This window comes from Aegilops tauschii, chromosome 7 (assembly GCF_002575655.3).
Source record: "Aegilops tauschii subsp. strangulata cultivar AL8/78 chromosome 7, Aet v6.0, whole genome shotgun sequence".
In the NCBI taxonomy this organism is placed as follows: Eukaryota; Viridiplantae; Streptophyta; class Magnoliopsida; order Poales; family Poaceae; genus Aegilops; species Aegilops tauschii.
In genome coordinates, this window is record NC_053041.3 from 565531902 (window position 1) to 565676080 (window position 144179).

Below are 144179 nucleotides of genomic sequence, written 5' to 3' on the forward strand. Positions count from 1 at the left end.
CTTATGTCTGACACCCAATATGTGAGTTGTTCACTTTCATGCAGGTCAGTGATCAGTGTGTGATAGCATTGGACTGATACTCTGGAAGTTGGGAGCACAAACTAGAGTAACAAGAAACTTAATTTTGCTCAAGTGTTGACCGTGATCAAGAAAAGAAGGGACTACAAGTTGCAGGTGGAGTCACATGGAGTCTTTGGAGTAGCAGCGGTACTCCTGGGATAAGCTCAAGTCCAATGTACATGGAAGTTTGACGCATTGACGAATTCAAGGTGGTGGAGAATATTCGCCAAGGTGGAGTTTGTTAGAGTTGTGTCGAGTATAGTGTACAAGATAGGTTATAGTTGGACTCTGAGTTGTAGTGTTTACATAGGATGTGGAGTCGTGTCCTAGTAGGACACTTGTATCCTAGGCCTCTCATATATAGCGGGGCTAGACACACGATGTAACCTATGCAAACATAATAGCACAGGCGTGCAAGGGGGAGCCGGCGGCGTGTGCCGGCGCCCGGGTGGCCAGGGTGCGGTATTGTGACAGTGTCACGGGGAGAAGCGCCCGTAGTCAAGCCCCGGGGATGTAGCCATATCGGTGAACCTCGTTAACAAATCTCGGTGTCATGCCTTGTGTGATTGCTTGGTCCTCGGATGATCGACGGTATGCCTCGAATTTATTCTAACATATGACACTGCCCTCATTATTTCTCAAAACCATTTCCGCTCCTCCCGTTCCATCCTCCTCGCTAAATGCCCCGTCAATGTTCAGTTTGTTCCAACCCAGCGGAGGACGACTCCAGCTAGTAGCGGAAATAGTCAGGCGATCAGGTGGTTCCCGGGGCGCATGACATCGAGAATCCTGTCTGTATGACACCACCATCTTACCCTTTGCCAAGTTAGCTCCACAGTGTTGCTTGATGCATAACAGTGAATCGATGTAGCTGTTAAGAAACCTTCTAGAAGCAGCGATGGGAGGGGCCGGTTTGCTATGAGTAACTTCAGGGCAGGGAGTCAACTATCATTAGGGCACTGGTCAAGATGTAGAAGCCACTCCGTCCTGGTGTTATTTATCTCGTCAAGCCTTGGCATGCGCCAATGTTCGCTCATCGCCGGCCAAAGACCATGCGCCAAAGGACATCTGTAGACTGTGTGGTACGTGTCCTCGCATTCTTCCGCACAAATCGTACATATATCAGATTTCTCAATGTGCCATTTATTTTTATTTTCCATCATGGCCAACGAATCCGTAGCAAGGAGCCATGCAAGAAAGCGTACATGGGGAGGGGCAGGCCACCCTCACAATGCTTTCCAAACATCACCTGTGCCGTTCGGTACCCTGCTCGTGGCGCACGATGACATGCGCACGATGACATGCGGGTAAGTTCGTCCAGAGCGAGACGGTAGGCACTGCGCACGATGCAGACACCCTTGGGATCATCACTACAACAAAAACCCACCTTTAACAACGGATATATGTAGCAACGAAACATAACATGTGTTGTCGGTGCTCCATCACCTCCCACCTCCCACGAAGAAGTAACCTTCCCGTGCTCATCTCCACATTATCTGGAAGCGCCACCCCGTCCAAATATCACGCAACAGAAAAGAGTGAAATATTTTATATCAACAACCTCTCTCCGCTGATTGGGTGATTCCTTTCTCACGAGCTTCGTGGCCACAAAAGCTGCCGCCACAACCTCCGACTCCGGCTAGATCCAGTGCTTTTCTGCGTCGCTGCTCACCAGCCCATTCCCCCTTACTGCTTTTCTCTGTTCCTGTGCCGCGGCGAGTTCGTCGGTGCCGCCGCTCAACCTCCCGGCTCCGCCTTACTGCTCTCCTCCAATCCCCAGCCGTCGCGACGTCCTCCACTCCCCCGCTGACCCGCTCATGGGCTCGGGAACCCCTCGCTGCTCTCCTCTGATCCATTGCCGTGGCGACGTCATCCACGCCCCTCACGCGCCCCCTCAGGAACCCTAGCCGGTAGTCGCCATGGTTTGCTAGCGCAGCTCCCACGTCTCCTCTCGTTTGTCTGCCCATTACCCCGCGTATCCGCGCGCGTGGCTGCCGGCTCGGTTCGACCGTGCTGTTCCACATCGAGTCCTCGACTACCTCGACCGATGGCAGACGGTTCAGTAAGGCCTTCCTCCTAATAATGTTTGCACAATGTCGAGATAATGGGAACTGTCCCGGATCATAAAATGATTTTGAAGCAGCATACATCATTTGGACTCATTGATGGATTCTTTCATTTTCTGCTACATTTATTCAGCATATTTTTGACAAATTTGCCCTGTTTCCTAAAGATTATAACACAGTAAGTTCCATGTAGGAAGTTCAAATTCCAATGGATTTATCTGCAGGCTGCAGAGACAACAACGCTTCGGTTGTCACAGGCTCAAAATTACTGCGTGTAAGATCCCTTGTGTTATTACTATATCTGCTACCTTTATGTTGTACCAGAGATTTTCTCTAATAGCAAACAATTACAATAATTTGCAATAAATCATCAGTGTAACACCTAGAAGCATATTGCCACCCCAGTTTTAGATGTTCAGGGGTGGAATTTTTTCTTCTGTGGTTGAACGATTCATCACTTGTCTGTACTCTGTACCTGCTGATTCAGGAATAATTTTTGTAGCATTTCAGCAATAGTTCTTTCTTGTGATGCATTAGGCTGTAATTTCTTGATTCTATGTGCGTGGATAATTAATCAATATCTTTGTGAGGATGATCATGGTAGATTAGTTAAATAAGTCGATAGTACCTCCAGATATCCTAGTTAATAGCCTATATATGACCATGTTATCAAAGAACATTTCTTCAAGTATCAGTTAATATGCGAGCACTATTATCTATAACATCATGATTGTTTTCAAGAGACAAAAACCCCTCCTTATTAGTGTTATGAATCCTTACTGATTTTTGTCACACGCTTCTGTAGTACTATAGGAATAAGCCCACATGCATCTATCTGTCCTAATATTTCTTTTTATTGTATAATCTTTAGTTTCATCTTCCCTCACAGGTTCTGAAGTTGACTACATGCTTCAGCCAACATGTGTTTGTTTGTTCTTTCTCTTAATAGGTATATCTTCTAGACTTGTGCACAGTAGTAGAAAAAGGGCCTATTGTCCCGGTTGGTAAGGGCCTTTTGTCCCGGTTTTTGAACTGGGATTAAAGGGTCGTTACTAATGCCCTAACCCTTTAGTGCCGGTTCTTACACGAACCGGAACAGATGGGCCTCCACGTGGCCGGTGCGGCGAGCCCAGGCAGGAGGGCCTTTGGTCCCGGTTGGTGGCACTAACCGGGACCAATAGGCATCCACGCGTCAGCATTTCAGTGGCTAGGGTTTTTGTTTTTTTTGGGGGGGGGGGGGGGGGGCGGTGGGGGGGGGGGGGTTGGGGGGTTAATTTAGGTGTTTCATATATTGTGTTAGCTAGCTAATTAATAGAGAGAAGTGTCATCTCTTATCTCCGTGCTTGGTCGACGCTACGTATTACATACGTATGGAGAGGACTAGACACGCTAGCTAGTAATCAAATGAAGGAAACAGAAGATCGTCATGAACATATGCATACAGAGAGAAGTGATATCGACCACCTCTCCTTCTCTGAGAGATTGGTCGAACAACAAGTTCTCGTATATCTATCCGACACTACTGGCTACATATATACAATAATTATCTCTTACAATATAATCTCCTAATTAAATTGTAAGAACACAGGATCCACATAGTATTCTTCGTTTTCAGCGATCATGTGGTCAAGGAAGAATGCAGCCAATTCCTCTTGAATTGCTCGCATACGATCTGGTGCTAGGAGTTCATCCCGCTTCCGAAACATCTAATTTGAAGAAGGGGTCAATACATATATATATATGAATAAATGAAACTCAACACAAATGATGGTAATAAAAAAATTGTGAATATTATTGCTTACACACTTCATATCGTTCGTCAGAGTAGCCCCGCTTACAAGTCGTGTAGCGGATGGACTCGCAAACGTAGTATCCACAGTAATTATTCCCGGGTTCCTCGCACAACCACTTTACAAGAAATAGAGGTCAATCAAACTGATAAGCAAGCATGCTAAATGGTATTGATGAAACTAGCGCTTGAATCACTAGGAGATGCGCGGAACATGCTACTATAGTACTTACTTTCGGGTGTTTAAATTGCAGCTTCTTCGGCAGTCTCGCAGCTTTTTTGGTGAATTTTCTCCAAACCTTGCCAGACAAAGAAAACAATTACTTGATATCAGGAAATGAACAAAGTTGCTGATATTATGGATAATGATCGATTTAACGTACTTCTCGAGCATTTGAGTCATGTCCGCATAGTCCTGGGGATCTTTTCGTCTTGAGTCTAAGACGTTTACTACTCCCTGCTCAAGCTTAATCTCTAGGAGAATATAGTGGAAGCTGCGCACGCATACATAAGTCATCAATTACATTACTATAACCCGGACTAATAAGGGAAACCAAATATGCACAAGACAGTAACACTCACTTGAAGTTGTAAGGAAAGAGTATTATATCTTTGTTTTCATTTATTACCAACGATCGTAGCAAGTTGGCCTCGGTATTTTCGGCATGATATTTAACCTCAGTTGCATCTATGAGATTTGTGTTAATGAACCCAATATCACCGATTTGTCTTTTCTTCAATTCGGCGATCTTCAATCTGCATAATATAGTGAGGATAATTATAAATACATGCAATGAAAGAGCTGACCTATATAGAGAGACTTAATGACAGAAGTAGTACTAGTTACAGACAGTAGCAAGTGATCGTTGTTTTATCGAGGGCCTTTTGATTGTAAAACTGGAAGAAATCCTCAAATGGAACATTCAACAGTTCAATTCCAACGAGGTCATGCTCCGGTTTAACTCTGAGCGTCAAAGTACTCATCCCATCAGACTCTCTGCAGGTTTTCATGTACCAATCATGTAATCTTCGCATCATCATTGTTAGAGATCTTTCATCTTTGACGACAGGCTTCCCGTAATGGTATTTGTGTTCGTCCACCTCTAAGATATCATAATGTACATCATCGGGCAGGTAATCTCCAAGATTGCTATAACCGGGCACCATCCTCGGATCATTAGCGACGATGTCGCTAGACACCTTGAGCGGGGGGCACGATTGGTTCGCTTGTTCACCGAGCTGGGCAATTTTTTTCCCAGCACGTCGTTCTTTTAACCTTTGATCACTGACAGTACTTCCCGACCGCTCCGCTTCGGCAAATGTCTTTGCAATAATGCGCTCATAGTTGCCTTTCGGCGGAGACATTGGAGGTTTTGTCAGGGCAGCCAGAGTGCGCTTCGCTTTCACCGGATCTACCTTCTCCTCCGGAGGTGGATGTTTATTTGCTTTCACCCCTTCAAAGAAGTTTTTCACTTCGGCTCGCACGATCTTCCTGGTTTCCTCCTCGGTCCTCTCGTATGGTAACTTCTTTGGAGTCTTCAAAGAAGGACAGAATCGGTATTGCCTTCCGCCTCTGGCTGTTCTGCTAGACGCCGGCAGAGCAGACGGAGCGGCTGCGGCTGTCTTCTTTCCTTGCTTACGAAGTGGAGGAGAAGTACTATGACGCGCTGGAGCAGCCGGAGCGGCGGCGGGTCTCTTCCGCCCTTGATGACAAGGCGGAGAAGGAGGAGGCTGGCTGCTCTGGCGCGCCGGCGCAGGCAGAGAAGGAGGCGGAGTGCCGCCACGCGCCGGAGAAGGAGGCTGAGTGCCCTGATCACTCGCCGGAGGAGGAGGCGGAGGAGGAGGCGGAGTGCCACCACGCGCCGGAGAAGGAGGCTGAGTGCCCTGATCACTCGCCGGAGGAGGATGCGGAGGAGGAGGCGGAGTGCCCTTACTTGCCGGAGGCGTCCAGTTGGGAAGGTTGATGAGCTCCTTCCGCCATAGGCATGGAGTCTTCAGAGCAGAACCCAGCCGAGTCTCCCCTTCACCGGTAGGGTGGTCAAGCCGGAGGTCCTCAAATCCCTCCGTTATTTCATCCACCATCACCCTAGCATATCCTTCTGGAATCGGCCGGCAGTGGTAGGTTGCGCCGGGTTCAGGAGGTAAAACAGAGCCAACAACCGCCTTGACTTTGAAGTTCTGCCATTGCGTCATAAGGTGGCAATGTTGAGACTTCGTGATAGCATCCACGGGGTAGCTAGCAGGAGCCGTCAAGACATGCTCCGGCTGAAGCAGCTCGGTGGAAGCCACACTACTTCTCCGCTGAGATGGCGGGGTAGCTTCGGGGGTAGTTTCGGCATGTCGATTGGCCTCTCGTTCCTCTAGCGCTTGAACCCTTTCATGCAGCTTCTGAATTTGGGTCTGCTCCACTTTTTTCCTCCTCTCCTGGCTTTTGTAACCGCCTGCGTCCGGAAAACCAGCCTTCCACGGAACGGAGCCTGGCGTGCCTCGTGTCCGTCCAGGGTGCTCCGGATTCCCGAGGGCCATTGTGAGCTCATCGTTCTCTCTGTCTGGAACGAACGTCCCTTGCTGCGCTGCATCGATATAGTGCTAAAGCCTCTTGACTGGTATTCTCATTTGCTCGTCCGTCCAAACGCACCTCCCTGATACAGGGTCCAATTTTCCGCCAGCCCCGAAGAACCAAGTCCGGCAACGGTCTGGCCAGTTCATTGTCTCTGGTTCGATCCCTTTATCAAGCAGATCATTCTCAGCCTTGGCCCACTTAGGCCGGGCTTTGAGGTAGCCACCTGACCCCGTGCGATGGTGAAGCTTCTTCTTCGCAGTATTCTTCTTGTTTTTCGCGGACATCTTCTTACTCTTTTCCGATGTCTTGTGGGCCACAAATGCGGGCCAGTGATCTCTGATCTTCTCATACCGGCCGATGAATTCTGGTGTCTCTTCTTTGTCGACAAACGTTTTCAGCTCATTCTTCCACCTCCTGAATAGGTCTGCCATCTTCTTAAGAGCATGAGACTTGATTAATTGCTCTTTAACTGGCTTCTCCGGATCCTCCTCTGGCGGTAGGGTGAAATTTGCCTTCAGCTTAGTCCAAAGATCATCTTTCTGCATATCATTGACATAAGACACCTCAGGGTCTTCCTTCTTAGGCTTATACCATTGGTGGATGCTGATCGGGATCTTGTCCCTAACAAGAACCCCGCACTGAGCAGCAAATGCTTCCTTTGTCCGGATGGGTTCAATCGGTTGGCCGTCGTGCGCGATTGCTGTGATCTCAAACCTTTCATCCGAGCACAACTTTCTCTTCGGGCCTCGTCTCTTTACCGAAGTTGTGCTCGATCCGGAGGGCTAGAAAAAAGAAGAAAGACGAGAGTTAATTAATATGTGTACATACCAAAACAATGAATGCACCAATTAGCTAGTCAGCACAGGCTTAACTAATATATTTACCTGGCCGGACTCTGTTCGGTCACCGGAGCCGTCACCACGGGTTCCTTCTTGCACCAGCATTGGGTCACCGGAGCCATCATAATCATGTCTTTCCTCCTCCACTCTTCGATCACTGTAGCCTGCTTCTTCACCCTGTTCTTCCAGACCATCATTGTCGTTAAGATACGACAAGATATCACCTCCGGCTAAGATTATGTCCCCCAACACCTCTTCTGCTTCCTCGTCTTGTCCGTGCTCCATTGTTTCTGCAAATATTACAACATGGCAATTATTACACAAACATGACAGCAGGTGGATATATTAGTGCAAACGTAGCCCTAGCTTATTCCGGGTTTGGGGTGGCCTCGGCAATGCTTCAAGGGTAGGGGCGCGGCGGGAGGGGGTAGGAGACCAACATTGTTTTTTTTTCTAGGGTTTGGGTGTCCTCGAGAGTTTTGGTCGAGCGAGAGGGCTGGGGGGTGCTCCCGTGGTATAAGTTATCACGGTCGAAGTTATCCGGGAGGGGGTTATTTCGACAACGACGACATACATACATGGGAAAATAATGTTGTCGGGGAGGGGGTAGGTCGAACCCCCCCCCTCGTGTTGAAGTTATCGGGACACGGGGTATATCGACAATGACATATCCGATAAAAAATAAGAAGACGAAGAAGAAATAAAAAGAGGAGAAGAAGATATTAATAGAGGAGAAGATTGAAGAAAAAAAAGAAGAAATAAAAAGAGGAGAAAAAGAAAGGAATAGAGGAGAAGATCGAAGAAAAAAAGAAAAAAAAAGAGGAGAAGAAGAAAAAATAGTAGATTCTATTTTTTCTTCTTCTCCTCTTCTTTTTCTTCTTTTCTCCTCTTCTTTTTTATTTCTCCTCTTCTTCCTCTCCTCTTCTTCTCCTTTCTTCCTCTTCTTATTTTCGTTTTTCCTCTCCTTCTTTTTCTTCTTCTTCCTTTCCTAGCTAGATATATAAAACTTTTCTAAAAATGTAACTTTTGCATATATAAAACTTTTCCATGGATCATCATTTCTCATATATATCCATCTATAGCCACATACATATATAAATGGAAAAAAATGCTATGAACAAAAATACATATATACTTGGTAAATATTCAATGAACATCGTTTCTCATATATATCAATGCATACATCCATGGATCATCATTGCTCATATATCCATAGTCATATATAAAAACTTTATGTATATGAACAAAAAAACAATTTTTGACATATTTAGAAAATTCTAAATTTTCCTAACTCTTTTACAACCACAAAAATTACTCCAACTTCATGACAGTACCCACACTCCATTTCACCAAAAACCTTCTGATCCATAGTTCAAAATTTTCAAATTTCATTCAAATGAAATTTGAACCAGATTCAAATTCCTTGCTGAAAACCTATTCTAAACCAATCCAAAAATTCTGAAATTTTGCCATCACCTTTGTCTTGCATCAGTACCTCACCACAAAAATATCATAAATTCTAAAAATGCCCAAAGCCATCTAGCATGTGATCAAACACCCTCTATATGCACTGTTCATATCTATAAAAAAATTCAAAAATTTCAGAAAATTGGACGGCGTCTTGCTACTGCTCCACTCCTTCTCCTCTCCTCTCCTTCTCCTCTCCTTCTGCTCTTCAATGCGTCGGGGCCGGCGGCGACCATGGAGCAGGGGCAGAGAGCAAGGGGCACTCGGGCGCAAGAGCGGCGCACGATCGGGACCATGGGAAAGGGGGGGCTCACTTTGAGGGGGCCGGCGATGACAGGAGTCCGGCGACGAGGACGGCGGGCTCGGGGCGGCACGCGGTGACGGGGACGGCGGTCCCGGGACGGCAGGCGGCGACAGGGACGAGGAGGGGTGGGCTCGGGGAGGCACGCGGCGACGGGGACGACGAGGATGGCGGGCTCAGGGATGCCGGCGACGAGGACGGCACGGGCTCGGGGAGGCGACGACGTTTGCGGCGGCTTAGACGGCGAGGTGGAGCAGCCTGACGGCGGGGGGGGGGGGGGGGAGGCAACTGGCGATGAAAACTGAAACTTTTCACAAGTGTTTGTTATATAGTCCAAGCATTAGTCTCGGTTGGTGCCACCAACCGGGACTAATGCCCCATTTAGTCCCGGTTGGTGCCACCAACCGGGACCAAAGGCCTCTTTTCAGCAGCCCAAAGGGCGGGAAGCGGCGGCCTTTGGTCCCGGTTGGTGGCACCATCCGGGACTAAAGGGGGGGCATTGGTCCTGGTTGGTGCCACGAACCGGGACCAAAGGGTGGCATTGGTCCCGTTTCGTGCCACCAACCGGGACCAATGGCCTTGCACAGCGGCGTGGTGGTGGGAGTTTAGTCCCACCTCGCTAGCTGAGAGAGAGCCGCACCTGTTTATAAGGTGCGGTGCGCCTGAGCTGTCGAGCTCCTCTCTAAAGCAGGCTTACAGGCCTAACCTCTCTGTACATGCCTGTGGGCCTACTTGGCCTTCTGCGGGCCTGAATCCTGACCCGTGGATGGGTTTCTAGTTGTATTCAGGCCGTGGTGGCCCAGTAGGTGGCATAATTTTTATTTTTTGCCTGTTTTTTTGTTTTCTTTTTTGTTTTATTTATTTTGTTTTGTTTCTACTTACAACAAAAATTATTTATTTTATTTTATTCTGTTTCTAATTACTTATTTATTTTACTTTATGATAATTCTTTTTGCTAATAAAGTTTCTAACAAAAAAAGTTCTTTATGAAAATTATTTTTGCTTTCAATGATTTCGAACAGAAAATACTTCGATAATTTTAGTTGCATCAATTTTATATAATTTTAGTTTCAATAATACTAGAGGTTGCTTATAATGTTTTGAACAGAAAATACTTTGATAATTTTAGTTTCATAAATTTTATTTATGTTATTAAAGTTTATTTTATTTTGTTTCTACTTATATATTTTATTAAAGTTTATATTATTTTGTTTCTAATTAGTCATTTATTTTATTTGTTATTTTTCATGCACCATTTTTCATGCATTTACTGATTATTTTGAGCTATAAGACCCTAAAATTGAAAAGCATTTCAAATGAACTCTGAAAAGGTTGAAAGTTGGCATGGTATCATCATTTCATCCACATAGCATGTGCAAGAAAGTTGAGAGGGTTACGGCAAACACTGGATGCACTTCATGTACAAAACAGACAATCTCTTTCGAAGTATCAGGATTTCATACGGAAACTCGTCTGTTACAAAAGGATTTCATTTTTTAAAACTTATTTGAACTCTTGACTTTTTGTGTGTTCAAAATGCACCATTCAAAGCCACATCATCAATTTTCAACCCTTTCTGACTTCATTTGTTATTTTTCATGCATTTACTAATTATTTGGGCTATAAGACCCTAAAATTGAAAAGCATTTCAAATGAACTCTGAAAAGGTTGGAAGTTGGCATGGTATCATCATTTCATCCACATAGCATGTGCAAGAAAGTTGAGAGGGTTACGGCAAAAACTAGATGCACTTCGTGTACAAAACGGACAATGGTATCATACTCGTCTGTTACAAAGTTGGCATGGTATCATCATAATAGTTGCGGGAGAAAGTCTTCACTTTTTCTTCGCTTGTGTCATTTGCTTATTGCGTCGTAACCATGGATAATTTTCATCGTTTATCAGGATGCTTGGGTCAGCCTTGACTTTGAACGGAGGAATTTCATGAAACTTTTCATAATCTTTAGACATGTCTGTCTTGCCCTCCACTCCCACAATGTCCTTTTTTCCTGAAAGAACTATGTGGCGCTTTGGCTCATCGTATGATGTATTCGCTTCCTTATCTTTTCTTTTTCTCGGTCTGGTAGACATGTCCTTCACATAGATAACCTGTGCCACATCATTGGCTAGGACGAATGGTTCGTCAGTGTACCCAAGATTGTTCAGATCCACTGTTGTCATTCCGTACTGTGTGTCTACCTGTAGCCCGCCTCCTGACAGATTAACCCATTTGCACTTAAACAAAGGGACCTTAAAATCATGTCCGTAGTCAAGTTCCCATATGTCCATTATGTAACCATAATATGTGTCCTTTCCCCTCTCGGTTGCTGCATCAAAGCGGACACCGCTGTTTTGGTTGGTGCTCTTTTGATCTTGGCCGATCGTGTAAAATGTATTCCCATTTATCTCGTATCCTTTGTAAGTCAATACAGTCGAAGATGGTCCCCTGGACAACGAGTACAACTCATCACAAACAGTGGTGTCACCTCTGAGACGTGTTTCCAACCAACTGCTGAAAGTCCTAATGTGTTCACATGTAATCCAGTCGTCACACTGCTCCGGGTGTTTGGAGCGCAGACTCCCTTGCCGTCCTTCTTGAAGTTCTTCTTACCCTTGCCCTTCTTGAACTTAGTGGTTTTATTCACCATCAACACTTGATGTTCTTTTCTTTTCCATCCCTTGCATATTGAAGTTCATCACAAAGCTCTTGTAGCTTGGTGGAAGCGACTGAAGGATTCTGTCAATGACCGCGTCATCCGGGAGATTAACTCCCAGTTGAGACAAGCGGTTGTGCAACCCAAACATTCTGAGTATGCGCTCACTAACAGAACTATTCTCCTCCATTTTACAGCTGAAGAACTTGTCGGAGACTTCATATCTCTCGACCCGGGCATGAGCTTGGAAAACCATTTTCAGCTCCTCGAACATCTCATATGCTCCATGTTTCTCAAAACGCTTTTGGAGACCCGGTTCTAGGCTGTAAAGCATGCCGCACTGAACGAGGGACTAATCATCAGCACGCTGCTGCCAAGCGTTTCTTCCCAAACCATAATTCATACGCTGCTGCCGACAGCTTAGGTTTCTTCCCAAACCATAATTCATACGGTGTTTTCTCAACGGATTTCGATGGAGCCCTATTTAAAGCGAATGCGGCAGTCTCTAAAGCATAGCCCCAAAATGAGAGCCGTAAATCGGTAAGAGACATCATAGATCGCACCATATCCAATAGAGTGCGATTACGACGTTCGGACACACCATTTCTCTGAGGTGTTCCAGGCGGTGTGAGTTGTGAAACTATTCCACATTTCCTTAAGTGTGTACCAAACTCGTGACTTAAATATTCTCCACCACGATCTGATCGTAAGAATTTTATTTTCCTGTCACGTTGATTCTCAACCTCACTCTGAAATTCCTTGAACTTTTCAAAGGTTTCAAACTTGTGTTTCATTAGGTAGACATACCCATATCTACTTAAATCATCAGTGAGAGTGAGAACATAACGATATCCTCCGCGAGCCTCAACACTCATTGGACCGCACACATCGATATGTATGATTTCCAATAAGTTGGTTGCTCGCTCCATTGTTCCGGAGAACGGAGTCTTGGTCATCTTACCCATGAGGCATGGTTCGCACGTGTCAAATGATTCGTAATCAAGAGACTCCAAAAGTCCATCTGCATGGAGCTTCTTCATGCGCTTGACACCAATGTGACCAAGGCGGCAGTGCCACAAGTATGTGGGACTATCGTTATCAACTTTACATCTTTTGGTATTCACACTATGAATATGTGTAACATCACGTTCGAGATTCATCAAGAATAAACCATTGACCAGCGGGGCATGACCATAAAACATATCTCTCAAATAAATAGAACAACCATTATTCTCGGATTTAAATGAGTAGCCATCTCGAATTAAACGAGATCCAGATACAATGTTCATGCTCAAAGCTGGCACTAAATAACAATTATTGAGGTTTAAAACTAATCCCGTAGATAGATGCAGAGGTAGCGTGCCGACGGCGATCACATCGACCTTGGAACCATTCCCGACGCGCATCGTCACCTCGTCCTTTGCCAGTCTCCGTTTATTCCGCAGTTCCTGTTTTGAGTTACAAATGTGAGCAACCGCATCGGTATCAAATACCCAGGAGCTACTACGAGTACTGGTAAGGTACACATCAATTACATGTATATCACATATACCTTTGGTGTTGCCGGCCTTCTTGTCCGCTAAGTATTTGGGGCAGTTCCGCTTCCAGTGACCACTTCCCTTGCAATAAAAGCACCCAGTTTCAGGCTTGGGTCCATTCTTCGATTTCTTCCCGGCAACTGGCTTACCGGGCGCGGCAACTCCCTTGCCGTCCTTCTTGAAGTTCTTCTTACCCTTGCCCTTCTTGAACTTAGTGGTTTTATTCACCATCAACACTTGATGTTCTTTTCTGATCTCCACCTCCGCTGATTTCAGCATTGAATATACCTCAGGAATGGTCTTTTCCATCCCTTGCATATTGAAGTTCATCACAAAGCTCTTGTAGCTTGGTGGAAGCGACTGAAGGATTCTGTCAATGACCGCGTCATCCGGGAGATTAACTCCCAGCTGAGACAAGCGGTTGTGCAACCCAGACATTCTGAGTATGTGCTCACTAACAGAACTATTCTCCTCCATTTTACAGCTGAAGAACTTGTCGGAGACTTCATATCTCTCGACCCGGGCATGAGCTTGGAAAACCATTTTCAGCTCCTCCAACATCTCATATGCTCCATGTTTCTCAAAACGCTTTTGGAGACCCGGTTCTAGGCTGTAAAGCATGCCGCACTGAATGAGGGAGTAATCATCAGCACGCTGCTGCCAAGCGTTCATAACGTCTTGGTTCTCTGGGATTGGTGCTTCACCTAGCGGTGCTTCTAAGACATAATCTTTCTTGGCAGCTATGAGGATGATCCTCAGGTTCCGGACCCAGTTCGTATAGTTACTGCCATCATCTTTCAGCTTGGTTTTCTCTAGGAACGCGTTGAAGTTGAGGACAACGTGGGCCATTTGATCTACAAGACATAGTGTAAAGATTTTAGACTAAGTTCATGATAATTAAGTTCATATAATCAAATTATTTAATGAACTCCCACTCAGATAGACATCCCTCTAGTCATCTAAGTGAAACATGATCCGAGTTAACTAGGCCGTGTCCGATCATTACGTGAGACGGACTAGTCAAGATCGGTGAACATCTCCATGTTGATCGTATCTTCTATACGACTCATGCTCGACCTTTCGGTCCTCCGTGTTCCGAGGCCATGTCTGTACATGCTAGGCTCGTCAAGTTAACCTAAGTGTATTGCGTGTGTTCCGAGGCCATGTCTGTACATGCTAGGCTCGTCAACACCCGTTGTATGCGAACGTTAGAATCTATCACACCCGATCATCACGTGGTGCTTCAAAACAACGAACCTTCGCAACGGTGCACAGTTAGGGGGAACACTTTCTAAGCAAATAAGATGCAAAAACATGATAATCATCACATGCAATCAAATAGTGACATGATATGGCCAATATCATTTTGCTCCTTTGATCTCCATCTTCGGGGCACCATGATCATCTTCGTCACTGGCATGACACCATGATCTCCATCATCATGATCTCCATCATTGTGTCTTCATGAAGTCGTCACGCCAGCGATTACTTCTACTTCTATGGATAACGCGTTTAGCAACAAAGTAAAGTAATTTACATGGCGTTATTCAATGACACGCAGGTCATACAAAATAATAAAGACAACTCCTATGGCTCCTGCCGGTTGTCATACTCATCGACATGCAAATCGTGATTCCTATTACAAGAATATGATCAATCTCATACATCACATATATCATTCATCACATCTTCTGGCCATATCACATCACATAGCACATGCTGCAAAAACAAGTTAGACGTCCTCTAATTGTTGTTGCATGTTTTTACGTGGCTTGTAGGTTTCTAGCAAGAACGTTTCTTACCTATGTATGACCACAACGTGATTTGCGAATTTCTATTTACCCTTCATAAGGACCCTTTTCATCGAATCCGTTCCGACTAAAGTGGGAGAGACAGACACCCGCTAGCCACCTTATGCAACTAGTGCATGTCAGTCGGTGGAACCCGTCTCACGTAAGCGTACGTGTAAGGTCGGTCTGGGCCACTTCATCCCACAATGCCACCGAAACAAGATAAGACTAGTAGCGGCAAGAAGAGTTGGCAACATCTACGCCCACAACTGCTTTGTGTTCTACTCGTGCATAGTAACTACGCATAGGCCTGGCTCATGATGCCACTGTTGGGGATCGTAGCAGAATTTTAAAATTTTCCTACGCTCACCAAGATCCATCTATGGAGTATACTAGCAACGAGGGAAAGGAGAGCATCTACATACCCTTGTAGATCGCGAGCAGAAGCGTTCCAATGAACGGGGTTGATGGAGTCATACTCGCCGTGATCCAAATCACCGATGACCGAGTGCCGAACGGACGGCACCTCCGCGTTCAACACACGTACGGTGCAGCGACGTCTCCTCCTTCTTGATCCAGCAAGGGGGAAGGAGAGGTTGATGGAGATCCAGCAGCACGACGGCGTGGTGGTGGATGCAGCGGGGTCTCGGCAGGGCTTCGCCGAGCTTCTGCGAGAGAGAGAGGTGTTGCAGGGGAGGAGGGAGGCGCCCAAGGCTGTTGTGTTGCTGCCCTCCCTCCCCCCTTTATATAGGCCCCCCTGGGAGGGGGGGGGCGCCGGCCAGGAACCCATCTGGATGGGGGGGCGGCGGCCAGGGGGGAACTTGCCCCCCAAGGCAAGTGGGGCGCCCCCCACCCTAGGGTTTCCAACCCTAGGCGCAGGGGGGAGGCCCATGGGGGCGCCCCAGCCCACTAAGGGCTGGTTCCCTTCCCACTTCAGCCCATGGGGCCCTCCGGGATAGGTGGCCCCACCCGGTGGACCCCCGGGACCCTTCCGGTGGTCCCGGTACAATACCGGTGACCCCCGAAACTTTCTCGGTGGCCGAAACTTGACTTCCTATATATAATTCTTCACCTCCGGACCATTCCGGAACTCCTCGTGACGTCCGGGATCTCATCCGGGACTCTGAAAAACTTTCGGGTTTCCGCATACTCATATCTCTACAACCCTAGCGTCATCGAACCTTAAGTGTGTAGACCCTACGGGTTCGGGAGACATGCAGACATGACCGAGACGCCTCTTCGGTCAATAACCAACAGCGGGATCTGGATACCCATGTTGGCTCCCACATGTTCCACGATGATCTCATCGGATGAACCACGATGTCGAGGATTCAATCAATCCCGTATACAATTCCCTTTGTCAATCGGTATGTTACTTGCCCGAGATTCGATCGTCGGTATCCCAATACCTTGTTCAATCTCGTTACCGGCAAGTCTCTTTACTTGTACCGCAATGCATGATCCCGTGACTAACGCCTTAGTCACATTGAGCTCATTATGATGATGCATTACCGAGTGGGCCCAGAGATACCTCTCCGTCATACGGAGTGACAAATCCCAGTCTCGATCCGTGCCAAACCGACACACACTTTCGGAGATACCCGTAGTGTACCTTTATAGTCACCCAGTTACGTTGTGACGTTTGGCACACCCAAAGTACTCCTACGGTATCCGGGATTTGCACGATCTCATGGTCTAAGGAGAAGATACTTGACATTGGAAAAGCTCTAGCAAATGAACTACACGATCTTTGAGCTATGATTAGGATTGGGTCTTGTCCATCACATCATTCTCCTAATGATGTGATCCCATTATCAATGACATCCAATTTCCATAGTCAGGAAACCATGACTATCTGTTGATCAACGAGCTAGTCAACTAGAGGCTTACTAGGGACACGTTGTGGTCTATGTATTCACACATGCATTACGGTTTCCGGATAACACAATTATAGCATGAACAATAGACAATTACCATGAACAAAGAAATATAATAATAACCATTTATTATTGCCTCTAGGGCATATTTCCAACAATACGGGGTCACCAAGGTAGAGTTCTGTAGAACTGTGTAGTGTGCTTGAGACTAAGAATGCCTGTCCCTCCATATTATTGAGTCCGCTCCTAGCGTGCCTTTTCCAGTCAGTCTCCCCTCATACCGCGATTTAGGGAGACCTATCTTCTTAAGGCCAGGAATGAAGTCAACACAAAACCCAATGACATCCTCTGTTTGATGGCCCATGGAGATGCTTCCTTCTGGCCTAGCGCGGTTACGGACATATTTCTTTAGGACTCCCATGAACCTCTCAAAGGGGAACATATTGTGTAGAAATACGGGCCCCAGAATGACAATCTCGTCGACTAGATGAACTAGGACGTGCGTCATGATATTGAAGAAGGATGGTGGGAACACCAGCTCGAAACTGACAAGACATTGCGCCACATCACTCCTTAGCCTTGGTATGATTTCTGGATCGATCACCTTCTGAGAGATTGCATTGAGGAATGCACATAGCTTCACATTGGCTAATCGGACGTTTTCCAGTAGAAGCCCCCCTCAATGCAACCAGAAGCAGTTGCGTCATAATCACGTGGCAGTCATGAGACTTTAGGTTCTGGAACTTTTTCTCTGGCATATTTATTATTCCCTTTATATTCGACGAGAAGCCAGTCGGGACCTTCATACTGAGCAGGCATTCAAAGAAGATTTCTTTCTCTTCTTTCGTAAGAGCGTAGCTGGCAGGACCTTCATACTGCTTCGGAGGCATGCCGTCTTTTTCATGCAAACGTTGCAGGTCCTCCCGTGCCTCAGGTGTATCTTTTGTCTTCCCATACATGCCCAAGAAGCCTAGCAGGTTCACGCAAAGGTTCTTCGTCACGTGCATCACGTTGATTGAAGGGCGGACCTCTAGGTATTTCCAGTAGGGTAGGTCCCAAAATATGGATTTCTTCTTCCACATGGGTGTGTGTCCCTCAGCGTCATTCGGAACAGCTAGTCCACCGGGACCCTTTCCAAAGATTATGTGTAAATCATTGACCATAGCAAGTACGTGATCACCGGTACGCATGGGGCGCTTCTTCCGGTGATCTGCCTCGCCTTTGAAATGCTTGCCTTTCTTTCGACATTGATGGTTGGTCAGAAGAAATCGACGATGGCCCAGGTACACATTCTTCCTGCATTTGTCCAGGTATATACTTTCAGTGTCATCTAAACAGTGCGTGCATGCGTGGTATCCCTTGTTTGTCTGTCCTGAAAGGTTACTGAGAGCGGGCCAATCGTTGATGGTTACAAACAGCAATGCGTGCAGGTTAAATTCCTCCTGTTTGTGCTCATCCCATGTACGTACACCGTTTCCATTCGGCAGCTGTAAAAGTTCTTCAACTAATGGCCTTAGGTACACAGCAATGTCGTTGCCTGGTTGCTTAGTGCCTTGGATGAGAACTGGCATCATAATGAACTTCCGCTTCATGCACATCCAAGGAGGAAGGTTATACATACATAGAGTCACGGGCCAGGTGCTGTGATTGCTGCTCTGCTCCCCGAAAGGATTAATGCCATCCGCGCTTAAACCAAACCATACGTTCCTTGGGTCAGCTGCAAACTCAGCCCAGTACTTTCTCTCGATTTTTCTCCACTGCGACCCGTCAGCGGGTACTCTCAACTTCCCGTCTTTCTTACGGTCCTCACTGTGCCATCGCATCAACTTAGCATGCTCTTCGTTTTTGAACAGACGTTTCAACCATGGTATTATAGGAGCATACCACATCACCTTCGCAGGAACCCTCTTCCTGGGGGGCTCGCCGTCAACATCACCAGGGTCATCTCGTCTGATCTTATACCGCAATGCATCGCATATCGGGCATGCGTTCAGATCCTTGTATGCACCACGGTAGAGGATGCAGTCATTAGGGCGTGCATGTATCTTCTGCACCTCCAATCCAAGAGGGCATATGACCTTCTTTGCTGCGTATGTACTGTCAGGCAATTCGTTATCCTTTGGAAGCTTCTTCTTCAATATATTCAATAGCTTCTCAAATCCTTTGTCAAGCACAGCATTCTCTGCCTTCCACTGCAGCAATTCCAGTATGGTACCGAGCTTTGTGTTGCCATCTTCGCAATTGGGGTACAACCCTTTTTTGAGATCCTCTAACACGCGATCGAACTTCAGCTTCTCCTTTTGACTTTCGCATTGCGTCCTTGCATCGAGAATGACCCGGCGGAGATCATCATCATCGGGCACTGGTTCCTCTTGATCTTCAGCAGCTTCCCCCGTTGCAGCATCATTGGCCACATCGTCTGGTTCCTCTTAATCTTCAACAGCTTCCCTCGTTGCAGCATCACCGTATTCAGGGGGCACATAGTTGTCATCGTCCTCTTCTTCTTCGCCGTCTTCCAACATAACCCCTATTTCTCCGTGCCTCGTCCAAACATTATAGTGTGGTATGAAACCCTTGTAAAGCAGGTGGGTGTGAAGGATTTTCCGGTCAGAGTAAGGCTTCGTATTCCCACATGTAGGGCATGGACAACACATAAAACCATTCTGCTTGTTTGCCTCAGCCACTTCGAGAAAATCATGCACGCCCTTAATGTACTCGGAGGTGTGTCTGTCACCGTACATCCATTGCCGGTTCATCTGCGTGCATTATACATAATTAAGTGTGTCAAAAACCATTACAGAACATCATGAATAGATAATTAAGTGACCAAATTAATAGAAGTTCATCATCACATTAAAACCAAAGTACATACATAGTTCTCATCTAACAACATATAGCTCTCCAGAGCATCTAATTAATTAAACCATACATTGAAACTATGTAAAACATTTCAATGCGAAAACAAATGCGATCATAATCGCAACCAAGGTAACAATTGATCCAACGACATAATGATACCAAGCCTTGGTATGAATGGCATATTTTCTAATCTTTCTAATCTTCAAGCGCATTGCATCCATCTTGATCTTGTGATCATCGATGACATCCGCAACATGCAACTCCAATATCATCTTCTCCTCCGATTTTTTTTTTATTTTTTCGTTCAATAAATTGTTTTCTTCTTCAACTAAATTTAACCTCTCGACAATAGGGTCGGTTGGAATTTCCGGTTCACATACCTCCTAGATAAATAAAATCTATGTCACGTTGGTCGGCATAATTTTCATAAACAATAAATGAACCAATAGTTATAAAGATAATATATACCACATCCGAATCATAGACAGGACGAGGGCCGACGGGGGCGGATACCAAAACCATCGCACTATATAATAAGAAGGAATAATAAAAGTAACAAAATTAGACAAGTATCTATCTGAAGTAAGAATTTTTTTTCTTTCACAAAGAAGATAAGAAAAAGAGGCTCACCACGGTGGTGCTGGCGACGAGATCGGCGCGGGCGATCGACGGCGGTGAAGACGGGGACGAGACGTGACGGACCGCTAAACCTAGACAAATCTCGGGGAAAATGGAGCTCGGAGGTCGAGTTTCGAGAGGAGAAAGATTAACTAGTGTGGCTCAGACATTTCATCGAACACCTCATGTGCATAGGAGGTGAGCTAGAGCACCCAAATGCCCTTCCCTCGACGGCCAGAAAAAACAGAGCACTGTGGAGTGCTCTGCTGCGGCGATGGGGTATATATATAGGCAGCTCATTTGTCCCGGTTCGTGGCTAGAACCGGTACTAAATCCGGGCCTTCTGTCCCGGTTCATGCCAAGAACCGAGACCAATGGTTGTGGGCCAGGAGCGAGGCCCATTAGTCCCGGTTCGTGCCTCAAACCGGGAGAAATGGTTCCATACAAACCGGGACCAATGCCCACGAGGCCCCAGCCGGCCCCCTGGGCACACGAACCGGGACGAATGCCCCCATGGGTCCAGGGTTCGTGACTGAACCGGGACTAATGGGCTTGCCATGCCCGAACGAAAGCCCTGTTTTGTACTAGTGGCATACTGCAATTAGGAGATATAAAAATCAACACTTATATATTAAGAGGCCCTAAAAAGAATTTGAAGCCTTTGGAAAATTTAAATATTGAACTAGGTATGTATAATCAAGATTATTGATTACCTATTATCATTTAGTTGGTTCCAGAATTCATATAATTGTTAATATATATAATGTTTGGGTAATCATTACTGTAGTAAATACATGCTGATGGTTCAAAATGAATAGCCCCATCCAGTTGTTCAAACATCTCCGTGTTTTAATATGCAGTTTCTGATCTGAACGAGTTCAGAACTTGTGCAAGTCGCAGCTGAGAGAATAGAATGTTATCAGTTTACAGGAATGTTCAAGACTTGAAGTCTCTGTGTTTGTACTTCATAGCATGGTGATGTCCCTTCTACTAGTGTTTATTATGATGATTCATATAGTAAGTTGATGCAATTCTTTTAACTACAGTATCTACATAGTTTTTTTAGGGGGTACCTCGTGTCTTACTTAGTATGTTCTTTTGAGGTTTATGTTACTCAATCGACATATAGCGTTTTGTTCATAGGAAAACAAGGATCGAAAGTGATTGCCAGATGTAGGCTAGTACTCTCCCTTTCTACATACAGAGCTAGTAATGCCATGACGCTCAGCCTTTCTTTGCCTCCTCCATAACTTTCTGCTCTATTGATATTCTCTATCATAAGTTACTAATCTCATTCAATTGTTGTTCTAGATTGCCAAGATAAATTCAAGATGCATGGATGTTGATTGCAAGGTCAAGAATGGCTATTTTACCACATAATTAGAATGTCATTTTCAAGTGCAATGTTTCAAACACTATAGTTGATTGAAAGATCAAGAATTAGGCTTGTACTAGATGGTTTCACATATGTAATATTTGTATCGTGTTCTTTGTAATGCAATACATTCTTTTTAATATATTATGAGGATTCCTACTTATTGTATTGTCGCTCCTATCCATCTGCATTGGGCTAATAATTTTGGTTCACAGTATATAAAATAACATTAAATTGTTCATATATGCCAAAGCATCTAGTCATTGCAATGACATGGTATGTCCATTTGAAACTCGTTTGTGTGGGGTAGCCACCAACGCATCTGAAACGTTGCTAACCTTCAACTCTATACGTTGCTATCTTGCAACGCTTGTGCACGTGGTTTACCAATGGATTTATATATGTTGTTGTAGACCATTGCAACGCCACCAACGGCAACGCATACTAATCCGTTGGGGTAGACCTTAGTTACACATATATGGACATACGACAACGCATGGATGCGTTGCTAAAGGGGGGGTTCTTGTTGTAGTGCATGAGCCTAAGCAAGGTTGTCGTCCATATTCATCGGTGCCAACTTGATCCTCATGATGACCATAGCGGCCATAGGAAGGAAATGTCACTGCAACAGTTCAGTATTTCCCCGCTGAGATATCGGCCTGTAGGAGACGGGCCTAGGCAGCCATGGGTCCCTGCAGATCAAGATCTTCCCGTCGTTGCCGACATGCCAAATCAATCATTTTTTGAGCAGTTCAAGGCCATGATGAATGGCATGCCATGTAGATGATGCATTACCTGAAAGCACAGTATCCTCAAGATTCATGTTAAGATAATCCTTCGCTTTTATTAGCTGAGCACATAACGAGTATCAACGGGTGACGAGTCTCCATGCTTGGCTTGCCAACAAAGCTTCGTTGAAAGGGCGAAAGTCTGTGAGACTGAGGCCTCCTCTGTATTTGGGTTGAATAATTTTCTCCCATGACAACCAATGCGCCTTGCGTTTGCTCTTTTTTGGTCCCCACCGAAAATACCAAATCAACCTTGTTAAATCATCGCACACTGACATCGGCATGCAGTTTGAACGCGCCCGTAATATATGTGGGGACCGCTTGCGGAACCGCCTTAATCAAGGTTTGATTACCGGCTTGAGAGATGACATCCTCCCATAACAAAATATGCTGGGTAATTCTTTCTTCAAGTTTTGAAATTTCCTTTTGTGCATTCTTTCATCGGGAGTAGGGCGGCCAAGGTACTTGGATTCAAAATATGTATTCATTATCTCCAGGACTTGACGAACCTCATGTTGAACAGCCATGGGGCATTTATCACCGAACATGATCGACCATTTTTTAGGATTTGTAAACTGACCAGTAGCCTGAGCATAGCTAGAAATGACTTCCTTAACATAATTTGCTTGTTCTGGATTCTCTCTAAAAACAACATCATGCCATCTTCAAAAAGAAGATGTGACACACATGGAGCTTTCCTACAAATTTTGACTGGATCAAAAGCCCATGTTTCTGCACCATTTTTGAGCAACACTAACAAACCATCAACCACAAATAAGAACAAGAACGGGGATACGGGATCACCTTGCCAAAGACCATGTGTCTGTGCAAACGAGTCCAAGATGGCTCCATTGAATTTTACTGAGTATCTCACCAAAGTCACACACGTCATAATCCATCGTACCCATTGGTGAGCGAAGCCAAAGTTTTCCATCACCTGCTTCAAGAAGTCCGAATCCACACGGTCATATGCTTTGGACAAATCAAGTTTGTATGCACAGAAGCTATTCTCTAGGTTTTGTTCATATTGAATGAAGTGAAGACACTCAAACGCCAATAACGTGTTATCCGGAATCTGATAAGGTGATATAATATCATCTAGTGTTGGTTACAATCTGTTCACCAGGCATTTAGAAACAATCTTATATATGGCATTACACATACTTATTGGCCTGAACTGTGTTACACGTTGTGGATCTTGAACCTTTGGGATGAGCACAATAACAGTCTCATTTCCTCCCTGTGGCATAACTCAAGTGCGAAAAAAATCTTTTAACAACACAAATAATATCTCCTTTGGGGAAAGCCCAATTCCGTTGAAAAAAGCGTGCCAGAAAACCATCTCTTCTGGGCGCTTTTAATGGTCCAATCTGAAAAAGGCTATCAGAAATCTCTTTACTAATAAATTCAGCACGAATGAAAGATTGAGAAGATAGGTCTAGAGGGGGGGGGCTGAATAGACACTTAACAAGACAAAGGTGTCGTTTTTAGTTTTCTTGGTAATTAGGCAGGTTTTAGCACAAGTTAAGTGGCAACCAATACATCCTGCACATGCATATCTAGAGATAGGGCAGCGGAATAAGAAAAACTTGCAAGTGCAAGGAAGTAAAGGGGGTAGAGATAGGAAGATCAAACGCAATGAAGATACGGTGATTTTTGGCGTGGTTCCAATAGGTGGTGCTATCGTAAGTCCACGTTGATGGAAACTTCAACCCATGGAGGCTAACGGCTGCGCAAGTCCATGGAGGGCTCCACCCATGAAGGGTCCATGAAGAAGCAACCTTGTCTATTTCACCATGTCTTACGTCCACGAAGGACTAGCCTCACTCGGGGTAGAACTTCACGAAGTAGGCGATCTCCTTGCCCGTACAAACTCTTTCTTGAACTCCACATGATTTGGAGGCCTCTAAGTGATACCTAACCAATCTAGGAGACACCACTCTCCAAAAGGTAATAGATGTAGTTGTTGATGATGAATTCCTTGCTCTTGTGCTTCAAAAGATAGTATCATCAACACTTAATCACTATCTCACATATAAGGCATGGTGTGTTGGAAATATGCCCTAGAGGCAATAATAAAATGGTTATTATTATATTTCCTTGTTCATGATAATTGTCTATTGTTCATGCTATAATTGTATTAATTGGAAACCGTAATACATGTGTGAATACATAGACCCACAACATCTCCCTAGTAAGCCTCTAGTTGACTAGCTCGTTGATCAATAGATGGTTATGGTTTCCTGACCATGGACATTGGATGTCATTGATAACAGGATCACATCATTAGGAGAATGATGTGATGGACAAGACCCAATCCTAAGCATAGCACAAGATCGTGTAGTTCGTTTGCTAAGAGCTTTTCTAATGTCAAGTATCGTTTCCTTAGACCATGAGATTGTGCAACTCCCGGATACTGTAGGAATGCTATGGATGTACCAAACGTCACAACGTAACTGGGTGGCTATAAAGGTGCACTACAGGTATCTCCGAAATTGTCTGTTGGGTTGGCACGAATCGAGACTTGGATTTGTCACTCCGTATGACGGAGAGGTATCTCTGGGCCCACTCGGTAATGCATCATCATAATGAGCTCAATGTGACTAATGAGTTAGCCATGGGATCATGCATTACGGAACGAGTAAAGAGACTTGCCGGTAACGAGATTGAACGAGGTATTGGGATACCGACGATCGAATCTCAGGCAAGTAACATACCGATAGACAAAGCGAATTGTATACGGGATTGATTGAATCCCCGACATCGTGGTTCATCCGATGAGATCATCGTGGAACATGTGGGAGCCAATATGGGTATCCAGATCCCGCTATTGGTTATTGGCCGGAGAGGTGTCTCGGTCATGTCTGCATGGTTCCCGAACCCGTAGGGTCTACACACTTAAGGTTCCGTGACGCTAGAGTTGTTATGGGAAATAGTATGTGGTTACCGAAGGTCGTTCGGAGTCCCAGATGAGATCCCGGACATGACGAGGAGCTCCGGAATGGTCCGGAGGTGAAGATCGGTATATTGGACGAAGGGTATTGGAGTCCGGAATTGTTCCGGGGGTACCAGGCTATGGCCAGCATGTCCGAAAGGGGTTTCGGAGGCCCCGGCAAGCGTTGGGGGGCCTTATGGGCCAAGGGGAAGGGGCATACCAGCCCACTAAGGGGCCGTGCGCCCCTCCCAACCCCGTCTCATGTAACCAGGAGAGGTGGGGGCGCCACCCCTAGGGCAGCCGCCCCTCCGGGCTTGGGGGCAAGTTTCCTAGGGGGTGGGGGCGCCCAAAACCATCTAGGGTTTCCCCTGGCCGCCGCCTCCTCCTCTAGATCCATCTAGAGTGGCTGGCCCCGTCTCCCCTTCCCCCTATATATAGTGAGGGGGTGGGAGGGCAGCCACACCCTTCCCTTAGCGCAGCCCCTTCCTCCTCATACATCTCCTCCTCCTCCGTTGTGCTTGGCGAAGCCCTGCCGGAGAACCACGAGCTCCATTGCCACCACGCCGTCGTGCTGCTGGAGTTCTCCCTCAACTTCTCCTCTCCCCTTGCTGGATCAAGAACGAGGAGACGTCCCCGGGTTGTACGTGTGTTGAACGCGAAGGCACCGTCCGTTCGGCGCTAGATCGGATCTTCCGCGATTTGAATCGCCGCGAGTACGACTCCATCAACCGCGTTCTTGTAACGCTTCCGATTAGCGATCTTCAAGGGTATGAAGATGCACTCCCTCCCTCTCGTTGCTAGCATCTCCTAGATTGATCTTGGTGACACGTAGGAAAATTTTGAATTATTGCTACGTTCCCCAACAGTGGCATCATGAGCTAGGTCTACGCGTAGATTCTATGCATGAGTAGAACACAAAGTAGTTGTGAGCGATGATTTGGTCAATTTTCTTGCAGTTACTAGTCTGATCTTGATTCGGCGGCATTGTGGGGTGAAGCGGCCCGGACCGACCTTACACGTACGCTTACGTGAGACAGGTTCCACCGACTGACATGCACTTGATGCATAAGGTGGCTGGCGGGTGTCTGTCTCTCCCACTTTAGTCGGATGGGATTCGATGAAAAGGGTCCTTATGAAGGGTAAATAGAAATTGGCATATCACCGTTGTGGCTTTTGCGTAGGTAAGAAACGTTCTTGCTAGACACCCATAGCAGCCACGTAAAACATGCAACAACAATTAGAGGACGTCTAACTTGTTTTTGCAGGGTATGCTATGTGATGTGATATGGCCAAAAGGATGTGATGAATTATATATATGTGATGTATGAGATTGATCATGTTCTTGTAATAGGAATCACGACTTGCATGTCGTTGAGTATGACAACCGACAGGAGCCATAGGAGTTGTCTTAATTTATTGTATGACCTGCGTGTCAATGAAAAACGCCATGTAATTACTTTACTTTATTGCTAACCGTTAGCCATAGTAGTAGAGGTAATAGTTGGCGAGACAACTTCATGAAGACACGATGATGGAGATCATGGTGTCGTGCCGCTGACGAAGGCGATCATGCCGCGCCTCGAAGATGGAGATCAAAAGGCGCAAGATGATATTGGCCATATCATGTCACTTTATGATTTGCATGTGATGTTTGTCATGTTTACATCTTATTTGCTTAGAACGACGGTAGCATAAATAAGATGATCCCTCGCTAAAATTTCAAGAAAGTGTCCCCCCTAACTGTGCACCGTTGCGAAGGTTCGTTGTTTCGAAGCACCACATGATGATCGGGTGTGAAAGATTCTAATGTTCACATACAACGGGTGTAAGCCAGATTTACACATGCGAAACACTTAGGTTGACTTGACGAGCCTAGCATGTACAGACATGGCCTCGGAACACAAGAGACCGAAAGGTCGAACATGAGTCGTATAGTAGATACGATCAACATGGAGATGTTCACCGTTGATGACTAGTCCGTCTCACGTGATGATCGGACACGGTCTAGTCGATTCGGATCATGTATCACTTAGATGACTAGAGGGATGTCTATCTAAGTGGGAGTTCATTAAATAATCAGATGAACTTAATTATCATGAACATAGTCAAAAGGTCTTTGCAAATTATGTCATAGCTTACGCTTTGGTTCTACTGTTTAAGATATGTTCCTAGAGAAAATTTAGTTGAAAGTTGATAGTAGAAATTATGCGGACTGGGTTCGTAAACTGAGGATTATCCTCATTGCTGCGCAGAAGGCTTATGTCCTTAATGCACCGCTCGGTGTGCTGAACCTCGAGCGTCGTTTGTGGATGTTGCGAACATCTGACATACACGTTTTGATGACTACGTGATAGTTCAGTGCGTAATGCTAACGGTTTAGAATTGAGGCGCCAAGGACGTTTTTGAAACGTCGCAGAACATATGAGATGTTACAAAGACTGAAATCGGGATTTCAGACTAGTGCCCACGTCAAGAGGTATGAGACCTCTGACAAGTTTCTTAAGCCTGCAAACTAAGGGAGAAAAGCTCAATCGTTGAGCATGTGCTCAGATTGTCTGAGTACTACAATCGCTTGAATCGAGTGGGAGTTAATCTTCCAGATAAGATAGTGATGGTTCTCCATAGTCACTGCCACCAAGCCATTAGAGCTTCGTGATGAACTATAACATATCAGGGATAGACATGATGATCCTTGAGCAACTCGCGATGTTTGACACCGCGAAAGTAGAAATCAAGTAGGAGCATCAATTGTTGATGGTTAGTAAAACCACTAGTTTCAAGAAGGGCAAGGGAAAGAAGGGATACTTCATGAAACGGCAAATCAGTTGCTGCTCTAGTGAAGAAACCCAAGGTTGAACCCAAACCCAAGACTACGTGCTTCTGTAATGAGGGGAACGGTCACTGAAGCAGAACTACCCTAGATACCTCGTAGATGAGAAGGCAGGCAAGGTCGACAGAAGTATATTGGATATACATTATATTAATGTGTACTTTACTAGCACTCCTAGTAGCACCAGGGTATTAGATACCGGTTCGGTTGCTAAGTGTTGGTAACTCGAAATAAAAGGCTACGGAATAAACGGAGACTAGCTAAAGGTGAGATGACGATATGTGTTGGAAGTGTTTCCAAGGTTGATGTGATCAAGCATCGCATGCTCCCTCTGCCATCGAGATTGGTGTTAAACCTAAATAATTGTTATTTGGTGTTTGCGTTAAGCATAGACATGATTGGATTATGTTTATCGCAATACGGTTATTTATTTAAGGAGAATAATGGTTACTCTGTCTATTTGAATAATACCTTCAATGGTCTTGCACCTAAAATGAATGGTTTATTGAATCTCGATCGTAGTGATACACATGTTCATGCCAAAAGATATAAGATAGTAATGATAGTACCACATACTTGTGGCACTGCCATTTGAGTCATATTGGTATAAAACGCATGAAGAAGCTCCATGTTGATGGATCTTTGGACTCACTCATTTTTGAAAAGATTGAGACATGCGAACCATGTCTATTGGTAGATATGCATGAAGAAACTCCATACAGATGGATCATTTGGACTCACTTGATTTTGAATCACTTGAGACATGCAAATCATAACACATGGGCAAGATGACTGAAAGGCCTCGTTTTCAGTAAGATGGAACAAGAAAGCAACTTGTTGGAAGTAATACATTTGATGTGTGCAGTCCAATGAGTGTTGACGCACGCAGTGGATATCGTTATGTTCTTACTTCAGAGATGATTTGAGTAGATGCTAAGAATATTTACTTGATGAAACACAAGTCTGAATTATTGAAAGGTTCAAGTAATTTCAGAGTGAAGTTGAAGATCGTCGTGACAAGAGGATAAAATGTCTATGATATGATCATAGAGATATCTGAGTTACGAGTTTGGCACAGAATTAAGACACTGTGGAAATTGTTTCACAACTAATACCGCCTGGAACACCATAGTGTGATGGTGTGTCCGAACATCATAACTGCACCCTATTGGATATGGTGCATACCATGAGGTGTCTTATCGAATTACCACTATCGTTTATGGGTTAGGCATTAGAGACAACCGCATTCACTTTTAATAGGGCACCACGTAATTCCGTTGAGACGACACCGTATGAACTATGGTTTAGAGAAACCTAAGCTGTCGTTTCTTAAGAGTTTGGGGCTGCCATGCTTATGTGAAAAAGTTTCAGGCTAATAAGATCGAACCCAAAGCGGATAAATGCATCTTCATAGGACACCCAAAAACAGTTGGGTATGCCTCCTGTCTCAGATCTGGAAGCAAAAGTGATTGTTTCTAGAAACGGGTCCTTTCTCGAGGAAAAGTTTCTCCCGAAAGAATTGAGTGGGAGGATGGTGGAGACTTGATGAGGTTATTGAACCGTCACTTCAACTAGTGTGTAGCAGGGCACCAAAAGTTGTTCCTGTGGCACCTGCACCAATTGAAGTGGAAGCTTATGATAGTGATCATGAAACTTCGGATCAAGTCACTACCAAACCTCGTAGGACGACAAAGAATGCGTAGTACTTCAGAGTGGTACGTAATCCTGTCTTGGAAGTCATGTTGCTAGACAACAATGAACCTACGAGCTATGGAGAAGCGATGGTGGGCCTAGATTTCGACGAATGGCTCGAGGCCATAAAATCCGAGAGAGGATCCATGTATAAAAACAAAGTATAGACTTTGGAAGAACTACTTGATGGTCGTAAGGCTATTGGGTGCAGATGGATTTTATAAGGAAGACAGACAATTATGGTAAGTGTCACCATTAAGAAAGCTCGACTTGTCGTTAAGATGTTTTCCGACAAGTTCAAGGAGTTGACTACGATGAGATTTTCTCACTCGTAGCGATGCTAAGAGTCTGTTGGAATTATATTAGCAGTTACTGCATTATTTATGAAATCTTGCACATAGGATGTCAAAAAAAATTGTTTCCTCGACGATTTTCTTGAGGAAAGGTTGTATGTGATACAACCAGAAGGTTTTGTCAATCCTGAAAGATGCTAACAAGTATGCAAAGCTCCAGCAATCCTTCTAAGGACTGCAGTATGCATCTCGGAGTTGGAATGTATGCTTTGATGAGATGATCAAAGATTTTGGGTTTATACAAAGTTTATGAGAAACTTGTATTTCCAAAGAAGTGAGTGGGAGCCCTATAGAATTTTTGATGAGTATATGTTGTTAACATATTGTTGATCAGAAATGATGTAGAATTTCTGGAAAGCATACAGGGTTATTTGAAAAGTGTTTTTCAATGGAAATCCTCGATTAAGCTACTTGAACATTGAGCATCATGATCTATAAGGATAGATAAAAAACACTTAATAATACTTTCAAATGAATACATATCGTGACAAGATTTTGAAGGAGTTCAAAATAGATCAGCAAAGAAGGAGTTCTTGGCTGTGTTACAAGGTGTGAGTATTGAGTAAGACTCAAGACCTGACCACGGCAGAAGAGAGACAAAGGACGAAGGTCGTCCCCTATGCTTTAGATGTAGGCTCTACAGTATGCTATGCTGTGTACCGCACCTGAAGTGTGCCTTGCCATGAATTAGTCAAGGGGTACAAGAGTGATCCAGGAATGGATCACATGACAGCGGTCGAACTTATCCTTAGTAACTAGTGGACTAAGGAATTTTCTCGATTATGGAGGTGGGAAAAAGAGTTCGTCGTAAAGGGTTACATCGATGCAAACTTTGACACTAATCCACATGACTCTGAGTAGTAAACCGGATTCGTATAGTAGAGCAGTTATTTGGAATAGCTCCAAGTAGCGCCTGGTAGCTGCATCTACAAGATGACATAGAGATTTGTAAAGCACACACGGATCTGGAAGGTTCAGACCCGTTGACTAAAAAAAACTCTCTCACAAGCGAGATATGAACAAACCCCATGGGTGTTGGATTCATTACAATCACATAGTGATGTGAACTGGATTATTGACTCTAGTGCAAGTGGGAGACTGTTGGAAATATGCCCTAGAGGCAATAATAAAATGGTTATTATTATATTTCCTTGTTCATGATAATTTTCTATTGTTCATGCTATAATTGTATTAACTAGAAACCGTAATACATGTGTGAATACATAGACCACAACATGTCCCTAGTAAGCCTCTAGTTGACTAGCTCGTTGATCAATAGATGGTTATGGTTTCCTGACCATTGACATTGGATGTCATTGATAACAGGATCACATCATTAGGAGAATGATGTGATGGACAAGACCCAATCATAAGCATAGCACAAGATCGTGTAGTTCGTTTGCTAAGAGCTTTTCTAATGTCAAGTATCGTTTCCTTAGACCATGAGATTGTGCAATTCCCGGATACTGTAGGAATGCTTTGGGTGTACCAAACGTCACAACGTAACAGGGTGGCTATAAAGGTGCACTACAGGTATCTCCGAAAGTGTTTGTTGGGTTGGCATGAATCGAGACTGTAATTTGTCACTCCGTATGACGGAGAGGTATCTCTGGGCCCACTCGGTAATGCATCATAGTAATGAGTTCAATGTGACTAATGAGTTAGCCACGGGATCATGCGTTACGGAATGAGTAAAGAGACTTGCCGGTAACGAGATTGAACGAGGTATTGGGATACCGACGATCGAATCTTGGGCAAGTAACATACCGATAGACAAAGGGAATTGTATACGGGATTGATTGAATCCCCGACATTGTGGTTCATCCGATGAGATCATCATGGAACATGTGGGAGCCAATATGGGTATCCAGATCGCGCTATTGGTTATTGGCCGGAGAGGTGTCTCGGTCATGTCTGCATGGTTCCCGAACCCGCAGGGTCTACACACTTAAGGTTCCGTGACGCTAGAGTTGTTATGGGAAATAGTATGTGGTTACCGAAGGTTGTTCGGAGTCCTGGATGAGATCCCGGACATGACGAGGAGCTCTGGAATGGTCCAGAGGTGAAGATCGGTATATTGGACGAAGGGTATTGGAGTCCGGAATTGTTCCGGGGGTACCAGGCTATGGCCAGCATGTCCGAAAGGGGTTTCGGAGGCCCCGGCAAGCGTTGGGGGGCCTTATGGGCCAAGGGGAAGGGGCAAACCAGCCCACTAAGGGGCTGTGCGCCCCTCCCAACCCCTCTCACGTAACCAAGAGTGGTGGGGGCGCCACTCCTAGGGCAGCCATCCCTCCCGGCTTCGGGGGCAAGTTTCCTATGGGGTGGGGGCGCCCAAACCCATCTAGGGTTTCCCCTGGCCGCCGCCTCCTCCTCTAGATCCATCTAGAGGGGCCGGCCCCCTCTCCCCTTCCCCCTATATATAGTGAGGGGGTGGGAGGGCAGCCACACCCTTCCCTTGGCGCAGCCCCTTCCTCCTCATACATCTCCTGCTCCTCCGTAGTGCTTGGCGAAGCCCTGCCGGAGAACCACGAGCTCCATTGCCACCACGCCGTCGTGCTGCTGGAGTTGTCCCTCAACTTCTCCTCTCCCCTTGCTGGATCAAGAAGGAGGAGACGTCCCCGGGCTGTACGTGTGTTGAACACGAAGGCACCGTCCGTTCGACGCTAGATCGGATCTTCCGCGATTTGAATCACCGCGAGTACGACTCCATCAACCGCGGTCTTGTAACGCTTCCGCATAGCGATCTTCAAGGGTATGAAGATGCACTCCCTCTCTCTCGTTGCTAGCATCTGCTAGATTCATCTTGGTGACACGTAGGAAAATTTTGAATTATTGCTACGTTCCCCAACATGGTGGTGGGAGAAGGATTGGAGTGGAAAGCAACTTGAGGGGGCTATAAATAAAGGATCAAATGGTTGGAGTGGACTGCCTTGATCTCAACACAAGTGTAGGTGGTTCTCTCTCAGAAAATGGATATGTGAAGCATAGTTTCATCCTGGTTAATCTCTCCGAGAGAAGGTTGTGTGGATGGGGTACATTTAGCCATCACCAAAGATCTAACCGTTATAAACTTTATACATAACTTGGTGACACCAGAAGTAAATCGAGGTGGGACCGACCTTTGCAAAAGATTTGAACGATAGACGTTTCGGTGAGACCGGATGAATCCACTCGGTGAGACCGATATGTGATGACCTAAGCAGATTCCCCATCTCGGTAATTCTGATCGGTTTCACTCAGTAATTCCGAAGTGAACAAGATGGGTTATAGAAACTTGGTCAACGCACTTCGGTGGGACCGAATGTCATCTCGGTAGAATTGAGTTTTTAGGGTTTTGCTTATGGCTCTATCTGTTGTATCTCGGTGGGTCCGAATAGGTGAGTTTTGGTGGGACCAATATTTGATTTAGGGTTGAGGGTTTTGGAGCAATTATTTTGAGCACTTGAGAAAATGACTCATGATCAAAACCTCATCCCCTTTTAATAGTATTGGCTTTCCTATGGACTCAATGTGATCTTTGATCACTTAACCGAAAAAGTAGAGTCTTGAAGCTTTAGCCATGCTTGTTCTAAGTAGCTTGAGGGGGCCACATCTCCATCCATCTACAAGTATAGGTTGGACTATTACTGAAATATACTAGATAAAAATGTTAGTGCAACAACATGTATGTTGACATGAATTACCAAACCATCAAGGGAGCTTTGCATTCGTGTCCTCCATCACCGCCTCAAATAAATAACCACTGGGTGATAAGAACTTCAAAATGAGATTGATCTTCGGTATACTTTTAATATTTTCAATTTTACCGTTTTATATTTCAATTCCAGCTCTCTTTCACAAATAAGCATTTTGACAAACACACTGAAATATGTTTGATATATTTGAAAAATACTAGTTTCATATATTTCAAATAATTAATTTCACACGTTGAAGTAGTCAATTTCACACTTATGAAATAACCCATTTTACATATTTTAAACACTAACCTAAATTATTTCATAAAACCAACTTCACTCATTTCAGAAATACAATTTCTCTCATTTCAAAAAAAATGTTTATGTCATTAAAAATTGATTTCAAAAGACTATTTTCACTCATTACAAAAACATAATTCCACTAACTTAAAGAAACTAATTTCAATCAATTCAAAAAAAAGTTCACCCTTTTTGAAAATTGATTCCACTCATTTAAAATAATAGGTTTCACTCTGATAACCCACAAGTATAGGGGATTGTTTGTATTCTTCTTCGAAAAATAAGAGTGTCGAACCCAACAAGGAGCTAAAGGTAGAACAAATAATCCCTCAAGTTCTATCGACCACCGATACAACTCTATGCACATTTGACGTTTGCTTTACCTAGAACAAGTATGAAACTATTTTGCAAGAATAAAACTACGAGTACTTTGGAGAATAAAACTACGAATAAATTGCGAGACAATAAAAGTGGATAACTTTTGTCAATAAGAAATTCATTTGTTCCTAGGTAACCGATAATAAGACCGGTAATCATTCTTGCAATTTTACATGAGGGAGAGGCATGAGCTAACATACTTTCTCTACTTGGATCATATGCACTTATGATTGGACCCCTAGCAAGCATCCGCAACTACTAAAGATCATTAAAGTCGTGAAACCCAACCATATCATTAAGTATCAAGTCCTCTTTACTCCCATACGCCATAACTCACTTATCTGCGTTTAGGCTGCTGTCACCCCCACAACACCGGCAATAAGCAAACCATGAACATATTGCAACAACCTACAGCGGAGGCCCCTCCGTTTGCGCGATATGGAGGGAACCGTAGGACAACACCATAAATAAAATATACAATCATACCAACAAGATCAGATTAACCCATAAGACAAAACGAATCTACTCAAACATAATAGGATAACCATAGATCATTGGAAAATAATATATGGAGTTGAGCACCATGTTTAATTAGTGATTATAGCGGGAGAATAGGTGTTACACCGCTGCATAGAGAAGGAGAGAGTTGGTGTTGATGGTAGCAAGATTGTTGATGTAGATCGCCGTCAGGATCCTTGCCCCGGCGGCGTTCCGACGCCACTGGGAGAGAGGAGGAGAGAGCCCCCTCCTTCTTCTTCCTCCTTGGCCTCCCCCCAAGATGGGAGGAGAGTTCCCCCTCTGGTCCATGGCCTCCATGGCGGTGGAGGGGCCCCTCCAAGATTGGATCTTCCTCTCTAATCTCTTCTATTTCACGTTCCTATTTTCTGGCCCTTCACCATTTCTTAAACCCCGGAGATCCGTAACTCTGATTGCGCTGAAATTTTTACACGATTTTTTCCATAAATTATCTTTCTTGCACCCCAGGAAGGGCCCCAGCCGACTTGCGAGGAGGGCATAAGACACCTGGGCGCGCCAGGGGGTGCCCGGTGCGCCCTGGTGAGTTGTGGTCACTGCGGGCCCCCGTTTGCGTTGATTCCAAGTCCTAAAAATCACATATATTCCAAAATAATTCTCTGTAAATTTTTGTAGCGTTTGGACTTTGTTTGATTTGGATTTTCTGTGAAACAAAAAACATGCAACAATCAGGAACTGGCTCTTGGCACTGGATCAATAGGTTAGTCCAATAAATCACATAAAATGTTGCCAAAAGTATGTGAAAGTTGTATAATATTGGCATGAAACAATAAAAAATTATAGATACGACGGAGACGTATTAGCATCCCCAAGCTTAATTTCGGCTCGTCCTCAAGTAGGTAAATGATGAAAAATAATAATTTTTGATGTGAAATGCAACATAACATAATCTTGATCATATATCAAATCATGGCATGAATATTAATACATAAGTGATTCAAAGCAATAGTCTATAATTTGACATAAAGACATCAATACTCAGGCATCACAACAAACAATCATGTCTTTCAAAATATCAACGCTAAAGAAAGCTATCCCTACAAAATCATATAGTCTTGTCATGCTCTGTCTTCTTAACACAAAAGTATATATCATGCACAACCCCGATGACAAGCCGAGCAATTGCTTCATACTTTTTAACGCACTTCAGCTTTTCCAACCCTCACGCAATACATGAGCGCAAGCCATGGATATAGCACTATGGGTGGAATAGAGTATGATGATAGGGGTAAATATAAAGAAGACAAAATGTAAGAAAGTCTCACATCGACGCAGCTAACCAACGGGCTATGGAGATGCCCATCAATTGATATCAACGTGAGGAGTAGGGATTGCCATGCAACGGATGCACTAAGAGCTATAAGTGTATGAAAGCTCAATATGAAAACTAAGTGGGCGTGCATCTCATCCTATAATGAAAAATTCCCACTAGTATATGAAAGTGACAACATAGGAGACTCTCCATATGAAAAACATGGTGCTACTTTGAAGCACAAGTGTGGAACTAGCATGCCCCTTCTCTCTTTATTTTTTCTTTCTTTCTTTTTTCTTTTTATTTTTTTTCATTTTTTATATTTTTTCTCTCATTGTCCGAAGTCTCACCCCGACTTGTGGGGGAATCATAATTTCCATCATCCTTTCCTCACTAGGACAATGCTCTAATAATGAAAATTGATGATCATCACACTTCTATTTACTTACAAATGAATATTACAACTCGATACCTATAACAAAATGACTCTAGCTATATGAATGCCTCTGGCAGTGTACCAGGATGTGCAATGATTACCGGCCTCCAGTGGCCTGCTCCTGCCTCCAGTGGCCGGCTATGCTGCTGTTGAGGCCTCATCGCCCCCTACTACTCCCACCGCTAGCCAGGCCCTGCGGCGACAGCAGCCTCACACCGCAGCCGAACCAGTGAACCCTCGTACTCCTCTCCGCGTGGGCATCCACTGCCGCGTCTTCCCCGGCTCCGCGTCGTCCACTTCCTAGGCCTCGCCGTCATCCACTGCCTTGGTGCTCTCGGCACGGCATGGTCAACGTGGCCAATGACATTCCATCGGAAGAGTACTGTACGTGGAAAGGCTGACAACTGGGTCCACGGCCACAGCCCAGTTTTTTTTGTGATTTGCCAAGTAAGTCGCTTTGTCAGGCCTGTTGGGCTGCAAATCTTTCAAGACGAGGAGAGCTTTCATTCGGCTGGCCGAGAAAATGGCCCATCAGTAATTAGAAATGGGCTGTACATTTTTAAAACACATCAAACCGGCAATTAGTTTCAAATATCTTTTTTTTTTAATTTCGAGATTTTAAATTACATTAATTTTTATGCGTGGAGAATTTGTTGGATTTTATATTGATATACATTTATTTTTAAAATCAGTTTGAATGTGAGTCGAAATTTCGGGATTAAAAACAGTTCGGACCGCACCGAAATATGCAAAATTTCGTATAATTTTTTAATCGTGGCCACAATATGGCCTATAATGCTAAGAAAAAGAATATGGGCTCCAAAAAAACCTTAATAATTAGCAAATGGGTGTAAATTATTAGAAATAATGGCAGATGGGCTGTATGATGTTTTCCACAGATTTGAGGCTTTCCTAAAAAGAAAGGTTGACGCACAAGCACTGACTATTGGATGTCCATCCAACGGCCGTCGTGCTTCTTCAATCTCTACTGTTCCTGCTCCAGCCGCTCAAACAAGCGCTAGCGGGACTGCCTGCTCCCTCCTCCCCGCGGTCGGCTCTGCTACCGCGCAGGCCTCACCGCCCCATCGTACTCCCATCGCTGGCCTAACCATCCCTCTACTCACCCACACCTGCTGTTATTCTCCGGCGACGGCAGACGAACCAGTTAACCCTCGTACAGTCGTACTCCCCTCCGCGTGGAAACAACTGCCGAGTCTTCCCTGCCTCCGTGTTGTTCCCTTCCTAGGCCTCGCCGTTGTCCACCGCCCTGGTGCTCTCGGCGCGGCGTGGTCAACGTGATCAACGACCGACATGCATCTGAAGTGGACTGTACGTGGAGAGGCCGACAGCTGTGTCCACGGCCGCACGCAAGGAAATGCCTCCTTATTACGCGCAAAATAATGATTCATCCACCTGACATCAGGGACCCACCGAAAGGGCCTCTGTATTTCGTGAAAAAAACGTTACCGCCGCTGACAGCTCGGACCCACCAGCTATATCTTCGCACGCAAGGAAGTGCCTCCTTATTACGCACCAAAAAAATGAATACTCCCCCTATTAGCTGGGACCCAGTATAGTGGCAGGCTGACTTGTGGGCCTACTAAGTTGACGGGGACGGAGGGCTTTGTCAGCTTAGTCAATATGCACGATTCTAGCTCCAGTGACCGTACGAGGTCCATCCAACGGCCGTAGTGCTTCTTCAGCCTCTGGTCTTCTTGCTCCAGCCGCCCAAAGCAGCGCTGGTCGTGCCGCGTGCTCCTGCCTCCCGTGGCCGGCTGTGCTGCCGCGGGGCCCCACCGCCCCCTACTATTCCCACCGCTGGCCAGGCCCTGCGGCGACGGCAGCCTCACACCGCAGCCGAACCAGTGAACCCTCGTACTCCTCTCCGCGCGGGCTTCCACTACCGCGTCTTCCCCGGCTCCCCGTCGTCCCCTTCCTTGGCCTCGCCGTCGTCCACTGCCTTGGTGCTCTCGGCGCGGCGTGGTCAACGTGGTCAAGGAATGACTTCCATCGGATGTGGACTGTATGTGGAGAGGCTGACAGCTGGGTCCACGATCGCAGCAAGGAAGTGCCTCCTTATTACGCGGAAAATAATTATTCCTCCACCTGACAGCTGGGACCCACCGGACGGGCCACTGTATTTCACGAAAAAACATTTCCCCTGACTACTGGGACCCACTAGCTACATCTTCGCACGCAAGGAAGTGCGTCCGGGCAAAAAAAAATGATTCGCCCCCGTGACTGCTGGGGCCCACCAGCTACATCTTCGCAGGCAAGGAAGTGCCTGACAGTCGGGACCCACCTGGTCGAAGCGTATGTAGCATTGTCATTCTGGTCGCGAATGTGTACGTACATACTGGTCGATGTAGAGGCGCGCACGTGTCGTAGTAGAGGCGCGCACGTAGCACGTACACGTACGTACAGCGGCCAGTGTGCAAGAAAGAAAATACGGCCATGTACGTACATACGGGCAGGGTCTCGAACGCCTACTCGCGCATACGTACGGCCAGGGCGATGGGGAGCCAACCGGCTTGGTCGGAACAGAATGCGTCGTCGTGTTCATCGGGAGGGCTTGGATGGAACAGCCGATGGAAACGAGGCCTGGCGTACCGTAGAATGGACGAAACGGCCTTGTGTTCGACCGGCCACGTTTGAAACGGGATCCTGTTCATCGGGAGGGGTCTGGGATACCGCAAAACAGACCTCCTACGGTCGAAACGGGGGTCCTGTTGATCGGGAGGGGTGTGGCATCCCGCAAAATGGAGGAAACAGACTTGTGTTGGAGCGCTACGGTCGAAACGGGGGTCCTGTTCATCGGGAGGGGTGTGGCGTACCGCAAAACAGGACTCCACGGGACACTGTTCATCTCCACCGTCGACCCCCTCCCGCCTCCACGGGCTACTGTTCATCCATCGTCGACCTCCTCCAGCCTCCACCTGCGACTGTTCATCCATCCTCCACCACGCGCTACTCCACCGGCAACTGTTCAACCAGCCCTCTCCACGGGCTCCTGTTCAACGACCCCTCCACGGGCTACTGTTCATCCAGCCCTCCACCGTCTACTGTTGATTCTGCCCTCCACGGGGTGGTCCCGTTCATCCTGCCCTCCACGGGGTCCTGTTCATCCAGCCCCAACCGGCTCGATCGGGGTCCTGTTCATCCAGAGGCAACACCACGGGGTCCTGTTCATCCACCCCCACCGGGAACTGTTCATCCAAACCCCCCCAGCAACGCTCACTGTTCATCCAGAGGCAGCATCGATCGGCTTCAGTTAGCAGCAGTAGCGAAGGAATCGCTCGATCGGGTTCAGTTAACAGCCATCGATCGATCGCTTGGGTTCAGTAACGCGTAGCCTGCAGTGCAATCGCTCGGGTTCAGTTAGAGCCCAACGCCTCGCTCGGGTTCAGTTAGAGCCAACGCCTCGCACACACGCGTGTACGTGTACGAGAGAAACGCGCATCGCTCGGCCCCCGACCTCCCACCGTAACCAGGAACTCCCCGAAATTTTCCTCGCCCTCGCTTCTACCACGGTTTTTTCCGTCATGGACGGCCCAAAGAATGTCATGCAGCTGCGTCTCCGGCCCGCCCAGGATGAAAAGCCCATTTTCTGTCATGATTTTTTGTCATAGAAGTAGGAGCCCACCACATCTATGATGATACCGGGTTTTGTCACAATTATCGTCATAGAAGTGTCATATGTATGACAGAAATTTTTTTCGTTCGGCCCAAAATGTCAGAGATGTGTCTTTTTTTTGTAGTGCTATATGAATGCCTCTGGCAGTGTACCAGGATGTGCAATGATCTAGCGTAACATGTATGAAAAATGATGAACAGTGGCTGAGCCACAAATACTATGTCAGCTATATGATCATGCAAAGCAATATGACAATGAATGCTCAAGTCATCAAATAGGAAGCGGTGGAAGTTGCATGGCAATATATCTCGGATTGGCTATGGAAGGGACACAATACGTAGGTATGATGGCTATTTTGAGGAAGATATAATAAGGCTTATGTGTGATAGAGCGTATCATATCACAGGGTTTGGATGCACCTGTGAAGTTTGCACCACATCTCGATGTGAGAAAGGGCAATGCGCATTGCGAAAAGGCTAGCGAATGGCGAAAAGGTAAGAGTGTGTATAATCCATGGACTCACATTAGTCATAAAGAACTCATATACTTATTGAAAAAGTTTATTAGCCCTCGAAGCAAAGTACTACTACTCATGCCCCTAGGGGGATAGATTGGTAGGAAAAGACCATCGCTCGTCCCCGACCGCCACTCATAAGGAATAAAATCAATAATAAATCATGCTCCAACTTCATAGCATAACCAGAGACTATACGTGCATGCTTCGGGAATCACAAGCCTTATCACCAATATTCTTACTAACCACAACCGTTTACTAGTACTCGCCACATATTCCATCTCTATATCGCAAAACTATTGCAAGGAATCAAACATATCATATTCAGTGATCCACAAGTTTTATGTAGGATTTTATGACTAACCATGCATGCAATTGATCAATTCATGTTGACTCTCTAAATAGATATAAGTGCAGCATGAGAATTTAATGCTTTTTACAAAATACCATTCTCTAACAAATATAAGTGAAGCAAAAGAGCATTCTACAAATAACGATTTTCTATGTGAAGAGAAACAGGCAATCCAAACTTCAAATGATACAAGTGAAGCACATGAAGCATTCTATAAAGCCATACTCAAAAGATATAAGTGAAGTGCAATGAGCACTATATAAATCAACCATGTACTATCTCATACCAGCATGGTGCATAAAAGAAAAGTGAAAAATAAACACAAAAGACACTCCAAGATTTACACATGTCACATGAACGAAACGAGAACGAAAACATAACGATACTAGTTGAAGAAAGATGGGATGCCTTCCGGGGCATCCCCAATCTCAGGCGCTTGAGTGTCCTTGGATATTTACTTGGTGTGCCTTGGGCATCCCTAATCTTGAGCTCTTGCCTCTCCTCCTTCTCCTCATATCTAGACCTCCTCGATCTTTGATCATTTCATCCACACAAAACTCAACAGAAACCTCGTGAGATCTGTTAGTATAATAATGCAAATCACTACTTTAAGTACTATTGCGAACCAAATCATATTTTTTTGCATTGTGGTCACTGTAATATAACTTTTTGCATTGTTTCATCAAAACAAGTAAAACAATGCATCAAAAACAGAATTTGTCTTAAACAGGACAACCTGTAGCAATCTGAACATCTAACTTACTTATGGTACTCCAAAAATTCTAAAAAATTAGGAAAAAAATAAACAATTTGTATAGAAATACTGTGCAAAAGGTTTCACAAGCTTTCGACGTTCCAATAAAAAAATTGTAAAATCACGCACTACAGCCAAAGTTTCTCTTTTTGCACCACTGGTACCAACAAGCAATCTAATCATCCTAAAGACAAATCTTGGCACATTATTTTTATAATACAATGTATTTGTACAAGGGGATAATTATTTTTTGAAAAGTTTCTGTAATCGAGATTCACAAAGTTTCCATGGGCATGAACAAAGTTGAAGGAGGCCCCCCACTTCAACGGTGTTCGTCTTTCTCACTTTCACTTTTCTTTTTGTGAAGTTTTAAGGTCCTCTCTATATTTTTTGTTTTTAAAATTTATAAAAGCACTCAACATAAATAAATGACTCTCTAAAACTTCTGGGTTGTCTCCGTGGCAGCACTTTTTTAAAACCATTAAGCTAGGCATAAAGTTCTCAAGTAATGGATCCACCTGGATCCCAAGGTATATCAAAGCCAATTTTAATTAACAATGATTAGGCATTTACTAGTGATCACAAAGAAACATATATCATGCAATGACAAAGTCTAACTCTCTTCCTACGCACTGGCATGTCATAAAAGAACAATTCATGCACAACAAGTAAAGGCCAATACATAGCATAAGCAGTTTCTTGCAATTTTATCGTGTTGGAAACATAGAGACGCGGAGATGTAGTTCTTCTCTCATAATAATTGCAAGTAGGAGCAGCAAGCACATGCAAATTATATTCATCAAAATTATCATGTGCAGCAGTAAAAGGCAACTGATACGTCTCCAACGTATCTATAATTTTTGATTGTTCCATGCTGTTATATTATCATTCTTGGATGTTTTACAATCATTTTATAGCAACTTTATATCATTTTTTGGGACTAACCTATTGACATAGTGCCCAGTGGAGTTGCTGTTTTTTGCTTGTTTTTTACTTCGCAGAAAAAATCAATACCAAACGGAGTCCAAACGCAGCGAAACTTTTTTGGAGATTTTTTCTGGACCAGAAGACACCTATTGTGCCCAAGAAGTACGAGAGGGGGCTTCGAGGGGAGCACAACCCACCAGGGTGCCAAGGCGCGCCCAGGTGGGCTGTGCCCACCTCGGTGGCCTCCCACACCGCCTCTTTACTCTATAAATACCCCAATATTCCAGAAACCCTAGGGTAGTCGACGAAAATCAATTCCAGCCGCCGCAAGTTCCAAAACCACCATATCCAATCTAGACACCATGGCGGAGGGGTTCATCATCCTCATTGGCGCCTCTCCAATGATGCGTGAGTAGTTCATTGTAGACCTATTTTTCTGCAGTTAGTAGGTAGATGGCTTCCTCTCTCTCTTTTGATTCTCAATACAATGGTCTCTTGGAGATCTATTTGATATAACTCTTTTTGCGGTGTGTCTGTTGGGATCCGATGAACTTTGAGTTTATGATCAGATCTATGTTTTTATCCATGAATGTTTTGAGTTTCTTTGATCTCTTATATGCATGATTACTTATATCCTCGTATTTCTTCTTCGAATCTTTGGTTTAGTTAGGCCAACTAGATCGATTTTTCTTGCCATGGGAAGAGGTGCTTTGTGATGGGTTCGATCTTACGGTGCTTGATCCCAGTGACAGAAGGGGAACCGACACGTATGTATCATTTCTATTAATATAAGGATAACAAGATGGGGTCTATTTCTACATAAATAGATATTGTCCACATCATGTCATCATTCTTATTGCATTACTCCGTTTCTCCATGAACTTAATACACTAGATGCATGCTGGATAGCGGTCGATGTGTGGAGTAATAGTAGTAGATGCAGGCAGGAGTCGGTCTACCAATCTTGGACGTGATGCCTATGTAATAATCATTGCCTGGATATCGTCATGATTATTTGAAGTTCTATCAATTGCCCAACAGTAATTTGTTTACCCACCGTATGCTATTTTTCTCGAGAGAAGCCACTAGTGAAATCTACGGCCCCCGGGTCTCTTCATTATTATATTTGCTTTCACGATCTATTTTTATTTGCTTTTATTTTCAGATTTATTAATCCAAAAATATAAAAATACCTTGCTGCAATTTATTATTATTTATTTTACCATGCATTCCCGTGAAATCTATTTATCCAATCTACTACAATTTTACCTATCTTTTTACCCGTGAGGGATTGACAACGCCTCTCTTACGCCGGGTTGCAATTATTTGTTCTTTGTGTGCAGGAGTTGTTTACGTGGTCTTGCTTGGTTCTCCTACGTACTGGTTCGATAACCTTGGTCTCATCACTGAGGGAAATACCTACCGTAGCTGTGCTGCATCATCCCTTCCTCTTTTGGGAAATACCGATGTAGTTCAAGCCGCATCAGCAACCCATCAATATAATCCTTAATAAGAGCAAACTCTTCTCCAATATAGTGTAGTTTGAAGAATTCAAAAATATAATAGGACTACTCATGCATGGGTGCAATAGAAACAATTTCATGTTTCACATAAGGAACTATAGCAAGTTCATCTCCATAACCATAATTCATATTGGCATCTTGGCCACAAGCATAGAAAGCATCAAGTTCATCAAAAAGGCATATTTCAAAAGAATCAATGGGATCATACCAATTATCCTAGCACTCATCCTGCAGTAAGAACAAAGGGACATTAAAAAATGTATGAGATAAAGAGATACTCTCATTAGAAGGTGGGCACGGGTAGCTAATCCGCTCTTCCTTCTTTTGTTCTTCTCTCATCATCATCTTTTTCATCCAATGAGCTCACAGTTTCATCAATTCCTTCTTCCATAGACTCCTGCAAAATATTAGTCTCTTCTTGGACAGTGGAGACTTTCTTAATAAGTATATCAATATCGGAATTGTATTTATAATGATCATAGCAATATTTGAGTACAGCAAAATTTTCGGGTCAATAAACATCATCATCAAAAGCTTCATACTTTTCAAACAAAGATTCAATTTCATAAGCACCCTTAAAAGCAACAAATTCTTCTATTCATTCCATATCATAGTAATCATATCTACCATTAGCATAAGAAGCTAAGGTTTCATTATCATGAAATTTGCATGAAAAGGGAAGGTGTGGAGCATTCATCCTAGAGCAACAAGTAAAATCATATCTCTGGCATAAATTCCAAGCATACCAATGCAACATAACAATTTGATCCCATAAAAGCTTCCCTTTTTGTGTCAAGCGATAATCCCTAAAGTATTCACGTCGATCCAACATGTCTCCCATTATCATGTTGAATGGGGTTTTCTTAGGATTATCATAGTAATGTTTAATATTTCTCACATAACGAGCATCGAGGGTTTTAGGCCGTTCCCCATCTCCATGAGTAGCAAGTACCACTAATTTTGTTGGTGTTTCATTTTCCATATCCACAACTAAAGATAGAGAACAACTTAGAACAGGAAATAAAAACTACTTAGTAATAAAGCAAACAAGCACACAGGAGAATATTCACCCCACGCTATTGCTCCCCGACAACGGCGACAGAAAAGGGTCTTGATAACCCACAAGTATAGGGGCTCGTTTGTAGCATTCTTCGATAAATAAGAGTGTCGAACGCAACGAGGACCTAAAGGTAGAAAAATATTCCCTCAAGTTCTATCGACCACTGATACAACTCTACGCACACTTGTCGTTTGCTTTACCTAGAACAAGTATGAAACTATTTTGCAAGCATAAAACTACGAGTAATTTGCGAGAATAAAACTACGAATAAATTGCAAGACGATAAAAGTGGATAGCTTTTGTCAATAAGAAATTCATTTATCCCTAGGCAATCGATAACAAGACCGGTAATCATTCTTGCAGTTTTACATGAGTGAGAGGCATGAGCTAACATACTTTCTCTACTTGGATAATATGCACTTATGATTGACCCCTAGCAAGCATCCGCAACTACTAAAGATCATTAAGGCCGTGAAACCCAACCATACCATTAAGTATCAAGTCCTCTTTACTGCCATACGCCATAACCCACTTATTCGTGTTTAGGCTGTTGTCACCCCCGCAACACCAACAATAAGCAAACCATGAACATATTGCAACATCCTATAGCCGGGACGACTCCATTGTGTGACACGGAGGGTACCGTAGGACAACACCGTAAATAAAATATACAATCATACCAACCAAGATCACGATTAACCCATAGGACAAAAAAATCTACTCAAACATCATAGGATAACCATAGATCATTGGGAAATAATATATGGAGTTGAGCACCATGTTTAAGTAGACATTACAGCGGGGAGAAGAGGTGTTACACCGCTGCATAGAGAGAGTTGGTGTTGATAGTAGCAAGATTGTTGATGTAGATCGCCGTCACGATCCTTGCCCCGGCGGCGTTCCGGCGCCACCAGGGAGGGGGGGGAGAGAGCCCCCTCCTTATCTTCTTCCATGCCACCCTAGATGGGAGGAGAGCTCCCCCTCTGGTCCATGGCCTCGATGGCGGCGGAGGGGCGGGAGCTCCTCCGAGACTGGATCTCCCTCTCTGTTCTCTTCTGTTTCATGTTCCTGTTTTCAAGCCCTTCACCGTTTCTTAAATTCCCGGAGACCATAACTCCGATTGCGCTGAAATTTTTACACGTTTTTTCCCATAAATTATCTTTCTTGCATCCGAAGAAGGGCCCCAACCGACTTATGAGGAGGGCATAAGACACCTGGGCGCGCCAGGGGGTGCCGACGCGCCCTGGTGGGTTGTGGTCACTATGGGCCCCCGTTTGCGTTGATTCCAAGTTCCAAAAATCACATATATTCCAAAATAATTCTCCACAAATTTTTATCACGTTTGGACTTCGTTTGATATGGATTTTCTGTGAAACAAAAAACATGCAACAAACAGGAACTGACACTAGGCACTGGATCAATAGGTTAGTCCAATAAATCATATAAAATGTTGCCAAAAGTATGGGAAAGTTGTATAATATTGACATGAAACAATCAAAAATTATAGATATGACGGAGACATATCACACTCTTTTATAAAACCTAAATTCACTCATTTCAAAAGGAGCATTTCGATCATTTCAAAAGATAATCTCACTCATTTTAATAAGAAAAATATTTCAAAGAATAATCTCAATCATTTCGAAAAACTAATTATATTCATTTTAAAAGACTGATTTCGCTCATTCAAAGGGAGTGTTAGTGGAAATGGAGAATATACCCCACAATGAGCGGGCATACGAGAAGTATCACGCGTCGCTTGCAAAGCATTGCTGGTGGAAGCTCTATACTTGCATAAGTGCATCTTTGTGTTTTGTGTGTTTTCTCGATCACCTTGCTCTCCTTTGTTGCGGTTGTTTCTTCTCCCCCTCTATTTATTATTTTCATGCTAGGCCTTTATTGTCCCAATTACCATGGTTTCGACACCATATTATTGGGATTCTTTCCTTGTGCCTCCAAATACTTACGCGCAAGGTGGCGAAAACAGATAAAAAGGATGCACGAATGCGGTAAAAGATCTAGAGAATCCTTGTTGGCAGAGTAATGGTGTTGAACAAACCAATTGAATGATTTACTGTGTGAACATATCCTCACAAGTTATTACAATAATCATGCAGATGTTAACATATACTCAGTTCCTTAGACTATTAGAGTATCGAGTACCTTCATGCTGGATGGTGTACTTTGGGGTTAATCAAACATAACCAATGACATGTTGATAATAATGACAACTTCTGGGTGCATCAAAAAGTATGTCTAGGGATTTGATAGCTCGAGATTGTGATTTTTACTTCTCTGACAATGGAGAGATATTCTTTTAGCCCTCTCAGTATTATGGTATCCATCATCGTTTGGCTAAACATAGCACGATGTGATCACGGGGATGCCGGTATATGAAAATGAGAAAATGAACAAAATCAGTAACGAGTATAACTTGGTATAGTGATCAAGAGTTGTTCCACATGGATACTGAAAGTCACGCCTTGGGGTTAGTTATATTGTGAACCAAAGGGAATGGTGGATGGAAACTATAAGGCTCGCTCAATAAATAATTCGTGTAAGTGTAGGGATCAGTATGGGTGTCCAGATCCTACTATTGATCATTATCTGAAATGGTTCCAAGACATTCTATTCACTTTACCAAACATGTAGGGTCAGATGCTTGAGGGTCCTCAACCTGCTGAGTACTAGAAGTGTGAGAGTTTATGAGAATTGCACCAGAAAATTTTTGCTAGAAAATAAAATATTTTGCAGAGATAACGAGAAAGGTTTTGGAGAAAATCAAAAAACACCAGAGAATTTAAAAAGTTTTGGGTAACCCTAGCAAAACTTGGAAGGTCATGGACGGTTTCAAAAGTTCTCGGAGCCCCCCTAGAAAATTCCAGAGGGTGCCATAGGGTCTGCCACTTGGAATGGGCCAAGTGGGGCAGCCCATGTTGGGCGCAAGGGCACCCAGGTGGTGCGCCCATCTCCCTTTGATTCATTCGGGGAGCTGCCGGCTGGAGCGGTGCGAGGTGTGTGGGTGCATGTAGTGGGGGGGGGCACTGGGTGTGCGGTGGTGGGTTCATTTGGGAGACCATGCGCGCGAGGTAATACCGACCGAGCTTGGCCTCCATGGCCATGGCGACCATGACCAGGAGCTCGGACTTCGAGTGAGGCGACGTCTCGAGAGCAGGGTTCAACCGGGGAAGAGGGGGAAAACGAACAGAGCCTCACCATGATCTTTTAGGCGTGGATGGGGTGGTCGGAGACGGACGAAAGGCGACATATTCGACGACGTGTGGTGGTGAACCAGAAGGTGGCTTCACCTGGTCGAATTGTAGCCAATCTCATGTTGGGCTTCAAGACTTTGCGACATAGCACATGTTACAAAACATGTTGAGTCAGCGCGTGGGAGAGAGTTGTGTTTCATGTCGTTGCCTCAAACTCAGTTCCAACGATTGTGGAGGCGGTCAACGCGCAATTGGCTAACAATCAGACGAGGGAGGGTGTTTTCGATTGATAAATAGCAAAAATGGTTTCTTGATTAGTTTTATCTTTTCAAAACACAATACGAACGCATATGCTCACATATATGAACATACACTCACTCCTATGAACGTATGCACGCACACTCTATCCCTACGAGCACCTCCAAGATACTGAGTCGGCACAACATCTTGATATTGCTGAAGTCACCGCAGGCGCCTCATAGTCGACTTGAACATCTCCTCACATTGAACGAACATTGAGGAAAAGGATAAAATAGATCCGTAAAAATTTGAGCAACAATGCCAAGTCTAGAAATTAAACGCTAGTGGACTGGTTGATCATAAGGAACCAAATCATCTCAGCTCAGCTCAGTACTAACTAATATTCTGTAAGGGGTTGCTATCCTGGCTAAGAGCAACTCCAATGGGGCGACCCATTTTGTTCGCTGGCATCTGTTTGGGTCGGCGCGGACACAAAAGGCGGCCCAACGCCGACACAAACGGACGCGCATCCGCTTGGCGTCCCCATGCCAACCCATTCCCGGCCTATTTTTGAGCTGGATTTACGTCAGTGCGGACATGAGACGGACGCGCGCGCCTACTCCTCCCCCCGGGCCCGCTGGTCGGTGGCAGCCTGCATCATTTCCCTCCATTTTCCCCAAAACCCTCCCACCCGCGTGCGCTCCCGCACCACCCCCGCCATGGACGACGACCTCGATCTCGAGACTGCCGTCGGCCTCGCCTCCCTCACCTCGTCTGGCATGATGACCGCCCCCTCTGGCAAATGCAAGCCTCGCGCCCCGCGCAAGACCACCTTCGCGCCCAAGCCAAAGAAGGGATTGACGCCCGAATAGCGGGCAAGGGAGTCGGCGAGGAGGAAGGGCCGGAAGCACGCCGCAGACGCGAGGGATGAAGCCGTTGTGGCTGCCGCCATCGCTGCCGCCGCACAGCAGGCGATCACCAACGCCCGCGTCGCGGCAGCAATGAGGGAGGCGCTCTATATGCTAGGGTTAAACCCTAGACAACACGGCCTCGTCAACGCCGCCGTGGCCACCACGGCCACCACCGGCTCAACCACGTTTCCTCGGATGGTGCTGCCTGACTCGACCCGCGCGTCGGCTTGCACCCGGATGCCCAGCTTCCATGTGTACCCGCAAGCTTCCTGCCTCTCAGGGGAGTGCTCGCCCGACGTGAGCATGGTGGCGCCTTCCACGCCCGCGCTCGCGCCCATCGACCTCAACGCCACACCGCTGGCCGGTGGCTCATCATCCGGAGGCGTGAGGAAACGCGCGCGGCAGATGCCGGCCGACGTGCTGCCGGACGCCCGCAACCTGTTCGACGGAATGTCGGGCTACCATTATCCTTTTTCTTGTATGTGACGCCGGCGACGAGAACTACATGCAGAACCTCATCTTCAAGGGCGGTGCACCGGCGGCTGGCTACGATCCCGACGAGACACAAAGCCAGGACGGCCGCCGGGCGTTCACGCTGGCCGCTGGCTATGATCCCGATCAGGCGGCCTTCATGCGTGATCAGGTCGGCATGGACCTGGACGGCTTCGCACTTGACCACGAGTTTCCGGACGAATACAGGAAAGAGGAAGATGACGGGTGTGACATCAAAGTGGAGCCTTTGTTCGAGGACGAGCTCACCAACCAAGCCGCCGGGACGAAGCCGAAGCGCAAGAGCAAGTGGACGAAGGCATACACGGCGGCCGAGGACAAGCTTCTTTGCGAGTGTTGGCGATACATTGGACAAGACCCCAAGACGGGCGCCGAACAAAAGCATTCAACTCTTTGGATTCGTGTCCACCGGGAGTTTCATGAGGGAAAGAAGTTTCCGCCTTACCAAATAGTGAGCACGCGCGGGTGGGTGTCCATTTCGAAGCGATGAAGGGTGATCCAACAAGAGTGCAACAAGTTTTGTGCCACTCTTGAGAGCGTCAAGGCCCGCCCCATGAGCGGCACCAGCATGCAAGACATGGTATGCTAGCAAGCCGCCCTCTTTTGTGTCTTCAAGTTTATGCTTGCGTGTTCATTTGCATACGTTTGCCAATATGCTTGCATGAAATACATTTGTAGGCGTTTCAAGCTTTGGAGGCATTCAAGGTCCAACACAATGGCAAGTGCTTCAACCTCTCCCATTGCTTTACGGCCATCAAAGACGAGGAGAAGTTCAAGGCGCAATATGCCGCCCTCAAGTTGCGTGGGGGGGAAGCAAGCCGTGGAGGAGGTTGGGGACAGCGAGCCGGCATGGCCGCGGGGGAAGACCAACTCCAAGAAGGAGGACAAGCAGGATGCAGCATCGAACGCCTTGATCGCAAGCGTGGAGGGCATGATGAATAAGAAGGACTTAAGGGAGTAGGAGCACCGGTGTTTCAAAGAAGAGCAAATGAACGCCTTCATGGAGATCCAAAGGAGGAGGCTTGAGATGGACGCGGAGAAGCAAGACAATATGCTTGAGATGGAGGCAGAGAAGCAAGCCAAGATACTGGAGATCGACGCCGCGAACGCCAAGACCAAGGCGAAAGAAGTGGCTCTCGCGAGCATGATGATTGGGGTGGAGATCATGAAGGTGGATCTCAACACCATGTCGCCAAGGAAGAGGCCGTTGTTTGAGAAGATGGAGGCCGACATGCTCAAGTTCACCGACGAGTGGTCTCGTGGCGGTGAGCGCCTTCCTTTTTTGTATGCCGGCTTGTATGCTGGCATGACCATGGGGCCGCGATGGTGTGGTCGAACTCAAGTCCCACCCTTTTTGTGTGTTGGCATGTGTGCCGGTCGCTGGCGAGTGCGCCAGCATAAACTGTGTGGTGATATATTTTGAAGCCGGCAATGTATGCCGGCGCTGGCATGGTGCTGGCATGAGACATGGCCGCTGGCATGATCTATGGCCGTGGGCCTTTTTTAAGAATTGAGTGCGGACATGAAATGGGTCGGTGCATTGGGCGCACTGCCGACCCAAATGTAAAACAGGGCGGACACCGGGTGGGCCGCCGACCCAAACGGACAAAAAGCAGAAAAATGCGCCGTCCGTTTGGATCGGCCCGTTGGAGTTGCTCTAAGTACTCAATTCGAAAAAAGAACTTACAGGTAATTTTATATCCAGGAAAACGCTTTTCTTCGCCCGACTGATCTCACTCGACTTTTTAGCCCCTTCCATCGCCAGCCGCTTATGGCCCACGTTGATAATCCACAAGTATAGGGGATCGCAACAGTTTTCGAGGGTAGAGTACTCACCCAAATTTATAGATTCGACACAAGGGGAGCCAAGAATATTTGAAGGTATTAGCAGCTGAGTTGTCAATTCAACCACACCTGGAGATTAATTATCTGCTGCAAGCGATCAGTAGCAAAGTAATATGATAGTTTTGATAATAGTAGCAGCAGCAATGGTAACGGTAATAGTGATAGCAGTAGTAACTTAGCAAGAACAATATAAGATAAATTTGTATGCATTGGATCGGTAATTTGGTGGATGATATTCATCATGTGACAGTCATAACCTAGGACGATACGACACTAGCTCATGTTCATAAATATAATGTAGGCATGTATTCCGTAAATAGTCATACGTGCTTATGGAAAGAACTTGCATGACATCTTTTGTCCTACCCTCCCGTGGCAGCGGGGTCCAATTGGAAACTAAGGGAAATTAAGGCCTCCTTTTAATAGAGAACCGGAACAAAGCATTAACACACGTTGAATACATGAACTCCTCAAACTACGGTCATCACCGGGAGTGGTCCCGACTATTGTCACTTCGGGGTTTCCAGATCATAACACGTACTAGGTGACTACAAATTGCAAGATCGGATCTAGAACATGGATATAATTGTGATAACATATGCAGTTCAGATCTGAAATCATGGCACCCGGGCCCAAAGTGACAAGCATGAAGCATGGAAAAGTCATAGCAACATGAATCTCAGAACATAGTGGATATAGGGATCATGCCTCCCGATGAAGAACAGGAGGTGACGGCGGCTCCGTCTTGTGGATCGCGATAATTCTTTCTCCCTGATTTTTTTCTGGAAAAATAGGATTTTATAGCGTCGATTTCAGGGTCTGCGGGGCCACCAGGTGGGACAACCCACCTGGGCGCACCTGGGAGGGCTGGTGTGCCCTGGTGGGTTGTACCCACCCAGGTGCCCCCCTTCGGTGGCTCTTGGCTCCAGAAATTCTCTTTATTGATATAAAAAAATCCTCGCAAAGTTTCATTCCATTCCGAGAACTTTTATTTCTGCACAAAAACAACGCCATGGTAGTTCTGCTAAAAACAACGCCAGTCCGGGATTAGTTTCATTCAAATCATGCAAATTAGAGTCCAAAACAAGAGGAAAAGCATTAGGAAAAGGAGATGCGTTGGAGACGTATCAACTCCCCCAAGCTTAAACCTTTGCTTGTCCTCAAGCAATTCAGTTGATAAAATGAAAGTGAAAAAGAAAAACTTTTACGAACTCTTTTGCTCTTGTTTGCATAAATAAGCTTAAACAACACATAGGTTTTCAGCCAACATCATAACTAACCATGCCGACAATAACTCTTAAAAATTATATTAACTCATATCAATGACATAATCAGCTAGCGAGCAATAATAAGCCATCTCAAACAGCAACACGTTACCAAAACAAGCATGATATAAGATGACAATAGTGGTATCTCGCTAGCCCTTTCTGAGACCGCAAAACATAAATGCAGAGCACCTCCAAAGTTCAAGCAGTGACTAAACATTGTAATTCATGGTAGAAAAGATCCAGTCATGATGCAACCAACATTAGCTATACACAATGCATCAACATGACAGTAGTGCTATCAGGTTCTGGCGCTTATTTTGGAAGGTGATGACACAACATAAAAGTAAATAGATAGTCCCTTCACAGAGGGAAGCAGTGATTTGCAGAGGTGCCAGAGCTCAAGTTTTTAAAACAGAGGTAAACGATATTTTGAGACATGCACCCTTCTTGTTTACTTCACGACCATCGGTTATCAATATCTTCCATGCTAATCACGCTAGTGGCGGTTCCCAAGCAATAAAAGTAAAGGTTTTGACTCCATTGGGAGTTTTTGCTTGATTATTTGTAAGCTTTTTCTGTTTGCATTTTGGGACTGGGCATCCCTATTACCGCCTTTTTCTCGTGCAATGGCAAGTGAATGAACACTCGACCTGAGAATAACCCGCTTAGCATGGAAGATACCGACCACCTCATGTCGTTCCATGAACGATCGAGGCACACAAAGAGGATATTTATTAGCAGTTTTTAGAGGTGGCACATGCAAATTTACTTAGGATGGTAGGGTGATACCGCATATAAGTAGGTGTGGTGGACTCATCTGGAATAACTTTAGTCCAAGGTTTTTGATGTACAAGCAGAATTCCCACTTAGTACAGGCGAAGGCTAGCAAATAGGTTGAGAAGCGGCCAGCTAGAGAGCAACAACGGTCATGAACATGCATTATGCATAAGTAACATTGGACACTAGCATGAGTAGGATATGAACACCATGAACATAAATAGCATAGAGGCTATGTTGGTTTTGATTCAACTACATGCATGAACATGTGCCAAGTCAAGCCACTCTAACATTCAGAGGAGGATACCATATCATCATACTACATCACAATCATTTTAACGCAATGTTGATATCCAAGATAAATCATTATCCACTCCCAGCTACTTATGCGTGGTATGAGAAACTATAATCTCTAATTGTCATTGCAAACATGTTTAATCATAATGGGATGAATCATGGATACTAGGTTAAATATATTTACAAGAACAAAACAAGTCGAGTTCATACCCGTTTCTCTTTGCCACGGCCAGTTCATCAAATATCGTCATTATTGCCTTTCACTTGCACGACCGAACGATGTGAAAATAATAATAGTGCAAGAGTGCCGTGGACTAAGCTGGAATCTGCAAACATTTTATTAAATAGGAGAAGACAGGGTAAAATGGGCTCTTTGTTAGATAAACAATTATGCAAAAGAGAACCACTGAAGATTTTCATCGTGGTCTTCTGCTCGGTATGACTCGAATAAAAAGAAAAGAAACTCAAAGAAACACACTAAAATATTTTTGGAGTTTTTGGTTTTCTTGAACAAGCAAATAAAAGGGAAAATCAAAAAAGAGAAAAACTATGTACACGGGAAAGCTCCCAACAAGCAAAAGAAGAACAAGGAAATCTTTTTGGGTTTTATTTTTAGTAACACAACTAAGCATGCATAGAAAGTAAACTAACTACAACTAATTATTTTGGTTTTTCTGAAGTTTTTCAAACACACAAGATGAAAGCGAGAAAATTAAATTTAACATGGATAATACAATGAAAAAGTGTGACCATCAAACCTGGAATGAGATGTGTAAAAATGAATGTAATGTCGGTGGGAAACACGTACTCCCCCAAGCTTGGGCTTTTGGCCTAACTTGGTAAGCAGTCAGTAGCCTGGATAGTAGTCGGGGTGCTGAGGAGCGGGCATCCAGGGATCTCACTGCCGAGGCTCCTCCTGTGGTGTAGCCTGGTCGTTCCGGTAGGCGATGATATCCGCAGGCATAATCCTATATCCGCTCCTGGCAACAGGATCAAACAAAGCAGGAGCAGGCAATGCAATAATATCACGAGTATTACCACTGAAAACCAGGTTATAAGGAATGGGAATGTTAGGATAATCGCGTGCAATAAAATGGTGGTCTTCCATGGCTGCGCAGTCTAGGTAAACCTTGGGCAAAGGATAATCATGAAGGCGTATCTCAACATTAAAGCGAGGCGAGCGAGTAGCGAAAATACCGCCATGTATTTATCCTTGTACTTATTAACGTGGAGGCGACGTGCCACAATAGTTCCCAAGCCATAAGTGTTGTCGCCCTCTAGTGCATGATGTAAAAAAGCAAGGTCTGCTGAACTGAGTGCACCTACCTTCTCTCTAGCAAGCAAGCATTTTGCAATGAAAAGAGCAAAATAATGAACAACAGGAAAATGCAAGCCAGCGGCAGTGATACCCGATACCCCTCTCTCATCTCCCAGTGTCAAGGTACGATAAAAGGCCTAAACTCTACCAGCCTAGGCTCTACCAAACCACCATCAGAAGAAAGTAAGCATATTTCGCAGAACTCCGTAAGCGGCATCTGATGGAAATCAGCGTATAAATTAAAACTGCACCTCATGAGAATTATTCCTAGGAAGGAAATTGAAACTTTGAACAAATGTGTTTGTGAGGAGATGATACTGTTCACATTCAGCTGCAATGAAGTCGGTGAGGCCGGCATTAGCAGCATATTGTGTAAACTCTTGAAGGATTCAAGCCTCCTCCATGAACGGGGTATGCGGCCATTCGCACGGCCGTACTTCTGTCAACCTCCGAGGATAGAGGTCCCTGTCAAATGACTCACCAATAACTCCGTTGGAGTTCTTCTTAGAAGCAAACTTCCTAAAGATATTCACCCTTTTCCTATGAAAAGAAATTCTAAAAAAAATAGTCCACAAAATTTTCTCAACCAAACTTCACAAAATTGATAACAACTACTAATAGGGGTACATAGAGGCCTTAGCAAGCATTCAAACTAGTTAGAACACTAAGAATTCAACATGCAAGCTCATCTATAGCAGCACCAATGCAAGAGTAGCTAATTATTTAAAATATAAACCACTAACACAAAAACTAATTGGACAAACGGTGGAGTCACATACCAAGCAACAATTCCCTGAAACAGTTTTGGAAACGGAGCTTCAAGCAAAGAGATCGAAATCCGCGGGTTTGAGAGCAAGAACACGGGAGAGAGAGCAATGGTGAATTTTTCTGGAAGTAGGTAATGATGTGGTGTAAAGAGATAAGTGAGGGGGCCCACATGGGGACCACAACCCACCAGGGTGCGCCTTGGGGTCCTGGCGTGCCCAGGTGGGTTGTGCCCACCTGGTGCACCTCCCTTTGATATTATTTGCACCAGGAATTCTTAAATATTCAGAAAAAAATCGTATTAAATTTTCAGAGCATTCTGATAACTTTTGTTTTTGGGTCATTTTTTTATTGCACGGGAAAATCAGAAAACAGACAAGACATGACATTTTATTTTATTTAACTAATAAAAACAGAAAACAAAAAGTAGGGACAAAAGGTAGTTCTTACTAAATTCATCAACTTCATACCTCTAAAAAATGATCCATTAATAAGGTTGATCAAGTCTTATTAACAACCACTTTTGATTAGCATGAATCTGAAGAACTTTCGTAAATCACTAAGTTACCTCAACAGGGATATGAATATCCCCAACAATAAGCATTTCATATTTCTTTTTGACAATAGGTAGTGGTAGCTGAAAACTTCCAGTAGTGATTGTCGGAGATATTTCAATAACATTAATACCATTCACTTGGAATTGTTTCTTCGGAAAGTGCACCGTATGCTCATTACCATTGATATGAAAAGTGACCTTGCTTTTATTGCAATCAATAACAGCCCCTGCAGTATTCAAGAAGGGTCTAACAAGGATAATCGACATGTTGTCGTCCTCGGGCATCTCAAGTATAACAAAGTCGGTCAAGATAGTAAAGATATTTGGCAGTTGATTTGTCAATAACATTAGGTATGGCAGTTGATTTGTTAGCCATTTGCAAAGATATTTCAGTAGGTGTGAGTTTATTTAGATCAAGTCTTTTATATAAAGAGAAAGGCATAACACTAACACCAGCTCCTAAATCACATAAAGCAGTTTTCACATAATTTCTTTTGATGGAGCAAGGTATAGTTGGTATTCCCGGATCTCCAAGTTTTTTAGGTACTCCATCTTTAAAAGTATAATTAGCAAGCATGATGGAGATTTCAGCTTCCGATATTTTTCTCTTATTGGTGATGATGTCTTTCAGGTACTTTGCATAAGGAGGCATTTTCAAGATATCAGTCAAGCGAGTACACAAAAAGACTGGCCTCAGCATTTCATCAAAACGTTCAAATTCTTCATCATCTTTCTTTTTAGTTGACTTGGGTGGAAAAGGCATAGCTTTTTGAACCCATGGTTCTCTTTCTTTACCGTGTTTCCTAGCAATAAAGTCTCTTTTATCATATCTTGTATTCTTGGGTTGTGGGTTATCAAGATCAACTACAGGTTCTATCTCAACATCATTATCTGGTTCTTTTTCATTGTTTGGTTGAGTATTTTCATGAACATCAGCATTATCTTTTTCATTATCAGAAGGTGAGTGTTCATCACCGGACTGAGTTTCAACATCGGAGATAGAAATGTCATTATCATTATCAGGAGGTTTTTCTATTTCAAGTTCACTAGAGGCATGCAAAGTCCTATTATTTTTCTTTTCCTTTTCCTTTTTCTTTTTCTTTTCCTTTTTCTTTTACAAGGACTAGGTGAAGTGGTGTTGTTCCTTTGTGAATCCTGTTCAATTCTTTCTGGGTGTCCCTCAGGATAAAGTGGTTCCTGAGTCATTTTACCTCCTCTAGTTGCAACTCTAACAGCAAAGCCATGTATATTATTATTCATTTCATCTAGCAACTCTATTTGAGACTTAGCAACTTGTTCTAACTAGGTTTGAACCATATAAGCATGTTTTCCAACACCTCTAACATCAATTGAGATTCTAAATAACAAGTCACTTAAGCGAGCAATCATATCAGAATTATATTTTAATTGTTTCATAACATTTGCATTGAAGTGATCTTGCTTCCTAATGTAGTTTTCAAACTCATAAAGGCATTAGCTAGGGTGCATATTGTGAGGATTGTCATTATCATTGAATTTCATTAGAGAATTTACCTCTACCACCTTAGGCAGTGGTGGTGTATTGAGCCCATGTATTTGTTCAATAGGAGCTAAATTTGTGACATCCTCAGCTTTAATACCTTTTTCCTTCATAGATTTCTTTGCCTCTTGCATATCTTCAGGACTGAGATATAATATACCCCTCTTCTTTGGAGTGGTTTAACTGGTGGTTTAGGAAGAGTCCAATCATCATAATTTTTTAATATGTTATTTAATAATTCTTCAGCTTGCCCAATAGTTCGTTCCCTGAAAACACAACCAGCACAACTATCTAGGAAATCCCTAGAAGCACCAGTTAGTCCTTTATAGAAGATATCAAGTATTTCATTTTTCTTAAGAGGATGATCAGGCAAAGCATTATGTAACTGGCAAAGCCTCCCCCAAGCTTGTGGGAGACTCTCTTCACTACAAAAAAAGAGACATGCATGACATTTTGGGCCGAACAAATTTTTTTCTGTCATGCTTATGACACTTCTATGGCGATAATTGTGACAAAACCCGGTATCATCATAGATGTGGTGGGATCCTACTTCTATGAGAAAAAATCATGACAAAAAATGGGCTTTTCGTCCTGGGCGGGCCGGAGACGCAGCTGCATGACATTCTTTGGGCCGTCCATGAAGGAAAAAACCGTGGTAGAAGGGAGGGCGAGGAAAATATCGGGGAGTTCCCGGTTACAGTGGGTGGTCGGGGGCCGAGCGATGCACGTTTCTCTTGTACACGTACGCGCGTGGGTGCGAGGCATTGGGCTCGAACTAAACCTGAGAGAGGCGTTCGCCTACTGAACCCGAGTGACTGCACTACATGCTACGCGTTATTGAACCCGAGCGATCGATCGATGGCTGTTAACTAAACCCGATCGAGCGATTCCTTCGCTACTGCTGCTAACTGAAGCCGATCGAACCTGCTGCCTCTTGATGAATAGTGAGCATTGTTGGGGGTTGCATGAACAGTTCCCGGTGGGGGGTGGATGAACAGGACCCCGTGGTAGTAGAGGCCGTTGCCGCTGGATGAACAGGATCCCGAACGAGCCGGTTGGGGGTGGATGAACAGGACCCCGTGGAGGGCCGGTTGAATAGTAGCCGCTGGAGGGCTGGATGAACAGTAGCCCGTGGAGGGGTGGTTGAACAGGACCCCGTGGAGAGGGCAGGTTGAACAGTAGCCAGTGGAGGAGAGGTGGAGGCTGGATGAACAGGAGCCCGTGGATGAACAGTCGCAGGTGGAGGCTGGAGGAGGTCGACAGTGGATGAACAGTAGCCCGTGGAGGCTGGAGGAGGTCGACGGTGGAGATGAATAGTATCCTGAGGAGTCCCGTTTGGCAGTACGCCACTCCCCTCCCGATGAACAGGACCCCCGTTTCGACCATAGCGCTCCAACACAAGTCCGTTTCCTTCGTTTTGTGGTTCGCCACACCCCTCCCGATCAACAGGACCCCGTTTCGACCATAGGAGGTCCAAGATAAGTCCGTTTCCTCCATTTTGCGGTACGCCAGAGCCCTCCTGATGAACAGGATCCCGTTTCGACCATGGCCGGTCGAACACAAGGCTGTTTCCTTCGTTCTGCGGTACGCCACGCCTCGTTTCGATCGGTTGTTCCGTCCAAGCCAGTTGGCTCCCCGATGAACACGACTACGACGCAGTTTCTCCGTTCCGACCCAGCCATGTACACGATCCCTGGCCGTATGTATGCGTGAGTAGGCGTTCGAGACCCCGCCCGTATGTACGTACATGGCCGTATTTACTTTCTTGCACCCTGGCCGTTGTACGCATGTGTACACGATATTAAACGGGACTGCGTGACATGCTACGTGTGTGCCTCTACTACGACACGTGCGCGCCTCTACTACGACATGTGCCCTTCCTTACACGGCCACGGTTCATCGCTGCAGCCTGCAAATAGATCGATCGTATGTACGTACACGTTCGCGACCAGAATGACAATGCTACGTACGCTTCAACCAGGTGGGTCCCGACTGTTAGGCACTTCCTTACGTGCAAAGATGTAGCTGGTGGGTCCCAGCAGTCAGGGGGCGGATCATTTTTTTTGCCCGTAATATGGACGCACTTCCTTGTATGCGAAGATGTAGCTGGTGGGTCCCAACCGTCAGGGTGGAACGTTTTTTTTTGTGAAATACGATGGCCCGTCCAGTGGGTCCCTGCTGTCAGGTGGAGAAATCATTATTTTGCGCGTAATAAGGAGGCACTTGCTCGCTGCGACCGTGGACCCAGCTGTCAGCCTCTCCACGTAGAGTACTCTTTTGATGGAAGTCGTTCCATGACCACATTGACCACGCCGCGCCAAGAGCACAAAGGCGGTGGACGACGGCGAGGCCTAGGAAGGGGACGACGCGGAGCCGGGGAAGACATGGCAGTGGATGCCCACGCGGAGAGGAGTATGAGGGTTCACTGGTTCGGCTTCAGTGTGAGGGTGCCATTGCCGCAGGGCCTGGGCAGCGTTGGGAGTAGTAGGGGGCGGTGAGGCCTCCACGGCATCACAGCCGGCAATGGGAGGCAGGAGCATGAGGCACGACCGGCACTGGTTTGGGCGGCTGGAGCAAGAAGACCAGAGGTTGAAGAAGCACGACGGCCGTTGAATGGACATTGTACGGTCACTACAACTAGAATCATTTATATTGACTAATTTGATAAAGCCCTTGGTACGCATCAACTTAGTAGGCCCACAGGTCAGCCTCCGAAACGGTGCGCCCCAGATGTCAGGGGGAGGAATCATTTTTTGGGCGGCTGAAGCAAGAATATCCGAGAATGAAGAAGAAGCACGACATCCATTGGATGGACATCCAACGGCCACTGCTGCTAGAACCATGTGTTAACTATAAGTTGACAAAGCCTTGCATATGCGTCAACTTAGTTTTTGTTTTTTTAGGGGACGCATCAACTTAGTAGTCCCACAAGTGTGTGGCAGAGAACATATAGCCCATTTGCGATTTGTAAGAATGTACAGCCCATTTTTGAATTCTAATAGAATTTACTACAACCCATTTAAAAGTACAACCCATTTTCTATCTAGGACAACGATTAACAATTTCAACCAACCGCTCAAAACAAAATTCAATAAAATTTCCCACATTTTGATGGGATCCGAAATATTTTTATCCCAAAATTTCTAGTCAGATTAAATAAAATTTCAAAATAAACTTTATTATGTAAAAATCCAACAAAATATTGCGCGCTCAACAAGTAATGAAATTAAAATTTTCAAATTCCAAAAGAATATATTTTTTAAACTAATTACGTGTTTGGTGCATTTTTTATAGTTACTGCCTAGTTTTTATAATTACATCCCATTTATTATTTCTTAAAGCCCATTTTCTTGTTAAGCCTAATGCATCCCTCCTAGGAAAGATTTGCAGCCCAGCGGGGCAGAGAATAACAAGTTGACCTGGATTGTGTACAACTGTCGGCCTAGTTGCATTGCTTATGTTGAAAAAAAGGCCAGTGTAGTACAGTACAACCTTACATGGCTACCCAGCCCACACTCAGCGACGCTGGAAAGGCCCAAACAAGGCTTCTGTACAACTTTTTGAAGTCACTGAGCTTAATTAATAACGTAAGAAAAAAGTTAGAGTACAGTGGAACCTAATTAAAAGCTGTCATGAGCGAAGAAATAATTCAACGGGTCCCACTTGTGCGTGTGTGTGTGTGTTTGTGTGTGTGTGTGAGAGAGAGAGAGACCCATCGGTCGATGCTCGTAAATACATCTTTCAGCCATATGCATTGATGATGCTTAGTAAAAACTTATATAGTTGACACCATCATATAGAACATCATAGCACACTGAACTTTCATAGAAAAATTTCACGCAGGCGGCACAATCAGGGTGGAAGAAGTGGATCGCTACGGGTAGGGCTATGTTGAAACCAACGAACTCATACATAATGGTTCATCATCTTTATCAATGACGGGGAAATATCTTGAATGGTGTGCAAAGAAAACAGACAGAAAACACAATATATAAGTTCTGCTAGAACATTAAGTTGACGTACAACCCTTTCTAAGAAAGTTCAGGTAGAAAAATAGAACATGTCACAATCAAATGTACTGGCACATCAGTGCTTCACACCTATAGCTCGGATTTAACTAGTATCTGACAAGATTCAGTTGTTACCTCAAATTAGAGCACATCCAGGCAGCCAGCCCTACCTCTTCTCCCAAAGAAGCAGTGGCCTCTTCCGCGCGATGGAGTAGGTTCTGTGCCATCCATCATTCCAAACAACACGGGGAAAGTCTGATGTTGACTCCTGTAATGGACGTCGTCGACGGACCCGGGCACAAGCGGCGGCGGCAGGACTTCGATTGATGGATTGACCACTTCTTCGACATGCACGAACACTCGATACAGGTACATCCCTAACGTGGTCTGCGGCGGCCTTGGTGGCGATGAATAGTACAACCCCGGTTCCTGAACCGGTATCTCAACACCAATCACCTTCGTATGGTGGACGACTTCTTCATCTATGCCATAACCGTCAGAGCCCAGCTCTCGGGAGGAACAAACATACTTACGAGCTCACCTCCAAGGTCGTTGATAAGCTCATTCATGGACTCATTGTTCCAAGTACGTCGAGGCATGCCGTGGAAGGTAAGCTTTGTTAAAAACTCAAGCTCATAGGGCACCGAGCCCCACATCCTAGGTGCCATCGATCAAAGCTCACTAGCGCGCCATCACAGAACAAACGCCGGGAAGATTCGAATACACGACTGCAGTTGAAAGTTGTCCAGAACCTGATGAAGAAATCAGCCGGTGGCGGACTGACTTCGACAAGCAAGTCACTTATTTGGATGTCGTCCGCAATGCCAAGAGCTTTGACAAGGTCGTGCAGCGAGACGGGAGGCCGGTCGCCGTTGATGGTTACCATCAGCACTTTGTCGGCAAACTAGTCGTCAAGCGTCGCCATGCCACTATTGAGTGAGAGCATGCAGTGCCCGAAGGCATGACGAACCTTAGGATCTCCGGCTCGGAGATCCGCGTTGACCGGCGACATGATAGTGCGCTTGAGTACAGGGAGTACAGGAGGTGGATTTGGGGGAACTGGAGTAGGAATCGAGATTCTAGAGGTGGGGGAGGGGCGGGAGATTGGGGATGAAAAGGTAGCATGAATTTCTAACACGCGCCAATATGCTCTCGGCGCGCAAGCGCACGAAAACACTGGTGGCGCCCACATGTTGGCGCGCAAGAGTTTGATACGTCTCCAACGTATCTATAATTTTTGATTGTTCCATGCTATTATATTATCTGTTTTGGATGTTTAATGGGCTTTAATATACTCTTTTATATGATTTTTGGGTCTAACCTATTAACCTAGAGCCCAGTGCCAGTTTATGTTTTTTCCTTGTTTTTGAGTATCGTAGGAAAGGAAAACCAAACGGAGTCCAATTGACATGAAATTTGACAGAGATTATTTTTGGACCAGAAGAAGCCCACGGAGCATCGGAGATGGGCCAGAAGAGTCCCGAGGCACCCACGAGCGTGGGGGGCGCGCCCTACCCCCCTGTTGACGCACCCTACCTCGTGGCCGCCTTGGAGACCCCCCTGACTTGTTCCCGACGCCAACACCTCTTATATATACCCAAACTTCCAGAACATAACCTAGATCAGGAGTTCCGCCGCCACAAGCCTTTGTAGCCACCGAAAACCAATCTAGACCCGTTCCGGCACCCTGCCGGAGGGGGAATCCCTCTTCCGTGGCCATCATCATCCCGACGCTCTCCATGAGGAGGAGGGAGTAGTTCACCCTCGGGGCTGAGGGTATGTACCAGTAGTTATGTGTTTGATCTCTCTCTCTCTCTCTCTCGTGTTCTTGATTTGGCACGATATTGATGTATCGCGAGCTTTGCTCTTATAGTTGGATCATATGATGTTTCTCCCCGTCTACTCTCTTGTAATGGATTGAGTTTTCCCTTTGAAGTTATCTTATCGGATTCAGTCTTTAAGGATTTGAGAACACTTGATGTATGTCTTGCATGTGCTTATCTGTGGTCACAATGGGATATTCACGTGATCTACTTGATGTATGCTTTGGTGATCAACTTGCGGGTTCAGTGACCTTGTGAACTTATGCATAGGGGTTGGCACACGTTTTCGTCCTGACTCTCTGGTAGAAACTTTGGGGCACTCTTTGAAGTTCTTTGTGTTGGTTGAATAGATGAATCTGAGATTGTGTGATGCATATCGTATAATCATACCCACGGATACTTGAGCTGACATTGGAGTATCTAGGTGACATTAGGGTTTTGGTTGATTTATGTCTTAAGGTGTTATTCTAGTACGAACTCTATGATAGATCGAACGGAAAGAATAGCTTCGTGTTATTTTACTACGGACTCTTGAATAGATCAATCAGAAAGAATAAGTTTGTGGTGGTTTCGTACCCTACAATAATATCTTCGTTTGTTCTCCGATATTAGTGACTTTGGAGTGACTCTTTGTTGCATGTTGAGGGATAGTTATATGATCCAGTTATGTTAGTATCTTTGAGAGAACTTGCACTAGTGAAAGTATGAACCTTAGGCCTTGTTTCCTAGCATTGCAATACCGTTTACGCTCACTTTTACCACTTGTTACCTTGCTTTTTTATATTTTCAGATTACAAAACCTATATCTATCATCCATATTGCACTTGTATCACCATCTCTTCGCCGAACTAGTGCACCTATACAATTTACCATTGTTTTGGGTGTGTTGGGGACACAAGAGACTCTTTGTTATTTGGTTGCAGGGTTGTTTGAAAGAGACCATCTTCATCCTACGCCTCCCACGGATTGATAAACCTTAGGTCATCCACTTGAGGGAAATTTGCTACTGTCCTACAAACCTCTGCACTTGGAGGCCCAACAACGTCTACAAGAAGAATGTTGCGTAGTAGACATCAAGCTCTTTTCTGGCGCCGTTGCCGGGGAGGTTAGTTTCGAAGGTATATCTTTAGATCTTGCAATCGAATCTTTTAGTTTCTTGTTTTATCACTAGTTTAGTTTATAAAAGAAAACTACAAAAAAATGGAATTGAGGGTGCCTCGTCTGCTTCATCTTTTTAATATCTTTCATGAGAAGAAGGATTCCAATAATTGTGCTCAATTGCTAGAGGAAGAATCCATTAGAATGTTTGGCACTAAATCTTTGAATGATGAGCATGATTGCAATGTTGTTAGTATGAACTCTTTGAATATCCATAGTACTAATGATGATTGCACTGGTCATGATGAAAATGTCTCTTATAAGCATGTCAACTTTTGTGGAGTACATAGAGTTTGCAAGTACACACCAAATAGGGAAGATAGATTTTGCAAGAGGCATAAGTATTTAGAAACTAAATGGTTGCAAGGAAGGCTAGATGTTTGTGCTGAAAATTTAAATTTTCTTAGCCATCCTTGTGAACTTTGCAATGAATGTGGTCATTTAAATATCCAATGCAAATTGTTTCATGCTCGAACCGTGTCCAAAAATTGTGATGACTTGATTTCCCTTGCGCATCATAATGAACTTAGTTTGCTTTTGGGTTATGAAGAAATAAAACGTATGACTAAGGATATTCCAGAATTTACCCTTGAGACAGTTCTTGATTTTGATCTAGAGGAAATTTATATGTATTGTGCGGTGAATTGCATTTAAAATCCTTATATTGCCAATTACATAAAGACAAGAAAACAAATATAATATGAAGAGAATACTAATAAAAGGGAAGAGACTTCCCAATATGCTCCTATTATTTCTTATGATGAATCAGGTAACGAGGAGGAGCCTTCTCTTCAACCAATATCATTAATAAGGAGCTCTAAAAGGAGGATTAACCCCACACATAATGTGGAGAATAAAAAGAAAAGTTGGAGAAGCAAAGGTAAAAAGGTATCCCTCCCAAATGATGTTGCTCCTATTACTCATTGTGATGATGATAATTGCTATACTATTGGTGCTATCCATACTTTTAATGATGAGAGTGATTATGCTTATGATATGAAAAGGCCCAAGCTTGGGGATGCTATGTTTGATGAGAATGACATGTTTGAGAATATATTTTCTGCAATTAATGTTTGTCCCAAGCTTGGGGATGCTATGTTTAATGAAGATGATATTTTTAGCCTCCCAAGTTTTGACGAGCAAATTTATTATGATGATAGCATGCCTCCTATTTATGATGATTATTGTGATGACACTTATGCTATAAAAAGTAGTGATTATTATATTTATAAAACTTGTCATGATTATGATTATGATTACACTTTTTCTGAACATTACTCTTTTAATGTGGAAACAATTTATAGTATTCGAGTTTCTTATGAAACTCCCACTATTCCGAATGAGAAGAATTTTGCTTATGTGGAGAGTAGTAAATTTTCTATGCTTGTATATCATGAAAAGAATGCTTTATGTGATGGTTATATTGTTGAATTCATTCATGATGCTACTGAAAATTATTATGAGGGAGGAACATATGCTTGTAGGAATTGCAACAATATCAAATTTCCTCTCTATGTGCTTAAAGTTTTGAAGTTATGCTTGTTTTGCCTTCCTATGCTCGTGCTCCCATAAGTTGTTTGCTCACAAAATCCCTATGCATAGGAAGTGGGTTAGACTTAAATGTGCTAGTCATATTCTTCAAGATGCTCTCTTTATGTTTCAACTCTTATCTTTTATGTGAGCATCATTGAAATCATCATGCCTAGCTAAAAGGCATTAAAGAAAAGCGCTTGCTGGAGACAACCCAATATTTAACCCTACTGTTCTTGTGTGTTCACATGATTATGCTAATGTATTAATCATGTTTTATAGATGTTGTTTCAAAAAAGTGCCAAGTAAGACCTTTGGGAAGACTTGGGTGAAGTCTTTATGATCTTGCTGTAAAAAACAGAAACTTTAGCGCTCACGAGATTAGCTGCCATGTTTTACTGGGGAGTGATTTTTGGTTGATGCTTTTTGAAGATTATTAATAGAAAAATTCCTCAGGTCCACAAATTTATTTCAGAATTTTTCGAGTTCCAGAAGTATACGTTTGGTACAGATTACTACAGACTGTTCTGTTTTTGACAGATTCTGTTTTCATTGTGTTGTTTGCTTCTTTTGATGAATTTATGAGTAGTATCGGAGGATATGAACCATAGAGAAGTTGGAATACATTATATATTACACCAATATGAATTTAGAATGAGTTCACAACAGTACAAAGAGTGGTGATTTATTTTCTTATACTAACGGAGCTTACGAGTTTTCTGTTGAGTTTTGTGTTGTGAAGTTTTCAAGTTTTGGGTAAAGATTCTATGGACTATGGAATAAGGAGTGGCAAGAGCCTAAGCTTGGGGATGCCCAAGGCACCCCAAGGTAATATTCAAGGACAACCAAGAGCCTAAGCTTGGGGATGCCCCGGATGGCATCCCCTCTTTCGTCTTCGTTCATCGGTAACTTTACTTGGAACTATATTTTTATTCACCACATGATATGTGTTTTGCTTGGAGCGTAATTTTTTTTTGCTTGCTGTTGGAATAATATCCCAAGATCTGAAATTCTTAAATGTTAGAGAATCTTCACATAGTTACATAATTATTCAACTACTCATTGATCTTCACTTATATCTTTCGGAGTAGTTTGTCTTTTGCTCTAGTGCTTCACTTATATCTTTTTAGAGCATGGCGGTGGTTTTTTTTTGAAGAAATTATTGATCTCTCATGCTTCACTTATATTATTTTGAGAGACCTTTAGAACAGCATGGTAGTTTGCTTTGGTTATGAATTTAGTCCTAATATGACGGACATCCAAGAGGGATATAATAAAAACTTTCATATAGAGTGCATTGAATACTATGAGCAGTTTGATACTTGATAATTGTTTTGAGATATGAAGATGGTAATTTTAGAGTCGTGCTAGTTGAGTAATTATGAATTTGAGAAATACTTGTGTTGAGGTTTTCAAGTCCCGTAGCATGCACGTATGGTAACCGTTGTGTGACAAATTTGAAGCATGAGGTATTTCTTTGATTGTCTTCCTTTGTGTGGAGGTCGGGATCGCGCGATGGTTAACTCCTACCAACCCTTCCCCTAGGGGCATGCGTGTAGTACTTTGTTTTGATGCTTGTAGATTTTTGCAATAAGTATGTGAGTTCTTTATGACTAATGTTGAGTTCATGGATTATACGCACTCTCACCCTTCCATCATTGCTAGCCTCTTCGGTACCGTGCATTGCCCTTTCTCACCTCGAGAAGTTGGTGCAAACTTCGCCAGTGCATCCAAACCCAGTGATACGATATGCTCTATCACACATAAACCTCCTTATATCTTCCCCAAAACAGCCACCATACCTACCTATTATGGCATTTCCATAGCCATTCCGAGATATATTGCCATGCAACTTTCCACCGTTTCATTTATTATGACACGCTTCATCATTGTCATATTGCCTTGCATGATCATGTAGTTGACATCGTATTTGTGGCAAAGCCACCATGCATAATTTTTCATACATGTCACTCTTGATTCATTGCCCTTCCCGGTACACCGCCGGAGGCATTCATATAGAGTCATACTTTGTTCTAGTATCGAGATGTAATCTTTGAGTTGTAAATAAATAGAAGTGTGATGATCATCATTAATAGAGCATTGTCCCAAAAAAAGGCCAAATGAAAAAAAGGGGCCAAATAAAAAAAAGAAAAATAAAAAAAGAAAAAAAATTAAAGGGACAATGCTACTATCCTTTTTTCCACACTTGTGCTTCAAAGTAGCACCGTGATCTTCATGATAGAGAGTCTCCTATATTGTCACTTTCATATACTAGTGGGAATTTTTCATTATAGAACTTGGCTTGTATATTCCAACAATGGGCTTCCTCAAGTGCCCTAGGTCTTCATGAGCAAGCAAGTTGGGTGCACACCCACTTAGTTTCTTTTGTTGAGCTTTCATACATTTATAGCTCTAGTGCATCCGTTGCATGGCAATCCCTACTCCTCGCATTGACATCAATTGATGGGCATCTCCATAGCCCGTTGATTAGCCGCATCAATGTGAGACTTTCTCCTTTTTTGTCTTCTCCACACAACCACCATTATAATATTCTATTCCACCCATAGTGCTATGTCCATGGCTCACGCTCATGTATTGCGTGATAGTTGAAAAAGTTTGAAAAGGCTAAAGTATGAAACAATTGCTTGGCTGAAACCGAGGTTGTGCATGATTTGGATATTTTGTGTGACGAAGATTATATGATTTTGTAGGGATGAACATTCTTTGGCCATGTTATTTTGAGAAGACATAATTACTTTGTTAGTATGCTTGAAGTATTATTATTCTTATGTCAATATTAAACTTTCGTCTTGAATATTTCGGATCTGAACATTCATGCCACAATAAAGAAGATTACATTGATAAGTATGTTAGGTAGCATTCCACACCAAAAAATCTGTTTTTATCATTTACCTACTCGAGGACGAGCGGGAATTAAGCTTGGGGATGCTTGATACGTCTCCAACGTATCTATAATTTTTGATTGCTCCATGCTATTATATTATCTGTTTTGGATGTTTAATGGGCTTTAATATACTCTTTTATATGATTTTTGGGACTAACCTATTAACCTAGAGCCCAGTGGCAGTTTATGTTTTTTTCCTTGTTTTTGAGTATCGCAGGAAAGGAAAACCAAACGGAGTCCAATTGACCTGAAATTTGACGGAGATTAATTTTGGACCAGAAGAAGCCCACGGAGCATCGGAGATGGGCCAGAAGAGTCCCGAGGCACCCATGAGGGTGGGGGCGCGCCCTACCCCCCTGGGCGCGCCCCCTACCTCGTGGCCGCCTCGGAGACCCCCTGACTTGTTCCCGACGCCAACACCTCATAAATATACCCAAACTTCCAGAACATAACCTAGATCGGGAGTTCCGCCGCAAGCCTCTGTAGCCACCGAAAACCAATCTAGACCCGTTCCGGCACCCTGCCGGAGGGGGCAGTCCCTCTCCGATGGCCATCATCATCATCCCGGCGCTCTCCATGAGGAGGAGGGAGTAGTTCACCCTCGGGGCTGAGGGTATGTACTAGTAGCTATGTGTTTGATCTCTCTCTCTCGTGTTCTTCATTTGTCACAATCTTGATGTATCGCGAGCTTTGCTATTATAGTTGGATCATATGATGTTTCTCCCCCTCTACTCTCTTGTAATGGATTGAGTTTTCCCTTTGAAGTTATCTTATCGGATTGAGTCTTTATGGATTTGAGAACACTTGATGTATGTCTTGCATGTGCTTATCTATGGTGACAATGGGATATACACGTGATCTTCTAGATGTATGTTTTGGTGATCAACTTGTGGGTTCAGTGACCTTGTGAACTTATGCATAGGGGTTGGCACACGTTTTCGTCTTGACTCTCTGGTAGAAACTTTGGGGCACTCTTTGAAGTTCTTTGTGTTGGTTGAATAGATGAATCTGAGATTGTGTGATGCATATCGTATAATCATACCCACGGATACTTGAGGTGACATTGGAATATCTAGGTGACATTAGGGTTTTGGTTGATTTGTGTCTTAAGGTGTTATTCTAGTACGAACTCTATGATAGATCGAATGAAAAGAATAGCTTCGTGTTATTTTACTACAGACTCTTGAATTGATCAATCAGAAAGAATAACTTTGAGGTGGTTTCGTACCCTACAATAATCTCTTTGTTTGTTCTCTACTATTAGTGACTTTGGAGTGACTCTTTGTTGCATGTTGAGGGATAGTTATATGATCCAGTTATGTTATTATTGTTGAGAGAACTTGCACTAGTGACAGTATGAACCTTAGGCCTTGTTTCCTAGCATTGCAATACCGTTTATGCTCACTTTTACCACTTGTTACCTTGATGTTTTTATATTTTCATATTTGAAAAACCTATATCTATCATCCATATTGCACTTGTATCACCATCTGTTCGCCGAACTAGTGCACCTATACAATTTACCATTGTATTGGGTGTGTTGGGGACACAAGAGACTCTTTTCTATTTGGTTGCAGGGTTGTTTGAGAGAGACCATCTTCATCCTACACCTCCCACGGATTGATAAACCTTAGGTCATCCACTTGAGGGAAATTTGCTGTCCTGCAAACCTCTACACTTGGAGGCCCAACAACGTCTACAAGAAGAAGGTTGCGTGGTAGACATCAGAGTCCCAATTCTTTCTTTTTTTTTGAGAGCCTGACCTTTTTTTTAGGATCTTTTGAGAGCCCGGCCTGAGAGTCATAATTGACCTGTTTGGGATTGCGTTACTACTCAGCCCATATTCAACGACACCTCACTGGCCCAAACAAGTGTACACCATCGAAAAGACACTGAGCTCAAATTATCTATCTATATCTATCTACACTCTTATAAAAAACAGAGTTGGTGATGATGGTGTGCCTGCCATCCTGCAATATAGGTCGTCCGATTTATATCTGATGGATAGGAAGGAAACTATGGCAATTTTGCAAAAAGGTACCCACACACCTCTCCACATTTGCAAATAAGGCCTTCCCTCGTTCATCCTTTTCTCTCACAAGATAAACTAGTCATACAAATGCATCTTGATGTTACGTGCAACGCACGGGCATCTTGCTAGTACTTTTATAAAAAGCGGAGTTGGTGATGATGGTGTGCCTACCATCCTGCAATATAGGCTGTCTAATCTATATCTAATGGATAGGAAGGAAACTATGACAATTTACCCTCACTCCACTCCACGTTTGCAGATAAGGCCTTCCCTCGTTCATCCTTTTCTCCCACAAGATCTTGATGTTCCATGCAATGCACGGGCATCTTGCTAGTAACTTGAAAAAAGAAGATATACTCTGAACACTTGAGAATGGTGATGCCCTCATTTAGCCCACCAGTAGTTCGAGACAGTAAACAGTTCGAAACAACGATATATACAACATTCAAACACTGACTAGTGACTACTACTGACATAAACAACAAGACATGATAGTTCATAAGAAATCTTGCTACACCACCAAAACGCACCCATCTGCAGCGCTCAGACTCTCATGATCCAGACGAGAATGATATTCTAAATAGAGGCAAGTATTACATAGTAAGAGTGGCATAGACGAGGATGACCAAATGACAAGGATATGCATAACAAAAGACAGAACTACCCATCCAGAACAAGCAGCAAAGACAGCAAGTCATTCGAAGAGGGATGATCCAACACCATCATAAATTGCAGCCCCACTTCAGCCACCAGTGATCCGGAGACACCAGTACTCCACCCTTTCAATGCAATGGCCCAATTACCTATCAACCTGAATGCTTGAACCACATCACTGCCTGACTCGACACATCCAAGGATCAAAGTTAATCCAGATGCCTTTGTCATTCTCACCTTCTTTTGGCTGCAGGTTGTATCATTGACAATCAGGGGAGTTTGCTCCCGTACCCCTAGGGCTCGCCGTGTAGACACAGTTTTCCATAGCAAACAGAGCCTCTCTGCCATCAAGGTCCTTGCCAACGGTAATCTCCCGGTTAATCAGATAATTGAGTCCGAGAAACAGAGAGTGTGAACCAAGGCTATTTACCCGCCTCCAACTCAAAAATCCTGAGGGCCCCAGCAAGCTGGTATCCTGCTCATAGACATAACAGCCACTGTCCGGATACTCACGTATTTCACGGTGCTTGTATACAGTGGGGTTTTTGCAATATAACTTTTCCGGCTCATGTTTCCAAATGTTCATCAGCCTTTTGTCGTCGTCTGATCAAGTGAGGAACCAGTTGTGCTTCCCTGTTTTTGGCAAAGGTGGTGTGATTACAAAGGGCAGTAATTGTAGGGACACTGCATCATATTAGAAAGGACATGCATTGTTAATGTAAGATCAGCATTGTTCAGAGTATGAGTAGGATAATGCAAGAAACAACATTGATATGTCCCTGTTGGAACTGGGAGGAAAATACAGGGAAATGTATATTGGGTTCGAAAATATAGAAGTGCCATGCATGGTTAACTCATGTTATCTCACAATCAATTTTTCACAGGAAACTACCATGTCATGCATGTTATGTAATCATGTTCTTTCCTCACAAAAAAATTCTTCGAGGAAACGAACAGACCATGCATTGTTATATACTCATGTTCTGTGGGCAAAATTTTTGTGAGCATATTATTCTAGCCATTGATTGCTGAAGGGCGAACATAGGTATCTACACATGGTAAGCATTACAGGATTTCACTACTTCCAAATATAGAGTTCTCCATATGCACATTTACTTCCCTAATGCATGGTTAGATGAAACCAACAGTGTGATGCATGTTTCTACATCATGAAAATGAGGAAACTAACATGGCCATTGATACACACACTCATATTTAGTAGTATATAGATTACTATAAAATAAGGAGAATATCAATATCTTCCTAACCATTTGATTATTCAGGGGTACAAATTGGTTGTAATGACATGGTCACAATCGCATGAATTAACTCATTCCAAATATAGCCGATTTACGACATCTCTAATAATTACCATAGTTCTACTCAAATTCTGCTCAAACAGGGATATGCCAATCATCACAAAAAGTTCAAACTGTGTCATGGCGTCATCATTAACATCAGTCGGAAACAACTTACACGTGCCGTCCCAGCAATACGTGGTGCCACCTACTTTCTCGATCGCGTAGATGATGCCATTGTGCTCAATAGCATCACAGAAGTGTGTATCAGCTTTGACGATGATCCACTGCGAGCTGAGTTGTCTCCAGTTAAAGAAGGCACCGGCGTAAAGATAGGCGAGTCCGCGGTCGAACAAGGCAATTAGCTTGAAGTCTACGTAATCCGCATGTCGTGTGGGCACTTGGTAGATTACAATCTTCTGCAAAACAAGGTTTGTCCAACTGACGTGATAATCTAGATGACTTGGACCGCGATGGTAAAACTCTATATAATCCAACGGAGGAAGGATAATCTCATGGGAGGTCTGGAAGTTCACGAGCACCAACTTTTTCCCATCATCTCTGACGGCAGCCATCCAGTGGGAGATCATGCCGACCCAGTACATACCTGCCAAGAAGTTTAGGGCGATGGTGATTGGATCGAAGTCGAGGGAAATGATGTACGGTTACCCACTACATACCTGCAAAGAAGTTTCAGCTAATGGAGATCGGATTGAAGTCGAGGGGCATCATGTACGCCTCCGTATGATGGTGAGAAAATCTCGCAAGACCAGATAGCAACAAGCAGGGGTGTCTTGAAAAGCTTAGGCCTCGCTTCGATGATGGTCGTGTGCATGTCCCCAGCCGTAGGGCGCTCAACATATCCATACATGAACAACAGAGGTCGAGGATGTCACTGGGGAGATTGCTCCAATCGCGGCTCATATGGATGCTGCGCGGTTCGCGTTCGGCCATGGTGGAGTTTGGAAGGTGGGGTTTTTGGGGGCTTGATTTACGGGGGAGAAGGCTCTCGGTGCTGGAGCGGCTAGCGAAGGAATAGTGGTACTGGGGGAGGCGAGCGAGGCGAGGGTACGCGGGGGCACAGTGATATGATGAAGAGTGACCTTAGGATCTCCGGCGAGACGGAGATAGAGATGGAGTGGTGCTAGGGGAGAGGGAGACGAGGCGATGCATGCTATACAGTGGCGGTGACAGTGATTGCACAAAGCACAGGGTGAGGCTGACTTTGGTAACCCTAACACTCCGCCTCGACTGGTGTCACCTCGGGCGCAGGGTCTTGTCAGTTCACTGTGAAGATCGATGAATAATATTTTGACCATCAAGTGTACCACAGTTGTACTACTACTACTACTACTACTACAACAACTACTACTACAACAACTACTACTACTACTACTACTACTACTACTACTAGTAGTAGGAGTAGTAGAAACATGAGTAGTACTACCTCCGTCTCGGTGAATAAGTCATTCGCGTAGTTTTAGGTCGACGATTTAACTCTCTAAATATGTATTACATGTGATAAAAAAATACATATTTAGAAACTACATCCGTGTAGAAATCTAGTGATATACTTTTCATGACATATAACACATATTTAATTGCTCAAATCGATGACCTAGAACTACGCGAGTGACTTATTCACCTAGACGGAGGTAGTACCGTATAGCGGAAATAGGTCTCCCGTGCTAGCATGCCTCTGGGTTCACTTCATCCTCCAGGTATCATCCATATTGCGAGCAGAACCACATTCTCGTGCATGTGGAAGCGTGAAGAAGGCCTTTTCTTTTTGAGGATAACCGCATATTCCTTAACTAGAGAATGTTGTTGTGTCTCCCACGCACGTGCCAATATCCATCCGAACCAGCTATGACACATTTTTTTATCCGTTTGCATAGGTCCCACCTGTCCGGTGGGGTGCAGAAATAAAAAGGAATCATAAAATGTCTCGCCACGGTGATTTGAAAGAGTGACCTCAACTAGCCAGTGTCACATGTAGCGCTAGAAGGATGGGCATGTACAGGGACAGGTACCACTCCTCAGTCTACCCGCATAGCCTTTTCGTTTAGTCTACCTAGCCGTCTAATCAACTGCCTGCAGGCCACTTCTCCCATTTACTTCTCCATGGGGAACCGATTTTCCTCGGCTTCTTCACTACTCCTTCATCTTCATTTGCATCCAAACCACACTGCATTCACATTGTTTCAACCTCTTCACATCCTCCTGGAGTAATTCCGAAGCCCCTTTAAATAATCATTTTCTTTAGTTAGACTAGCCATCTAATCCTAATTCTCCAAACCATAGCCCCCGTTCCAGCGGTTCCAAATGGCAAAAGAGATCCAGATGCGGGTTTTTAGCAACCATCACGTTTCATCCAGTACCACTCGCGATTCCCATGACGCCGCTCCAACCCATGGCACCACATCCCCCGACATGCGCCTCACCCCTCTTGGACGCACCGCCCCTCTGCCTTTGTGTGCTTGACATGTGGGCCACCTGAAATGCGGCGAGCATCAAGTTTCTACCATAACCACACGCGATTCCCACGACGCCGCTCGAACCCATGACACCACACGTCCCCCGACCTGCGGGTCACCCCCTCGGCCCCACTGCCCCTCTGCCTTCGGGAGCATTACATGTGGACCAGCCACCTATCGGGTCCACATGTTATTGACTCAAAGGCAGGTGTAGTAACGCGCTGAAGCTCAGTCCCGAGTGCCCCGAGAGGGAAATGTAAATCCTACGCGAACTCATGCCAAACTTGAGATTTGCTTCTTTACTATACATGCACACAACGACTTAATGGACATTGTAATCTCAACATGTGATGGGGAGCTCTAAATTTGAATTTGAAACTTATCAAACGAAAAATTCAAAACAAATAAACTAGGAGAGAGGGAGTATACCGTAGGATGTGTCCCATACGAAACAAGTCCCCTGGTTTGTCACGGCGAAGATGTGGTTAGAAAGGAGCAAAGCGTCTTCGTACTCGTACGGCAACAAATCGGCCGCATACAGCGTGGTCCACTTTTCACCACCATGTGCAAGGTTCGTGCTATCTTCTTTAATATCACCGTGGTTCCATCGTACCAAGTCAGGTGGTGGCCCATTGCATGGCTGATCCCAATGTTGGACAAAGGTTCTACAGGAACGGTGTCACCGTTGTAAATGTTGTGCAAATTGATGTTGGTACCCTCCCGTACACATGCAAGCCAATCTCCACTCGCACCGAGCCTAACCTGTGAAACAGTGGGTAGGGGGAGAATTAGGAGATCGACATGGAAGTAGTCTTTAGAATGCATTTACTACGTGATCAAACTCAACTTACCTGCTCATCGGACAAAATCCGAGTGCCCCTCAACGTCGGCATCTCAAGGGGCGTCAACTTGCAACTACGACCACGCCGCGCTGGAGAGACCCCCAAGGAAACATCCTCGTGCGTTGCACGGAACATCAAGATGCATTTGTATGAGTAGTTTATCTTGTGAGAGAAAAGGATGAACGAGGGAAGGCCTTATTTGCAAATGTGGAGAGGGGTGTAGTTATATTTTTGCAAAATTGCCATAGTTTTCTTCCTATCCGTGAGATATAAATCGGACATCCTATATTGTAGGATGGCAGGCACACGATCATCACCAACTCTAATTTTTATAAGACTACTTTATCTTGTGAGAGAAAAGGATGAACGAGGGAATGCCTTATGTGCAAATGTGGAGAGGTGTGTGGGTACCTTTTTGCAAAATTGCCATAGTTTCCTTCCTATCCATTAGATATAAATCGGACGGCCTATATTGCAGGATGGCAGGCACACCATCATCACCAACTCTGTTTTTTATAAGAGTGTAGACTACACTACCAGGGAAATCCTTATACACAGGAGTTTAGTAGTAGCACTTTTTATAAGAAAGCGCTGCTGCTAAAGAAAGGTAGCGCTTGTCACCGAAGAGCGCTGCTAATATCCATCTAGCAGTAGCGCTTTTTTAATAAAAAATGCTACTACTATAGTTGCCAATGGTTTGCATGGCAGTGTAGGTATACTAGTAGCGCTCTTAATTAAAAAGCGCTACTGCTTTTGTACATAGCAATAGCGTTGTCCTCTGTCGAGCGCTCCTGCTAAATAGTAGTAGCGGTTGTTTCTAAAGAGCGCTACTACTACACTCACCTTATCCACCCTGCGTGCGTCCCTCACTCTCCTCACACACTCACTCGCCGCACGTCGCCCGCCGTCGCCCGCCATCGCCGCCGACTCCCCCAAGGTATTTGCCTCCCTTCCTCCCTCCCCCTCTCGCCGCCCTCCCCTCCCTCCCTACTCCTCCTCTCGCGCGGCCCTCCTCTCTCCCTCCTCCCACGGCCCTCATCTCTCCTCCCTCTCCGCCGGCGGCTCCCTCCGATCCTCTTCCTCCCTCTCCTGCTCTCTCCTCCTCCTCCCTCCTCCTTCCCCTCCTCCTCCTTCCTCCTCCTCCTAGCCTCCTCCCACCTCCTCCTCCTCATTCCTCCTCCTCCCAACCTCCTCCTCCCCCTTTCTGTAAATAGGTTTTAGTTTTTGTTAAATGTAGGTTTTTGTTTTTAGTAAATGTAGGTTTTTTGTAAATGTAGAATATGTAGGAAATATCGAGTGGCCTAGATTTTCTAGAAAAATAATTAAATGACATTTCGGGTTGACTTTAAGTCTGTCGAGGCTCCATCACCGAAGGTCGAAAATCAGTGAGGGAGTGTATCCACCATATGTGAGAGAGGACGAAGAAGCCCGACTGTTGTCGTGGGGGTCATTTCTCCTTCTTCTCCGGGTGCTAGACCTTTGTTATGCACTAGGGGAAGGATGAGTAACGACCATCACCAATGGTCGCAAATGTCAGAGAGGAATCAGTGAGTGAGAGTCTCCACCACATATGAGGGGACGAAAAATCCTGACTGTTGTCGCGGGGGTCACTTCTCCTTCGTTCCCGTGTGCTAGACATTTTGGTGTAATGCACTCGGGGACGAAAGGAGGAGTGATCATCACCAACGGTCGAATGTATGCACCACGCGAGCTGAGAGTATTCAAGAAAAAGACTCGGCAGACCGATAGTCAACCCGTGTTGAATAATAATGATCTAATTTAGTTTTTGTAGTACATATATTGAATTGTACAAGTTTAATCTTTGAATTCTGAACCTAGGAAATTTCGTTATCGGACGACGAAAGTCTCCCGGGGGAGTGCGACTGGTGCAACGACGACCGGGGTCAGTGCGACAGGCCTCACCTGGACGACTGTCGATGCTTCAGCATTAAGCTCCAGGAGACCTTCGATGTTGAAACGATACACAACAACGACAAGTGTTTTTTCGTAATTAAGCATGACTTCAACTATTTCAACGTGTAATTTTCATCTTTTACAATTCGAGTAGCTTATCCCATGCCATGCAAGACGCTATGTCTTGGAGAGGATGGATTTTGAAGACCATGAAAATTTTGAAACAAAGAAAATTCACCTAAGGACCCATCATGGTATGGATTTTGAAGTAAATCTGTACAATTCTGAGAGTGTAACCCATTTTGGTTGCACAAATTGGGAAGCACTTTGCAAGATGTATGGTTTTTATGAGGGCATGCTTGTCACCATGGATCTTGGTGATTCTGACATCGACCAAGACAATATGGACATTTGGGTCCTTGTTAATACGCTTCCAATTCTACCGCTATGTGAGTTTCTCAAACATAGTTATTAACTAATTTATATTGTTTATTTCAAAATAGTTGACAGCTTATTTCCATTGACGGCTTATTTTCATTCTTCAAACAATGTGCGGAAGATGGTAGACAGGACCTACTACACCGATGGCTCTGAGTTAACTTATCAGGAGAAAAATCATCTGGTCGCATTTTGTACTGATCTTGAGAATTACAATAACTATTATAAAACTCCTCCACATTATGGTCAATATGTGCCACTAGTGCACGTGTTGAACTATGGTAACATCCATGGAGATGCCATGTTAAGATTTTTACTATTACGACATCCGTGCATCCTTTGCATAAATTCTTTTAAAACATAACTACATTGCTAACTACGAAGGTATTACTATGTTTTTCAACAAAAAATCCCGAAGGATTGTGTGCCTCATCTGATGTAGCAGAATGGTCGCCTTGATGTTTTGAACATACAGCCATGTCATCCTACGAATCACACCTGTCCATATCGGATTTCTAAATTCAGTTAAGACATGAAAATCAAAGAATGGAAAAAATGTATGGACAGTCGTAAGGAGGTACTTGGAAGCAACATTGTGCGAAAGGCAAGAATTGGAGACAGGATAATCTCCATTCTCCATAATGGAGAGTTAGGGGCTATCTTGTTTTATGCTATTTTACCTAAGAGAAGGTAGTAGGTCCTAGTTAATAATACTCATGATCATGTGCTAAGAACAACTAAGTAGGATTGGTTAGATTACCATGATGATGATGTGGTATCGAGTAGAAGTTGTATGATCAATGATGATGAATATGACTTGTTATTATGATACCAATGACGAGTTATTCATTATTATGATCGATGATGCATGATGCTAAGTTGTTATATGAGCATGATGAGTTATTATATATATTAAGTAGGTGAAATGAACATGGGTTAGATTCAAGTGGAGGCAACATGTGGTGCACATCGAAAGTACTACTAATCCAAACTAGATCAAGTTTGGATTAGAGTAGTACTTTCGACATGCACCACATGTTGCCTCCACTTGAATCTACTCCACGTTCATTTCACCCACTGGTATATATAATAACTAGTCATGGTCATAAAATCAATTGATGAAAGTACTGTATATAAAACCACAATGAAAATAAGCTGTATTTTTAAAAATACAGGAAAAGTTAGCAGCAACGCTTTTCAGAAGAAACGCTACTGCTACTTACTACTAGCAGTTGCGCTTTCCCAAAGAAAGTGCTGCTACTAACTAGGTATAGCAGTAGCGCTGGCATTCCAGCGCTACTGCTAAAAGTTAGTTGTAGCGCTTTAGTGGTAGCACTGTACAAGTGCTACTGCTAGCTACAAAACAAGCGCTACTACTAGGGTTTTCCCTAGTAGTGATAGCAAGATGCCCGTGCGTTGCACGGAACATCAAGATCTTGTGGGAGAAAAGGATGAATGAGGGAAGGCCTTATCTGCAAATGTGGAGAGGAGTGCGGGTAAATTGTCATAGTTTCCTTCCTATCCGTCAGATATAGATCGGATGGCCTATATTGCAGGATGACAGGCACACCATCATCACCAACTCTGCTTTTTATAAGAGTAGATAGATATAAGAGGGTAGTAGACTAGCAAGATGCCCGTGCATTGTACGGAACATCAAGATGCATTTGTATGAGTAGTTTATCTTGTGGGAGAAAAGGACGAACGAGGGAAGGCCTTATTTGCAAATGTGGAGAGGGGTGTGAGTATTGTTTTTTGCAAAATTTCCATAGTTTCGTTCCTATCCGTCAGATATAAATCGGACGGCCCATACTGCAGGATGGCAGGCACACCATCGTCTACAGCTCTATTTTTTATAAGTGTAGAGTAGAGATAGAGACTACTACTACCAATGTGCTGGCCCGTGTGTTGCAATGGATACAAAGTAGTAGAATAATACTTGTTCACGGGCTTGAAATATAAACACTCTAGTTTTGATATACATATATCAGTAAAAATAAATCATGCTTCACTCAAAATATATTCCTCATGCTGTTTTGATGAGGTGAGGGACGGGTGTGGCTGGTTTGAAGATAACAGGTTTTAAAAAAAATTGGAGCTGTTTTTTTTTACATTTTGTAGCGTGGCACGGCATCTGGTGCACCTAAGCGTCTGAAAAAAAATTGAGTTTGGGTCGGTGGCACACCCTGCGGCAAGATTCCCGTGTGGGCATCTTCTATAACTAGCAAGATGCCCGTGCATTGCAGGGAACATCAAGATGCATTTTTTTTTACAAAACACCTGTTGTGATTGACCCTTGTAGGAGTAATCCCATATGTAAAAACTAATGATATCTCAGCATTTTATCCGAAAAATGGTATATTTGGAACAAGTTTTCTCTACTACTGCTCCTTGCAGTGAGCGGTATGCGATGCATGTGTCAGCAGACATGACAGCTTGTCCATGGAAGTTGAACCACGACGACCATCACGTTTCTTGTTTCTACCACTGCCACACCCACACGCGATTCCCACGACACCGCTCGAACCCACGACACGACATCCCCCGGCGTGCACCTCATCCCTCTCGGCCCCATCGCTCCTCTGCCTTTATGTGCATGACATGCGGGCCAGCTGAACTACGGTGACCATCAACTTTCTACCACAGCCACACCTGATTGGACGCGGTTTGCCTGCTGCGCTCCGGTGCTCCGATCCTTACTCCCGCACCATCGAATTTTCATCCAGCGGCTGTGACACATTTCATCCCGGGCATCAATCCTCATCTGGAGTACTTCTGTACTACAGGTAGTACCCACCGGTGTGGCCATCTACGCCTCGTAACGCCCCGACGGCCAGCTGTGGCACCCTGACCTCGGCCACGCCACCACTGGCCGGTTCATCGCGAACGAGTGAGTCGCGAACCACGCCACCACCATGAGAATGACATGTGAGCCAGCCGCCTTTAAGGTACGTATGTCATTGACTCATATGCCGGTGCACTAAGCCACAAAAGCTCAGTCCCGTGGGCTCCGAGATGGAAATGTAACTCCTGCGGCAGGCCTTGTGGTGCTCCCACAGTATGAGCTCATGCCAAACCCAGAATTTGTTTCTCACTACTACCAACTAGTAAGGCACATGTGCATTGCACGGATGAGATCTTGTAACCAAATTATGAATAAGTAACGCATGTAAGCTTTGAGTCATATATGCATGATGTAGATGTTCGTTTAATTCTTATAGTTCATCTAGTTCAAAATCAATTAGTTTTATACAAAAATCTATTTTAAGATTCATGGAATTGTGCATTGTAAAGCATAAAGTAAAAAACAAATAGTGACAATTCATTTTGGAAAAAAAGTTTGGGCAATTAAGATATGGAAGATTTTTGAACAAAGGAGAAGTGCTTGTGTTTTGAGGTTTGTGCATTATGCTTAAGTTCAACTATGCAGTATTCTAGATTCTACATGTGGCAGAATTTGGTGGAATGTAGATGATATCCAACGGCCAGTAGTGCTCGGATTTGCCATCTTTGTACCGTCGGATTGGCTTCATCCAACGACCAACTTTCAAAGTTATTCACACACTATATAGGGGTATAGATGTCCTGGCCCATGCGTTGCAATGGATCCAAAGTATATCTATTTAGTGGAGTGCACTCTAAACACATTATCTATTTATTTTTCTCTAACCTTTCGTAGCCATGCAACCAAGCCACATAAGCTTCATGGGTGCCCCCCACATCATATTATTCATACTACGTTGACTGAAAAAAGGATAACTCGCCCAAAACAAGAACTTCCCTGTGACAGCCTTGTTTTTGCCCTCTTTTATCTGCCTGATTTTCATTTGGATTGATTTCGAAATTTGGAGTTTTTGAATCTTTTCATATGGACTTAAACACTTGGGTACCCCTTGGCTTTCACCCAAGTGCCTCATTTCCCTCTCTAATCATCATTCCCTCACTCGTTCCACTCAAAATAACATTTGGAATATTTTTCTTAAATGAAAAATATTCATTTCCCTCTCTTATACCCTAGCTAGCTCAATGTGCTCCAAAGCAACCCCAATTTTTCTTGCCCACAAAAAACTGAAAAAATTCACAAATATTCGTTGAACCCTAGGGCACCTTTCTTAGCAAAAATATTTCATCACTTTTTGGAATATTTTTTGTTCTGGACAGAAATGGTGGTTTCTACAGCAACTACCATTTTACTTGCTCCAATGTGGCTAATTTTTCTTGTGCATCATCACCTTAGTAGATGATTGCTAACCTCCAAAGCCCAGCTCCCAACTCCCAGCCATTTGACCTAAGTAACCTCTCAAAGTTACTGATCAGAAACTTACTAGGCTTGTGAAATCTTTTCTACTGCGTCTGGATCCAAACCAAAGCGTGGTAATCTTCAAAACTACCACGAACAACAAGCCAGACATGAGTTTTGGACTTAGGTCGGCCCGAGGGCAAAGTTCACGCGGTGACCACGCGTGTACACGACGCCAACCTGCGTGTCGACGTGCTCTGAGTGCCGCCGAGCGCTCTGTTTCGCGTGTGCTTGCTTCCCCTCCTGCCTAAGCGTGCCAAACCTCGCCACAATCTTCGTCCTAGCTCCCTTAACTCTCCCCTGGCACTCGCCGATGCCAGAGCTCACCGTAGCAAGCACGAGCGCGGTCCGGCCAACGCAACAGTGTGCTATGTACTATGCTCGTCGCCTTCCTCTCGATCATGTGCTCGACCCCGTTCGCCCATAGTCCCTGCGTGAGCAGCGTCACCTTCTCCCCCTCTCACTGACGCCGCTCGTCACCGGGCGCCGTGTCTAGGTGTCACCGGCGGAGCCCGATCCCCCTTCGATGCTCGCCTATAAATGGAGCCCTCCCTAGTCTCCTCGAGCACCATCCTCCACTCCCACACACTCCACAACCTCGTAGAGAACCGTAGACCGGCCTGGCAGGCCGCAGGCCGCCGTCCCCGAGCTCGAGCTCGCCGGCGATCCCCTCGGGTCGTCTCCATAGCTCCGGCCCCTCCCAGGCCTGGGCAACCCGTCCAGGGCCTCCGCCACTCTGCGGTGGTGCCGTTCCGCCCGGTTGGAGGCCCTGGAGTCGCCTCTGGTCACCGTCGTCTTCATCTCCGGCGAGCTCTGCTTCCTGTCTCCTCTAGAGAGGATGATTCCGACACCGTCGGACTACCCCTAGCTACTCTACGGGTACGGGCAGGTCTGCCTCTGTCTCCTCTCTCGATCCCTCCCTCTCGTTTGGCCAAGGAGTCCTCATCGCCGGCGTGAGCTCCGGCGATGCCGCGCCGTCCTCTGTTTCCTTCTCCCTCTCCCCCTCACCTGACTAGCGGGGCCCGCTAGTCAGCCACTCAATACGCGCGCGAAGCGGTACGAGTGGTGGCGCCCCGAGGCTTGACGCCTTCAACGTCACCCCCAGTCTGTTTTTATTTAAATTCAAATTTCATTTATATCCAGAGAGCTTCAAACAGCTATAACTCTTCAACCATAAGTCCAAATGAATTGATTCTTTTTGCATTGTGTTCTTTGCAAAGAATCTAGCAGCTCACCAAAAATGGGATTTTCCCCCGCTGTCTAGATTTTCTGGTGATTTTGAGAAGGGGTCTTGATGTTTTCTTTTTGTGTTTATAAATATTTTTAGAGAGAGAAACTTGTCTTGAGGATCACCAGAAGGCTTCTGAACCCCATCTGCACTAAGGCAAGCCACAACAACATTTTCATTATGCCACTACAATATTTGTTATATTTTTTCTACTTGAATGAATGATTTAATCCATGCATTTAAATCACTATTATGCTATTTATATTATGTTAGTGCTTGTTTAAGTGAATATGCTTGAATTACAGAAAGTTTGTTGTTAACTAAGTTGGCATAGAAACTAGAATTAATTTTTTCTATGAAAGAAATAAAATGGTTATGGATAAAGTAATTAATTGGAGTTATTTTTCTTGCATGAGAAAAATGATAAAATTTGTTAGAAAAGATTCTGTTTAATGTGAGGTTAATCTTAACCAGAGAAGTGTCAAGAGTTTTTGATGGTTGTGCTTAGTGTGGATATAGTTGACTTAGTCTTTTCCGTTAATATATGATGCGTATGTTAGTGTTGCATCTCTTGGCATACTATGACACCGGTTATAGTAACACAACTTGAATATATCATTGACCGGGTCATGGTGCCACTGAATCGAGTTTTTCCGAGTGCACCCACATTTGCCTTTATGGGAAGGCCTTTATTCGGTCCATTGTCATGCCTCTGGTCGGTGCCTCCAACGAGGGAAGGTTATGGGCGTGCGGTACCCTGGCCCGGTAAGCAGACATAACCTTGTGTGCCCGTTATTGAGATTTTTGGTACCGGTACCCATGAGGGACGATGTTTTGGCCACGACGGTGGTCGTTGTGTCTTTGGTAGACACGGGGCCACCCAGGACTAGCCCAGTTGGGAGTGAGTCGGACTGGCCGAGAGAGTGTCATGGCAATGGAGGGGTTTCGTCGGAATGCCGTTGGTCCACCCGAATGGGAGTACGAGGCCATGGGTTCCGTGGTGTGGGTACAGTGTGCTACCTCTGCAGAGTGTATTAATCTATCGATAGCCGAGTGTCGGGTGGTAGGTGCGACATATGCCAATGGGTGGCTTATCATTGTGGGAGCCAGTAAGACATCACCGGTGCCTGGAAACGGGATTAGGCGAAGACATGCACGCCGGCGGATCTTACCCAGGTTCGGGGCTCTCCGTGGAGATAACACCCCTAGTCCTGCTCTGCGGGGTCTCCGCATGATCACTAGATCAATACAAGTAGCTACAAGTGCTCCTTGAGCTGTTTGGCTAGGCAAGAAGAAGGGCAAGGCTAGCTCTCCTTTTCTCTCTATGTGGTGTGTGAAACTCTATGAGATCAACCCTTTGCATGGGTGTCCCGAGGGGTTTATATAGGCCTACCCCCCAGGGGTACAATGGTAATCCGGCTGGGCGCGGGTCCCAGCCGTCAGTGTCTGTGCTCGTCGGCTTCTCCGCCGGCCATTGGGGCCCGCCGACTGGTGGGTCCCAACGGCTGTCGGCCTCTTGGCCGACAGGCCGGCCCCACCTCTTGGGGGCCTTGTCGGCGGCTGGTTACTGTCGCCTCGCCTCTGATGACGAGGGCTTTGTCGAGGTAAGCGTGGCTACAGTGCCGCCGTCTTGCGGGCTCTCACTGTAGCCTAACCTCGTCTTGTCTCCTTAATGAGGCACATGTTTCGAGGGAGGGAGGTAGCCGGCTACGCCCCCGGCCGACTAGGGGAGGCCGGGCCGCCTTCGAGCGTCTCTCTGGCTAAAGGGGCCCGCCGCCCGCAGGCAGTACTGGCGCCTGTCGTGGGTGACATCGAGGTCAACATGGCTACAGTGTCGCGCCGGACGGGAGATGGCTAACCCGTACGGCGCCCTGTTGCCATGCCTGTTCCGGGATTCGGGGGTAGTGGGCTGTACTGCGGCCACGCCCCGTCTTATTACCGTTATGTGGATGCAGTCTTGGTGGGTGTAGTCTTGGCCGGCTTCCGGGAGTCGGCTTTCTTCATGGCCGGCTTCTGGGAGTCGGTCCTCTTGGGGCCGGCTTCCTGGAGTCGGCCATCTCGTAGCTTTCTTTGGGAAGGTTTCTGAGGCTGGGTCACCTTCTGGTAGTCGGCCCTGGGAATAGCCGGCCGGGGGAAGGCGGCCCTATGCTCTGGATGCTTGAAGGCTCGAATGGCCTGATAATTTTTCGAAGAGCCAGGGGGAGTCGGTTAGGCTACCTGTGGCCATTTACTCCGGCAGTAGTCCCCGAAGCTGGTTGGGCTTCGAGGCTGAGAGGAGGTCGAGAAGCTCGGTCAGCTTCTTATCTTGACGAGCCAGCAGCTGGGAGCCGGCTTCGGTTGGGCGCGCCGTCTTGGCGAAATTTCTAAAGTCGGAAGGCGGGAATCGGTTGGTGCCCGCGCCGGGCTGCGGGCCGGCCGCTCGCCGCCTGCGAACCACGTGGCATCCTCCGGCAGAAAAAAGCCTGCCAACCCACGGGCGTGACAGGACGTCGCCGCAGCCGGGGCCCCACCACTCCTACGCCTAGGCCCATGCGCGGATTCTCCGTCACACAAAACTTCGCACCACCCCGCAGCTTCGCCGCCGCGGGGCCGTGCTCTCTCCGCCGCCGCACCCTTTCTCGCCAGCTTCTTGCCGTCATGCAGTACGGCAGGGACTGGGACGGCTCCAACGTCCATATGGACCACATCGACTTCCTCCGCAAGACGCAGCGGTTGCCCGGCAAGGACCAGGTGCGGGTCCCTCTCGCGCCGGAGAATGAGATCACGCCGGCGCCGGAGGAAGGAGAGCGGATAATCTTCAGCTCAGACTTCCTGCGAGGCCTCGGCCTGCCGGCGAGCGCTTTCTTACGCTCCTTCCTCGAGTTCTATCAACTCCAGCCGCACCACCTCACTCCGAACACGGTGGTGCTACTGTCCGCCTTCGTCGCTCTGTGCGAAGGCTTTTTTGGCGTTCTCCCCACCCTCGAGCTCTGGGGGGAATTCTTCCAAACCAAGCTCGGCACCCGCATGCAGGGCGTGCCCGCTCAGAGCGGCGCCTTCATCGCGATGCGGAGGCCGGCAGCCGACAACCCCTTCCCCGTCATCACGCTGATCCAGTCGGTGAAGCGCTGGCAGAAGTCGTACTTCTATGTGAAGAACGTCACCCCGCAAGGCGACTACGTCAACTTGCCGGCCTACGTAGCTGGCCCGCTGGCTGGGAGGCGGCCCAGTGGTCCTATCGGGCCGTGACGCTGTCGCCGGCTGGAGCCGCGGCCGTCGCCCGACTCCGGGTAATGATCCAGTCGGAGAGCCTGACTGGGTTCGACATGCTGCCGCCTTCGTCGCGCGTCGGGTGCTTCCGCTTCAAAGCCGCCCTCATCTGATCTGTCAGATGAGCGGCCAACTCGATCCGAGCCGGATGTGCACCCAGGACATGCCTCACGACGAGGTGGCTCATATGGTGAATTATCTTGCGAACTGCAAGCTCTCCGCAGAGTGGCGGTTTGGCAAGGAGCCGTACTCCCATGCTCATCCCCCGCCTACGGTATGCTCTCTTTATCATTTCTTCTCTTAGTTTTGTCGCCGAGTTTTTCTTGGCCGACTCTGACCAGTCGGCACGTCTTGGCAGAGCCCTCTCCTTCGACCTGCGGCCGAGTTGGGGGCGGATCGCCGATTTCTTCCCGACCGGGCAGAGCATGACTTGGAGGACCACGACTTGGGGGCGGCCGCCATGGTCGACAACACTGAGGCGGGAGGCGGCGAAGCCGGCGGCGAAGTAGGCGGTCCGGGCTTGGAGTCAGCTTCGACGACTGGCCGAATGACGACGAGGCGGAAATCGCCCCACGCCGCCAGCCGGCGCCCGCCCATGGCGTGGGTTCCTCCGCCGCGCCGCCTGCTCGGGGCGGCGGGCAGAAGCGCCGGGCCGCGTCTGGCTTTTTGGCAGTCGGCCGAAGAAGCCCAAGGGCGGGGCGGTGGTGACCAGGCGGGATGAGGCGGCCACGAAGGCGGCCCGCTTCCGCAAGGTGGTGAAGCAGCCGCAGACGGTGTCAGCGTAAGTGTATATCCTTGTGCATACTCATTCTTCTTTTCTTGTTGATTTCTGAATCCCTGTCCTTTCTCAAAAATCAGGGCTCCGCTTTCTCTTGAGCGGGTTGCTGCCGCCTCCGTGGTTGGATCGCCGGGAGGATCCAGGAGTACCCGCCGTGTGGACCCCCGCGCTGAGCTTCAGGCGGCGACGGAGCGAAATGCGCGGGAGGCGCGGGAGGCGGAGGAGCTGAAGGCGGCTACCGCCAAGGCGGCACAGGAGGAGGACCAGTCGGCGAAGGCGCGTGCCGACGCGGCGGTCGAGGCCCAGGCGGAGGCTGTGGCCGCGGCAACAGCGGAGGGGGCCTTGCATGTCACCCCTCTGCGTGTCGTGGCGCCCGAGGTCCCGGAGCCCCCGCCGGAGGAAGCCGGCGGCGACCTGCCGGGGATGGAGAGGGAGGATGACGTCGTCGTCCCGGAGAGGGAGGCGACACCGTCCTCGCCGACCCAAGGCAGCCGGCCTAATGTGCCGCCTGCGCAATCGGTTGGGGGTGAGCCAGCTGCGAGGACGGACCTGGTGGTCCAGTCACTGTCGCGCCAGCGCGCGGGGAAGGCCACTTCGGCTCCGGACCCACAGAAGGCCGCGGCCTCCAGCTCGTCGGCCCAGGACATGGAGGCGGCCAGCGCCAGCTCGGGGTGGACGCCAGGTGGAGGGACGGCCGTGGTGAATGTGGCGGCGCAAGAAGTCCGGAACCGGCTTCAGTCCCAGGCCGCAGTGCTGAGGCAATACAATGACGAGTTCCTCGCGACGCGGGCGGCCATTCGGGTAAGTCTTCCCGGTTTTGCTTTTTGACCTTGGTTTCTTCCGTGGGGGCGTGTCAGCGCACCCACTGGGTGTAGTCCCCGAGTTTCGAGTCGGCTGCTGAGCAGGCGGCTTGGAACTTCTTAGCGGGCTTTGTTTGCTATCTTGTTCTCATTCGCTTTTCCGTCTGTCTTGCAGGACTACCACAACCTACGCGCGGCTGCCTTCAACTCCCAGGCTCGGGAGCTGACCCAGAAGAATGCTGATCTATCCGAGAGCCGGGGTAAGTGCTTCATCTTTTATCTCATGTGGGGGCGCGTCAGTGCACCCACTGGGTGTAGTCCCCGAGATTCAGGCCGACTGCTGAGCAGTCGGGTCGGATCTTACTTGACGACATCTTCCTTATTGCTTCTTACTTCTCTGCCATGTCTGCAGCGGCCAACGCCAAACTGAGGGAGCAGCTGGGTGGGACTCAGGCCGCCCTTCGTGCTAAGGAAGCCGAGTTTGACGCCTTGGCCCAGGAGCGTGACCGCCTGGCCAAGAAGCTAGCCGACCAGGAAGAGAGCCACAAGGCGGCCCTGAAGGCGGTGCAGGACAGCAAGACCGCCCTCCAAGCCGAATATGAGACGGAGGCGGGGAGCTGGGCCGAGGCGAGGTAGTCGTTGATCAACGGCTACGGCCAGATCGAAGACTTGGTTGACGGTAGGCCACCCTCTTCTTCGTCCCTTGCTTGCCGCTTGCCGTTTGGTTCGCTTTCTGACTTGGTATTTTTCTCTTCTTTCTCTTTCTTTCTTGCACGGAGTACTTCCCTGGCTACTCTACTGCCGCCAACCAGGTCATCGAGGCCCACCGCGAGGTGCAAAGGCAGGCTGGCGCCAAGATCGCGCCGAACGATCGCCGGTCGCTGGAGGAACAGCTGTTGGCGATTCAAGCCCGCCTCCAGCCGGCTCACCGCATGCTCCGCCGGCTTCAGCGTGTTGGGGCACAGGTGCTGGCCGCTCTCTGGCCCGGCGAGGTGATTCCCCGCACCCCAGTCGGACTGCCGACGGGCTGGAGGTGGCGGCCGGCCGCTTCGAGGCTTGGAAGGCTTCTGCGGCTCGGTCAGGCGCCAGGCAGGCGCTGGAGTTCGTCAAGGCCTGGTATCCTGAGCTGAGCTTGGACCAGCTGGCCACCTGGCGGCAGGAGGCCGACACGGAGCTGGAGCCGGTGCGGCCGGCTATCATCCAACGTGCCTCGGCGATCGCCGACTACATCGACACCAGCGCCTTCGCTCCTGAGGTGGATGACAACGGCGTTGCCCAGCCGGAGGAGTGGTTCGGGCTGAACCTGGCAGATGGCGAGGACTCGGTGGAGGAGATCGACTCCAGCGACGAGGGTGAGGAGGAGGGTGAAGACGCCGCGCTAGATGGTGGGGCAGCCGGCCAACCTCAGCTTGACCGTGCCTCCAGCAACAAGGCGCGTGCGAGCGCACCGCCTGCAGCCGGCGATGATCAAGCCGAGACTCGCCAGCCGGCCACTCCTCCAACCGGTGCTGCCGTCTCCACCGACCGTCCCGACTCCCCTGCTGCGCCCTTAGTCTAATCTGCTGCCTCTACTTTCCTGTTTTATTACTCTTGGAACAGTATTTTGTTAAGTTTGCACAGTTCCACCCATTGGGGGTGTATTCCAACTATATTGACTGCCGTCCTGTTGATGGCCTTATGTGTAAATATAATCATGCATGTGTTTGGCTTTCCCTTATTCTTTGCTTTTCATCCTTCGGCTGTTTCCTTTGCCACCCTCCCTTGGCTGCCGCCTTCCCAGCCGGACAGCTGCTCTACAGTTTGTGGCTAGAGAAGTACTTGGCCAGTTGGGAGGGCAAGTACTATAGCTTTGTTGGATTGTAGCGAAGTGACTGGGAAGCCGGTAAGCCGGCTGTTTTGACAGCCGATAGGCATGGTTTGGAGGCCGGCTTGTGTTATATAAGTTCGTTTAGTCCTTAGCCATTTTTCGTGTGGGCATCCTTTCCTGCCTTTGGCTCTTGCCAGTCGGACAGTCGGTTGTTCGAGCTACGACTTACAACAAGAGAGGGCTCGGGTGCCGGCACACTACTTGTGTGACTTCAGGTAGAACTTTTAATATAACTTAAGGCGGCCAGTCCCCGGGCCGACTAGTCGAACCCGGTGCCAGATAGAAAATCAAATGTAATAGTACATTTATGAGTATGACACTCGTCATTCATAGATAAAGGAGGGCAGTCCCCGAGTGCGCCTCGGGGGGGCCTATTGTCTTGTACTTAATACGAAAAGGTAGCATGATACATACTGCTTTTAACTGTAAAATCTTCTCAGGAGATTGGCGTTCCATGGTCGTTCTGACTCCTTGCCGGAATCATCCCTCTTGCATGCTCTTGGCTTCTGTGCGTCGATCAGGTAGTAGGAGTCGTTGCCTAGGGCCTTGCTGATGACGAAAGGGCCTTCCCAAGGGGCCGAGAGCTTGTGCTGGCCGGTTGTTCGCTGGATCAGCCGGAGCACAAGATCGCCCTCTTGGAAGGATCTTGGCTTGACCTTCCGGTTGTGGTAACGGCGCAAACCCTGCTGGTAGATGGCGGACCGGCTGAGTGCTAACAGCCAGCCTTCTTCCAGCAGGTCGACCCCGTCTTCTCGCGCTTCCTTGGCCTCCGCCTCCGTGTACATGGTGACCCGAGGCGAGTCGAACTCGATGTCAGTTGGGATGACAGCCTCGGCACCATATACAAGGAAGAACGGAGTGAACCCGGTTGACTTGTTTGGGGTAGTACGCAGACTCCAGAGGACAACCGGCAGCTCACCGAGCCAGCAGCCGGCCGAACGCTCCAGTGGTACGACCAGTCGGGGCTTGATGCCGGAGAGGATGAGGCCGTTTGCTCACTCGACCTGGCCGTTTGACTGCGGGTGGGCAACGGACGCTAAGTCCAGTCGGATGCCCTGTGTCGCGCAGAAACGTGCAAGTGCTCCCTTGGCAAAATTCGTGCCGTTGTCCGTGATGATGCTGTGCGGTACACTATACCGAGTAGTGATGTCTGCGATGAATGTTACGGCAGTCGGCCCGTTCAGCTTCTTGATCGGCTTCGCTTCAATCCACTTGGTAAATTTGTCCATGGCGACAAGCAGATGTGTCATGCCGCTGCGGGCTGTCTTGAATGGGCCCACCATGTCCAGCCCCCAAACGGCAAAGGGCCAGGTGAGGGGGATGGTCTTGAGTGCAGAAGCCGGCAGGTGTTACTTGGAACTGAAGACTTGGCATCCTTTGCAGCATTTGACTAATTCCTTGGCATCTTCCAAAGCAGTCGGCCAGAAGAAACCATGGCAGAAAGCTTTGGCGACAAGTGATCTTGAGGCTGCGTGGTGGCCGCATTCGCCTTGGTTAGATATCCTTGAGGATAGCTATGCCATTCTCTAGCTCGACGCAGCGCTGGAAGACTCCAGTGACACTACGCTTGACCAGTTCTCTGTTTATTATTGCGTATGCTCCGGCTCGGCGTTGCACTAGTCTTGCCGAGATCTCGTCAGTCGACAGCTCTCTGTTGACTAGGAAGTTGAGCGTGGGCTGGGCCCATGATGGAGCTGTGACTTCTTCTATTGTCAGTACGGCCACTGTGACCCGGGTGGGTGGGTTGGGTGGTGGAGAGTTGGAGTCGGCCACCGCCTCTTGTGTCGCTGCAGTCCCCGGGCCGGGTTCTGAAGTCCCCGAGCCGGGTGCGACTATAGCAGTCCCCGGGCCGCTTGTCGAAGTCCCCGAGCCGCCTGTTGGGTTCCTCCAGTCGGATCCGATTGCATCAGGGGCAGGCGGTACGAAGATAGAGTCCGATTCTGGAGACGGCTTGATAGACGGTTTGAGCATGTGCTGGAGAGAGACACCAGTTGGTATGGCCTGTCGGGTGGAGCCGATCCATGCCAGGACATCTGCTTGGTCGTTGTCGGCCCGTGGCACGTGGAGGAACTCGCACCCTTCAAAGTATCCACTGATCTGCTGGACGAGGAATCGATAACTCGCCATGTTTGCATCCTTGGCGTCCCAGTCGCCAGATGACTGCTGGAGCACCAAGTCCGAGTCGCCATAACACAGGATCCGGCGTATGCCGAGCTCTTTGGCTAGCCGGAGCCCGTGTATGAGCGCCTCGTACTCAGCCACGTTGTTGGAGGCGGCAAAATGGATTTGCAGCGTGTATCTGAGCTTGTCACCTTTGGGAGAGGTGACGACGATGCCGGCTCCCAAGCCGGTGCGCATCTTGGACCCGTCGAAGTGCATCCGCCAATGAGTGGAGTCGAGAGCCGGCGGTAGGTACTGGGTCTCGGCCCAGTCGACAAGGAAGTCGGCCAATGCTTGGGACTTGATGGCGGTGCGGGGCTGGTAGAAGATTGTGTAAGGAGCCAGCACTACTAGGAAAAGGGCTATAGATGAAATGGCCACTAATGGCGCATGAGACATGTGGTGCGCCACTACTATATAGCAGTGGCGCACCATGTGCTGGTGCGCCATTAGTGTGAAAGACACTAATGGCGCACCAGACACACGGTGCGCCACTAGTAACAAATTTTTTTCCAAACATACTAATGCCGCACCAGGGCATAGTGCGCCATTACTTGTTCTAACTAGTAATGGCGACCAGCCACATAGTGCGCCACTACTATATATATTTTTATTTTTTTGCAAAACTACTAATGGCGCACCAGGATATAGTGCACCATTACTAGTTTAAACTAGTAATGGCGCATTGTGCCCTGGTGCGCCATTAGTGTATATTTTTTAATTATTTTTTGCAAAACTACTAATGGCGCACCACTAGCAGGTGCGCCATTAGTAACCAGGGTTACTAATGGCGCATTGGTAGGTGGTGCGCCATTAGTAACCTGGGACCAGCTTGATATTTTGGACAGCCACACCTACCCACTCACATTCCCCACTTCATTCTCTCCACCTCCTCCTCAAAGCTTGTCTCGGCTGCCTCCTCCTCCTCACCTCATTTGCACCATAGATTCATCCAAATTAAGTGGTTAAATTACCTTTTTTTGATAGGTAAGTAAGGGGGAAGCTATCTTTATGTTGTTCTCCCTCCAACAATGTGCACATGCACTTTTTATGGCCTAGCTAGATCTATGTATGTTTGTGGTGTTGCATATGTTTGTGGTGTTGCATATATGTTTGTGTTTGCAGGTACCGGTATTTGAAATGCGACAGTTGCCAATATTTTGCCGGAATGTTGATTCATTTCCGTTTCGGCGAGAATTTTGGCACTATGCATTCTTTTTTGTCCTATTTTTAGGGAAAGTCATGCCAAATTTTTTCTCGGTTCTAAAATATCGTTTTGCTCTACCCCGCAGGCGACCATGGTCCGCACGATGACCGAAGGTGTCACATCCTAGCTAGTTCATGCATTAGAGTGTTGCATCATGTCTATTCTTTCACAGAAACTTGAAATGGGGATGCCAGAAACCCCCAGCACCCCCCTGAAACAACTAGGGTTTACTAAAATTCTTTTCAATCAACCTGAAATGCCCTCCATAAATGTTCACCATCTTTGGTCCTGGCTAAAACCTCTGCCAAAAATGGTTTCATATTTTTGGAGGCCATTTTGGATTTTTGCACAAGCCATAAGTATTTGCATTTGGGCATTTTAAATCCTAGAAATATTTTCACATGCCCAAATAATCTTGAAGGTATTTTTAGGCTGTTGAGAATAATTTCAAAGGTGCCTCAGAATATTTTCAGGATTTTCCCAAATGAAATAGTATTTTTACTATTTCAAAACACAGAACAGAAATAAATAAAAACGAGAGAAAACAGAAAGCAGAGAGGACTTACCTAGCAGCCCACCTGGCGGCCCAGCACTGTGCTGGCCCGCGCCAGTCAGCTGCCTGCTCTCGCCAGAGCAGACAGAGAGGTGACGCCGGCGAGCGCGAGCTCGCCATGGCGCCACCTGCTTGCCGCCTTGCCCGTGGATGCGCTGGACGACCCCCACGACGCGCCCCCGAGCCTCTGGACACCCCCTCTCTCCCCCATCGCCTCTCCCTCGCCTTCCTCCACCATGGCCGACGCAGCCGCTGCCACCCCGCCGGAGTAGCCGCGCCCACCGTCGACCTCGCGCCGTCCCACCGTGTCCAACAGCTCCGCCGTCGCCTACTCCTTGGAGCAGGTCGAGCCCCGAGCGCTCGCTTGCCCCAAAGCCTCCGCTCCGACCTCGCCTTCGCGGCTCACCGTCGGAGATCCCCTCCGCCGTCACCAATGCAACAGCTCGCCTCCGACCTCGCCGTCCGCTCCGTCGCAACCACCGTGAGCCTGGCCACCTTCCCATCCTCTCCTCTCTCCCTCTCGAGCCCCGCAGCCACTGCACGTAGCTCACCCATACGCGCCGCCGCACGAGCTCGTCGCCGACGAGGCTCCGGCCATCCAACGGTCGCACCACCGTGGCCGTTAACTCCACCGCAACGCCAGGAACCCGTAGCACCATCGCACGTACCTCGCCGCGCTCTCTAGCAACGGATTCAACTACGCCCGTACCCCGGCAGCCGCACGGCTCGTCACCGGTGTCGATTCCGGCGACCCCGAGCTCCACCACCACCACCAGTCGACGCGGTTTGCCCCCAGCTACACGTAGGTGCCCTCCGCCGTCCTTTTGGTCGCCGGAGCACAAATCCCGCACTCCACCGCCGCGTCTGGACGTCGCCGGCGGCTAAACGCCGGCGAGTCAGCGTGGTTTGACCACGGGTTGACTCCCCAGAGTCACTGACAAGTGGGGCCCGCCTGCTAAATAATCTGAGTTAGAGTTTAAAATTAATCCTAATTAGTTAATTACCTAACAGTGACACTGACACAGGGGACCCACACGTCAGGTTTGACCTGGACGACCCCGTTGACCGCTGACGTCATCATGACACACTGCTGACGCATTAAGCAATTTAATTACTGGAATTATTCTCATATTGGAAATTCCAGAAATTATCACAAACTTCAAAAAATCATAGAAAATAATCTATAGCTCAGAATGAAAAGATTTATATATGAAAAATGATCAGAAAAATCCATTCTATCCATCTGTACAGGTTTCATGCATGTTTAAGCAAGTTAACCTACTGTTTATTGCAGAACAAGATAAAGCACTAACATGGGCCATTTATGAACTTGGAATTTGAATCTTTGATTCAAAATAGTCCAAACCCATCTGGTCCTAGTTGCATTAGCCCAATACATCCATTTTGCCATGTCTCGTGCATGCATCATATTGTTGCACTTGCTTGGTGTTGATTGTGCTACGATGTGTTCATTGTGGTAGGTTCTGCCTCCGAGGATATTCACGAGTATCCAACTGAAGGGCAGTATCCCACCACCACTTCGTCAGGTAAGCAACCCATTGATCATTTCGATACAAACCCATCTTCCCGCTTCTGCTCTCATTTACTGCATTAAGACAACGCGATTCAAACTGCTGTGTGTTGCGGTAGTTGAACCCACTTTCCTTTGCATGACCTGTCATTTCCACAGTAACTAGATGAAAGCCACTAGCATGTGTAGGAGTTGGTTGAGCCATGTTGTGTTTCCTACAATACTATGCTTGCTACGCTTAGAGTCGTGTCAGGTCTGGCTCATCAGGGTGATGAACTAGAGCGAAAGTGTGTGTCGGTAATGAGAGTGAGGTGTTGAATACGATTTGGTAAAGGTATCGATGGGAGGCCATGTAGGAGTACATGTTGGGTTGTTTCATTGGGACCGTCCCTAAGAACTGAGATCTGTATGCGTGATTTAAGATTCAGCTACTACCACGCATTGGGCCCGAAACCCTCGGCTTCTTAATCACCCTTGTCCTCTGTCCAGGAGTTGCACGTAGTTTCTGGTGTTTGTAGTAAGCTGGAGGCCGTGGACAGCGCTGACCAAGGGGTGGGCTATGATGCGGTAGGCTCGTGGCCCGGTGTACCGAGTCGCCCGTTTGGTGTCCGGGAACCCTGCACACATCTTTCGGGGCCGTATGTGGAAACCTCGGCCGGACTCCCTGCGGATGGAACCTGAATAGGCGATAAACCTGGACTAGAGACTCGAGTGTTTAGGTAGGCTGTGGCCGACACCCACGTTGGGCTTCCGCTTGAAGGTTGCCGAGTACACGTCGTGTAGCGACGATAAGTGGTGAGAGCGTCTGTGACGAAGTACACCCCTGTAGGGTATAAAACTATTCGAATAGCCGCGTCCGCGGTAAAGGACTACTTGGTCGCTTATGCAGTTCATAGACAAGTAAATGGATACTACTAAAAGCCTCAAGATAATTGTGAGTACCGCGGATGGCCCTCTCGTGGGATGACGAGGGAGGATCCATGGTGGAGTATTGAGATGGTGATTAGTGGACTCGTGTGCGAAAACTATTTCACAAGTGGTGTCTCGTAGGATAGCTTAGCCAAGAGTCAAAGCTGGCTTGCTGCAATAACCCCACTACCTTCTTGAGAATGAACATGTATAGTAGGATATGTTGTAAGACTTGCTGAGTACCTTTGTACTCATGTTGCTTCAATTACTGTTTTCCGACGAAAACACCGCCCCTTCTGATGGGTTCTACGTAGAACTCGACGACGACGAGTGACTTGCCACCCAGGTGGTGATCTAGGCTTGTGAAGGGCCTATGTAGATAGACAGGCTTCGTCAAGCCTTCTTTCTTTCTAGCGTCTGTACCCAGACAGTTTGCTTCCGCATGTGCTTGTATGATTGTATGACTTGAGTGTCGGGTCATGTGACCCCTATCTGTATGAACAAGTTATGTAAGCCTCTCCGGAGCCCTTTAAATAAAGTACTTGAGTTGTAGAGTTTTGTTGTGATGCCATGTTGTATTTGCACATATCGAGCATATTGTGTGTATGATTGAAATGCTTGGTATGTGTGGGATCCGACAATCTAGTTGTTTATTCTTGGCAGCCTCTCTTATGGGGAAATGTAGTCTAGTGCCTCCTTGAGCCATAGTAGTCCGCTACAGCCCGGTTCACCGGAGTCCTGCTAGCCCAGCACTACTGCTCTGGACACCTGACTGGCCGGCATGTGATTCATATCGTTCCTGTGTCTGTCCCTTCGGGGAAATGTCACGCGGTGACATCCGGAGTCCTGCCTAGCCTGCTATAGCCCGGGTTCGCGGAGTCCTGTTATCCCAGTGCTACAGCCCGGATTCACACGCTGCTGACCGACATGTTCGATGTTGATTCATGTATGCCTGTCCCCATACGTTAGTGCCGCTTTGGGTTCACGACTAGCCATGTCGGCCCGGGTTCTCTGTCATATGGATGCTAGCGACATTGTCATATACGTGAGCCAAAAGGCGCAAACGGTCCCGGGCCATGGTAAGGCGACACCCGTGGGAGTACCGTGCGTGAGGCCGCAATGTGATATGAGGTGTTACAGGCTAGATCGGTGTGACTTGGAATCGGGATCCTGACAGCAGGCATCGTGAATAGGTTTTTGAGCTCCGCGAAGGCCGGGATGCTTCAAAAGAACGAGACGGAGATAAGATGTCCATGTCGAAGATGCAAGCTGAAGAGCCTTATTGCGGACCCGGATTCCGGGCAGGTGCGGGACCACCTGCTCTTGCGTGGTTTCATGGATGGCTATCGGTGGCAAGGTGATGAAGATGACTATGAAGTCGTCCATGGGGGCCGGGCAAGAAATGAGGAAGGGCAGCAAGACAACCACCACGGCTCGGGCGGGCGAGAAGACGAAGAATCTCCAGGACATGATCACGACGGTGATGTTGTACACAGTCATCATGTAGAAGATGCCGGACATGATGATGAGGAAGATGCCGGAGAAGATGAAGGGCATGATCATGAAGATGAAGATGCCGGCGGAGCAGACGACGATGGACCATCGATGGGCTGGGTGCAGGACCCTCATCTTCAAGAGCTGCTTCTCAAGCAGACGGATAACGCAAGAGCTGCCGCCCGAGAGAAAGCCAAGCTGGATCAACTGGAGATAGACGCAGTTACTCCATTGTATGAAGGATGCAGGCCCGAGGATACCCGCCTGAAAGTAACGCTCATGGCTCTGGAGATGAAGGTAAAACACAAAATGACCGACGCATGCTTCGACGAGAACATGTCATTCTGGCACTAACGTCTTCCCAAGGGGAACAAGTGCCCGACCAGTTTCGAGGAGGCCAAGAAAATCGTGTGTCCTCTGGATTTACCGCACGTGAAATACCATGTGTGCATGAACAATTGCATCATTTATCGGGACGAGCACGCGGAGTCTACCATATGTCCGGTGTGCGGCGTCACTCGATACAAGAAGAAGAAAGCTCCTCGAAAAGTGGTGTGGTACTTTCCGATCACTCCTCGTCTGCAGCGGTATTTCGCGGACCCTAAGGTAGCAAAGCTCCTGCGTTGGCACGCGGATAGGGAGGAGAAGAAGCGAGAAGATGACGGAAATTATCTGGAGATAAATAAAAAAGACAAGATGCTGAGTCACCCTAAGGATGGGAGCCAGTGGCAAGCGTTGAACTTCGAACACCCAGAATTTGGGAAGGATCCAAGGAACATCGTGCTGGGCGTGAGCACCGATGGAGTCAATCCATTTTGCAGCCAGAGAAGCACACATAGCACCTGGCCTGTGTTTGTGTGGATGTACAACCTTCCCCCCTGGTTGTGCATGAAGAGGAAGTACATTCACAGGAGTATGCTAATTGAAGGGCCGAAACAACCAGAACGACATCAATCTGTATCTGGGGCTGCTGAAAGAGGAGCTAGACACGCTGTGGAAAACGCCAGCCAATACGTGGGACGCCGCAGAGAAAGAATATTTCCCTATGAGAGCCGCACTGCTCACGACGGTGCACGACTATCTCGGTTACGGATATCTCGCGGGGCAGGTGGTCCACGGATTTTCTAGATGCGTCAGGTGCATGGGTGACACAACGTATCGCTAGCTAGATAGAGATCCCGGGTCTTCAAAAACCGTGTTCATGGGACATCGAAGGTGGCTTCGCGACGATGACCCGTGGAGGAAACGCAACGATCTGTTCGATGGTGAAACCGAACCCCGAAGACGCCCGCGTACGAGGAGCGGCGAGGAAATAGACGAGCTATTGAAAAATTGGAAAGATTGCCCTCTGCCGGGAAAGAAGCAAAAGGCGCCAGAGCTGGAAAGAAGCGAAAGGCGCCAGAGCCGCTGCTGAAGGTATGGAAAACGAGGTATGCTTTCTGGGACTTGCCGTACTGGAAGATCCACCGTGTGCCTCACAGCCTTGATGTCATGCATATCACGAAGAACGTGTGCGAGAGTCTGCTTGGTACCCTGCTCAACATGCCAGAGAGGACCAAAGATGGGCCGAAAGCAAGGGCAGACTTGAAATCAATGGGCATCAGGGAGGAGCTTCACGCTAATGATGATGATGATGAGGCGAAGCAGGACACGGAAAGTCGTCGCATAGGCAAAAAGGCGAAGAAGACCGGAAATGACTTCCCTCCCGCGTGCTTCACTCTAAGTCAGGAGGAGATCGATCAGTTTTTCACATGCCTCGTAGGAGTAAAACTTCCTTACGGTTACGCGGGGAAGATAAGCAGATACCTAGACTCAGCGAAGCAGAAGTTCAGCGGGATGAAGTCTCACGACTGTCACGTGCTGATGACGCAGATACTTCCAGTTGCAATCCGTGGGATCATGGACGCGCACGTCCGTGAAACGCTATTTGGCCTATGCAACTTTTTCGACGTCATCTCTCGGAAGTCGGTTGGCGTGAGGCAACTCAGAAGGCTACAGGAAGAGATCGTGGTGATACTATGCGAGCTTGAGATGTACTTCCCGCCCGCATTCTTCGACGTTATGGTGCATCTGCTGGTCCATATCATGGAGGATACCATCCAACTCGGGCCGACGTTCCTGCACAGCATGATGTCGTTCGAAAGGATAAATGGTGTCATCAAAGGATACGTTCGCAACACGTCACGTCCAGAGGGAAGCATAGCCAGGGGCTTTCTGACCGAAGAGTGCATCTTCTACTGCACGAATTATCTAGGCATCGAGAACCCCGTTGGTCTGCCCGTCAACAGGCACCTCGGCAGGCTCGCTGGATGGGGTCACCGTGAGGGTCGCCGCGAAATGCATGTCGACTTCGAGGGTCGACTCGCTGACTTTGAAAGAGCAAACCTAGTCGTGCTACAACACATAGACGTGGTCGATCCTTGGGTGGTAGAGCACAAAATCTTTATTGATAAGACGTACAATGACCGAGGCCAACAGAGGACGGACGGAGATATAATCAAAGAGCACAACTCAGGTTTCATGAGTTGGTTCAAGCAGAAGCTTCTGTCATACCCTTTACATGAGGATTCTTCCGCGGAAGAACAACTCATATCGCCTTGTCACAGGGCGCCGAGCACAACCTGATGACGTATGAGGCGTACGATATCAACGGCTACACATTCTAGACCGAGGACAAGGACATGAAGAGCGATGGTTATCAGAACTCCGGGGTAACGATGGAATCCTACACCGGTAACGACAAGGACAAATAATACGAAAGGATCGAGGAGATCTGGGAGCTGACCTACGCTACAGAGAAGGTCCCGATGTTCAGTGTCAGATGGGCCAAGAGCGTCATAAAAGAAGACCGGTATTTCACCACCATGGTTATACCCGAAGCCAAATCCAAGACCGCAGGCGCGAACGTCACCGCGAAAAATGAGCCATGGGTACTGGCTTCCCAAGTGGACCAATGCTTCTTCATTACTGACCCGTCAAAGCCCAGTCGTGTTGTCGTGAGGAGAGGCAAAAGGAAGATCATCGGAATGGATGGAGTCGCCAATGAGCAAGACTTCGACAAGTACGGCGACCCGAAGATGGAACATGACGACGACGATGAAGTATCGGCATACACCACAAGAAGAAGCAGGACCACCCTACCTAAAGAACGTCCGTTCAAGAGAAGAACTCCATTTACGAAAAATAAGGGCAAGAACATTGTGAACAGATAGCTAGCTAAGATCGATTGTATTTAAATTGTAGCCTTCATTTCTCGATTGTATTTCATGGGCACTTTTTGAACTCATGAATATTTTTAAATTTCATGGACACTCGATCTCGATCCCCCTCCATCTCGATCGCTATCCCACCTCGCCAGATCCGGTCCCCCTCGCCGCCGAGCACCCCCCGCAACCTCTCCCCCGCTCCACCGGCCGCCCCCGCGGACCCCCCGCACCCTCCCCCGCTCCACCGCCGTCGACGACCCACTGCACCCTCCCCCGCTCCACCGCCGCCGCCGACCCACCGCACCCCTCCCCCGCACCCTCCCCGGCCTGCTCCACCGGCCGCCGCCGCCGACGCACCGCACATTCCCCCGCTCCACCGCCGCCGACGACCCACCGCACCCTCCCCCGCCTCACCGCCGCCGATGACCCACCGCACCCTCCCCCGCTCCACCGCCGCCGACGACCCCCCGCACCCTCCTCGGCACGCTCCACCGTCACAAATGAATGCAACTAAAATTGCAAAAAAAACAAATTTGATTATATTTTCAAATAAAAAATTTGATGATATTTTTTCATATTCATAAATATTTTCAAATAACAAATTTGATGATATTTTTAAAAAAATTATTACTGTTTCATATTCATATTCATTTTCTAAAAAATTATTAGATGCAACAAAAAATAATAAAAAAATTACTTATGGCGCACCTCTGGCTAGTGCGCCATTGCTATATAAAAAAAAGATTACTAATGGCGCACCTCTGGCTGGTGCGCCATTGCTATATAAAAAAAAGATTACTAATGGCACACCGATCATGGGTGCGCCACTGCTATCTAAAAAAACATACTAATGCCGCACCGCTGCGGGGTGCGCCATTAGTAAGCTTCCCCCTAGCTAATTCCTCCCTCTCCCTCGCCAGATCCCCTTCGTCCCTCTCCCTCGCCAGATCCACCCGCGCGCTGACCCAACCCACGATGCCGCCGCCCCGACCCCCGACGGACTCCACCCCTGCCGCCCCCGCGCCCCCGCACCCCCCACCACTGCAGCTCCCCAGCGCCGCTGCCCCCGCGCCGACCCGCGAAGCACATGGCCGCCGGCCTCCCCACGACCAACCGAGGCGCCTAGGAGGACCGCCGCCGTCTTCCTCTTCGACTATGAGGACCCGGACGAGCTCGGACGCCCTCGAGCCATCCCTTCGACGCCGCCGCCGCCGCCGACCCCGACCCCTCCGGCGACCGGCCGCGTCCGCGTAGGTACCTCTCCTCCTTCCTCCTTCCTCCCTCCCGAGGAACACGAAAAGAGCAGCAGCGCCAATATCTGCTCGGGCTCAAGAACTTCGCGGTAGCCACTTAACCCCGCTCGTCCCACAAGGCTGGTCGTGCCGCAGCTCTCTGGCCGCTTGCATTGTCTGCGTGTGCCACCGCGAGCCACACAAGCTCCAAGGCTACCTCCTCTGGTTGCTCGACCCTCATCAATTGTTCAATGAAATGCCCAGCTAAATGAAAATGGAAAGAGGAAAAAGATTACATGTGGGCCATCAGTGGTCGAAACCATGCCAAGTCAGCATCGAAACCACTTTTGTTGAGTCAATGGGCTAAAGTAATCCGGTTTGAGAAGTGGAGTTGCTAGCTGCATACTGAAATGAGTAAAATCACATGGCATCACAACATTAAAAGCCAAAAGCTAATTTAAGGTATAAAAAATTGTTTCTCAGGTCAAATTATCTGTCCATCGATCAGCTTTCACTCTTAACATATCGATAAGTGCCTATGCAATCAAACAGGTCACCGGTGTAAATAAAATAGTACTCCTCAATCCAAAATAAGTGTCGTGGTATTGGTTCTATTTTGGATCAGAGGGAGTATTATTAATTTTGTTTCTTGTAATAACTACAATGTAATAATGTATATTGCAATAAGTGGTAACTCACATAAGTGCTTTGTAAAACTTGTTCATGTACTGAACTACTAATGCCCTGTGATGCTCTGAATTACTTGTGATGCCTCTGAATTACTTGTGATGTCCTTTCTTAATTTTAATGTGCCATGCCAGTTCATTAATCATTTAGGGCTTGATGTATGGAGGCTTGTCTACTTGCTGCTAATACAACATAATATTTGATATGAGCAGGGTGAACAACCTTCAGGTCTCGGGAATCTACTCAAGGCTGCAGACACTTCTTGTCTCACTTCTTTTATCATCGGTATAATATTCATATTAAGGAGTTTCTATAAGTTCATTGTTCTTACCTGCAAATTTAAAATGAAAGCACAATCAATCCATATTAAAGACTTTAGGTTGGTTTTGTTTTGAAGGTTCTTACTAGGGTTCTTCTTGGCTGCAATCCCCTGGTATATTGGTGCTTCTCTTCTATTCTTTGTTGCTTTGGATCACCGGGAGAAGCCTGGATTGATTGCCTGCACAGTTGCTGTAAGTACTCCATTTTCTAAAGCTTATCACATAGTACTAGCATTTTCTTCCGGTGCAAAAGAAAAGGGCTGTTGTTTGTCTTTTGTATAAAATGAACTGAAAACACTTAGATACTTATTAATGTTTCCTTACACGAATACTTCCTGTAAAGTTGATTTTATAAAGCTGTGTGATCTTTGTTTCTGAGACTGAAAGTGCTTCTATCTCAAAAAAAAAGAAGAAGCAAAAAATTAAAAGTGCACATCCTAGTGGCAGGCACAGCTCCTGTCACTTGTGACCATTGCTGCTGGGAGCTTGATGGCATCTTGCCGCACGCCCTTCCCTTTTAATGCTGCTCCTTAGAGATCTACACCACCTTGTATACTATGCAGAGAAATGTATAACACTTATGCATTTCAATCATCTAATTACTATAACCTGTTCTGCCATTTCAAGCCATATATACTATTCAGAGAAATGTATAACAACGATTGCTGCAGTAGCTCTAGGCAGAGCATGGCATGTTACTACCATAGAGGTACCCAAATATGTAGGTGTAGTTTGTGTTTTTAGTTGTTCACACTGTCGCTGTATTGCTCAATTAGACAATTAGTGTTTATGAAGAAGAAGAATAAAGCTGCTGCTGTTGCTGTTATGCCTGTATTCACTGCTGCTGCTGTTGTACTTGTGATGATGCTACTTGTGATCTTCTGAAATGACCCATTGGGGACTTCATTACGCGGGGATAATGATTTTGCAGGTACCCCGAGAGGCCCTTGAGTTTGCCGGTATGTCGATTAACTTCCGTTTCGGCAAATTCGGGTACTCCATATGTCCTATTTTCAGCAAAGGTCATGCTGAAATTTTCCGTGAATTTTAGCATGACTTTGCTAAAAATAGGACATATGGGGTACTTGCGACTAATGCATGGGCCGGGATATCTTAGTACTTAATTAAGTAGGATCAACTGTCCCTTTATTCTTGCTGCATTAAACCATAGGTGGCAATAGAGCCAAGTGATTAGGCCCAACATAGAATTCTCCTTCCCAGCTTAGCTTTTAGGGTGCCTTGGCGTCGACAAACCTTAAATTATAAAACCTTGGCTTTTAGGGTGCCTCGGTGTCGATAAGAACCTAAATGATGAAAGCTTAAATTTTTAGGGTGCCTCGGCGTCGACAAACCCTAAATGATAAAAGCTTAGCTTTTAGGATGCCTCGGTGTCGACAAACCCTAAATGATGAGACCATGATCTTGTTCCTTGATAATAACCAACTTTTTGACCAAACTTTTTTCCTATTTAGAGCGAAACATGGCCCACAACGATGGGGCCGGCGGTTCGGGCGGCAAGCAATTCTGGGAGCTGTCCCAGGAGCTGGAGGAAGAACCTCACCGCTATGAGGATGCCCCGGAAGACACCGATCCTGACTACACAACCCCTAGTGGCGTCGGGGATGCCACCACTGATGGTGCCGCCGAGGATGCCACCACTGATGATGGCGGCGCATGCACAGATGGCAGCCAACCGAAGAGGCAACGGAAGGACCGGCGCCCGAGCGTGCTCGGCACCGTCAAAGAGGAATTTACTGAAGTGAACTCCGACAGGCATCCAACGGCGCCCAAACAAGTAGTCAAGGGGTACTCGGTTCAGCTCGGGTGCATTCTTCCGAGCACCGTCTCGATCAACACCGAGAACCTAAGGCATAAGGACCGAGGGAATTTGCACAGCCTCCTCTTCACGAAGCTGCATGAATGATACAAGTTCCCCGCTGACTTTGCAAACACACGCCTCTCAGGGAATAAAGTGAACAGTGCTGCCCTCACGGGGATGAGCACGGCCCTGTCTACTTGGAGAAGCACGGTGAAGGCAATGATTGAAAAAGGTGATAGTTATGAGAAGATCAAGGCGAAATATCCTTTGATCAGCGAAGATGACTACAAGGAGTTCAAGATCAAGTGCGAGAGTAGCGCAACCTCCGAATCAAGTCAGTGGGGGAAGAAATGCGGCAGTTGAACTTAGGGGTCCACCAACTCAATCCCAGCGGTTACAGAGTGGCGGAGCCTATATGGGACAAGGAGGACACGGAGCGTGCCGAGCAAGGCCTACCGCCCCGCTTCGAGAAATTCCGTGACAAGAAGACCAGGAACTTTGTCAGGGCCCGGTACAAGGAGGACCGGGTATCAAAGGAGCTTACCACGGATCCGAAGACCAGGGCGCTTGAGCTTGTTCTGGTAAGGAATACACCGCCGCGTAATTAGCTCCATATGGTTGCATTCTAATTAATGAAGCCAAATTTCTAAATGGTTCACATTCCTTCCGCAGGAGGCTAACAGCAGTAGCGCGGGGTCATCTCAGAGCTCCCCTTTCGACACCCCTTTAAATTGGGTGTTTAACATAATGAAAAACAAGGATAAGCTCAGTAAGCCATCGTCAGCTGGTCGTGTGGCCGGCAAAGGCTTGTCCACAAAATGGTCGTCATACTATACCGCTGGTGGGCGAAAGGAGAAAAAGACCAGCTCGGAAAGCCAGTTGCGTGAGGTTCTGGAACTCAAGGCACAAGTGGCGCGGATTCCGGAGATTGTCCAAGAGAAAGTGCAACAACAACTGGGAACAACGCTCACCGCCATGGTGCCTACCTTGATTCAGGGGCTGACGACGTGGATTGCGGGTGGCCAACAGGGGCCTCCCCCGGTTCCCAGCTTCACGGCCAACAACTCGCACAACGCGCAGGCGGTGCCCTTGGTGTCTCCGGTGGAGGCGGTATTCGTGTCTCCGGCGCCGGCACGGGCATTGGAGCTTAATGCACCTGGGTTTACGCTGGTCGGCACCTCGCCAGCAAGCGGCCCCTCCGTCAGTTGCACGCCCGCCGTTTGCGGTGCCTCGACATTAGCCGAGCTCGACGGCATCACGGTAACTAAGCCTCTCGGCCGATGACTTCATCTCCTTGCCTTTGACTGGGCATCCCTGACGGCCTACATGTTTTCGCAGGGCGCCGCCGACGTTCCTTGCACTCTCCTGCATTTCATGGGCGACGAGTTGGTCGATGTCACCAAGGGCAGAATCGTTCAACCGGGCAACCGCGTGTTCCACGGTAATCCGATGCCACCCACCTTGTATAGGGTTGAACTGGTTCGGGTGCTACCAGGCTGCGACGAGTTGTTACCTCCGATTCGACCCGCTGGGGCCGACGAAGATGATGTGATGACCCTCAGCGCCTTTGTAAGCTGGCCCCTGCTTTGGCCGAAGAGCCAGATTCGTTTGGGGGCGGGGGACACCACCCCATAGACAAGACCGCCTATCGTGCCAACCCCAAGCCATGGCAAGAATGCCGCACCGCTACCGGACATGCCGGACATCCCTATGGCACAGGATCCGGACATGCACATGGCACAGGATCCGGACGACGACGACAACGACGACGGTACATTTACCAACGTCGATAAGTACTTTGCCGAACATGGGTACGGTGACGAGTTCTGCGGGCCTCCTTCTCAAGAACCCAACCCTGAAAAAGACGACCGCGATCTAGCTGGTACGGCGGAGAAACCCAATTGCAACAAGCGTCGTCTGGCGTTCAGTTCTCAGGAGACGCCTCCAGCTGCCGCCTTCACCGAGCCTCAGATAGCTGAGGTGCGAAATATTATCAGCCCCAACACGCTCAAGAAGGCGGTCTGTGAGCAGAACTCGATCCCATTACAGAAGATCGGGAAGAAGGGACGGAAACATAAGACTAACAAGGGCGCCGGTGCGAGCCAGCCGGCACCGAGTATGATCCGTGGTCAGGACGGGCCACCTTCACCTAAGGATATCTCAAGGAGGGTGCATGTGGCGGGTAGGGCGATGCTACCGACAAATATGCTCAATGCTGCAACCGGTGCTATGCGGAGTCTGCATGACAGTGTTCTTTCTTTGGAGAAGCGGCGTCTCAGAGAGAATGATGTGGCATACCCGGGTTTTGTGGCCAAGGTGCCAGAGGGCAAGGGCTTTGTGGATATCGCCGTCGGGGGAACGATCGTCCTGCGGTTTGATGACATGTTTGCTATGTTTAACCTTCATCCGCTGCACTACACCTTTGTTCGGCTGTTTTCGCTGAGTATGGAGATGCGGATCATTACAGACAAGACCCCGGACATTGTGATAGTCGACCCCTTCTACATGCGTGCCAAGATCTTGGGCAGCGCTGGGGACCGGCAAGTCACGAGTTCACACCTCGAAGGCGTCATTCTGGCAAACCCAGATAAGGATAACTTCCTCGTGCCTTACTTTCCCGAGTAAGTCATCCCCTAACCGCCCCGTAACATATGATTTCTTAGATTTCAATCGTTCTTTTTTTTTCTAACATTCCGTGTTCTGTGCAGTGACACACATTGCGACTCATCCTCTTAAGCCCGAAATATTCCATGGCCACGTATTTCGACCCGGACCGTGATTCCAAAATAGACTACACAAATATCAAGAAAGTTCTTGATGATGCTCTCCCTGGCTACGCCGCATCTGGAGGCACCTTTAAGAGGCCAGCTCGTAGGTACGGCAGGCACGTGTTCACCCACAATACGACATTCCCCTGCGTCAAGCAGCCGCCTGGCGGTCAGAAGGATGCCTACTACGCCCTCCATCACATGCGAGCGATCGTACGGGACCATAATCACCTTCTGCTACCAAATAATCTCAAAGATTGGGCCGCAAGCTTGGCGGCAATCCAGGACGCGGACATCCGACAAGAATTCTTTCGCATCCAGTCGGAGTTTGCAGAAATCATCCATCAAGATGTCCTTCGTACCTCGGGGTAGTTCTACCTCAAATATGAACCGTCCAACAGTGAGATAGACACAACGCTACAAATGCAGGCTGACAACGCCCGCGACTTCATGACCATCACGAAAGACGGCGGCTTCATCCACGCTCCGGTCCCATGAGTCGAGTCGAAAGTAGTGATGCTATGTGTAGTTCTGAAACATCGATTAGCTCATGCTTTAATTAAACTTTAATGAACTTGTATGTCTCTTTGGTTTGGACAGTCATTCAACTTAGATGTAATCGATGCTATTTATTAGTAGGACCATGAATCGTGCTATTAATGTCTTGCTCTTCTCTTCCGATCCTTTTGTTGCATACTTATATATTGCTTATGTATTGTCTGTTGTTTGGCTAGTGCATAGAGATGCCGTCGTATGTCGTGTACAAGGGTAAGGTTCCCGGAGTCTACGACGACTGGGAGGAGTGTCGGAGACAGGTTCACCGTTTCAGCGGTAACAGTTACAAAGGGTACACCACTAGGGCGGAGGCGGAATCTAGATAAGCGCGCTATCTAGCGGGAGAGAGGAGGGAGCGTTGGAGGAACCGGATGAAGACCAGTTTCATCGCGATGATGCTCATCGTGATGACCGCAACTCTCTTCTATGTGATGGTAGTTTAGATGATCGATATCGACTTGTAATGTGAAGACAAACTCGCTACTCGCGGTCTCGATACTTGTAATGTTCTATCTTTGTTTGGTCTTTTGAATTCGGAGACTAATATGATCAATTGTATTCGGAGACTAATCTTCTATTGTATTCGATGAATCTGCTGTTGCTGTGTGGTGCTGTCTATATTCTGTCCAATAATATATTTTGTAACCTTTGCAAATATCAGAAAAGAAAAAAAATAATCCCTAATATTCATACTAATGGCGCATCACCCCAACGTGCGCCATTAGTATGCCAAAGGATACTAATGGCGCGTCACCCCACAGTGCGCCATTAGTATGGCAAAGCACATGTGTAAATATCGCCCCCTGGGAGGCACACTAATGGCGCATGTTGGTCTATACTAATGGCGCACCAGTGGTGCGCCATTCGTATTTAATACTAGTGGCGTGGTACTAGTGGCGCACCAGTAGTGCGCCATTAGTAGGCAAAATTGGTGCGCCACTAGTAGGCCTTTTCCTAGTAGTGAGTGCAATGGCCCACTTAGCCACCTGGCCAGATGCATCCCGGCTGCCTATGATCTCGGCAAGCGGGGCGGTGCATACGACCGTGATGGGATGCTCTTGAAAGTAGGGCTTCAACTTCTTGGCGGCGAAGTACACTCCATAGCACATCTTCTGGTACTGCGGGTAGTTTTGCTTTGAGGTGGACAGTACTTCGCTTAAATAATATACCGGCCTCTGGACTAACTGGGCTCGGCATTCTTCTGGGCGCTGGACCACGATGACTGTACTGACCACTCGGCTAGTCGCGGCAATGTGGAGGAGCATGGGCTCCTTCTCAGTCGGCGCCGCCAGGACAGGTGGAGTGGTCATCATATTCTTCAACTCATGGAAGGCTTGGTCTGCTTGGTCGTTCCACTCGAAGTGGGTGGATTTGTTCATGAGTCGGTACAGGGGGAGAGCCTTCTCTCCTAGCCGGCTGATGAAGCGGTTTAGGGAGGCCAGGCACCCGGTGAACTTCTGAACGTCTCGCAACTTGGTGGGAATATCCATTCTCTCAATGGCCTTGATCTTCACAGGTTTGCACTCAATGCCGCGTTCAGAGACCAGAAAGCCTAGAAGCTGGCTGGCTGGTACTCCAATCATGCATTTCTCGGGGTTGAGCTTGATCTGGAATTGGCGCAAGTTGGCAAATGTTTCTTTGAGGTCTTCCAGCAGGGTGCCGTGCTTCTCCGTCTTCACCACAATATTGTCTACGTAGACATGGGCATTTCTGCCTAGTTGCTTGAGGAGGCATTTCTGCATGCAACCATGAAAAGTGGCACCGGCATTCCTTAAGCCGAATGTCATAGTCAGGTAACAGAAAGCTCCGAATGGTGTGATGAAGGCGGTCTTCAGGCGGTCAGCTGGGTCCAACTTGATCTGGTGGTATCCTGAGTAGGCATCCAAGAAACTCAACAGCTCGCATCCGGCTGTGGAGTCTATCACTTGATCAATCCGTGGTAGGGCAAACGGATCTTTGGGGCAGGCTTTGTTGAGGCTAGTGTAGTCTATACACATACGCCATTTGTTGTTCTTCTTCAACACCAAGACTGGGTTGGCAAGCCACTCTAGGAAAAACACTTCCATAATGAAGCCGGCGGCCAGGAGCCAGGCTATCTCTGCTCCTACGATTCTTCTCTTCTCCTCCGACAGTCGGCGGAGAGGCTGCTTGACTGGTTTCGCGTCTGCTCGGATGTGTAGCTTGTGCTTGGCGAAATCCTTCGGAACAGCCGAGATGTCCTTTGGGGACCATGCAAAGATGTCTCGATTCTCATGGAGGAAGTCGACGAGCTCGCCTTCCTATTTACTGTCCAGGTTTGCACCAATGACAGCAAACCTCTCCGGGTTCTCCGGGTCCAGAGGTATCTTCTTCGTCTCCTTGGCCCGCTGGAAGGAGCCCTGAGCATCATATTCCTTGGGGTTGGGGCACAGGGCCGGCTGCTTGCCGGCCATGGCCACAACTCGCTCCAGCATCTTCTTCTCTTCTGCAACCACGAGGGACTCGGCCAGTCGGCTGCTGGCTGCAGCACACTCGATGGACTTCTTGTAGTCGCCGGCTACAGTGATGATCCCCTTCGAGCTCGGCATATTCATCTTGAGGTAGGCGTAGTGGGGCACAGTCATGAACTTGGCCAGGGCAGGTCGGCCAAGTAAGGCGTGGTAAGGGCTCTCTAGGTCCACTACTTCAAACCGGATTGCTTCTCGGCGAAAATGATCCTTGTCTCCGAAGAGAACATCCATCTTGATCTTGCCGATTGGGGAACAGGACAGGCCGGGTACGATGCCATGGAACACGGTCCGGCTTGGCATGAGCTGCTTCGCCTTGAGGTTCAACTTCTCCATGGTGTCGCGGTACAGTATGTTGATACTGCTTCCGCCATCAATCAGCACGCGGGAGAATCGGGCAGCTCGCCTCTCCGTCGTGAGAGTGACGTCCAACACCAATGCGTAGGAGCCAGGAGACGGCATCACCTCTGGGTGATCGGCCCGGCTCCAGCTGATAGGCCTTTCAGACCAATGCATGAACTCGGGGTTGCTGGAGGCGACTGCGTTGACCTCTTGGTGCTGTCGGCGCCGGCTGCGCTTGTCTTCAACCTGGCTCATGAAGACAACGTAGGCGGCGTGCTCATCTGGGAACTCATCCTGAATGGCTCCGACTGCTGGTCGAGCAGCCGGCTGCTGGGGGCTGGAGGCGGCGGGCCGGGAGGCGGAGACGGCACCAGCCCCTCGCCCTTGGAGATCCGTGTGAGCCAATGGCACTTCCGGGTCGTGTGGTTGGACGGCTTCGCGCCTCTGTGGAACTTGCAGGGGGCATCGAGAGTTTGCTAGTAGGAGAAGGCCGGCTGCCAAGCCGGCCTACCGCCCTTCTTCTTGGGAGCAGGCCGCTCTTCGGGCTGCTCGTCTTCGACGGTGGCCACCTGCCGACTGATGGAAGGCGGCATAGGGGCCTTGCGCTTGTGGTCGTTCTGCCAGGGGCGTCGGTTGGAGACACCAGCCAGCGTCTTGGGAGCCGGAGCGAGCACCTTCCTAGAGGCGTCCACTCGGAGCTCGGTCTTCATCGAGGAGTCGGCCATGGCGTACTTGTCTGCTATGACCAGCAGTTCGTCGAGGGTAGCCGGTTCGTCGCAGAGGAGTCGGTGCTTAAGGAGGGTGCCCTCTCGGCACCCGGCGGTGAAGTATTCTATGGCTTGAACCTTGTGCACCCCCTCACAGGAGTTGCGGAGCTCGGCCCACCGCGTGAGGTAGTCGCGAGTCGATTCGCTGGGCCCTTGGACGCACAAGGAGAGCTGGCGGGGCTTGGGGGGCCGCTTGTACGTGCTGGTGAAGTTGCGGACGAAGACTTCCGTGAAGTCCAGCCAGCTGTTGACGCTGTAGGGCTTGAGGCTGTTCAGCCAGGTGCGTGCCGTGCCTTGAAGCATGAGAGGGATGTACTTCACGGCTGCGCGCCTGTTGCCGTTCGCTATGCTGACAGCAGTAGAGTAGTCGATCAGGCAATCTTCTAGCTTCACGGAGCCGTTGTACTTGGGCATGTCTCTAGGGAGCGAGAACCCTTTGGGGAAGGGCTCGTCGCGGATGCGGGGGCCAAAGCAAGGCGGGCCGACATCGTCTTCTTCTTCTAGCGCCAGGGATCGTGCTAGGCGGTCGATCCGGTGCGGGCGTCGTTCTCGCCGACTCCTTCGCGGTGGCCTAGTCGGCCACCGAGAGTCGGATGCGTGACAGGCGGCGGGGTGAGATATCTCTACCCACGAGGCGGGGGAGGAGGCAGATTGCCTTGGCGCTCCACCGCTCGGGGGCGGCCTTCTGCGTCGCGCTCAATGGTGATTCGAGTTCGGCTGCGGCTAGCAGCCGGCTCCCTGTCTTTCCTCGCACGGGCACCGCTCGCAGTCGGCGACCGGGATGTCGCGGCGTGTTCTCAGCGTGGGGGAGGACTCTCAGCGGGGGCGCCGGATTCATGCCGTTCTGTGGCCGCGTCTATCAGCTACTGGATGCGCCTTGTCATGTAGGGGAGCTCATCAGCCCCCAGCCCGTTCAGCTCTTCTGCGGCCGCCTGAGCGGCTCGCAGATTCTCGAGCGGTGTGGCGTAGACTGGGCGATCTGCCCCCAGCATGCTGGCGATGGCCGCGCCGCGCTTCTTGAGGAGGCCGGCTCAGCTCGGCCCGCCATGAGGCGGCGTACCAAAGGGGGCGCGGTCGACTTCGCGCTGGTGAGCCTCAGTGAGGCATCTCATGGAGGCTATCTTCTGGCCCTCCGCGATGAGGGCGAGGCGGCGTGCCTCCAGAGTCTCGGCGTCGGCGTCGGCCGGGATGGGGACGGACAAGTCGTGCATCGCCGCTGGTAGGGCGTCGTGGGCGTTCTCGCCCGAGTCGGCTCTGTGACTGATGACCAGCACCTCAGTGACAGTGCTGCTGCCACTGTCGGCTCGAGGGAGAGGGTCGTCGAAGATCGCCACGTCGGTGGGGAAGGCGTCAAGCGATGCCGTGTCGGAGTCGACAAGCATCGGGTCGGTGGAGCCGACCGACTCCAGTTCCACAGCAAGCTCGCTGGAGACGTGAAGCTGGTCGAGGAGGCTGACGAGGCGACTCTCGGGGTAGTCTGTGCCCGCGTCGGACGCGGGCTCGTCAGAGATGCGAGTCGCGCCAAGAAGGTCGACGATGCAGCTTGCCGCGTAGGCGTCGTCGATGGTTTGCTGCGCGTCAGGGCAAGCACCATCGGGCGTAGCAGGCTGGCTACGCTCGCGGGGGAGGAAAAGTGTTCCCGTCCAGAACAGGTCTCCAGACGACGGTGCACCTGGCCCCACGGTGGGCGCCAAATGTCGGGTGGTAGGTGCGACATATGCCAACGGGTGGCTTATCATTGTGGGAGCCAGTAAGACATCGCCGGTGCCTGGAAACGGGATTAGGCGAAGACATGCACACCGGCGGATCTTACCCAGGTTCGGGGCTCTCCATGGAGATAACACCCCTAGTCCTGCTCTGCAGGGTCTCCGCATGATCACTAGATCAGTACAAGTAGCTACAAGTGCTCCTTGAGCTGTTTGGCTAGGGGAAGAAGAAGGGCAAGGCAAGCTCTCCTTTTCTATCTATGTGGTGTGTGAAACTCTATGAGATCAACCCTGTGCATGGGTGTCCCAGGGGGTTTATATAGGCCTACCTCCCAGGGGTACAATGGTAATCCGGCTGGGCGCGGGTCCCAGCCGTCAGTGTCTGTGCTCGCCGGCTTCTCCGCCGGCCATTGGGACCCGCCGACTGGTGGGTCCCGCCGGCTGCCGGCCTCTTGGCCGACAGGCCGGCCCCACCGCTTGGGGTCCTTGTCGGCGGCTGGTTACTGTCGCCTCGCCTCTGATGACGAGGGCTTTGTCGAGGTAAGCGTGGCTACAGTGCCGCCGTCTTGCGGGCTCTCACCGTAGCCTCACCTCGTCTTGTCTCCTTAATGAGGCACATGTTTCGAGGGAGGGAGGTAGCCGGCTACGCCCCCGGCCGACTAGGGGAGGCTGGGCCGCCTTCGAGCGTCTCTCTGGCTAAAGGGGCCCGCCGCCCGCGGGCAGTACTGCGCCTATCGTGGGTGACATCGAGGTCAACATGGCTACAGTGCCGCGCCGGACGGGAGATGGCTGACCCGTACAGCGCCCTGTGGCCATGCCTGTTCCGGGATTCGGGGGTAGTGGGCTGTACTGCGGCCACGCCCCGTCTTATCACCGTTATGTGGATGCAGTCTTGGTGGGTGCAGTCTTCCCCGGCTCCTGGGAGTCGGCTTTCTTCATGGCTGGCTTCTGGGAGTCGGTCCTCTTGGGGCCGGCTTCCTTGAGTCGGCCATCTCGTAGCTTTCTTTGGGAAGGTTTCTGAGGCCAGGTCGCCTTCTGGTAGTCGGCCCTGGGAATAGCCGGCCGGGGGAAGGCGACCCTATGCCCTGGATGCTTGAAGGCTCGAATGGCCTGATAATTTTTCGAAGAGCCAGGGGGAGTCAGTTAGGCTACGCGTGGCCATTTACTCCGACACCGAGTCCACGGTTACAGACACGCTCGAAAGTAGGTCACACCATGGGTCAACATTTAATAAATCTGGCACACTAAGTTATGAACTTTGCACTGTTAATGATGGCGGGAAGGTCATCTGTTGTTTGAGGCCAAGTGTTGGTCGTGGTTGTGATCGCTAGAAGTATCACCGTTTGAGACCAAATATTGGTCATGGTTGTGATCACCGTAAAGATCACGATTTCTTCCTAGTTAAGACCTTGAGGTCGGTACGTTTGTGGTCCAAGAGCGATCACCGTCGGTAAGCCAGTCCGAGGGATTTTTCTCTCTGGAGCATGATCACAGCATGTTGGCTATCTTGTTGCATTATTAATAATTGGTTAATTATCATGATATTGTTTGTCATTATGTTTATGTTTGTTGTGAGCTTGGAAGTACATTCAATGTACTGACCTGGCGTGTCATGCCAGATTTCAGGGAAGTCTCGTTGGAAGGGAGTGTTTTCCGAGTCTAGATCGTGTCCACATCGGTGTCCCTGTGCTATGGTGTTTCCGTTACGACGTTGTTCCGCTGTCGCGTTGTTATGATCGAGGCCCCCTTTATGAATCGTGCTATTAATGTCTTGCTCTTCTCTTCCGATCCTTTTGTTGCATACTTATATATTTCTTATGTATTGTCTGTTGTTTGGCTAGTGCATAGAGATGACGTCGTATGTCGTGTACAAGGGTAAGGTTCCCGGAGTCTACGACGACTGGGAGGAGTGTCGGAGACAGGTTCACCGTTTCAGCGGTAAAAGTTACAAAGGGTACACCACTAGGGCGGAGGCGGAATCTAGATAAGCGCGCTATCTAGCGGGAGAGAGGAGGGAGCGTTGGAGGAACCGGATGAAGACCAGTTTCATCGCGATGATGCTCATCGTGATGACCGCAGCTCTCTTCTATGTGATGGTAGTTTAGATGATCGATATCGACTTGTAATGTGAAGACAAACTCGCTACTCGCGGTCTCGAGACTTGTAATGTTCTATCTTTGTTTGGTCTTTTGAATTCGGAGACTAATATGATCAATTGTATTCGGAGACTAATCTTCTATTGTATTCGATGAATCTGCTGTTGCTATGTGGTGCTGTCTATATTCTGTCCAATAATATATTTTGTAACCTTTGCAAATATCAGAAAAGAAAAAAAATAATCCCTAATATTCATACTAATGGCGCATCACCCCAACGTGCGCCATTAGTATGCCAAAGGATACTAATGGCGCGTCACCCCACAGTGCGCCATTAGTATGGCAAAGCACATGTGTAAATATCGCCCCCTGGGAGGCACACTAATGGCGCATGTTGGTCTATACTAATGGCGCACCAGTGGTGCGCCATTCGTATTTAATACCAGCGGCGTGGTACTAGTGGCGCACCAGTAGTGCGCCATTAGTAGGCAAAACTGGTGCGCCACTAGTAGGCCTTTTCCTAGTAGTGAGTGCAATGGCCCACTTAGCCACCCGGCCAGATGCATCCCGGCTGCCTATGATCTCGGCAAGCGGGGCGGTGCATACGACCGTGATGGGATGCTCTTGAAAGTAGGGCTTCAGCTTCTTGGCGGCGAAGTACACTCCATAGCACATCTTCTGGTACTGCGGGTAGTTTTGCTTTGAGGTGGACAGTACTTCGCTTAAATAATATACCGGCCTCTGGACTAACTGGGCTCGGCCTTCTTCTGGGCGCTGGACCACGATGACTGTACTGACCACTCGGCTAGTCGCGGCAATGTAGAGGAGCATGGGCTCCTTCACAGTAGGCGCCGCCAGGACAGGTGGAGTGGTCAGCATATTCTTCAACTCATGGAAGGCTTGGTCTGCTTGGTCGTTCCACTCGAAGTGGGTGGATTTCTTCATGAGTCGGTACAGGGGGAGAGCCTTCTCTCCTAGCCGGCTGATGAAGCGGTTTAGGGAGGCCAGGCACCCGGTGAACTTCTGAACGTCTCGCAACTTGGTGGGAATATCCATTCTCTCAATGGCCTTGATCTTCACAGGTTTGCACTCAATGCCGCGTTCAGAGACCAGAAAGCCTAGAAGCTGGCTGGCTGGTACTCCAATCATGCATTTCTCGGGGTTGAGCTTGATCTGGAATTGGCGCAAGTTGGCAAATGTTTCTTTGAGGTCTTCCAGCAGGGTGCCGTGCTTCTCCGTCTTCACCACAATATCGTCTACGTAGACATGGGCATTTCTGCCGAGTTGCTTGAGGAGGCATTTCTGCATGCAACGCTGAAAAGTGGCACCGGCATTCCTTAAGCCGAATGTCATAGTCAGGTAACAGAAAGCTCCGAATGGTGTGATGAAGGCGGTCTTCAGGCGGTCAGCTGGGTCCAACTTGATCTGGTGGTATCCTGAGTAGGCATCCAAGAAACTCAACAGCTCGCATCCGGCTGTGGAGTCTATCACTTGATCAATCCATGGTAGGGCAAACGGATCTTTGGGGCAGGCTTTGTTGAGGCTAGTGTAGTCTATACACATACACCATTGGTTGTTGTTCTTCAACACCAAGACCGGGTTGGCAAGCCACTCTAGGAAAAACACTTCCATAATGAAGCCGGCGGCCAGGAGCCAGGCTATCTCTGCTCCTACGATTCTTCTCTTCTCCTCCGACAGTCGGCGGAGAGGCTGCTTGACTGGTTTCGCGTCTGCTCGGATGTGTAGCTTGTGCTTGGCGAAATCCTTCGGAACAGCCGACATGTCCTTTGGGGACCATGCAAAGATGTCTCGATTCTCATGGAGGAAGTCGACGAGCTCGCCTTCCTATTTACTGTCCAGGTTTGCACCAATGACAGCAAACCTCTCCGGGTTCTCCGGGTCCAGAGGTATCTTCTTCGTCTCCATGGCCCGCTGGAAGGAGCCCTGAGCATCATATTCCTTGGGGTTGGGGCACAGGGCCGGCTGCTTGCCGGCCATGGCCACAACTCGCTCCAGCATCTTCTTCTCTTCTGCAACCACGAGGGACTCGGCCAGTCGGCTGCTGGCTGCAGCACACTCGATGGACTTCTTGTAGTCGCCGGCTACAGTGATGATCCCCTTCGAGCTCGGCATATTCATCTTGAGGTAGGCGTAGCGGGGCACAGTCATGAACTTGGCCAGGGCAGGTCGGCCAAGTAAGGCGTGGCAAGGGCTCTCTAGGTCCACTACTTCAAACCAGATTACTTCTCGGCGAAAATGATCCTTGTCTCCGAAGAGAACATCCATCTTGATCTTGCCGATTGGGGAACAGGACAGGCCGGGTACGATGCCATGGAACACGGTCCGGCTTGGCATGAGCTGCTTCGCCTTGAGGTTCAACTTCTCCATGGTGTCGCGGTACAGTATGTTGATACTGCTTCCGCCATCAATCAGCACGCGGGAGAATCGGGCAGCTCGCCTCTCCGTCGCGAGGGTGACGTCCAACACCAATGCGTAGGAGCCAGGAGACGGCATCACCTCTGGGTGATCGGCCCGGCTCCAGCTGATAGGCCTTTCAGACCAATGCATGAACTCGGGGTTGCTGGAGGCGACTGCGTTGACCTCTTGGTGCTGTCGGCGCCGGCTGCGCTTGTCTTCAACCTGGCTCATGAAGACGACGTAGGCCGCGTGCTCATCTGGGAACTCATCCTGAATGGCTCCGACTGCTGGTCGAGCAGCCGGCTGCTGGGGGCTGGAGGCGGCGGGCCGGGAGGCGGAGGCGGCACCAGCCCCTCGCCCTTGGAGATCCGTGTGAGCCAATGGCACTTCCGGGTCGTGTGGTTGGACGGCTTCGCGCCTCTGTGGAACTTGCAGGGGGCATCGAGAGTTTGCTAGTAGGAGAAGGCCGGCTGCCAAGCCGGCCTACCGCCCTTCTTCTTGGGAGCAGGCCGCTCTTCGGGCTGCTCGTCTTCGACGGTGGCCACCTGCCGACTGATGGAAGGCGGCATAGGGGCCTTGCGCTTGTGGTCGTTCTGCCAGGGGCGTCGGTTGGAGACACCAGCCAGCGTCTTGGGAGCCGGAGCGAGCACCTTCCCAGAGGCGTCCACTCGGAGCTCGGTCTTCATCGAGGAGTCGGCCATGGCGTACTTGTCTGCTATGACCAGCAGTTCGTCGAGGGTAGCCGGTTCGTCGCAGAGGAGTCGGTGCTTAAGGAGGGTGCCCTCTCGGCACCCGGCGGTGAAGTATTCTATGGCTTGAACCTTGTGCACCCCCTCATAGGAGTTGCGGAGCTCGGCCCACCGCGTGAGGTAGTCGCGAGTCGATTCGCTCGGCCCTTGGACGCACAAGGAGAGCTGGCGGGGCTTGGGGGGCCGCTTGTACGTGCTGGTGAAGTTGCGGACGAAGACTTCCGTGAAGTCCAGCCAGCTGTTGACGCTGTAGGGCTTGAGGCTGTTCAGCCAGGTGCGTGCCGTGCCTTGAAGCATGAGAGGGATGTACTTCACGGCTGCGCGCCTGTTGCCGTTCGCTATGCTGACAGCAGTAGAGTAGTCGATCAGGCAATCTTCTAGCTTCACGGAGCCGTTGTACTTGGGCGTGTCTCTAGGGAGCGAGAACCCTTTGGGGTAGGGCTCGTCGCGGATGCGGGGGCCAAAGCAAGGCGGGCCGACGTCGTCTTCTTCTTCTAGCGCCAGGGATCGTGCTAGGCGGTCGATCCGGTGCGGGCGTCGTTCTCGCCGACTCCTTCACGGTGGCCTAGTCGGCCACCGAGAGTCGGATGCGTGACAGGCGGCGGGGTGAGATATCTCTACCCACGAGGCGGGGGAGGAGGCAAATTGCCTTGGCGCTCCACCGCTCGGGGGCGGCCTTCTGCGTCGCGCTCAATGGTGATTCGAGTTCGGCTGCGGCTAGCAGCCGGCTCCCTGTCTTTCCTCGCGCGGGCGCCGCTCGCAGTCGGTGACCGGGATGTCGCGGCGTGTTCTCAGCGTGGGGGAGGACTCTCAGCGCGGGCGCCGGATTCATGCCGTTCTGTGGCCGCGTCTATCAGCTACTGGATGCGCCTTGTCATGTAGGAGAGCTCATCAGCCCCCAGCCCGTTCAGCTCTTCTGCGGCCGCCTGAGCGGCTCGCATATTCTCGAGCGGTGTGGCGTAGACTGGGCGATCTGCCCCCAGCATGCTGGCGATGGCCGCGCCGCGCTTCTTGAGGAGGCCGGCTCAGCTTGGCCCGCCATGAGGCGGCGTACCAAAGGGGGCGCGGTCGACTTCGCGCTGGTGAGCCTCAGTGAGGCGTCTCATGGAGGCTATCTTCTGGCCCTCCGCGATGAGGGCGAGGCGGCGTGCCTCCAGAGTCTCGGCGTCGGCGTCGGCCGGGATGGGGACGGACAAGTCGTGCATCGCCGCTGGTAGGGCGTCGTGGGCGTTCTCGCCCGAGTCGGCTCCGTGACTGATGACCAGCACCTCAGTGACAGTGCTGCTGCCACTGTCGGCTCGAGGGAGAGGGTCGTCGAAGATCACCACGTCGGTGGGGAAGGCGTCAAGCGATGCCGTGTCGGAGTCGACAAGCATCGGGTCGGTGGAGCCGATCGACTCCAGTTCCACAGCAAGCTCGCTGGAGACGTGAAGCTGGTCGAGGAGGCTGACGAGGCGACTCTCGGGGTAGTCTGTGCCCGCGTCGGACGCGGGCTCGTCAGAGATGCGAGTCGCGCCAAGAAGGTCGACGATGCAGCTCGCCGCGTAGGCGTCGTCGATGGTTTGCTGCGCGTCAGGGCAAGCACCATCGGGCGTAGCAGGCTGGCTACGCTCGCGGGGGAGGAAAAGGGTTCCCGTCCAGAACAGGTCTCCAGACGACGGTGCACCTGGCCCCACGGTGGGCGCCAAATGTCGGGTGGTAGGTGCGACATATGCCAACGGGTGGCTTATCATTGTGGGAGCCAGTAAGACATCGCCGGTGCCTGGAAACGGGATTAGGCGAAGACATGCACACCGGCGGATCTTACCCAGGTTTGGGGCTCTCCATGGAGATAACACCCCTAGTCCTGCTCTGCGGGATCTCCGCATGATCACTAGATCAGTACAAGTAGCTACAAGTGCTCCTTGAGCTGTTTGGCTAGGGGAAGAAGAAGGGCAAGGCAAGCTCTCCTTTTCTATCTATGTGGTGTGTGAAACTCTATGAGATCAACCCTGTGCATGGGTGTCCCAGGGGGTTTATATAGGCCTACCTCCCAGGGGTACAATGGTAATCCGGCTGGGCGCGGGTCCCAGCCGTCAGTGTCTGTGCTCGCCGGCTTCTCCGCCGGCCATTGGGACCCGCCGACTAGTGGGTCCCGCCGGCTGCCGGCCTCTTGGCCGACAGGCCGGCCCCACCGCTTGGGGTCCTTGTCGGCGGCTGGTTACTGTCGCCTCGCCTCTGATGACGAGGGCTTTGTCGAGGTAAGCGTGGCTACAGTGCCGCCGTCTTGCGGGCTCTCACCGTAGCCTCACCTCGTCTTGTCTCGTTAATGAGGCACATGTTTCGAGGGAGGGAGGTAGCCGGCTACGCCCCCGGCCGACTAGGGGAGGCTGGGCCGCCTTCGAGCGGTTCTCTGGCTAAAGGGGCCCGCCGCCCGCGGGCAGTACTGCGCCTGTCGTGGGTGACATCGAGGTCAACATGGCTACAGTGCCGCGCCGGACGGGAGATGGCTGACCCGTATAGCGCCCTGTGGCCATGCCTGTTCCGGCATTCGGGGGTAGTGGGCTATACTGCAACCACGCCCCGTCTTATCACCGTAATGTGGATGCAGTCTTGGTGGGTGCAGTCTTGGCCGGCTCCTAGGAGTCGGCTTTCTTCATGGCTGGCTTCTGGGAGTCGGTCCTCTTGGGGCCGGCTTCCTTGAGTCGGCCATCTCGTAGCTTTCTTTGGGAAGGTTTCTGAGGCCAGGTCGCCTTCTGGTAGTCGGCCCTGGGAATAGCCGGCCGGGGGAAGGCGACCCTATGCTCTGGATGCTTGAAGGCTCGAATGGCCTGATAATTTTTCGAAGAGCCAGGGGGAGTCAGTTAGGCTACCCGTGGCCATTTACTCCGACACCGAGTCCACGGTTACAGACACGCTCGAAAGTAGGTCACACCATGGGTCAACATTTAATAAATCTGGCACACTAAGTTATGAACTTTGCACTGTTAATGATGGCGGGAAGGTCATCTTGTTGTTTGAGGCCAAGTGTTGGTCGTGGTTGTGATAGCTAGAAGTATCACCGTTTGAGACCAAATATTGGTCATGGTTGTGATCACCGTAAAGATCACGATTTCTTCCTAGTTAAGACCTTGAGGTCGGTACGTTTGTGGTCCAAGAGCGATCACCGTCGGTAAGCCAGTCCGAGGGATTTTTCTCTCTGGAGCATGATCACAGCATGTTAGCTATCTTGTTGCATTATTAATAATTGGTTAATTATCATGGTATTGTTTGTCATTATGTTTATGTTTGTTGTGAGCTTGCAAGTACATTCAATGTACTGACCTGGCGTGTCATGCCAGATTTCAGGGAAGTCTCGTTGGAAGGGAGTGTTTTCCGAGTCTAGATCGTGTCCACATCGGTGTCCCTGTGCTATGGAGTTTCCGTTACGACGTTGTTCCGCTGTCGCGTTGTTATGATCGAGGCCCCCTTTATGTTCACTAAATAATGTACATATTGTTCAGCGGCACCGTCTGTGCCGCTTGGCCTCGCCACCTGTTGTAATATAAACTTTGATCCGCTAGCATCAATAAAGCGGTCGTTTTCTGTACCAAGATGTTGTGTGTTGCCAGAAGACATGGTCTCTGGGCTAGCAACGCATGGTAAACCGCCTGCTCTGAGCCGGGGTGCCACAATGCTTGGTATCAGAGCCGCGCTGACTATAGGCCACGCTAGACTTCGACGTGTTAACTGGATGTTAGATATGAGTTTAAGTTGAGTGCCGGTAGCATTGGTAGCTGGGTGTTGCATTGCATGCACTTATTTTAATTTTTTATGCTAACCTACTAATGGTTGTGAGTGTAGATGGCTCCGGTGCCGTATCTGTGCTAGTTGCAGCTGATGCCGTTCACGTTGCCGCATCTCCTTCGTAACGTGTGGCGTCGGTTGTACCCCCTCGGTGACGATCCAGTCTATCGTGTGTACCGGGAGCGTCTAGCTGACTCAGTGTATGAGTATCACACCGTGGTTACTCTGCGCACCAGTTCCGATTCCAGCGGTTACGCTTCTACCGCTTCTTAGGCTGTCCAGTTTGCTGCATTCGGAGTCCTTGTTGAGCTTCGTTACAACGAGGTCTGGATCCAGAACCACCCAGGTTTCTACTACTATCCTTCTCTGCACGACAATGGTCGTGTCCGTTTCCCTATCATTGATCCGGAGTCTGATAGCGTTGCTAGCCACCTTGCTCGTTATGTCACCGCTAGCTATCTTATGACCACGAGCTGGCTCGAGAGCTGACTCGTGCCCGTATTGCTTTAGCCTCTGCTTTAGTCTCTTCTAGGTCTGCCACTGCTCCATCCTCCCTGGGATTTACTCCTTATATGCCAGCCAGTTCTAGCTCCCCTGTTACACCGGTTACTCCTCCGAGTAGCTCGGGCGCCTCGACCCTGAATCCTCTCAGTGCTCCTGCTGAGTGGGTTTCATTTCTCACTACTCCTGTAGCCCCGATGCTTTACCCTACAACTGCCCCTGAGGGAGAGCCCTCGAGGCAGCGCCGTCGTGTTACCTTTAACCCGGAGGTCTCAGTTAACCTTGTTAGTTCAGGATCCGAGTCCGCTTCAGGAGAGGACCCCGCAGCACCAGCAGAGGAGTAGAGCCTCTGAGTATTCTCAGTCGTCAGGATGATGTACGAGTGTACTCATACAAGTCATGATGTTTCGTTTCCTGTATGAGAGTAGTTGAACCTGGCATGTTGGTTATCTTTCATGTATGAGTCTATGTATAATTATGTTGGAACTCTATTTTATTCGCCGTGTTTTCTTCATCATTTCGGTTTTTCTCGGGCTTTTGTTGCTGGCTTTTCCCCAAATTTATTTTGAATGTTTCTCATCTCGGTTGTGTTGTCTTGGGAAAACTCACAATAGGATGCCGCGGGGAGGCAGCAGTAGCAACATTCGCGAGGGTACCCCTGTTCGTCGTTCCGCACGAGAGGCAGGACACTCCCCCGAGCCGTACGTTCCAACACCGCCTCCACCGCCAAATCCGCCCTCCACCGAGCAAATGCTGCGAATGTTTGAAGAAAGACGGAATAATGATCTGATTGAAATATTAAGAAGTGTGCAAGCTATGGTTGGATAGAATGGAAATCAGAACGGTCATCACTCCAAGCTGTCGGATTTTCAAAGGACCAAGCCTCCCAGTTTCAGTCAGGTTATTGACCCCTTGGATGCAGACGATTGGTTACGAACCATTGAGAGAAAGCTTGAGATTGCTCGTACTGAAGAATATGATAAAGTTCCGTTTGCAACTCATTATCTTGAAGGCGCTGCTGCCATATGGTGGGAAAATGCAATAGCCATGTGGCCTGCTGATGAAGAAATTACCTGGACAAAATTCAAGGATCAGTTCTGGAAATATCATATCCCTACTGGAATTATGAAGACTAAGCAGCGTGAATTCCTCTCGCTCCTCCAAGGAAATCAGTCTGTGGGTTAATATTTGCAAAAATTCAATCATCTGGCCCGTTACTCCCTCTATGACGTGGCCACCGAAGAAAGAAAGATTGACAGATTTCTTGGTGGATTAAACCCGCAACTCCGGTGTACTCTCAGCATGTTTGATTTCCCATATTTCCAAACTCTGGTGAACAAAGCTTTCATTGCTGAAAGGGAGCACAAACTCGTATCAGACAATAGGCCTGTCAATAACGATCACAAGCGCAAGTTTGAGCCAAAGAAGGATGGGCAACCCGTGCAAAAGGCTCGTACCTAGCAGCAGACTCAGGTGGAATGCAAGCCCAATTAGCAACAGAATGTTAACAAGACCACCACCCAAGTCAAGAATGTCATGCCCAACCCAGTGCATGAGGAGCGCCAGCGCATCAATGCTTGCTTCAGTTGTGGGAAAACCGGACATTATGCCAGACAGTGTCCCAAGAACAGCAAGGCAAATGCTCTATTCAGACCACAAGTCAACTTTATGGAGTCATGCCCGACCTAGCAAAACATCATTGGGCACGTTAATCACCTCTCCGCCGATGAAGCCCAAGAGAACCCCGAAGTCATTATTGGAGCAATCTGGTCTGCCGTAATCTAGAAATCAATATCAACGGAGTCTGTTTTCCAACTTCCTTGATAATCATTGAGTCTACTAAGTTGGATGTTATCGTGGGTATGAATTGGCTGACTCAATATCAAGTATGCATAAATTGCGCCACCCGAGAAGTTACTTTGACTAGTCAGAAAGGGCAGACTACCAAATTCTATGCTCGCAGAAGCATCCCCAAGAAAGAAATGGCCTTCACCGCTGTGGCTGAATTGGAACTAATTCCTGTGGTCAATGAGTTCCCTGAAGTACTTCCAGAAGAGCTGCCAGGCATGCAACCAGATCGAGAGCTGGAGTTTGCAATAGATCTTGTGCCCGGAACCGCACCGTTATACAAGAAGTATTACCGGATGCCCTCATCAGAATTAGTGGAGCTAAAGAAACAGCTTGATGAAATGCTCCAGAAAGGATATATCCGTCCCAGCTCTTCACCATGGGGGTCAGCTGCTATCTTCGTGGACAAAAAGGATGGCAGCCTCTGCATGAATGTGGATTACCGTTAGCTGAACGATGTCACCATCAAAAATAAATATCCGCTACCAAGAATTGATGACTTGTTTGATCAGCTCATTGGGGCCAAAGTATTCTCCAAGATTGATCTAAGACAGGATATCATCAACTCAAGATTAAAAAGGAAGATATTCCTAAGACCGCATTCACAACTCGGTATGGTCTTTATGAATATACAGTTATGTCCTTTGGTCTCACCAATGCCCCTGCTTTCTTCATGCATATGATGAACAAAGTATTCATGGACTTCCTCGATAAGTTCGTGGTAGTCTTCATCGATGACATACTTATTTACCCAAGAAGTGGAGAAGATCACAATGAAGACCTCCGAGCAGTACTACAATGACTCTGCGACCATCAGCTATACGCCAAATTCAGTATGTGTGAGTTTTGGCTCAATCAAGTTGGATTTCTTGGACACGTACTATCTGCCAAAGGTATAGCCGTGGACCCGAGCAAAGTACAAGATGTGCTCGATTGGTTGCCACCCACAACCTTATCACAGATCCGGAGATTTCTTGGATTAGCCGGGTATTACCGTCGTTTCATTGAAGGGTTTTTCAAGATTGCTAAACCCATGATGGAGCCGCTCAAAAAGGATAAGAATTTTGAATGGACTGAGGACTGTGAGAAAAGTTTTAATGAGCTAAAGATACGGCTGATGACCGCACCTGTGTTAACTCTTCCAGATATCTACCACAGTTTTGATGTGTACTGCGGAGCCTCCAGACAAGGACCTGGATGCGTACTTATGCAAGACGGCAAGGTAGTAGCCTATGCATCGTGACAACTACGACCCCACAAGGGAAATTATTGTTGGAAATATGCCCTAGAGGCAATAATAAAATGGTTATTATTATATTTCCTTGTTCATGATAATTGTCTATTGTTAATGCTATAATTGTGTTATCCGGAAATCATAATACATGTGTGAATACATAGACCACAACATGTCCCGAGTGAGCCTCTAGTTGACTAGCTCGTTGATCAATAGATGGTTACGGTTTCCTAACCATGGACATTGGATGTCATTGATAACGGGATCACATCATTAGGAGAATGATGTGATGGACAAGACCCAATCCTAAGCATAGCACAAGATCGTGTAGTTCGTCTTCTAAAGCTATTCTAATGTCAAGTATCTTTTCCTTAGACCATGAGATTGTGCAAATACCGGATACCGTAGGAGTACTTTGGGTGTGCCAAACGTCACAACGTAACTGGGTGGCTATAAAGGTACACTACGGGTATCCCCGAAAGTGTCTATTGGGTTGGCACGAATCGAGACTGGGATTTGTCACTCCGTATGACGGAGAGGTATCTCTGTGCCCACTCGGTAAGACATCATCGTAATGAGCTCAATGTGACTAAGGGGTTGGTCACGGGATGATGTGTTACGGAACGAGTAAAGAGACTTGTCGTAACGAGATTGAACAAGGTATCGGTATACCGACGATCGAATCTCGTGCAAGTGCTATACCGGTAGACAAAGGGAATCGTATACGGGATTGATTGAATCCTTGACATTGTGGTTCATCCGATAAGATCATCATGGAGCATGTGGGAGCCAACATGGGTATCCAGATCCCGCTGTTGGTTATTGGCCGGAGAGATGTCTCGGTCATGTCTGCAAGCCTCCCGAACCCGTAGGGTCTACACACTTAAGGTTCGATGAAGCTAGGGTTATAGGGAAAGATTGTACGTGGTTACCGAATGTTGTTCGGAGTCCCGGATGAGATCTCGAATGTCACGAGGAGTTCTGGAATGGTCCGGAGGTAAAGATTTATATATGGGAAGTCCCGTTTTGGACACCGGAAGAGTTCTGGGCGTTATCGGTAACGTACCGGGACCACCGGAAGGGTTCGGGGGTCCACCAGGAGGGGCCACCAGCCCAGGAGGCCTGCGTGGGCCAAGTGTGGGAAGGGACCAGCCCGTAGGAGGGTAGGTGCGCCTCCCACAAGAGGACCAAGGCGCAGGGATGGGGAGAAAGGGGGAAACCCTAGGCTCAGATGGGCCTAAGGCCCACCTAGGGTGCGCCCCCCTCTCTCCCCCTCTGGCCGCCCCCCTAGATGAATCTAGGGCTGGCCACCACCCCTAGGGGGGGAACCCTAGATGGGGGTGCAGCCCCTTCCCTCCCCCTATATATATAGTGGGGGTTTTGGGGCTGCCAGAGACACGAGTCTCCCTCTCTCTTGGCGCAGCCCTACCCCTCTCCCTCCTCGTCTCTCGCAGTGCTTGCTGAAGCCCTGCTGGAGTGCCATGCTCCTCCACCACCACTACGCCGTCGTTCTGCTGCTGGACGGAGTCTTCCCCAACCTCTCCCTCTCTCCTTGCTGGATCAAGGCACGGGAGACGTCACCGGGCTGCACCTGTGTTGAACGTGGTGGCACCGTTGTTCGGTACTAAGATCGGAATCGGCCGCGATCTGAATCGCTTCGTGTACGACTCCACCGACCGCGTTCTTGCAATGCTTCCGCATCGCGATCTTCAAAGGTATGAAGATGCACTCCCCTCTCGTTGCTAGAAAACTCCATAGATTGATCTTGGTGATGCGTAGAAATTTTTTAATTTCTGCAACGATCCCCAATAGTGGTATTAGAGCTAGGTCTATGCGTAGTTTCTATGCACGAGTAGAACACAAGTTGTTGTGGGTGTCAATTTTGTCAATTTACTTGCCGTCACTAGTATTATCTTGATTCGGCGGCATCGTGGGATGAAGCGGCCCGGACCGACCTTACACGTACGCTTACGTGAGACAGGTTCCACCGACTCACATGCACTAGTTGCATAAGGTGGCTAGCAGGTGTCTGCCTCTCCCACTTTAGTCGGATCGGATTCGATGAAAAGGGTCCTTATGAAGGGTAAATAGAAATTGGCATATCACGTTGTGGTTTTGGCGTAGGTAAGAAACGTTCTTGCCAAAAACCTATAGCAGCCACGTAACAATTTGCAACAACAATTAGGGGACGTCTAACTTGTTCTTGCAGCATATGATGTGTGATGTGATATGGCCAAAAGGATGTGATGAATGATATATGTGATGTATGAGATTCACCATGTTCTTGTAATAGGAATCACGACTTGCATGTCGATGAGTATGACAACCGGCAGGAGCCATAGGAGTTGTCTTAGTTTATTGTATGACGTGCGTGTCAATGAAAACGCCATGTAATTACTTTACTTTATTGCTAACCGTTAGCCATAGTAGTAGAAGTAATAGTTGGCGAGACAACTTCATGAAGACACGATGATGGAGATCATGGTGTCATGCCGGTGACGATGATGATCATGGCGCCCCGAAGATGGAGATCAAAAGGAGCAAAATGATATTGGCCATATCATGTCACTATTTGATTGCATGTGATGTTTATCATGTTTTACATCTCATTTTCTTAGAACGACGGTAGCTTAAATAAGATGATCCCCCGCAATAATTTCAAGAAAGTGTTCCCCCTAACTGTGCACCGTTGCGAAGGTTCGTTGTTTTGAAGCACCACGTGATGATCGGGTGTGATAGATTCTAACGTTCGAATACAACGGGTGTAAGCCAGATTTACACACGCAATACGCTAAGGTTGACTTGACGAGCCTAGCATGTACAGACATGGCCTCGGAACACGGAAGACCGAAAGGTCGAACATGAGTCGTATAGAAGATACGATCAACATGAAGATGTTCACTGACGATGACTAGTCCGTCTCACATGATGATCGGACACGGCCTATTTGACTCGGATCATGTATCACTTAGATGACTAGACGGATGTCTATCTGAGTGGGAGTTCATTAAATAATTTGATTAGATGAACTTAATTATCATGAACATAGTGTAAAACTTTGCAATATGTCTTGTAGATCAAATGGCCCATGCTATTGTTGCCCTCAACTTCAACGCGTTCCTAGAGAAAACCAAGCTGAAAGACGATGGTAGCAACTACACGGACTGGGTCCGTAACCTGAGGATTATCCTCATAGCTGCCAAGAAAGCATATGTCCTTGAAGCACCGCTAGGTGATGCACCTGTTTTCCCAGCAACTCAAGACGTTATGAACGCCTGACAGCCGCGTAGTGATGATTACTCCCTGGTTCAGTGCGGCATGCTTTACAGCTTAGAACCAGGGCTCCGACAGCATTTTGAGCAGCACAGAGCATATGAGATGTTCCAAGAGCTGAAAATGGTTTTCCAAGCTCATGCCCGGGTCGAGAGATATGAAGTCTCCGACAAGTTCTACAGTTGTAAGATGGAGGAGAATAGTTCTGTCAGCGAGCACATACTCAAAATGTCTCGGTTGCACAACCGCTTGTCTCAGCTGGGAGTTAATCTCCTGGATGAAGTGGTCGTTGACAGAATCCTTCAGTCGCTCCCACCTAGCTACAAGAGCTTTGTGATGAACTTCAATATGCAGGGGATGGAAAAGACCATTCCTGAGGTATATTCAATGCTGAAATCAGGGGAGGTGGAGATCAAAAAGGAACATCAAGTGTTGATGGTGAATAAAACCACTAAGTTCAAGAAAGGCAAGGGTAAGAAGAACTTCAAGAAGGACGGCAAGGGAGTTGCCGCGCCCGGTAAGCCAGTTGCCGGGAAGAAGCCAAAGCATGGACCCAAGCCTGAGACTGAGTGCTTTTATTGCAAGGGAAATGGTCACTGGAAGCGGAACTGCCCCAAGTACTTAGCGGATAAGAAGGCCGACAATACCAAAGGTATATGTGATATACATGTTATTGATGTGTACCTAACCAGTGCTCGTAGTAGCTCCTGGGTATTTGATACCGGTGCGGTTGCTCATATTTGTAACTCAAAACAGGAGCTGCGGAATAAGCGGAGACTGGTGAAGGACGAGGTGACGATGCGCGTCGAGAATGGTTCCAAGGTCGATGTGATCGCCGTCGACACGCTACCTCTAGATTTACCTACGGAATTAGTTTTAAACCTCAATAACTGTTATTTAGTGCCAACTTTGAGCATGAACATTTTATCTGGATCTCGTTTAATGCGAGATGGCTATTCATTTAAATCTGAGAATAATGGTTGTTCTATTATATGAGAGATATGTTTTATGGTCATGCCCCGCTGGTCAATTGTTTATTCCTATTGAATCTCGAACGTGATGTTACATATATTCATAGTGTGAATGCCAAAAGATGTAAGGTTGATAATGATAGTCCCACATACTTGTGGCACTGCCGCCTTGGTCACATTGGTGTCAAACGCATTAAGAAACTCCATGCAGATGGAATTTTGGAGTCTCTTGATTATGAATCATTTGACACGTGCGAACCATGCCTCATGGGTAAAATGACCAAGACTCTGTTCTCCGGAACAATGGAGCGAGCAACCAACTTATTGGAAATCATACATACTGATGTGTGCGGTCCAATAGCATTGAGGCTCGCGGTGGTTATCGTTATGTTCTCACCCTCACTGATGACTTAAGTAGATATGGGTATGTCTACTTAATGAAACACAAGTCTGAGTCCTTTGAAAAGTTCAAGGAATGTCAGAGTGAGGTTGAGAATCAACATGACAGGAAACTAAAGTTCTTACGATCAGATCGTGGGGGAGAATATTTGAGTCATGAATTTGGCACACACTTAAGGAAATGTGGAATTGTTTCACAACTCACGCCGCCTGGAATACCTCAGCGTAATGGTGTGTTCGAACGTCGTAATCGCACTCTGTTGGACATGGTGCGTTCTATGATGTCTCTTACCGACCTACCGCTATCATTTTGGGGATATGCTTTAGAGACTGCCGATCCCCCCCTCGATGCTCGCCTATAAATGGAGCCCTCCCCAGTCTCCTCGAGCACCATCCTCCACTCCCACACACTCCACAACCTCGTAGAGAACCATAGCCCGGCCGGGCAGGCCACGGGCCGCCGTCCCCGAGCTCGAGCTCGCCGGCAATCCCCTCGGGTCGTCTCCGTAGCTCCGGCCCCACCCAGGCCTGGGCAACCCTTCCAGGGCCACCGCCACTCTGCAGTGGTGCCGTTCCGCCCGGTTGGAGCCCCTGGAGTCGCCTCTGCTCGTCGTCGTCTTTGTCTTCGGCGAGCTCTACTTCCTGTCTCCGGTAGAGAGGACGATTCCGATGCTGTCCGACCACCCCTAGCTACTCTACGGGTACGGGCAGGTGCGCCTCCGTCTCCTCTCTCGATCCCTCCCTCTCGTTTTGTCCAAGGAGTCCTCGTCGTTGGCGTGAGCTCCGACGAAGCCGCGCCATCCTCTGTTTCCTTCTCCCTCTCCCCCTCACCTGACTAGCGGGGCCCGCTAGTCAGCCACTCAGTACGCGCGCGAAGCGGTACGAGTGGTGGCGCCCCGAGGCTTTACGCCCTCGACGTCACCCCCCAGTCTGTTTTTATTTAAATTCAAATTTCATTTATATCCAGAGAGCTTCAAACAACTATAACTCTTCAACCATAAGTCCAAATGAATTGATTCTTTTTGCATTGTGTTCTTTGCAAAGAAATCTAGCAGCTCACCAAAAATGGGACTTTTCCCTGCTTTCTAGATTTTCTGGTGATTTTCAGAAGGGTTCTTGATGTTTTCTTTTTGAGTTTATAAATATTTTCAGAGAGAGAAACTTGGCTTGAGGATCACCAGAAGGCTTGTGAACCTCATCTGGACTAAGGCAAGCCACAACAACATTTTCATGATGCCACTAAAATATTTGTGATTTTTTTTCTACGTGAATGAATGATTTAATCCATGCATTTAAATCACTATTATGCTATTTATATTCGGTTAGTGCTTGTTTAAGTGAATATGCTTGAAGTAAAGAAAGTTTGTAGTTAACTAAGTTGGCATAGAAAATAGAATTAATTTTTGCTATGAAAGAAATAATATGGTTATGGATATAAGTAATTAATTGGAGTTATTTTCTTGCATGAGAAAAATGATAATTTTTTTAGAAAAGATTCTGTTTAATGTGAGGTTAATCTTAACCAGAGAAGTGTCAAGAGTTGTTGATGGTTATGCTTAGTGTGGATATAGTTGACTCAGTCTTTTCCGTTAATATATGATGCATATGTCAGTGTTGCATCTCATGGCATACTATGACACCGGTTATTTTCAATTTAAGTTGAACCTGATAATAACACAACTTGAATATATTGTTGACCGGGTCATGGTGCCACTGAATCGAGTTTTTCCCGGTGCACCCACATTTGCCTTTATGGGAAGGCCTATATTCGGTCCCTGGTCGGTGCCTCCAACGAGGGAAGGTTATGGGCGTGCGGTACCCTGGCCCATAAGAAGGCATAACCTTGTGTGCCCGTTGTTGAGATTTTTGGTACCGGTCCCCGTGAGGGACGTTTATGTTTTGGCCACGACAGTGGTCGTTGTGTCTTTGGTAGACACGGGGCCACCCAGGACTAACCCAGTTAGGAGTGAGTCGGAGTGGCCGAGAGAGTGTCATGGCAATGGAGGGGTTTCGTCGGAATGCCGTTGGTCCACCCGAATGAGAGTACGAGGCCATGGGTTCCGTGGTGTGGGTACAGTGTGCTACCTCTGCAGAGTGTATTAATCTATCGATAGCCGAGTCCACGGTTACGGACACGCTCGAAAGTAGGTCACACCATGGGTCAACATTTAATAAATCTTGCACACTAAGTTGTGAACTTTGCACTGTTAATGATGGCGGGAAGGTCATCTTGTTGTTTGAGGCCAAGTGTTGGTCGTGGTTGTGATCGCCGGAAGTATCACCGTTTGAGACCAAATATTGGTCGTGGTTGTGATCGCCGTAAAGATCACGATTTATTCCTAGTTAAGACCTTGAGGTCGGTACGTTTGTGGTCCAAGAGCGATCACCGGCGGTAAGCCAGTCCGAGGGATTTTTCTCTCAGGAGCATGATCACAGCATGTTGACTATCTTGTTGCAATATTAATAATTGGTTAATTATCATGATATTGTTTGTCATTATGTTTATGTTTGTTGTGAGCTTGCAAGTACATTCAATGTACTGACCAGGCGTGTCATGCCAGATTTCAGGAAAGCCTCGTTGGAAAGGAGTGCTGTCCGAGTCTAGATCGTGTCCACATCGGTGTCCCTGTGCTACGGACTTTCCGTTACGACTTTGTTCCGCTGCCGCGTGGTTGTTATGATCGAGGCCCCTTTATGTTCACTAAATAATGTACATATTGTTTAGCCGCATCGTATGTGCTGCTTGGCCTCGCCACCTGTTGTAATATAAACATTGATCCGCTAGCATCAATAAAGCGGTCGTTTCTGTACCAAGATGTTGCGTGTTGCCAGAAGACATGGTCTCTGGGCTGGCAACACATGGTACACCGGTTGCTCTGAGCCGGGGTGCCACATTCCCGGTTTTTGTTCCTACGAGGTTGTGTCGTTTGCACGTACCTAGTTGTATAGTGGTAGTACTAGTTGTAGTACAAACTTCGTACTAGTAGGAGTAGTAGTACGGAATGCTCCTACTCTATCAACGAGCCCCATCTGACACCAAATTTCTTGGCTTCCGTGCTACAGCTAGATCTTCCCCTTGTTTCTGTTTTCCAACTCGGCGGCGGGCGGGGTGCGATTTGCCAATAGTCGGTTTGCTCAACGGCGATCCCACATGAAAGTGAAAATGCTAGGAAACACGCCTTCCCTAGCTATGTGGCGTGCCGGACGGGCCGTGGAGTACTCCCGATTCCCGGGCGTGTGGGGATGTGACATGAACGCGGCTGGCCTTTTCCTTTTACTAGAAATGTGCCCGTGCGTTGCGACGGATCCAAAGTAGTATAATAGTAGTACTTGTTCACAAACTTGAAAGAAATCACTCTTGTTTTGATATACTCCTAATATATTACTTTTCACTCAAAATATATTTCTCAGGCTGTTTTGATGAGGTGAGGGAGGGATGTGGTTGCTTTCAAGATAATAAGGGGTTTTCTGCAAATTGGAGCAGAGAAGTGGGCTATTATTGCAAAAATGCCACAACTTACCTCACAGCCGTTAAATGCAGATCTAATGGTCAGAAACGACGGATGGCAGACACACCACCATCACCAACTGAGTCTTTTATAGGAGTAGGAGTAGAGAAACATGTATAAATTGTAACATTAGGTTCTGCTCCTTGGCATGATCGATAGATAGAAATAACGATTATCTGATCCAACTGAGAGTCGTAGTTGGCGTCGACGGCGGCCATCCACCAGCCGGTCGCCAACACCGTCTGGAGACGATCCTCGGCGCCATGTCGCAGGCCGGCGGTGTGGACCATCTGGCACAGCCGCTGGCCGCTCACGTGCATCGCCGCCATGGGTCTAGAGTGAGCACTTTTGCGCTTAGTGTAGGTGCTTAGGCAAATGCTTAGGTGCGTACGATGTGGTAGATGCATTGGAATGGAGGGGCGCCTTTATGTGAATGAAAACTGCGTTGCATTCACATCGTGTAGCCTCTTTTCCCGGTCCTCCTCCCATTACTTCCCTCATGCATTCACGATGCTAATTGAAGGAGGGTGCTGATACGTCTCCAATGTATCTATAATTTAGGAAGTATTCATGCCATGTTTACACTAGTTTTATATGATTCTGGTATGATTTGATTAGAACTAACCCGGACTGATGCCGTTTTCAGCAGAACTACCATGGTGTTGTTTTTGTGCAGAAATAAAAGTTCTCGGAATGCGCTGAAAATGAACGGAGAATTTTTCTGGAAAATATGAAAAATACTGGAACAAAAATCTAACGGAGGGGAGTCCCATGGGCCCCACGAGGGTGGGGGCGCGCCCACCCCCTGGGCGCGCCCCTGTACCTCGTGGACTACCCATGGGGCCCCCTCACTTGTTCTCGACGCCATCCTCCCCTATGAATACAGAAACCTCCAGAAATTAACCTAGATCGGAAGTTCCGCCGCCGCAAGCCTCTGAAGCCATGAGACATCAATCTAGGCCCTCTCCGGCGCCCTGCCGGAGGGGGCCATCATCACCGGAGGCCATGGGGAAGGATCTCGGAGGGGCCATCATCGCCATGAAGGCCAAGGACCAGAGGGGGAACCTCTCCCCATGCAGGGGGAGGCCATGGAGGAGGAAGCACAAGGGGGAGAACCTCTCCTCCTCTCTCCCGGTGCTTCCGGAGTGCCATCGGGAGGGGAATCATCGCCGCGGTGATCGTCTTCATCAACATCACCATCATCATCACCATCGTCATCTCTTTTACGTGGTCCACTCTCCCGCACCCCGCTGTAATCCCTACTTGAACATGGTGCTTTATGCCACATATTATGATCCAATGATGTGTTGCCATCCTATGATGTTTTGAGTAGATATCCTTTGTCTTTGGGTTGATTGATGATCTAGATTGGTATGAGTTGTATGTTTTATTTTGGTGCTATCCTATGGTGCCCTCCATGTCGCGCAAGCGTGAGGGATTCCCACTGTTGGGTGTTGCAATATGTCCATGGTTTACTTATTGTCTTCGTTGCTTGAGTGACAGAAGCATAAACACGGACAAGTGGGTCACGGCATATGGGATAAAGGGGACTTGATACTTTAATGCTATGGTTGGGTTTTACCTTAATGATCTTTAGTAGTTGCGGATGCTTGCTAGAGTTCCAATCATAAGTGCATATGATCCAAGAAGAGAAAGTATGTTAGCTTATGCCTCTCCCTCTTATGAAATTGCAATAGTGATTAACGGTCTTGTTAACAATTGCCTAGGACAAATCGCACACCGATCCATCATTATTCCACACTCGCTATTTATAATATTTAGTAATATATTCTAACTTTATGATAACAACACCTACTTTTATATTTTAGCTAACATACTTCATACCCACAACGTAGTTTTATTTTATCGTTTCTAGTTGGAAGCAAACGTTCGGTGTACGTAGAGTCGTATCAGTGGCAGATAAGACTTGAGAGAATATTAATCTTACCTTTAGCTCCTTGTGGGTTCGACACTCCATACTTATCACTTCCACCTTTGGAAATTGTTACGATGATTCCCTGCACTTGGGGATTATCAGATGCATCATTGGCCGTTCTACATTTCGGGAACCGCTACCCCTCCCTCATCTGCATTAAAGCCGTATCAGGAACTGCGCAGCCCGCTGTCAAATCGAATAGTACTGCGCCGCCCGCTGTCAAATCGAATAGTACTGCACCGCCCGCTGCACGCCTGGCTGAACATGCCTCCTCGCCTCCATCAAACCCATCCGTTAAACCCGCATGCAAACCGAGAAACCTATTCCGGCCACACGTCCGTTCATGAGCGGGCCGGAATTAAACGCAACACCGGCCGAGCTCCTCCCGTCTGCCCTCAGTTTAAACAAGGCCAGACGCCGGCCAAGCTCCTAGCGTCCGCCCTCTATTTAAACGAGGCCAGACAGACAGAGGGCAAGAATCGCACCCCTCCGCCGCTCCCCCATCTCCTTCTTCACCATTTCCTCCACTCTTCCGATGGATTCCGAGGAGCCGTTCTCCGGCATAATACCTGGCTGGGTGGCCCGCCAAGCCCTCCGGATAAGGGCGAGGCCGCTCGGTGCTTCACAAACCTCGCTTGGCCCGATGGAACCAGTTGCTGCCCCAAGTTGGTGCATGTTTCAGCAACTCGCCGCTCCAGTTTAGCTCGATGAGGAGTGGCGAGTTGCTCCACGCCGGCACGGCGGCGAGCACGCCGGTACAGGCGTCGTTGCTGCCGCGTTGTACCGCGCCACCAGTGTCTGCGGTGGCTCCGCCTCCCATGTCTGTGGGTGCGCCTCCCGTGCCTGCGGCAGCGCCATGCAGGCAGAGACAGAAGCCGGGTGCGTGGATAGGGACGAGTCGGTGGCCAGCTTCTCCGTGTCCGCCGCCATCATCGAGGAGAAGTAGAACATGGGAGGCTTCCGCCACTTGCACTACTAGGAAAGGGGCTATAGATAATATTGACATTAATGGCGCACCACACATGTGGTGCGCCACTACTATATACTAATGGCGCACCATGTGTTGGTGCGCCATTAGTGTCCAAATACTAATGGCGCACCACATCCACGGTGTGCCACTAGTAACAATTCTTTTTTTCAAAACTAGTAATGGCGCACCAGGGGATAGTGCGCCATTACTAGTTAAACTAGTAATGGCGCACCACATCCACGGTGCGCCACTAGTAATTTTTTTCAATTTTTTTTATTTTTTTTCAAAACAAGTAATGGTGCACCATGTGTGTGTTGCGCCATTACTAGTTGAACTAGTAATGGCGCACCACTCCCACGGTGCGCCATTACTAACTTGGCCCAAAAGATCCACCCAATGCACCCTTTTATTTTTTTTCAAAACTAGTAATGGCGCACCACTCCCACGGTGCGCCATTACTAACTTGGCCCAAAAAATCCACCGAATGCACCCCCCGGTGGACCGCCTTTTCAGTTTAAAAAAACTAAAAGAATATAAGTTTCCCATGTGATATGTGGTCTACTTGTTGCGAAAATTTACAAATATGAATTTCGACTTTATTTGCAAAATCTCTTTGGAATTTGTAAAATGGGCATAACTTTTGCATACGAACTCGGATTAAAAAGTTTTTTATATGAAAAATCATCTACAAACCCCGTTAAACATTTCGAAAATCCTCAAAAACCTAACAGAAAAAAAGTTGGTTTCGAACTTTTTTTTTGGAATTTTTTTTTCAAAAAATGATACGTAATATGACCGGGAAGTTTGAAATATTTTTCAAAATTTCATCATACTCATGAACATGAACAAAGTCCTAGACGTCAACAAGGTTTAATAGGATTGATATCATAGATATATGAACAAGTGCCTGTTAAGTGAGGTGGTGCTGGGGTTGGATAGAACCGCGAAGTTAAGCGTGCTCGGGCTGGAGTAGTGTGAGGATGGGTGACCTTCCCGGAAGTTTGACCACTTAGTGCGATTTGACTTGAGATTAAGCATATTGACCCGAGATTAAGCTATACTGACCCAAGATTAAGAAAAAAATTAAAAAATTTGAAAAAAAATTCTGAAAAAAATTTGAAAAAAAAAGTTAGTAATGGCGCACTTCTATGTGGTGCGCCATTACTAAGTCAGATAGTAATGGCGCACCGTGGGATATACTAATGGCGCACTCCCTGGTGCGCCATTAGTATCTGGTATAGGTGCGCCATTAGTATTAAATTCTAATGGCATGATGCTAGTGGCGCACCTGTAGTGCGCCATTAGTAGCCAAAACAGGTGCACCACTAGCAGGCCTTTTCCTAGTAGTGTTGGGTGCCATGAAGGCCACCGCCGAGGCGATGACTCCGCATTCAGGTGGTTCCTTTGCTGGTTCGTCTCTTCCGAGGACCTTTGTCAACCCCGCAAGTGTCAGCCGGACATGAGGAAGACAAAGGGATTCACGGGTGGCCATTTAGAATAGGTACTCCCTCTCCGGCTGGCGGGAAATATTTGTTCTAAGAAAGGATAAATTGGATGTATCTATAACTAAAATAAGTCTAGATACATCCATTTCTAGGACAAGTATTTCTGGATGGAGGGAGTATTAATTATACCAAGAGAGCTGGGTTAGCACCCCTTAGTTCATGTAAGTGTAATGAAACCCATCATGTTTATATGAAGATCAGGCTTTTTTATACGAAATCCTTCATGCTTATATGAAATTAGTCCGTGTTTGCACGAATTTCATCTGGTTGGTTAGAGTTGTGAAAATGTATGTCGCTGGCGTTTGATGTCGTCCTCTGCAGAAGGAAGCGGGAGATAATTTGTCGGCTGCCGTTGGAGATGCTCTTATGCTGGAAATTAGAGTCGCATCCAATCCATTTGAGTTAATTGCGTGTATGATTTTCCCTCTATAAAAACTTAATTGCATGTACAGTGTACACGTGACTTGCAGGGTGGCTACAGCTTCATACAGAAAGTTAAAAAGAAACTAGCAAGATGCTCGTGCATTGCACGGAACATCAGGATGCATTCTTTTGCAAAACACCTGTTGTGATTGACCCACGAAGGAGTAATCCCACGTGTAAAAACTAATGATATCTAGAGAATTTTATTGGAAAAATGGTATCTCGAGAATTTCATCGAAAAAATGAAAGATGAGAGATAAGGTGAGGAGGAGTGGAGCGTGGTGGTGACTGGTGGTCGGACTGGGCGGAGGCATGGGGATAGACGGCGCCAGCAGGTGGCAGCGGCCACCATGCTAGATTGTTCCAGAGACTTTCTTTTTGAATTGCTCAGCAGTGAGGGTGTGGGAGATAAGGATGAACGAGGCAAGGCCTTATCTGTAAATGTGGAGAGAGGTGCAGGTATCTTTTGTAAAATTGTCATAGTTTGCTTTCTACCCGTCACATATAGATCGGACGGTCTATATTACAAGATGGCAGGCACACCATCATCACCAACTCAGTTTTTTATAAGATTAGAGACAAGTCCATCCTTAATCTTGTATTCTAAGTACTTTGTGGGTTCCACTGTCAGTACAATAGCGAAAGAAATATATATTAAATAAGTAATATATAATATAAAAATCTAAAGTTAAAGACAGAATTCGAACTCAGGTCATCGCGTTGCGAGCATCCGGCGATAACCAGTCCAGCACATTTTTGTTGTGGACCATGCTGGAGATATATCTCCATGTCTACTCTTATACTCCCTCCGTTCCTAAATATTTATCTTTTTCAGATTTCAAATGGACTACCACATACGGATATGTATGTAGACATATTTTAGAGTGTAGATTCACTCATTTTGCTCTGTATGTAGTCAGTTGTTGAATTCTCTAAAAAGACAAATATTTAGGAACGGAGGGAGTAGAAAACGGAGTTGGTGATGATGGTGTGCATGCCATCCTGCAATATAGGCTGTCGGATTTATATCTAACGGATAGGAAGGAAACTATGGCAATTTTGCAAAAAGATACCCACACCCCTCTCCACGTTTGCAAATAAGGCCTTCCCTCGTTCATCCTTTTCTCTCACAAGATAAACTATTCATACAAATGCATCTTGATGTTCCGTGCAATGCACGGGCATCTAGCTAGTTTCTTTTAAAATAGTTACTACGATAATTGGGTTGAAGTGATATATTTTATGTCTGCCCCGAATGATTTCAGATTCACTAGTAGTAACAAAGAAAATGTTGCCTTTTAATTAACAGAAAATAGGGTGAAAACTATCACATGAGGCCGGTAAAAACAAGGCACACTGCGTTCAGCGTCATCGTCACTACAGCTGTGCGCGTGCAAGAAGCCTACATATCGAGGGGGTTGCGGAGAAAAAGACGTATCGAGTTTGTCTGAGCGAGGCACAGAGACACAATGTTTGAGAAAGAAACCAATTGACAGCTTAAGATCAGAGCGAGTTGTCACCCTTCTGCTATCATTGTTGGGGTGGGGTGGGGAGGGGGAGGGAGAGAAAGACGTATCGAGAGTGTGCGCGGCAGGCACAGAGGCACAACTAGCGAGTGTGTGTGTATGTGTGTGTGTGTTTGAAAGAGGAGTAGATAGATTACTGTCAAGATCGAGGTGCCACCCTACTCCTTCAATGTCGGGTAGTGTGTGTGTGTTTGAGAGAGAAGCCAGTCGATAGATTAGTATCAAGATCGAGGTGTCACCCTACTCCTTTGGTGTCGGGAAGTGTGTGTGTGGGGGTGTGGGCGGGCAGTGACAGTTACATATCTCTACTTTTATAAAAACAGAGTTGGTGATGATGGTGTGCCTGCCATCCTGCAATATAGGCCATCCGATTTATATCCGACGGATAGGAAGGAAACTATGGGAATTTTGCAAAAAGATACCCACACCCCTCTCCACATTTGCAAATAAGGCATTCCCATGTTCATCCTATTCTCCCACAAGATAAACTACTCATACAAATGCATCTTGATGTTCCGTGCAACGCATGGGCATCTTGCTAGTTGGGAGAAGGAGTTTTGTGACACATATCTATATTAAGGGATAGGTGGATAGCATGTGTGCGAGGCATACTTAAAGCATCATAGAGATAAACAAACGGTGTGCATGCAAGTGCCGGAAAAAATGAAGCAAGAAACAATGTGTACGCGCGCGCTCGCGCGTGTGTGTGTGAGAGCGAAATCTCAAAACAAAAGGTGTTGTGCTAGAATCTCATTGTATGTATTCATATGGTTCCGGAACTCGAGTTAACCTTAGGCATGTGTGTGAGAGACATAATTATACTTTGAGACATTAGTGGCTGTGGGTGGGCGGAATTAAAGGGGTGGGCGTGTTCGACAGAGAGAGCGAGAGACTTGTAGGACGGGGTAGAAATACGAATTCTAACCTTCACGGAGGGAGAGAAATACATGAAGTGCGCGTGTGTGATTCCGATGCCCACGGGGAAATGAGATATGTATGTGTGGGAGACAGATTGCACAATTAATTCACGTATCACTATCTAGCGATCGTGGACGTGCATC